The sequence below is a fragment of the Lactuca sativa genome, chromosome 5 (assembly GCF_002870075.4).
Source record: "Lactuca sativa cultivar Salinas chromosome 5, Lsat_Salinas_v11, whole genome shotgun sequence".
In the NCBI taxonomy this organism is placed as follows: Eukaryota; Viridiplantae; Streptophyta; class Magnoliopsida; order Asterales; family Asteraceae; genus Lactuca; species Lactuca sativa.
In genome coordinates this window covers 227,936,326-228,080,504 of record NC_056627.2, presented here as the reverse complement: position 1 = coordinate 228,080,504, position 144,179 = coordinate 227,936,326, and the positions used below count along the sequence as shown (strand labels likewise).

General features: G+C 35.0%; 5 protein-coding genes and 2 long non-coding RNA genes across 8 annotated transcripts; 1 reads left to right on the top strand and 6 right to left on the bottom strand.

Annotated features, from left to right (window-relative positions):
• Nucleotides 1–21,075: 21,075 nt before the first annotated feature.
• LOC111881852 (phosphopantothenoylcysteine decarboxylase subunit VHS3) lies at nucleotides 21,076–23,086 on the bottom strand. The gene is made up of 3 exons (XM_023878242.3): nucleotides 22,752–23,086; nucleotides 21,694–21,752; nucleotides 21,076–21,610 (listed from the first exon to the last, which is right to left on the bottom strand). The coding sequence occupies exons 1-3, from the start codon at nucleotides 22,878–22,880 to the stop codon at nucleotides 21,271–21,273; spliced, it is 528 nt and encodes a 175-aa protein (XP_023734010.1). The 5' UTR covers nucleotides 22,881–23,086; the 3' UTR covers nucleotides 21,076–21,270.
• A 19,023-nt stretch (nucleotides 23,087–42,109) lies between these two features.
• Nucleotides 42,110–47,051, bottom strand: LOC111881843 (uncharacterized). The gene is made up of 11 exons (XM_023878233.3): nucleotides 46,674–47,051; nucleotides 46,410–46,532; nucleotides 45,860–45,956; nucleotides 45,705–45,740; nucleotides 45,410–45,597; nucleotides 44,599–44,701; nucleotides 44,276–44,457; nucleotides 43,568–43,645; nucleotides 43,309–43,411; nucleotides 43,139–43,232; nucleotides 42,110–42,606 (listed from the first exon to the last, which is right to left on the bottom strand). The coding sequence occupies exons 1-11, from the start codon at nucleotides 46,964–46,966 to the stop codon at nucleotides 42,284–42,286; spliced, it is 1,620 nt and encodes a 539-aa protein (XP_023734001.1). The 5' UTR covers nucleotides 46,967–47,051; the 3' UTR covers nucleotides 42,110–42,283.
• An 8,938-nt stretch (nucleotides 47,052–55,989) lies between these two features.
• Nucleotides 55,990–58,646, bottom strand: LOC122198080 (uncharacterized). Its single transcript, XR_006191914.2, has 3 exons — nucleotides 58,235–58,646; nucleotides 57,263–57,383; nucleotides 55,990–56,288 (listed from the first exon to the last, which is right to left on the bottom strand). It is a non-coding gene; the product is annotated as an uncharacterized LOC122198080 (long non-coding RNA).
• Nucleotides 58,647–69,322: 10,676 nt separating this feature from the next.
• LOC111881901 (uncharacterized) lies at nucleotides 69,323–70,966 on the bottom strand. The gene is made up of 3 exons (XM_023878289.3): nucleotides 70,642–70,966; nucleotides 70,069–70,348; nucleotides 69,323–69,991 (listed from the first exon to the last, which is right to left on the bottom strand). Exons 2-3 carry the CDS (start codon nucleotides 70,314–70,316, stop codon nucleotides 69,499–69,501), a joined length of 741 nt encoding a protein of 246 aa, XP_023734057.1. The 5' UTR covers nucleotides 70,317–70,348; nucleotides 70,642–70,966; the 3' UTR covers nucleotides 69,323–69,498.
• A 1,427-nt stretch (nucleotides 70,967–72,393) lies between these two features.
• Nucleotides 72,394–74,989, bottom strand: LOC128125953 (uncharacterized). Its single transcript, XM_052763609.1, has 4 exons — nucleotides 74,965–74,989; nucleotides 74,333–74,830; nucleotides 72,951–74,031; nucleotides 72,394–72,532 (listed from the first exon to the last, which is right to left on the bottom strand). Exons 1-4 carry the CDS (start codon nucleotides 74,987–74,989, stop codon nucleotides 72,394–72,396), a joined length of 1,743 nt encoding a protein of 580 aa, XP_052619569.1.
• A 47,427-nt stretch (nucleotides 74,990–122,416) lies between these two features.
• On the bottom strand, nucleotides 122,417–123,700 carry LOC111881861 (uncharacterized). Its single transcript, XR_002846955.3, has 2 exons — nucleotides 123,314–123,700; nucleotides 122,417–123,016 (listed from the first exon to the last, which is right to left on the bottom strand). It is a non-coding gene; the product is annotated as an uncharacterized LOC111881861 (long non-coding RNA).
• A 6,384-nt stretch (nucleotides 123,701–130,084) lies between these two features.
• LOC111881858 (protein ALP1-like) lies at nucleotides 130,085–132,743 on the top strand. 2 transcript variants are annotated; one of them, XM_023878247.2, is made up of 3 exons: nucleotides 130,085–131,526; nucleotides 132,267–132,309; nucleotides 132,419–132,743. In XM_023878247.2, the coding sequence occupies exons 1-2, from the start codon at nucleotides 130,168–130,170 to the stop codon at nucleotides 132,279–132,281; spliced, it is 1,374 nt and encodes a 457-aa protein (XP_023734015.1). In that variant the 5' UTR covers nucleotides 130,085–130,167; the 3' UTR covers nucleotides 132,282–132,309; nucleotides 132,419–132,743. The 2 variants fall into 2 exon arrangements, with proteins under 2 accessions (XP_023734015.1, XP_023734014.1); XM_023878246.3 differs by having other exon boundaries at nucleotides 130,086–131,526; nucleotides 132,428–132,743.
• Nucleotides 132,744–144,179: the final 11,436 nt, after the last annotated feature.

The window sequence follows — 144,179 nt, the reverse complement described above, 5'->3', positions numbered from 1 at the left end:
GCCATTGTATGGATACTTAAAAAATAAATAAAAACAAAAATTTTTCTTTTATTTTAAAACTTGCGGAAAAACTTATCCTTGCAATGCAAATACATATGAAAACTTGTTGTTATCTATTCCTAGCAATTATTCATAACTCTTATGCAGCGGCTCAAAATTTTGGTCATTGAACCATGCGATCAGAATCAGCACACTCTTTCTTTAAGCTTCCTTTGATTCTTCCAAAACATCAAAATGCAATTACATTGCATTATGTATTAAGAATCTCAAAAGGAGACTTAATAGAGTTATATAGTGGACTTTACCTGAAGCAAAGTCAAACTTTTGACTTGTAACAACCTTATGAAATTTCAGGTAAATTGGGCAGATTCGCAACCAATGTCCCTTTTATTTTCAAAAGAATTGACTCTTTGGAAATGGTGTACGGGACTATCACAGACTTATCCTTTCTCTTTACCATTAGGTCAAACGACTTGACCATGGTTGATCCCCTTTCAATTGGAAAGAGAGTTTTTCTGGATTTCTAGTGTCACCATTGTCAATGTCCATGAAGTTTTGGGAAGTTTATCTTCTAATCAAATTTGCTTTACCAGTGTTCCAAATCATTGTTGATTCAGCAGCACCAAGCAAATAGATAAGATCATTAAAGGGTCATGTCGTGATCTGTCATCAGGGAGTAACTGACGAACCAAGTCAACAGCCAGCTACCCTGAGACTTCGACACCCGACTCTCCCGGCTTGTCAATATGTGACTTAACCTATAAGATGTAAGCACATATAGACTTTGCTTGCCAATAGGGATTGAGTGACTTGGAACTTATCAAATCTTGAAACTTGTGGGATAGGGAGATTTATTGGAGGAGGTGGAGGAAGTGAAGTATGATTTCCAGTCCCACTAATGCACAACAAAGGGATTGATCTTTCACCTTGATTGCCTTTTGGGATATCATCTTCATTAGGAAGCTTGTTCCTAAAGATTTGAGAAGACCATAGTTGTCTAGAGGAGACATCTATAAGGTAGAAATTCAAGTTAGTTGATTTAAAGTCCTTAATATAACACCCAATATGAAATATTAAGGCTAGGACCCAACAACCTATTTATAACTGGAAGAGGGATGTCGTAATCTGAATTATAAAATAGTTGAAGGTAGGTAAATGACGATTTATCAATTTCCACCATGAAAAACGAAAAATAATTAAGTTTTAATTGGATTTGAAACTCCTAGATCTTTTGAGATACATTGAACTTTCAATGGCATGTTTGAATCTCGATTGTGCCCTCTCAAGTTTGTGACTGGGATGTCGAGGATCATAAACAAGGTGTGAATAACCATGCAAATATATTTGGTACCCTTAATATTTATCACCTAATCTATGTGCCGGTTAACCACACACGCTCCACCGATCTATGATAAATTTAAGTTACCCTTTGCCACACTTGGTTAGTCCCAGGTTAGTGTGTCGGTTAACCACACACGCTCCACCGATCTACGATAAATTTAAGTTACCGTTTGCCACACTTGGTCAGTCCCACGATTTATTGGGCTAAAAATGTTATTTTTAACATAAATGGTCCATTATTGTCATTTTCGGCTATATTGGGCCAAAAATGTCATCTTTAACATAAATGGGCCATTTTTGTCATTTTCGGCTATATTGGGCCAAAAATGTCATTTTTAACATAAGTGGGCCATTTTTGTCATTTTCGGTTATATTAGGCCAAAAATGTAATATTTAACATAATTAGGCCTTTAACATCATTATCGGTTTTGCTGGGTCAAAAGAGTCATCCTTGATAAAAGCGGGCCTTTTATGTCATTTTCGGAAATTTTGGGCTAAAACGTTTATTTTGATGCAAACGGACCATTTACGATATTCCTTATTTAAATTAGGCTTTATGTGCCAATTTCATTTAAATTGGGCATGTTGTGACAAACCTTATGATAAACGGGTCGTTAGTGAAAATTCTAATACACTCGAAATTTTCACGATACTTTGGGATAACGACAAGCTTTCCACGATAACATCAAATATTTTGACTATTTCGATAAAAACAATTATATTTTTATCGCCAATCGTTGTAGTCAAAATACACACCCGTAATATTATTTATAGGGTTAAATAATTGGATACTTTATTCGCGTAAATTTAGTTAAGGCTCTTATGAGACACTCATTCACTCGTACCTACCTAGTATACATAGTAAGTCATGTAGTTATAACCAGAGTCTCCTGGAGAGAGAGTGATAATTTGTGTATAGATCTATACGGGGATGACACCCCACACCTGAGCTGCTCGTTACAGCTAGACAGGCCAATCTAGGGTGACAAATATCTTACTGTAATCGACGCCTGAAGAACGTCATGACAGGCATATCAGTCATATAAAGTATGGTTATAGCGACTCACATAGAGAATAACAAACAAATAAATTTACATAATACACATACTATACTCATGATACAAAGTATGAACTATACAGTTACTATTTACGTTTAAATTTTCACCTATCGGGTCTTAGGGGTAAGACTACACTTTTTCATTTAACAGAAAATATAGGATTTTCTCGGAAACTCTCTTTATACATTATCAAGCAAGATCACAGATGCTCTAATACTAGATTTAAAACAAAACTCACAAACCAATTTTACTAAAAATATAGGATTTTCTGGTGTTTACAAATTATTACAAAAACTTTTCTTACAGACTTGCTTATGAACTCACCAACATTTTTATATGTTTACGCTTTTCAAAATGACTTGTATTCTCAGGAACACGTTAAAACAGGTTGGTCGATAAGGAATGAAGATTTTTGTTGTATTTTTGTTTCTCACCATACTTGATGTTTTGGATGTATTGTTATAAACAAATAAAATGATGTAAAACTATGATGGTTGGTATATTTTATGTATGGTGATGATGTTGTCTTTGATTCATTTATATACATTGTGATGATATTACAAAATAAAGTCACCCGCCCCCGGATGTTTCTGCCGTCTAGTTCGGGGGTGTGACAGTTGGCGATGGAAACTCACAACGGACACTCCAACTCTCCAAGGGTTATATCGAAATCCCTATTGAAAGACTGAGATATAAAAGACTCACTCGCAGTCGAGTCAAAAATCACAAGATTAAGCAATGAATTCACTAAGAATGTACCAATCAAGAAAATAAATTTAAGAATACATAAATTTAACTTGACCGAACTATAAATGAATACATACCAGTAACGACATCAGGCACCGCCCTGACAGTCCTCTCCTGACAGCCATTTGTGATCTGAAGAGTAGAATGAGCTTGTTCCTGTACGGGCCTAGCAGCAAGCAATGAACAGTTGGCCTTCACATGGACAACCTGATCACATTGATAACAAAGTCGAGTACCCTGCTGCTACTGATGACAATCTCTGGCAAAAATGTCCCTCATTCCCATATTTGTTGCACCAGGTGGATGATAGACATATACCATCATGCACCTTCCAGGACTTTCCACAAGTGAGGCTTCTATGTCCTCCAAATAGGAAATCAGTGGGCTTCAACTGCTTAGCTACTGACTAAATCTGAACTGGGCATGTCTCTCTCCTTCGCACGTAACTCAATCTTAATCTCTCTCTTTCGAGAAAATGACTATCTCTCTGAAATGGAAGGATACTGTTGAGTCAACAAAAACTCCTAAATCTCAGTCTTGATCATACTCAAGTATCGTGGCATCTGAACCTATTTTGAAGCAGCATACTCGGGGCAGAAGAGGGCTCTCTCATTAAACATCTTGGTGATCTCTGTCACCGATTCTATCATCTGCTTCAGCGCCAGATACTTCTGGGCTAACCTCTTCTTCTCAACCAATGGAACATACTCAACACAAAACATCTTAGTGAACTAGTCGCAAGTCACTGCGATTGGATCCACAATAAAAAGACTCTGACTGGCAAACTTTCACCAATCTTTCGCCCTTAGCTAAAAAGGGTTCAATGTAAACTTCACCTTCTGATTCTCCGGATATGAACATGTGTAAAACCACCCCTCAACATCGGATATCCATCTAATATCAATAATCAGGTCCTTGACCTTGTTCAACTCCGGTGGGCTATGTGTTGCTGAACTCCCGGTACTGCATAGACCCTCCTTCCTGAAGTCTTGTAGTCACGATGGCTTCAATGGCTGCGGCAGCAACAGCCACGGTGATGTTGGCATAACACTCATCAAACATCTCAATCAAAGTTGTATTGATAGACCCAAACACCTCTAGGACCGCCCTCTCTGGGCCATCAGTACCTGATCTCAAACCTCTCATCATCACCATACTGACAAAATAAATCGGAACACGTTATAAAATCACATTATAATATAACACATCACTATTCGATCACTCATTCCTCAAAACTCGTGACTTCCTTGATACGTGTACAAGTCTTAGACTGCTCCGTTGGACCTGTAGTACACCTGGACCACCCATGTATCTTGGCCTACAACACAAAGCAGGACCGCCTTATCCCAACCAACCATAATATGTCGACATATGCAAACAAATTAACAAAAACCAACAAACAAAGCTAATCATATTGATCTACCAAACTAACAGATCACTTCATTATACCAATATCCCACACACAAGGATACATATTGTAGTACAAATTATAGTGAGAAGACTCACCTCGCAGTCTAGCAGATAACAGTATGGCTCGTGCAAATCCAAAAGCTGGTACTAGAGGTCGTCTATAAAACAATCACGGACCAAATCCTTAAACTCATTGATGTAAAATTCGCCGAGTTTTCTGAGTACTCGGTCGAGTACTCCTTACTTAGCCCCTTACCAAGGCGAGTTATAGAAACTGAGTACTCCCCGATCGGCCCCTTACTGAAGCTAGTAGTGTTGTAACACTCAGCAAATTCAGTGATTAATATGTATAATATATTTAATGATTTATTATCTAAGACACACACACATGTGATTGTTACTACATATATATATATATATATATATATATATATATCTTAAATTTTCAAAATTTATTCACGTACTAAGACCACTGTGTGTTTTTCAATTTTTGTGTATTCACAGGTATCTAATTTTATTATATATTTCAATCAACTTGTGATTTTAACTTATGATTTTCATATATATAGTTTCCATGAAATTATTTCTACATGAATTACCAAATCTGAGTACTCCCCAAGTACCTGTAACTCCGCAGTCGGCCGAACAGGTACTGAGTAGCAAGTTCTACAACCTTTCTTAAACTACAGCCAAAACCCTCAATTTAACCTAAAGTAAAAATTAGGCAAAAGTCAATGATAAAAGTCTAAGTTAATAGTCAAAAGTCTTATAGCCAGCCTCCATGTCGTGGCCAAGCTTCTACTACATTTGCGAGAATGCCTCTTGCCACGTCGTGGAGGCCAGTCCTCCATGTCGTGAGAGCTACTTTGGCTAGCTTAATTCAATAAGCTTTTAATCCTTTAGCACACTCTTCCATACTTTCCAGAAGGCTTTCTTACACCTAAAGGATCATAAAAATCGATGCTTTATACTCATGCATTTCATATGCAAGTCTTGAACTAAAGTTAGGTCACAATTGGTGAAAAACAAGTCAAAACCTCATACATGAGTTCAAAACTCTACCAAACTTTAGCTCTAACACATCTAACCATAAAGAGGCTCTAAGGATCCATAAAGTTGCTAATTTTATGGAACCCCAACACTCCAACGAGTCTAAACGTTGAGAGCAATGCATAAAAGCGTAGCTCTGGTAATATGGAATCAAAAATCTTAGAGATTGAATACTCATAAGGGTCCAAAGTATATTGATGTGCATAATACTACCTACTCGTTTTAAATTTAAATCCTAAAATTAATTTTTTGCTAATTATGCACTTATAGGCAGCATACCTAGTCAGTTTATAGAATAGCTCATGTAAGTTGAATATCGATCATAGGGAATGAAATTCAATTAAATAAATTGACTACTTCTAATTAAACTAAGAAACAAACTCTAATTGGGGGGGGGGGGGGGGGGGGTTACTGATTTTGCAAGATCAGGAGAACTTACTATCAACTAACAATTAACCAAGCAAAGAAAACAAATTGACTTCAAAAATTAAAAGAATACTTCTGCTTAGATCTGATTTCACCTTCTCCTATGGTTAATTTCTAATGGATGGATTATACTAATTACTAATTTACTATCTATTATAATCAAATAACTAGGCTTACCAATTTATGAATGACAAAGCACTGATCATGCATAAGTTAAACACAAAATTGATAATAAGCACAAATTGGACTATGAATGATAGTAGTTACTCTCCTATGATCAGGTTAAGCAACCAAACACAAATTAAGATTAATTATGCTCCCTTGTAGTGACCCTAATTATGATGACATGTGCGTAATAGTAAAGATCTAATGAATCATGCAAGTATCAAGAACACAAAGAGTAAATAAAATCATTTAAGCTCCACTTCCTACTCACTAAACTAACACTCATAGAAGAGTAAGAGTACAAGTGGTTTTTGAATTTTCTCTCACTAAACTAACACTCACAAATAGGTCTTACGATTTCTTTTCTAAATGGGAGTCACTCACTTCCTACTCATAGGAAAGAATCAACCCATTTACACATATAAGAGGGTAAGCCACATCCAAAGAGAACTTTACACCCTAACATTCTCCCCTTCAAAGTTACGATTGGATGTCCCGACTTTATTTTCCAAACGAGATTGCATGATCAAGACCAATTCCCCCTCAAAGTAACACAGGTCTTCAAATCCGCAAATGAATATCTGATAAGCGTTGAATACCCATATCTACATAGGTTATCAACCTCAAGTCATGTGCTAGTGATGACCAAGTCGGCTGACTCCTGAAACTCTCAAGATCAATAAGACTACCATTGACTTCTTGACATATAATTTTTTTCTCAATGATCATTCATTGACAAGCAAAAACAAATATCCAAAAGTTAGTGTGGATTCCCGACAAGAAAACACTTCACAAAATATCCAAAAGTTAGGTCTCACCGTGGAAGGAACTTATACAATTTGGTAAAAGGGGAAAGTTAAGTCCAAGGTTTATTGGACCATTTAAAGTTCTTCAGAGGGTTGGGAACCAAGCTTACAAGCTCGAATTACCCGAAGAACTGAATGGAATTCATAACACTTTCAATGTCTGTTATTTGAGGAAGTTCACGGGAGAAGTTCCCGACATGATTCCACTTTTGGAGTTGAGAATTTATGAGAACAAGAGGTTAACTAAAGAACCAGAGGCAATCGTTGACCGAAAGACTAAGAATTTACGACGCAAGATGGTCGAGTTAGTGCTTGTCCGTTGGAAACATACGAATGGGCCAAATCTCACCTGGGAGACGGAGAGTGACATGATGAGTCGCTATCCTCATTTGTTTGTTGATGTGTGATTCCGAGGACGGAATCATTCTAAGGTGGAGAGAAATGTATTTCCCGTGTTTCTAGGCTAGGCATTAATGACGATGTAATAGTCTAGGTTAACATTTGTAACTCATTTTTGAAATAATAAAAATGTATTATTTGAGTATTATGTGTTTTATGCTTAATTGTGTGGCTTAAGTGAATTAAGAATAAAAATAAGCGTAATAATAAAATATTAGATAAACCTGATATCGATACATGAAGATGTAGTGGTCGTGACAAGGATTTCGTATATATAAAGAATGTCGAAATCCGAGTTATAACGAAGAAGTTATGACATGTCGAAGTTTCGCGACAGAACCGGCGCGACACTGCGTGACGTAAATAGTAAATTTATGATAGAGCGATATTTAGTCTTAGTGATCTAAATGGAAGTCGTAGAATAAGTTAAACCGAGAGCGTGCATAAGAAGAACGTCTAAATCTGACTTCGTATGAGGAAGTTATGATTTTTCGAAGTTTCGACTTAGCAGTATGCAGTCCAAATCTCGAATATGAGATCGAGTGATTTTTAGCCAAAACAATCTAAACGAGAATCGAAAATCTCATCGATAGTAGTCGAACGGTGAAAAGACAAACGAAAACGGACGTTCGATGAAGAAGTTATGAATTTCTAACATAGTTTTCATGTCCCGGCCTACTAAAAATAATATAATAAAAATAAATTTCAAAATTAGCCAATGGATTCTAAATGAAAGTTGTAGAGCATAATCTCACCTACGCGTGGATATAAAGAACGTCAAAAACGGAGATCGTATGCGAAAGTTATGAATTTCTGAAGTTCGAGGCACGCATCCCAAAGTGGGAACGCCCTGCGTTCAGTGCTTGGCTCTGGATTGGCCATGTCGATGCTGACTCAATGGATAAGGGATACGATCGGAACCCCGCTCCTGCACACCGCGTTCGAAGGGACCCCCTGCGTTCGCGGCAGACTTCACCCTATAAATAGATCACAAAGGGATGTCATTTGTGGTTGCCAAATCTCTTCTCTCTCACCCTTATTTCATCGATCTACGTGCAAATTATACCCCCGAAGCCCAGGTATCATCCCGAGACCCGAAGATCTCGAGAAGTAAAGTTTCCGAGCAGAAACTCTGCCCGCGAGAAACCCGGTTTTTGTGAAGATCTCCCGGTTTCACAGAAGAATACTACTCTTAGAGTCGTAGTGTTGTCCAGTCACCTTCTGATCAAGTGAGTGTATATTCCCTTTCTTCTAACACATACATATGAAGTATCTACTTTAGAATATGTCCTACGTGTGTATAAATATACGTGTATATGTATGTTATCTGTTTATTTGGAATGAGTATCTTATCAGTTTTTAAGTTGCATATGTATGTTGTTATTTACAAAATGTTGGGTAAAACTTGGGTAGATAGTTGATGTGTGATAAAATGATGAGAGGCCTCGATGTGATTGTGATCTAGTCATTCAGCAGAATATGGGTGACGACCATGGACTCTTTCTAGACTATCATGTGGAAGGTTGGCAGGTTCATAACTTGTAGGTGTTGGTGAACTTAGGTGTTCATTTGATGTATTCTATCCCCCTCATGGTTTCCTTAGGACATTTATTGCTGAGGAAACCCCTTTGCAGTATTGTCCATCCCGATGAAAATCCTAGATTAGGTCCCTTGTGATAGTTGTTGTTTTAGGGACGTAAAGTGAGGATAACGGGAATGGGTAATCGGGTTATAGTTGGTTGGTGAAATTAAATATAATTATTTATTGTGGGTTGAAAACCCTATATGCTCACCAGGCTCCCAAGCCTGACCCACTCAGTTTCTTTGTATTATAGGAAGTGGCGCAAGAGCATAAGTTGGAGAACCTGTGAAGATGTTTTTGTTTACAGAGCAGTAGTTATATATAATTGTGTAAGGTCTATGTTTTATTGTTTATGCTTATTTGTCTGTATCGGAACATGACATCCCGAGTTTTGATATATAATGAAAATACATTTCTGTAAGAAATGCTTTGATAAACTTTATTTTATCATGTATCGTTTTGGGGACAAATTTTGCAACTCTTTTAAATCAATGGATTTACTATGAAATTATTTTAAAAGCATAAATGAAACTGGTCTTTTCTGGCCGTGATTTTGGGGATGTCACAGTTGGTATCAAAGTATTAGTTTAAGCGAACTAGGAATTTGTAGGATTTCTAGACTTAAACTTATAGTGCTAAGTGAAGTTTGTGAGATGTGTCTGTATATTTTAGACACGAGCACTAGTTTATTTTAGGAAAAATTGCCTTAAATGCTTTTATGTGCAAAATGTTATATGGTTGCCATATATGATGTTATTTGTTTGGATCTACGGTTTGTTGCCAAGCGGATCTGGAAAACTTTGTGTTTAGGATTCTAAGGAGAACTTTGCACCCTAACATTCTCCCCCTCAAAGTTAGGATTGGATATCCCGACTTTACTTTCCAAAAGAGCTTGCATGATCAAGACCAATTCCCCCTCAAAGTAACACCGATCTTCAAATCCGCAAATGAATATCTGATAAGCATCGAATACCCATATCTACATAGGTTATCAACCTCAAGTCATGTGCTAGTGATGACCAAGTCGGCTGACTCCTGAAACTCTCAAGATCAGTAATACTACCATTGACTTCTTGACATATAATTTTTCTCTCAATGATCATTCATTGACAAGCAAAAACAAATATCCAAAAGTTAGTGTGGATTCCCGACAAGAAAACACATCACAAAATAGGTCTCAGTTAATTCTTTGCTTCTCAATTAACAAAAAACATCACAGCTCTGATTCTAGAGGAAGAAAACATCTTTACTCCACATATTTGAGGTTTTTCTCAACCTTTTTAGTTTGAAATGAGTTTTCAAGATACGATATGTGGTAACTAGAGAATGGCTCTAATACTTGATTGGAAATGAAGTATGACTCATCTCTTAATTGAACAATTTCAATAATATATGATTCCTCTTCATAGTCATACAATTATACTAAGATGTTCTTCAAGGAGCCAATTGTGATATAGTTTCACAATCATTAAGATGATCACAAAACATGATACTAAAGTACTCTTCTTTCCTTTCAGATTGGAGAGACTTTTATCTTTCTGGCTGACAAATTCTTCTTATTTGTTATGCTACTCTTTGAATCTTTTCAAAGTATCAGGATTATGCTTGATCTTATAAACACAACCATATTTACTGAAACATCAATAAATCATGACGAATAGAGTTATCATCCTTTTTGGCGGATCTTAATAGTCCATATCAACATGTACTAGATCCATTAGTCATTCACTTGACTCATATAAACATGTGATCAATGAATTAATTATAATTTTCCAACGAACAAGATTCTCATACACTATACAATGTGAATTGTACAACACCAAGAACCTGTCCTGTTGGTGATGAGATTTCTTTTCACTTTATAATTATGGCAATACGATAAGCGATATCATAAGAATCAAATCTACAATTAATATTGCTAATAATAGAAATGTAACCAACACTTTCATGAATGACATTGTAAGTAAATATAAAGTAAGCCAACTAGATAAACCAAAACTTCACTTTTATTGAAAATAAATGAAAATTTGGAACTTTTCCTTACAATTCATAAATGAAAACTATGTTTCTACACATCTCCTAAGCAATCTATTAAATTATCCTAACTCCTTATTAGCATCTCCAAAATCCAATCATCGAAATATGCGACCAAAGTCCATTTCCTTGATCATATTTAGCACACTCTACTTAAGCTTCCTTCTTTCTCTTGGATCCTGCAATAACATCAAAATGTGATCATCACATCATTTATTAAGAGTCTACGAATATGAATTTGTTAAGATAATGGAGTTAGATAATGTATTTACCTGAAGTAGAGTCACACAACTTGACTTCACTATCTCAAAGATCTTTCAAGTACTTTGGGTAGCTTCGCAGCCAATGACCCTTCAATTGGCAATAGAAACATATGGACTTTTTAGGGTTAACACATGGAACTATCTTAAAACTAGTCTTTCTCTTTACCATACAATCAAATAGTTTGACCTTGGCCAATCCGTTTCCATTGAAAAGAGAAATTTGTTCTAGACCACAAATGTCATCATTGTCAATATCCATGGAAACTTTGGAATCAGAACCTTTAAGCACTTCTGCTTCAGATTTGCTCTTAATCATTTTTCCTTCAACAACAATCAACATTTAGGTCAGATCAATAAGGGTCATGTCGATATTCCTCGAATGAAAGTTCTCAATGAACTGACCATATGACTTAGAAGAGAAAGAAGAACCAAATCAATGGCTTGCTCCCTTGGGAAAATGACACCCATTCTATCCAACTTGTCAATGTACGATTTCATTTCCAGAACATACGTACACACAAAATTTCCATCTTGATGTCTAAATTCCAATAGGGCTTGAGTAGTTTCATATCTTTCAACTTGAGGAAAACGTGATGTGGGGAAAGTCACTAGAGGAGGAGGTGGAAGAGTTGAAAAAACATGACGTCCAGTTCCACCATTTCCCAAAGAAGAGAAAACATTTTCACCTTGATTAGAAAGTGGAAGATCATCTTCAAAAGGAAAAAGAAGACCATTTCCAAAAGAATAAGGAAGACCATTATTGTCTTGACTTAACATCTATAATGGGAGAAAAAATAATTCAAGTTAGTTGATTTTAATCCTTAATTATTAACCCATAAATTTTAAATTAAGGCTAGGATCCATGTTTTTCGATTTGAACTTTGAAGAGGGATGTTCTAATCAAATTCGAATCTATTTTAGGTAGGTAAGGCTTTTACCAATTTCAATCTTATGAAACTCCTAGATCTTTTGAGATTCATTGAGTCTAATTAATGGCATGTTTAATCTCATATTATGCTCACTCTTTTGTGACGCGGATGTTGAGGATCACAAACGAGATGTGAATAACCATGCAAATCTGCTTGACAACCTCGATGTCATTTATCATCTCACATTGATGTGCTGGTTAACCACACACGCTCCATCAACAACGATAATTTCTCGAGAGGTCCATCATATCTCTTTATAATCCCTATTAGTGTGTCGATTAACCACATACGCTCCACTAACGACATATAAAGTATGATGTGTGTTATAATGGATTAGCATACATTTCACATTTTTTTCTAAAGTAACTAAGAGTGGGATTTTAAAATTAGTTCAGTTACTTTAAATCATTATGCTTATTAATGAGATTATTTCCTATCAAATCCATTCGACTAACGACCCTCCACCACATAGGAGAGCAGTGGGTGAGAGTGGACACCCATTCAACGGTCGTTTTATAGGCCGCTTCCTTATACCCTTTTTATAGCATGGTTTCATGGATGAGGCGTACTAGCGATTTGACTGACTATTCTTATACATATATATATATATATATATATATATATATATATATATATATATATATATATATATATATTAAGCTTTTAATTATATACATAGTATAAAGTTTAATTTATTAAATCCATTTTACGGATTTATTAATTATCTTTTAATTAATCATTTAATTAAATTAATAATAAGATCCATAAGGATAATTTAATCTAATAATTAATTATTATTTTGTCTATGATTATCTCCTACAGTTTAGGGTTTTATTCAATTATCTAATATGACCAAAAATCGGATTATGGCAGATTATATAAAAGATAATTACCAAATAACAACCATATAAATCAAATTACGCAAGAAAATCCAAAAATTCGGAATTTGTTGTGCTCACCTTGTGAGTTCTGGTAGAAATAGAATTTCGGATTTTATCGATGCTCGCGTCGTAAGCATCCAATCTCACATCGTGAGATCGGTTTTGACAAAAAAACAATTTGTTCATGTTCCAGCAATATACGTTTAATTGTTAGACAGTCGTACGCTCTAATACCACTGATGGGTTTTACATGCACTAACACGGATAAATCGTTAACACTTAAGGGTACATGCAACCTAAGGATATATGTGTAACGTCCCAAAAACTAATACCAAAAGTTTCGATTTTTATATTAAATAAACCATCAACCAAATCCATATCTTTAAACCATATTGAAAATCAGAGTGTGACAAATAACATCCAAGTACATCAGAGTCATACAAAACGAGGAACAATATGGTGTGTGCAATGCAGTCATTCCGAGATCTTCCCTTTGAAACCAAAAGTACCTGAAACATAAACTGAAAACCGTAAGCACAAATCTTAGTGAGTTCCCCAAAATACCACATACCATACATATCAAACATATAGTGTGCCCTGCCCGACATCGAGCCCCGCTCGGTATACAGATCTATCAGTTTTTGGGCCCTGCCCGGTATACATATAAGCATGTAAACATAATAACACATAACACATGAAACAATAATAAAGATAAATAGCATACAGAATGGTCATCGAGCCTCGTCGGGCATCAGGCCTTGCCTGGTAACATATAAACATATATCCCATGCAAGAGTCACGCAGACAACTAGCATACTAAACATACAATCCATGGGCTGGCATTAGTGCCTTCGACCCGCTAAACACAGTGAGGAAACTCACCTCAAGCCGATGAATCTCTCTATAAAATCTTAGTCTGTTGATCCGGAAATCCCCGCGCACTAGAACCAACAAATAATTATCCAATTAGTAATTGGATCTCGACCCATAATCAAGAATATAAGTTACTTGACCCATAACCAGTGTAAAAGACCATTTTACCCTTTTCTTACTTGGCCCAGCCTAATTTCCTAAATTGCATCCCAAGGCCCACTATGGCCCAACTTCCTAATTGGGCCCAAAAACTATAATAGGACCAATTCTAAGAAAGACCATAGCTAAACCATGGCCCATAGTCATAATTCAATGGCTCAACAAGGCCCAAACCCTAAAAGGCCCAAAATGTCCATCATGGGGAGTACGTCCTGCGTACTAGAGACGTACTCCTCACGTACTCATACACGAAGCACAATGTACAAGTTATTGATGCGAGATTTCAGCATTATGCTGAGCATACTCCCATATACGCCCATCGTACTTTTCAAAGGCCAAAAATAAACATTAAGCTCTTAATGGGTTAAGTCAAGTTGTCCAAACACATATCTAATCCCTACAAAAGGTCTCAAACAATAAAGTTTCCAACTTTACTCTCTTACATGCCTTAAAGGGACTCAACACTTAAAAATAAGCTTAATAAAGGTCTTAATACTTGCATGGACCAAAATCTTTCACAAAGTTTACATTTTTATGATCAAGTGACCCTCATGGAGCTAAGATCTAACATCCATTGCTTGTGGAGTAGATCAAAAGCTTAACTTTAACTCAAAAGACTTCAAAAATGCATACGAGGCTCCATAAACGGATCTAGCACAAATGATCATCAAGGTCAGAGATTTGTACCTCAAAAAAGCTTACAAATAATAAGGTATTCTTGAATCTACAAGCTCAAGTTATACCTCCAAGTGTTCCTCTTCTTCTTCTTTACCACAAAGCACCAACAAACTCACTTTGAAGCTCAAATATCACCAAATACACTTAGGGTTTCGAATATAGGGTTTCGAATATAGGGTTTAATGGGATGGAGACTAAGGATAAGAGGTTTTTTTGTTGAGTTAAGGAGCTTAAATAGGGTCCAAGACCCTAAATTAGGGTTTTTCATGAAACTGGAGTACACCCTGCGTACACCCAGTACGCTTAGTGTACTCCCAAAGGTGTCGTGATCCTTCTCCTAGTACGCCCGGCATACTCCCCAAGTACACCCAGCGTACTAGGCTTAGCCTTAAATCCACCAACTTCCGAAGGCTATAGCTTCTTCGTTCTAAATCCGATTTCGACAATCCTTATATCCACGGAAAGGTAATGCGAGGATCTACACTTCTAACAACTCCTCATTTCCTTAAAACTTCCAGAACTATAATCCAAAATTCATGAAGGTCCAAACTTGCCAATTTACGGTTATACTCTTAGGCTCCAAATCATAAACCGATCGAACTCCCGAATCGTCTAACTTACATTACCTACACCCAAAGGGGTCTAGTCCCTCTTTCCCAAAGTCCCTAAGCCTTATGGTAACCGATCTTTGGGTCACGGCCCCGAATTAGGATACAATTTGGAATAGGGTGTTACACTCTATCATAACACTATTGAAGTAATACTCTATTGAACAACAAAAACCTACGAACCCTATGTTATTTTTCAAAATTACAAACTAGTTAGGGTTTACATACCTTCTATTTATTGTAGTAAATAACTAATCAAAAGCCTTCTTGAAAAACTCTTGGAAGCAAGCACCACAAATGTCGTGCCTCTAATGGTTCACACCCAAACCCTAGCAACCAAGGAACTTGAAGAGAGAGAGAGAGAGAGAGAGAGAGAGAGAGAGAAAAAGAGAGAGAGAAAGAGAGAGAGGTGGAATTTCAGCCTAACTCTTCTATAGAATTCATGGATGAAATTTGTATCCCAAGGGTACTTTTTATAGTGTTACAAGAAACCCCTAGATAACCCTAAAAGATCTAAAATAATATTATCTCCTTATAGTAATTATCCAGCTTCCTAATTATCCTCCAAGGATAATTCTAGAATCCTTAGACACCTCCTAAAACCTTCCAAGGCTCTAGGATAGTTCTAGAATGCCTCTTGCTTAATTAAATATTACTATTTCAAATTAATATATTATAATCATAATATATTAAAAAACATTTATTTTGATTTCAAATAAATTTATTAAACATATAATAAATTAGTTTCTCTCTCTTTAAAAATTATCATATTCAATTACTAGGTTTGAGGACAACCCAAAAGGATTGTGCTACTATCAATTCAAGTTTATACCAATTATAGTTATGGGCTTAGACACCCAATCTAACAGTCTTTGAGACAACAATACCAACGGAAATAATATTAGTGGTAGCCTTGATTGTAGTAATACTACGGTTTGGAATATGTGTGAATTGTTATTTGGAAAAACATAAAAGGATTTCATTTTTTTACATCTTTTATTGAGATGAAAGTTTCATGAAGTTAGTTTTATTTACTAAGCCTTTAGCTTATTGTGTATGTTTATTAACATATTTTCAGGAATTAAGGATGTTGCAAGCAAAAATATTTTGGAAAGGAAAGGAATCTTTTGAAGTCTTTTGTACATTACTAAATATGTAAAATAGTATTTGCAACATCCCAATACGATATGTGGGGTTGCTTTTGTATGTTTAATATTTTTTTGGAAACTCGATGTGTGATATGTATCTATATAGTTAATGTTTAATACTTTGTATAAAGAAAAGGTTTTGGATGTGTTTTTGTATAAAGTTTTGGGTGTTACAGATATTTTCACACATCACTTTATAGGGCAGAGCACCCTTTTTAACCATCAATGTTGTAAATCTTATAATTAAAGTAGTTTATTCAATGCATCTCGTACCCTAGCTTCTCTCATGTTTCTACTATTAAAAGTTTTCCAACAATAAAAAAATAAATATCTAGCACTGCCAATACTAATAATACTCTTACATGTTTATTAAAAATGCAATTACTGTTAAGTTACTCACCTTAAATTATCATGGTTGGACAATTTCATGTTCTTTATGTTCCTTTATTTTTCCAAGCTCCTAACATGCGTTTTGCCAATACAAAACACTAACCATCATTCTACTACCTTGGTTTGAGCTAACCAAGAGAAATCTAACCAACTACACATCTTTTATGCTATGTATAGGCAAGTTTAATCTAATTTATCATTTCTAGTATCAATTCCCAGCCACATCAATAGCTAACACCATCTTAACTTCTTAATTGCACAACACCCTTCTTGCGGTGTTGACTAATCTCTTTGAACACATGGATTTGGCTCATCCATGGAGTTTATGAGTTATATTGTAGATTGATTACTTAAGATAAAAACTTTCAAAAGCATCAGTTCACATAATTTGATCCATTATGATCTCTTTTAATAAGCTAAACCAAACCCTAGATTTACTTCAAATCCAAAAGGATGAAGGACATCAAGAACATATACCTTCCGATATTAATATGCTATAATCATTGACGATTAAATATTGTTTTGAAACCTCCAAAATTGATTTAGTTTGACCCAAAATTTCCCTAGAACCTCTCCTCATCTCTTGGAACTGATTTGGGAGGAAATGAGTAAAATGAAGATTTCCATCTTAAATGCCACTTAACACCTTAAAATGATCCGGGGTGATTGTAAAATTGTCTAGGATGATTTCACCAAAAATATCAAGCTAGCATCCATACCGAATAACATCGTCCAGCATGGGGGAAAATCATTTGGGACTAATTGTGTTATTAGATCAATGGCTCTTATTTTGTTATCTTGTTTTATCAAAAACGATTCCACAGTAACTCTAATTTATGTTATTCAAAATGTTTCAAAACGATGAAAGAGTCCTTTATGGCTTCTTATTTTATGTTTCTCGTAATTGTCTTGCTTTTTAGAGGTTCAATGGCCTATATTTACATGTCTCTTGGTTTAGTCCAACACTCATTTGAGCATTATACTTTAACATGTCCATCTTGAACTCCCACATACATTCCAACATTTTAGTGTATTAACTTGTAACTCGTAAAAACCATCTCATTATAGGTTTCCAACATTTATTAAAGAATTTGATAGAAGTATGCTCTCTTCATTAACAATACCATATATCACACACATTATCCATTAAGGTAATGTACTTTCACCGATACTATTTACCATGTTTGCTTCATATCATCACTCATATCCACATGTATATACCTACTACCATCGCATGTAGTTCAACTACAAGTCTTACACAAACATGGTTGTTACAACATACGCACCCAACCGCAAAACCCAAATGACACAAACAACCACCGATCAACAGAACTCTGTCACATTCGAAACACACGAATCTGAATGCCATTAGATGTTCAAGTACCCCAAAAGTGCACCCGAAGACTCGTCGTAAATAGCCATAAACAAACTACCCTCACTCTCAACCTTCTTGTGAAGTTCCCCATAATACCTAACCAAATGGTTTGAATCTTGAGAGAATTGGCATGCATCTTTACTCTTTAATGAACTTCCCTTAGTGAGCTTCTACGAATTTAAATGTTCACGAGTTATTACCTTATCTCCCCGGCTCATAATTTGATTTTATTTTCTTATAAATCAAACATGAATCCTATATAATAATTAAAATTAATTTATGCATTTGTAATAAATCAAATAAATCTAAATTTATTTTTTAGTCTTATATGTTCATATGGGTGGTAAGTATATTACTAAAGGATGCGATACATGAAGGCAACAACACCATCCCCACAAGGATATTTTATGTAAGGTAGATCAAAGTTCAATGTCATAACTAAAACATTCATCCATGCCACTAGCTATCTCTTAGAGCATCTCTAGTGGTTACACCATGTTATGACTTAAAATAAGTGTCGTATCATCTTTATATTAGTTTTTACCTATAAATAAATAAGCACTCCAATGGTTAAGCTTATTTAAATAGCTTTTTTTATAAAGTTAACTAATATATCCTCATTTATCTAAAATGTTTTATAAAACACCATCATTTAGATCGGTTCATAACATTTATCTAAAATGTTTTTTATACGGACGTATAAATACAAATATATAGGTTCATTATTTATATAGCCATAAAATTTTATATTAAAAATGAGATGTTAGTAAATATTTAATTATTCATAATTAATGGTAAACCAATAAAAAATATTTAAAATTAAATTAGAAATAAATGGATAATTGAAATATGGTTCAACTAGAAGAGCTTATATATACAAATGATACAAGTATATTGATCATTCAATATATATTGAGTGGTCAATAAAAAACAAATAAGTTCTCTGCTCCAATGGTAATTAGTGATCATTCAAAAAAAAGATATACTATAAAAAAATTCCCATTAGAGATGCTCTTATCGGAGATGCTCTTATCCTAAAAAATGAAGGTGTATTCAAATAAGTCAACATATACCATTGCAAAATGTCCTTCAATGTACATGAGTTTAAAGTTGTCATGACATGACACGGACACCACAAGCTAAACAATTACATTTGAAATGCATTATGTTTGAATTTGGATTGGGTCTGAAACCGGTGAACCGGACAATTTCTAACTATTTTTTACCCAAAAATCTAAAACAACAAGAAAACAACATTCTCGATCTCTTGTATGAGCAAAAGTTGTAAATTCCTCCTCCTTATCATAAAAAAGAAAAGGAAAATGATTTAGGAGGGTAACTACCTCATATCCGTGTTCACATATTAGCAACTTCTTATTTTTTGTACATAATAAAGTAACTAACTTGTTTTAACTGTTTAAATTACACCAATGTTACCGGTTAATACCTGTTTTAACCGGTAACTCAAACGGAAAATGACTTAGCAGGATAACTACCTCTTATCTGTGTTCACATATTGGCAACTTCTTATTTTTTGTACATAAGAAAGCAACTAACTTGTTTTAACTATGTAACATCCCAAAAATCATGACCAAAAATTTCGTTTTTAATTTAATACTAAAACCATAATTGTCAAACCATTAATTTAATACTCTGGCATTAGGCCCTGCCTGGCATCGAGCCCCGCTCCGTATACATATATGTCTCTCTTAGGGCCCGCCTGTCTCCGGGCCCCGCCCGTTAAACACATACAGTCATATAACATGCTAACACATAAAGAAACATATTCTATTGTATCCCTATCCTAAGAAACATACTCTGCTAATAATTAGATACAAAACATTGTCCGTACTCAACTAGTGATGAGATACAGGACCTCGCTCACACTCACCTCTTTACCAAGCACATACAAGTATCACACAAACAACAAGTATAATCTAACATGCAAACATTCCTCGGGCACCCGCCCGACATCAGACCTTGGTCTGGAATAACATACTAGCATACAATGCCTAGGGCTAACCCCCGGGTCTTCTTACTCATAGACTACATGGGCTGGCATTGTGGCCTTAGACCCATTCACACAGTGAGGAGACTCACCTTACACTGTTGAAGCCCTAGCTGGAACTAGCTGAGTACGGACAAACTTCCGTATCTCATTATTAGCAGAGTATGTTTCTTAAGACAGCGATACAGTAGAGTATGTTTCTTTATGTGTTAGCATGTTATATGATTGTATGTGTTTAGCGGGCAGGGCCTAGAGACAGACGGGGCCTAAGAAAGACAGATCTGTATATCGAGCGTGGCTCGATGCCAGGCGGGGCCTGATGTCGGGCGAGACCCGATGCCGGAGTATTAAATTAATGGTTTGACAATTATGGTTTTAGTATTAAATTAAAAACGAAATTTTTAGTCATGATTTTTGGAATGTTACACAGTTAAAACAAGTTAGTTGCTTTCTTATGTACAAAAAATAAGAAGTTGCCAATATGTGAACACGAATAAAAGATAGTTACCCTCCTAAGTCATTTTCCCTTTGAGTTACCGGTTAAAACATATATTAGCCGGTAATATTGGTGTAATTTAAACAGTTAAAACAAATTAGTTGTTTTATTATGTACAAAAAAAAAGTTGTCAATATGTAAACACGGATAAAAGATAATTACCCTCCTAAGTCAGTTTCCCAAAAAAAACCTAGAACATTTGTGCACTCAATCTACACTAGTGCAATGTAACAAACACAAACTACTAAATTCACACGAACCCCAACTCGAATTATGCATTGAAAGTTATGAAAACACGATAACCATTCGGAACAAGGGTTTAGATTGTTAAATATCCTACAATTAAAAAAAGACAAAACCAAAATAAAATAAACAAGTCAACCATTCCTACTACATACTCCATACGTGATAATAAAACATCCCCATCTAACAACAAATGTAGCTTCACTTTCTCTTCTTAGCTGGTGGTTGTTCTTCCTCATCATCATCCTCCTCTTCTTCTTCCTCCTCATCATCATCATCATCATCATCTTCTTCATCATCATCATCGTCATCATCATCATCACTACCTTGATTGCCATTAGTAGCAGGATCCTCCTCAGCATCAGCTTCATCATCATCATCATCTCCAGCTTCTTCTTCACCTGAGAAATCTTCATCTCCAGCATCATCTTCTGGCTCCTCTGCATCATTGTCTTCTTCTTCATCATCATCCTCTGTGTCACTTCCATCTTTTGCTTCAAGTTCAGTTGAGCTCTTCTTGTTAAGCTCGGAAAAAGGAAACCTGCAAGAAAAAAAAAATCAAAATTTTATAAAATTTTCAGATTATAAAAACACAAGATTTCTCATGATAAAATTTGTCACTACCTTTGATCATTTCCAATCAAATTTGCCAATGTACTTCCATCTTGAAGCAGAAGTCCCATCTGCATAATAAAAAAACACAAGATTTCTCATGAAAAAATTGAACCAAACTATAAAAATGCAAAATTTTGGGAGTATTTCATGTCATATTGCCATCAAAAGTTTGCCAAAATTTATTTTTCCTTTCATTTCCCCAAGTATTCAGGAACTTTCTCAATTTTCTTTTAAACAGCACTTACCCTGAGAGTATATAATAAAAAAGAGGAAAAAAGCAATAAGGGAGACAAGGTTGATGTTGAGTCATGGAAAGCTAGCTGGCAACAATATAAATTTTTTGAAACTCAAAAGTGAAAAGATGAACTTTTTCTTCATAACCCAACTTAAGAAACATAATTATATTCAACACCAAAAAAATCTTGAAAGCGCAAAAGAACAATCAGCTTTAGGCGTTTATTGGTTTTCTGAGCTTTTCATCATACCCAACTTCACAATGGAAACAAACCTTTAATTTTTCTGAAAACTCAAAAAAGAACTGAATTTGAGAATTATTCACAAGAAACATGGTTAACTTCCAAGAAAATGGTTTAAAAAGGTCGATCACTCTTGACTTTAAAATTAAAGGAAAAACAAATTAATCTGGAAACTTGAGAAAAGATTGTCGATTACTATTAACTATAGAAGTAGAGGAAAACCAAAGGAAGGAAGAATAAAAGCTTAAAACTTTGAAGTCTCGTTATCAGAAGTTAAACAGGAACTTAAAAGGGCAAAAACTATCTTCATAGTAACAAACAACATAAGATCCAAACATCAAACACCTGGTGGGCATCTATAGAACCCAATTAGTTAACACAGTAAGCAAAAGCAATAACACAGTGATTATGCGTAAAACCAAAAGACATGAAAGACAGATTAAACCCTAGAAGCAAAACCCCAATTATAACAAATACAACAAAAAGTCATTTAGACCATGAATTTAGCAATTTAGCTTCAAAATTTTCAGTGATTTTGAAACCCAAAATGGAAAAAAAAGGAAAAAGTAAAGGATTCAGAATTATTTATACCATCATGACAAGGCAAGCAATAGAAATCTCAGCAGCCAAAAGGCTTTCAAAAGCTATCGCTCCGGCGAGAGATGCCATTTTTCTCTGTAAATACCCTAAATCAGAGCTGGACGATTTCACTAATTCCATTGCGAAAACCCACAAAAATTATCTTGACAACCGACTTGAAAATCAAAGATTTTATACTTTCCACCGGATGAAGGTTTAAGAAATGTGTAACGGTAACAAAGCCAGGGAGAGAGTAGATAAGAGACTGTGAACGAAAGGAATTGTGGGGTTAGGGTTCGAAAGGCTTGATTCCTTTGGGTGTCGGGGCCAAGGGTTTTTGTTTGATTGAAACAAGAAGTGTTCTAGGGTTTTGTTGGGTGTGAATTGCAAAATGTGTATAAGTTAGGGGTAAAATTGTGATAACTTTACTTTGACCTGGATGTATTTGAAACTTTCGATCTGCATTTTCAAATTTTGAAAATGTAATTAAGGCTTACACTCTTCCCAATAGGAAATTCAAAAATTCAAATAATATGCACATCCATTTCAAGATAAGATATCTTTTAAAATGTTAATAACATTAATTTAGTTCATTTTTATTTTTTATTAAGTAAACTATTCAATAATTTATAGAGTAGTTTTCAATTTGTTATAAAAAGATCTACATAAAATTTTAAGAATTGTATAAATTATTAAAATATTAAATAATAAATCAAATTTTTGTTGGACAAATTTATAAAGGATATTAATGTGGTTATTGAAAAAGTAGACAAAACTGCAAAAATGGTCCCTGTGGTTTCTTATTTTATGTGGTTATGGTCCAAACGTTTGAAAAGTTGCAGATTTGGTCCTTTTCAACAAGTTTTGTTGTGGTTTTGGTCCCTCATCCGTTAAGTTCCTTAAAATGACAATTTTACCCCCAGGGACCATTTTCACAGTTTTGTCTTTTACTATACTATAAGGACCATTTTTGTATATATTCTTTTTTATTTTAATAAAGTATTATATATTAATAGATATTATTTTTAATATATAATATTATATTTTAATAAATATTTTTTATTGAATTATTAATTTATTTTAGTTGATTTTTTTAAAAAAAAATTGTTGGAGTAATTCTTTTTTATTAAATTATTATATATCAATACATATAGTTTTTAATATATAATATTTATATCGTAATAAATATTATATTATTGGATTATTAATTTTTTTAGTTAATTTTTATAAATTTTAAACATTTTTCATTGTATTATTACGTTTAATTTATTATTTTCTTCATATACTAAATGTTGTTGTATTGGATTATTAATTTATTTTAGCTAATTATTTTTTTTAATTTTTTTTGTTGAAGTAATTCTTTTTTATTGAATTATTATGTATCAGTACATATAGTTTTTAATATATCATATTTATATCATAATAAATACTATATTATGGGATTATTACATATTACGAAACAGTATTTTATTGGATTATTAATTTCTTTTAGTTGACTCTTTTTATAATTTCATTTAGTTGGAGCAATTGTTTTTTATTAGATTATTATATATCAACAAATATTATTTTTAATATATAATATTTACATCATAGTAAATAATACATTATTGGATTATTAATTATTGTAATTTTTTTGAATTATTAATTTATTGAAATATTACTTTTAATTTATTATTTTTTTAATATAATAAATATTATCTTATTGGATTATTATTTTATTTTGAATGTATACTATTAACTGTTTTTAAATTTATTAGTTTCACCACAAAGTCGTCGAAATACGTAAAAGTGTCGATTATCATCGTCAAAAATTAGCAGGATCACCTCCAAACACCTTCATCGGAGGTTCCATAGATATTATACCCTATTCCACCCAGCGTTGTTGGTAGCCACCTACGACAACCTCTTCATAATCCAATGGAATCCTTCATATCCCACATAATGCGCAACAAACCCCAATAACATTTATAAGTGGTGGTGGTGACCGAGTGATGGTGGTGGTATTTTTCCAATGGTTTCTCATCATAAGCTAGATGAAATGAAAGTGTTTGGCAATGATCCTAACGATTTCGATGCTGAGAGACCACGATTTTGCGTATCCCATGACTTTGTGGTGGAACCAATAAAATTAACAAGAACTACTATTATAATACGATAAAATAATATTTAGTATATGAAGAAAATAATAAATTAAAAGTAATAATCCAACAAAAATTAGTTTAAAAAAAAAAGAAATTAGAAAAATTAACTAGAAGATAATAATAATACAATAATATAATATTTATTATGATATAAATATTTTATATTAAAAACTATATGTATTGATATACAATAATTCAATAAAAAATAATTACGCCGATTTTTTTTAAAAGAATTAACTAAAATAAATTAATAATCCGATAAAACAATATTTAGTATATGAAGAAAATAATAAATTAAAAGAAATAAAAGAAATAATCCAACAAAAATAATTAAAAAAAGAATTAAAAATATTAACTAAAAGAAATTAATAATCCAATAATATAATATTTATTATGATATAAATTATACATATTAAAAACTATATATATTTATATATAATAACTCAATAAAAAGAATTACTCAAACAAAAAAAAAATTTAAAAATCAATTATAGTCGTCCCCCAAAAAAAACAACTATAATAAATTAATAATCCCATAAAAAATTATTTATTAATATATAATATTATATATTAAAAATAATATTTATTAATATATAATACTTCAATAAAATAAAAAAGAACTTATGCAAAAATGGTCCTTATGGTATGGTAAAAGACAAAACTGCGAAAATGGTCCCTGAGGGTAAAATTGTCATTTTAAAAAAGTTAACAGCCAACCAGTTAAACTTAACGGATGTGGGACCAAAACCACAATAAAACTTGTTGAAAAGGACCAAATCTGCAATTTTTCAAACGTTTGGACTATAACCACATAAAATAAGAAACCACAGGGACCATTTTTGCAATTTTGTCGAAAAAGTATTTATAAATAAATGACAGTGTGGTTGATGAATAGGGTTATTTATCTCTTCAAGAAAAATATAGATAATTAAAGGCATATAATGTTTATCAATTTCTGTTTGAGGGTAGTTATATGTGCATTGTATACCTAGTTTTTGCTAAAGTATCTTGTACTTATGATGTTGTATTATGTTACAATTAGAAACTCTTTCTTGTTTGAGAGTAGTTATATGTGCATTGTATACTTAGTTTTTGCTAAAGTATCTTATACTTATGATGTTGTATTATGTTACAATCAGAAACTCTTTCTTAAAATTGTATGATTCTAAGAAATCATGTGTAAATTTTTTTCTTGTATTTTGACATGTACTCAGATTAGTACATTATAGAAGACTAAAGATAAAGGAGTTTGAGACACTTAGAAAACATTGAGTTAGAATCCTAAACTTTAACTTGGCTTTTAAGATTAGTTGTTACTTTCCTCGCACTTTTGAAACAAGCATTGTTAACTTTGGAATCAAGATCTTTGAGATAGATCAAGGCGACTTATTGGTCTCATTCAAAGTACATACATTGATAAGATCTTGAAGCATTTCATGATGCATGATTCCAAGCGTAGAAACTTGCCAATGCAACATAAGATTGTTTTAAACAATTCTTGTAACACCGAAATTTTCAAAACAATTTTTTTTTAAATCGCTTATCTCTTTAACACTTTTCATAAAAGTCCCATTTTTGTTTAAATTACAATACATGACTATTTTGTTCATTCAATTAATAAACCAGGATCCTCAAAACAAACGCTTCCTCTGGTGTGTACAATCGAGTCGGTGCCGTCCCGTGATCCTGAGAAAACCTGAAACACATAACACAAACACTGTAAGCACGGAGCTTAGTGAGTTCCTCAAAATACCACTCTAATACATATTAGCCACTCGGGGCTATAATCTCTGTTGACCCTCTGGTCATTGTGTCTCAATGGGACCCTTTAGTCCCAACTCTCTGTGGGCCCTCTGGCCCTGACTCTATGGACCCAAAGGCCCTAACTCCGATAACTCTGAATCACGCATATCACATATCACAATAAATCTCAACACATAAATAGCATACAAATTCACTGGCACGTAATCCTAAAAAATACCACATATAGCACATATTAGCCACTCGAGCCTATAACTCTGTGGGCCCTTGGGCCCTAACTCTGCGGACCCTCTGGTCCTAGCTCTGTGGACCTTTCGGTCCTAACTCTGATATACACATAGCATAAATTGATGGGTTTTGGTCATAAGACATCCTATGTGCTCATATAAACCCTAATGCTTGGATCTAGGTTTCTCTATTGTACATGCAAGTTATCCAATACTATAAACCCTAATTCTAGCATACAAGTAATCATATTATCATAAGAATAGGTTTAAGATGTTACCTTGATTGTTATGTAGCAATAACAATCCCAAATCTCCTTGTATTGACTTTGGAAGGCTTAGAGTCACAAGTGTCACTCCTCTAATGGTTCCAAACACCATAAGCAAGAAGATGAAGAGGAGAGAGGATGGAGGCTGCCCAAAACGTGTTCTAACCCTAGAATAAAGCTTCCCCACGTTTCTGGGCCTTAAGGGTTCTATATATAGTGAGGCCATTAGGGTTATCTAACAAGGAAACCCTAATTTGGTTGCTTAAGCCCTAAGCAACCCATAGACTCCTTTAATCATGCCCTTGGACGATTTCCTTATGGGTTTCCCATTAGAATTCGTCCACCCCTTGATTCAAGACAATCCATGGCCCAAACTGCAATTATCTTATAATTACAATTCCAGTCCCTTAAGTTTAATTAATCTCTTTTAGTCACAAAACTAATTACCAATTAATTATTGACTAATATTAATTAAACAATATGATTTCTCCTTTAATATATTATTCCCATAATATATTAATAAATCATATTTAATCCTTTCTCTCCATAATTCATCCTATCAAGTTGCTTTGGTGAAGGCAACCCAAAAGGACCATGCACCATCGGGTCAAGTACATACCAAAATAGTTATGGACTTAGACACTAATCCAACAGTCTCCCACTTGGATATGTCTAATAACTATTATGCGTATGACTTCAGATCCTGATCTGCAATCGTAGCTTTCCAAAGCCGCTGTCAACTCTGATCTTATCAGATACGCGTGTCCTTAACACCTACAGGTGGCGAACCTGCTAATTTTTCCACAAGACTGTCTAGAATAGCCTGTGGTCGTCATCTAAACTCCGCTAGATGACTAAATCAAACAACAACGAGGCCTCTCATCTGTTTTATTACACACCAACTATCTACCCATGTTCTACCCAACATATTAGTAGATAAAATATACATTTTTATACATAGTTTTGAAAACCTGTATAGCATGCTTTAATCAATACATATTCCACATAACAGATGAGGCACACACACACATAACACATATCTCATAGAGAATAAATCATATCTATGAGTTAGAAGAAAGTGAATACACATTCACACACATAACCACAAAATTATACACATAATACGTATTCCGTATAAAATACTTCATAATTATGCGTTAGAAGAAAGTAACTACACACTCACACATATAAACAACAATATACTTAATACACTCGAACCATACTTGTATTATTATCGTGTTTATGAAAGGTAGTATACACTCACTTGATCAGAAGATGATCAGACAGCACTACGACTTGCAGAAGTAGTAATCCTCAGCAGATCTGAAAGATCTTCACAAAAATCAAACTTCTCGCGGGCAGAGCTTCGGCTTGGGAACCGCACTTCTCGGGATCTTCGGGATCTCAGGACTTGCCTCGGGGCTCAAGTATGATACCGGGGCTTCGGGGTATTTCTTGCATGCAAAACGATGCAAAACGGGAGAGAGAAGAGAGAAAATGAACAAAAGAATCGGCTGCCTTCGGATCCTATTTATAGGAGGCTGGAGCCTCGGAGTACGCGGGGCGTACTGCGTTACGCGGGGCGTACTGCCCGAAACATCATTTCTTACGTATTCGAAGCCACTTGCTGCGAGTGTCGACATCTTCGGAGTACGCGGGGCGTACCTCGGATCAGACCGGTGACTCCTTCGGATAATGCTTCCGAATTTCCAATTAAATTTAATTACAAAATATTTAATAAACTTCGGAAATTCATATCTTCTACATACGAACTCCGTTTTCGACGTTCTTTATATCCACGCGAAGGTGAGACTACGCTCTACAACTTTCATTTAGACTCCGTCGGCTAATTTCGAATTTATTTTTATTATTTATTTTTAATAGGCCGCGACAGAAAAACTTCGTTATAAATTCATAACTTCTTCGTTTGACGTCCGTTCTCGCCTAACTTTTTATCGCTTCGATACCAACAACGAGACCTTCGATCCTCGTTTAGATTACTTCGGCTAAAAACCGCTCGATCTCAAATCGAGTATTTCGGGCTGCACACCATTAAGCCGAAACTTCGATAAATCATAACTTCCTCATACGAAGTCAGATTTGGGCGTTCTATATATATTCGGAAACCTCATTTCAACTACTACAACATTATTCAAAGATATTATGTTTATTTTACACTTAAATTTTGATGCTTATTTTTATTCTTAATTAATCAAACCACATAATTAAGCAATTAAGCACAAAACACACAATACTTAAATAATACAATCATATTATTTCAAAACGGGTTACAAAGGTTAACCTAGACTATTACATTGCTAAAAAATGGCAAGCCCGGAAACACAGGCGTTACAATTCTCTCCACCTTAGAATGATTCCGTCCCCGGAATCACACATCAACAAACAAATGCGGATAGCGACTCAACACGTCACTCTCCGTCTCCCAGGTGAGATTCGGTCCATTCGTGTGTTTCCATCGGACAAGCACTAACCCAACCATTTTGCGTCGCAACTTCTTAGTCTTTCGGTCAACAATTGTCTCTGGTTCTTCAATCAACCTTTTGTTCTCATCAATTCTCAATTCAGAAATTGGAATTATGTCGGGAACTTCTCCCGTGAACTTCCTTAAATAACAGACATGAAAAGTGTTGTGAATTCCATTCAAATCTTCGGGTAATTCGAGCTTGTAAGCTTGGTTCCCAATCCTCTGAAGAACTTTAAACGGTCCAATAAACCTTGGACTCAACTTTCCCCTTTTACCAAATCTTATAAGTCCCTTCCACGGCGAGACTTTAAGCAAAACCGAATCTCCAACCTCAAAAGTCATCGGTCTTCGCTTTTTGTCAGCATAGCTCTTTTGACGATCTTGAGCTGCTAACATTCTTTCTCTAATTATTTTCAACTTTTCAGCAGTTTGATGAACCATCTCTGGTCCCATAAACTGTTTTTCCCCAGCCTCAAGCCAACAAGACGGCGTACGACACTTCTATCCATACAAAGCTTGATAAGGTGCCATCTTAATGCTCAAGTGAAAACTATTATTATAGGAAAATTCTACCAATGGTAAATGTTCATCCTAATTACCTAGGAATTCCAAGGTACATGCTATAAGCATATCTTCAAGTGTCTGTATTGTTCTTTCACTCTGACCATCAGTCTGCGGATGGTAAGCTGTACTTAAACATAACTTGGTACCCATTTCCTCTTGTAGACTTTTCCAAAACCTTGAGGTGAAACGGCTATCACGATCCGATACAATCGTTAACGGAACACCGTGAAGCCTCACAATTTCCTTCACATAAGAATTTGCAAGCTTTTCCATAGACCATTTCTCCTTGGTTGCTATGAAATGCGCACTCTTAGTGAATCGATCAACGACCACCCAAATCATGTCGTGACCATTCTTTATTCTGGGCAGTTTAGTGACAAAGTCCATAGCAATGTCTTCCCACTTACCCATAGGCACAGGCAATGGTTCTAAACTCCCTTAAGGTTTCTGATGTTGTGTCTTGACTCTCGCACAATTCACACACTCGGCCACATACTTTGCAACATCAAGCTTCATCGTCGGCCACCAGTAGTAGGGTTTCAGGTCCCTATACATTTTAGTGCTACCAAGATGAATTGAGTACATGGTTTTGTGAGCTTCTTCCATCAGAAGATCCCTAATTCCTCCCGACTTAGGTACCCAAATACGATCTTGGAATACCTTCAGTCCATGACCGTTTGTACCAAACACCAACGTTTTACCCAAACGTTCCTCCTTTCGGTCATTTTTCTCAGAAGCTTCCTCTTGAGCTTTCTTTATACTTTCCACAATGGTCGAGACAACTTCAATTCTCAACGCTCTTGGCCTTTTCCTTTCAAGATTGACCTTCCGACTGAGAGCATCAGCAACAACATTAGCTTTACCGGGGTGGTAAAGTATTTCACAGTCATAGTCTTTAAGTAATTCTAGCCAGCGTCGTTGCCTCATATTCAATTCCTTCTGATTAAAGAGATATTGGAGACTCTTATGATTAGTAAAAAGTTTCCACTTTGTGCCATAGAGGTAATGCCTCCATATTTTCAGAGCGAAAACTACCGCTTCCAACTCCAAATCATGAGTCGGGTAATTCTTTTCATGCTCTTTCAGCTGTCGAGACGCATATGCTATCACCTTTTCTCTTTGGGTCAAAACACAACCCAATCCAACCCCAGACGCATCGCTATAAACAGCAAAGTCTTCAACTCCATCGGGTAGAGAAAGTATCGGTGCCTCGCATAGCTTCTTCTTTAACTTCTCGAATGCTTCTTTATGCTTATCACTCCAAGCATAAGTAGCTCCTTTGTGGGTCAAAGCTGTCAATGGAGTAGCAATCGAAGAAAAGCCTTGGATAAACCTGCGGTAATATCCGGCTAATCCTAAAAAGCTTCGAATCTCCGTGGGACTTTTCGGTTGTTCCCACTTCATCACAGCTTCGATCTTCGCTGGATCAACCATTATCCCTTCTTGGTTGACCACGTGACCCAAGAATTGGACTTCGCGAATCCAAAAATCACATTTGGAGAACTTTGCATACAGCTTCTCCTGCTTCAAAACTTCTAACACTTCTCGCAAGTGTCTGCCATGCTCCTCCTGGCTTTTCGAGTAAATTAGAATGTCGTCTATGAACACTATCACGGATTTATCAAGGAAAGGATTACAAAACCTATTCATTAAATCCATGAACGCTACTGGAGCATTGGTTAGTCCAAACGACATAACCAAGAACTCGTAGTGTCCATATCTAGTTCTGAATGCAGTCTTCTCGATATCTTTCTCTCTTACTTTTAGCTGATGATATCCTGACCTTAGATCGATCTTCGAGAAATAGCTCGAACCTTGCAATTGATCAAATAGGTCATCAATCCTTGGCAACGGATATCTATTCTTTATTGTTGCCTTATTCAGCTCTCTGTAATCGATGCACATTCTCATACTTCCATCTTTCTTCTTCACAAATAACACCGGAGCTCCCCAGGGCGATGAACTAGGTCTAATGAAACCTTTGTCCAATAACTCCTGAAGTTGCATCATCAGCTCCTTCATCTCCGTCGATGCTAATCGATAAGGTGCTTTTGCTATTGGTGTGGTTCCTGGTAACAAGTCTATTCTGAACTCTACTTGTCTATCAGGTGGTAATCCAGGAAGATCTTCGGGAAATACTTCCGAATAATCACACACCACAGGAATGCTCTGCATCACCTTCTTTTCCTTCTTAGCATCAATCACGAATGCTAAATATGATGTACATCCCTTGGTCAAACACTTTCTGGCTTTCATTAGAGAAATGATTCCAGAATTCACTCTGCGTTTGTCCCCATACACCATAAATGAATCTTTACCAGACGGGTTTACTTTAACTATCTTCTTCTTGCATAAAATTTCGGCATCATTGGCGCTAAGCCAATCCATTCCCAACACGATGTCGAAACCATTAAGTTCGATAGGCAATAATTCCTCGCTAAACTTATTCCCATTAAGATCAATTAAAATGTCTTTCATACGATGGCTAACAGGTACAAACTTGCCACTAGCTACTTCGACTAATAAAGCATTATCTAGTCTATCAACAGGCAAAGCTAGCTTTCTACCAAACTCATGCGAAATAAAGGAGTAGTTGGCTCCAGAATCAAACAAAATTTGAGCAGGTAATTCGTTTACGAGAAAGGTACCTGAAGCGACATCAACTTCATCTTTCGCAGCCTCAAGTGTCATTTGGAAGGCTCTCGCCTTCGGCTTTGGTGGAATGTTGGGCCTAGCTGCCTCCTTCTTCTTCGGACAGTCTTTCAAAATATGCCCCTCTTCATTACAACCAAAACACATCCTTTTGTTGTTTGGACATTCATTGGCAAAATGTCCAATCTTTCCACACTTGTAGCAGGTTACATCCTCACTACATTTCCCAAAGTGCTTCTTCTTACACTTATCACACCACTTCGCTTCGCCTCCTTTTCCTCCAAACCTTTTCGAATCAGATTTCGAAAATTTGCTTTTCTTACCGGAACCAGATGTTCCCTCAAAATTTCTTTTCTCACCAACCTCAACCTTGACGGTGGTTCTTCCCTTAATCATGTTCTTAACAGACTTGGCAGCCCAGATAGCTGCCTCTAGAGTAAGTGTCTGACGTACTGGCACCTCGTACTCCCATGGGAGTCCCTTCGCATACCGGTCCAGCTTTGTCAACTTGTCTGGGACAATACGCAAGGCAAACTCCATCTTATCGGTTAAGTTATTGGTGTATTCATCAACTGACATGCTGCCTTTCGTCAATGTCAGGAGCTTGTTCTCCAACTCCAACAAATTTTGAGCCGAGCAGAATCTGCGCTTGAACTGCACTAAGAACTCTGCCCATGACAATTGCAGTGGCTCATTAGGGCTCAACGTCTTCCCTAGAGTGTTCCACCAACGAACGACTCCACCTCGGAATTGTCGCACGGCATAGATAGTCTGCAACTTACCTCTGCAGCCACAAGTCATAAAGGCCAATTCCATTTCGGAGATCCAATCCATAACCCCAATCGGATCCTCCTTTCCATTGAAGGTCGATGGTTTGCAAGTTAGAAAGTCCTTGTACTTGCATCCCATTCCATCATTCCTTCCACCATGGTTGTCTTGCCTAAATATCGGTGGGTTGGCTTGACCAATAGACCCACTAAAGTTTCCCCCTTCCGAGTGCCCTTCATTTAATTCAGGCTCTTCCACACGAATTGACAGTTCTTCACGATTCTGTTGAAGCAACCGTCTAGTTTCATCCATTTGACGATCCATCATCGTCTGAATCATCATTTGCACACCAGCCATGGTTATTGGCTCAGGTGCTGCTGCTACGACAGGTACTTGTTCAATCACTGGTGGTTGATTCCTGTTTTCATCAACTCCACTTCTTGTTCTCACCAATTTTCATTTATGCTTTTAAAATATTTTCAGAGTAAATCCTTTTGATTTGAAAGAGTTGCGGAATTTGTTCTCAAAAACAAAACATGATAAAACAATGTTTACCAAAGCATTTCATAAAATAAATGTATTTTTCATTATATAATCAAAACTCGGGGTGTCATGTTCCGATACAGACCAATAAGCATAAACGATAGCATTACAAGTCATTCAACAAATATATACATATACAGACTTGTAAACAAAACAACTGATGGTTCATCCATCTCATGCCCTCGCGCCACTTCCTGTAATACAAATAAAACTGAGTGGGTCAGGCTTGGGAGTCTGGTGAGCGTATAGGGTTTTCAATCCACAATAAATAATCATATTTAATTTTTTTCACCAACCAACAATAACCCAATTACCCATTCCCGTTATTCTCACTTTATGTCCCTAAAACAACTAACACAAGGGACATAGTCTAAGAATATTTCATCGGGGCAACAACACATGCTTCGGGGGTACCTCGGCAATATAAGTCAAATAAGGCAACCATGAGGGGGATGGAGTACAGCGAATGAACACCCGAGTTCATTAACACCTACAGGTGGCGAACCTGCTAATGTTTCCACAAGACTGTCTAGAATAGCCTGTGGTCGTCATCTAAACTCCGCTAGATGACTAAATCAAACAACAACGAGGCCTCTCATCTGTTTTATTACACACCAACTATCTACCCATGTTCTACCCAACATATTAGTAGATAAAATATACATTTTTATACATAGTTTTGAAAACCTGTATAGCATGCTTTAATCAATACATATTCCACATAACAGATGAGGCACACACACACATAACACATATCTCATAGAGAATAAATCATATCTATGAGTTAGAAGAAAGTGAATACACATTCACACACATAACCACAAAATTATACACATAATACGTATTCCGTATAAAATACTTCATAATTATGCGTTAGAAGAAAGTAACTACACACTCACACATATAAACAACAATATACTTAATACACTCGAACCATACTTGTATTATTATCGTGTTTATGAAAGGTAGTATACACTCACTTGATCAGAAGATGATCAGACAGCACTACGACTTGCAGAAATAGTAATCCTCAGCAGATCTGAAAGATCTTCACAAAAATCGAACTTCTCGCGGGCAGAGCTTCGGCTTGGGAACCGCACTTCTCGGGATCTTCGGGATCTCGGGACTTGCCTCGGGGCTCGAGTATGATACCGGGGCTTCGGGGTATTTCTTGCACGCAAAACGATGCAAAACGGGAGAGAGAAGAGAGAAAATGAACAAAAGAATCGGCTGCCTTCGGATCCTATTTATAGGAGGCTGGAGCCTCGGAGTACGCGGGGCGTACTGCGTTACGCGGGGCGTACTGCCCGAAACGTCATTGCTTACGTATTCGAAGCCACTTGCTGCGAGTGTCGACATCTTCGGAGTACGCGGGGCGTACCTCGGATCAGACCGGTGACTCCTTCGGATAATGCTTCCGAATTTCCAATTAAATTTAATTACAAAATATTTAATAAACTTCGGAAATTCATATCTTCTACATACGAACTCCGTTTTCAACGTTCTTTATATCCACGCGAAGGTGAGACTACGCTCTATAAGTTTCGTTTAGACTCCGTCGGCTAATTTTGACTTTATTTTTATTATTTATTTTTAATAGGCCGCGACAGAAAAACTTCGTTATAAATTCATAACTTCTTCGTTTCACGTCCGTTCTCGCCTAACTTTTTATCGCTTCGATACCAACAACGAGACCTTCGATCCTCGTTTAGATTACTTCGGCTAAAAACCGCTCGATCTCAAATCGAGTATTTCGGGCTGCACACCGCTAAGCCGAAACTTCGATAAATCATAACTTCCTCATACGAAGTCAGATTTGGGCGTTCTATATATATTCGGAAACCTCGTTTCAACTACTACAACATTATTCAAAGATATTATGTATATTTTACACTTAAATTTTGACGCTTATTTTTATTCTTAATTAATTAAACCACATAATTAAGCAATTAAGCACAAAACACACAATACTTAAATAATACAATCATATTATTTCAAAATGGGTTACAAAGGTTAACCTAGACTATTACATTGCTAAAAAATGGCAAGCCCGGAAACACAGGCGTTACATTTCGGGTAATCAACTTCTTACTTGAATTACAACACTTGTCCCATGCTCCTAGCATGCACACAATGTTTACCTATGGTTCTTACTTTATGAAATAGACCAAATTGAGCACATTCCCAATCATTCTCATTTCACAACTCCAAATCCTTTTTCCATAAGTGAAAGAATATCAAATTCTTGCTACTTATAGAATATGCTAGATTCTAACATTTTATGCAATGATCCTTTCGTAATATCACTGCACCAAAGTCACAAAGACTATTGTCAATGATATTACAAAGTCCTCTATTGGAAATTGTTACAAGACAATTCCATAGATATGATGTCTCTCACTCAAAGTACATTCATTTGAACATCCTTTTGCATAAAAGTTTCTACTCTAGTCATATATTTTCAATATTCAATTCCCAATATGGACACGTTTCCATACTTTCCATATGACAACTTATTCTTAATAGAATCTTATCTATTCATAATAATATCGATATGGTCCATCCAATATGGAAACATTTCCATATTTTCCAATACTATACTTCCAACTACTCACAAGCGACCAATCCTCGGCAAACTTTGGATTGTCCTTTGATAGTTGTTTATTTTAGTCAAAACCGATTCTTGTCCCTTTTCCCTCTAAATGCGCTAGACATTTGGAAAATTTTAGAATGGTCAAATATTATAGCATTTGCAATCGATCCTATACCCGAAGCGTATGGGATACGATGCATAATATCTTACATAAAGATTTGATACTTTATCAATCTTTTGCCATAATGTTTTATTTCCTATGTTCTCAAAATTCGAATTGTGAAGAGGAATGCCGTAATCATAATCAAAATTTTAAGAACACACTATGTACCCTTGACTAAATTTATTAACATTTCTCAACCTAATCCTTTAGATTTGAAATGAAGCATAATATTCTCTCCCTTAATTATAGCAAAACAACTTTACAACCCTTACGACTTTGCAAGGTATAACTCTTGTTTTCTATAATTAATATTGCCAACTTGCAATACGTGCCTTAATAATCATACAATCATAACATTTATGCTCCCACTATCATGATGATTATTATAAGCATAACACTTATGCTCCCACTAGCTTCGACATGTATTCATAAACATCTTAACTTTCAGAAAAACAATGCTTATTGAATTTCTTAAGTTCATGTTTCTAATACTTAATGCTTTAATAATCTTTTATCAAGGCTTCTTGAACTTATACACCTTTTCCTTAGATAGTTCATATGTGTGTGTAAACAATTGCCAAACCTCACAATTCAAATTATGGAAAGGGATACCGTGACCATAATCGAATTCGAGAATGCAATTTTACAATCACTATCTTCTTAAAATCTTTCTTAGTGAAAGCATTTCCTCACAATCAGTTTCATGAAGGAGGAAATCTTATGACACTTAGATTTAAACGGTGTATGTGTTCCTATCCATGTGAATTTGTCAAAACCAAAGTTTACGACAACTTCAAACTCATATGGACCGAACTTTCTTAATCTTGATTTCTTGCCTTATGGTAGCACAACTGCCCACCATGTCTTCCAAGTATTTAAGCAGCTCACCATTTCCTATCAATGTACCTTTCATTGATTAAGGTGCTTTGCCTTTTATGCGTTCAAAATGAGAACTCATAGAACTCACATGCATAATTAACTCGATTGGATTGGCACGGAAACAAAATAATGTCATCACAATAGGTTGTAAACCTCAACTCGTGTGCTAGTGATGATCGATAAGGTTCATTTGATTTGTTCCTGAAACCTTTCAAGACTATTAAGACTCCCACTGACTCCTTGACATATAAGACTCTCTTGTCAATAACCATTTCTTGACAAACAGATATTCAAGAGTTAGTGTAGCTTTTATCAAAATACTTCATAAGTTGGTCCTAGTTGGTCTTTGTCTTATTCAAGACATCATAACTTTCCACATTTAATGAATGTTATAAACCTTCTTTATACTTACTCAAAGTCACAATCTTAACTCTGAGACTTTTCTTTGGAACGAAGTATGATTTACTTCTTGATTTAACCATTTCTTCAATTCTTGATTCCTCTTCTTAGACATGCATTTGTACTAAGAGTCTCTTAGAGGATCAATTGAGATATGGTTCTTAATCATTAAGACCTATCATAAAGCATAAAAGCTACTCTCCCTTCTTCTTAGAATGGAGAAACTTTTATCTTTCTGCCTACTTGATTCTTCTTATTCGTTTTGCTATTGATTTAAACTTTTTCAATCAATTCATAATTACACTTAATCTTGTAAGTATAATCATATTTACTAAACCTTTAGTAAATCATGACGAATATCATTGTTACTCTTATGGTGGACTTGATCAACACGCAACTTTATGTGCTCGATCTCCTAGTCCTTCACTTGACACTTTGTCAATGAATTAGTCTAATTTCCAAATATGAAATTTCTCATTCATCGTGCAACCAAGTTTTTGCTAAAGTATTTTGTACTTATGATGTTGTATTATGTTACAATCAGAAACCCTTTCTTGTTTGAGAGTAGTTATATGTGCATTGTATACTTAGTTTTTGCTAAAGTATCTTGTACTTATGATGTTGTATTATGTTACAATAAGAAACTCTTTGTTAAAATTGTATGATTCTAAGAAATCATGTGTAAATTTTTTTCTTGTATTTTGACATGTACTCAGATTAGTACATAATAGAAGACTAAAGATAAAGGAGTCTGAGACATTTAGAAAACATTGAGTTAGAATGCTAAACTTTAACTTGGCTTTTAAGATTAGTTGTTACTTTCCTTGCACTTTTGAAACAAGCATTGTTAACTTTGGAATCAAGATCTTTGAGATAGATCAAGGCGACTTATTGGTCTCATTCAAAGTACATACATTGATAAGATCTTGAAGCATTTCATGATGCATGATTCCAAGCGTAGAAACTTGCCAATGCAACATAAGATTGTTTTAAACAATTCTCAATGTCCCTCGAACCCAATAAGTAGGTACCTATGTGAGTCATCATATATGCTTCTATTGGATCCATCATGTAAATCATGTTATATACTAGATCCAATATCTTGTATGTGTTAAGCATGTCGATTCATTTTTAGTAAGACTTGGGTGAAAATGTATTGGATTGCAGTAAAGAATATTAAGAAGTACTTTAGAAGAACTAAAGACATGTCCATGGTTTTTGGAGACATAGAAGAATAGCTAAATGTCAAATGTTACATCGTTGCTAGTTTCCATACGGACCAATGTGATCCTCGCTTCTAATCTAGTTACGTCTTTATTATGAATATAATATGGGGTGTATTTAATTGGTGAATCTACAATCATACTACAATTGCATAATCTAACAGGGTTAGAATATATTGGCACGTTAGAGGGAGTTCAAAAAGCAGCATGTATAAGGAATTTCATTGTGAACTAGAAAGTAGTGCCTGGCATTGAGGATCCTTTGAAGATATGTTACGACAACACTAGAGCTATGATGATAACAAAGTATACGATAGTAACAAGAAGTCTTGACATATCAAGTGAAGGTATCACTACATTCGCAAGGTTATTGATTCTAGTAAGGTTGCAATCATAAAAGTTCACAGAGATCGGAACCTTACATATTTGTTTGCTAAGCATATGCCCACAAATTAAACATGAGAGTCACAAAGCATGCATTGGACTTTGTAATGATTATAGATTTTTACTAATATTTAGTATATCGGATATTCAGAACATTAACAATTTTTTAGTATTTTTTTTATAGTTTGGAGCATTATTTTATCATCTAGCATTATTGTGTTCTAACTTTTCCTATTATTGTCATGAGAGTGGTTATATGCCATAATATTGTGAAGGTTTTTGTAGACATCCATGAGATTGACATATCTTAGTGGAAGATCCAAAACAAATCACATGTGTTCATGAGACTGAATAGTAGGTTGGTCTAGTTTGAGAATTGCACTTCAAGGATTGTTGTCATTGAGTGAATCTTGAACAATATACATCGGATTCTATTAGACTTCAACATGAGACATATTTCGAGATCTAAATGAGGATAGTGTTGTATCTTTAAGTACATCAAACTCTAATGTTACAGTCGTGGTAACGTCGACTACGCTAGAATATTAGAGGAGGTCGGAGGCAGTGCAACTAAGGGAGAAGGGATGTGTGAAGCATAAGAGAGAGACAACATAGAGACAAGGAGGCGTGAAAGAAATGAGGCGTAAAAGATGATTATCTACGGTTAATTATTATATTTCATAATGTTACACTTTGGTCCCCAGAGTTTCAAAAATATGGTAGTTTTGGTCGTGTAATTTAAACCATAGCTGGTAAGGGACCAACTACAAAAGAAATTTAAACCATAAGGGTCATTCGTATAATTTAGAATTACTGGTTAATGGAGAAATTGTTAAAAACTAACAATAATGGCTTAATTCACATGTACACATAGTCTATTGCGCCAAAATAAATAAATAAAAACATTATTGGTCAAATTGAACAAAACATCCAAGTTCATTGTACTATAATGACATTCTCCTATTGTTTTTATAGATGGTAAAACCTTGTTTAATTGGATCTACGGTTTGCACTTGATGAAATTTGATTTACAACTTCATCCATGCAATGTTGTTTTTAATTGATATGTTGATTGCATCAAACCCAACACAATGATCATAATACAAGAGATTGTAAATGTGAAGGAGGTCTAGCAGAAAGCAGTCAGGTTGGTGTAAAAGTCAAGCGAGTGAGGATGGGCGGATCTAGTGTATCAAAAGGGTATGCTGGGTTTGATGCATACCCTTAAAAGTTTTCCTATGTATGTTATTTTCTTAAAATAAAAATTTTATATATTAGCTATTATGTTTGAATATCTTAAAACAATATATGCATACCTATTGGTAGTTTGATTTGGTGGCAAATAGTCATAGATTATCATTTGCCATGAGATGTAATTTGTTGATTGTATTATTGTGAGTTTGAGAATCTTAAGAAACTGATTTGGGCCTTTAAGTCTAACTTGTTTTTTTTCCCTTTTTTATATTGAATTTTGTATTATATATATATATATATATATATATATATATATATATATATATATATATATATCAAATTATAAAAACCGTTTAATATTGTATAATTTATTAAACAAAATTTTAACAAAATATAGGATTTGAAAAGAAAAAAGGTTTATCTAGACGTCAATATAAATTACAATTGGCACAATCAAAAAGTTTATTTTATGGCTTCAAGTCTAAAAGAAATGTTTATTTATGTCCATAGCTATAAAACTGTTGATAGTTAATACTAAATATTATCATCAAAATTTTAATTATACGGGTTAATTTAAAAAAAGATTAAACATTAAATTAAAATGTAAACAGAAAATATTTTTTAATGTACAATTTTTAAAATAAAAAAGAAAAGAAAACGTATTTATTGCAATTTAATATATATATATATATATATATATATATATATATATATATATATATATATATATATATATATATATATATATATATAATACTTTAGATATATAAGTATACGATTTTAATTTTAAAAATTGAAACAAATCAAAAATTGACAAGTGGATAATATTTATTTCAAAAATACCACAAAATGACAACTATCAAAACTCATGAGAGATTGACATGTTACAAAAAAAAATCTTTCATTTATTAAGAAAGTTTCTTTTGACATTTAAACTCCTTATAAAACATTTGCAAACCAAATACATCTTAAGATTTTAGTCAAAACATTCCTTAATGGTTTCTATCAATGTCATTTTTCATTTTGTTGGTGCCAATTGCCATTGAAATTCCTTCATATCCTTATTTCTTTATAATCCAATTCTTTATTACTAATAATATTGACATAAGTTACTTTTATACGCACATATATCAACAAAACTCGTTTATCTAATAGAAAAATACGAAAACACCCTTGTAGTAATAAAGTTATATCATCCAACATCACTTGAAACTAAAACTAGCATAGATACCCATATGTACAGAAAGATCATATCATATAGTATATGCATATATCATGTTCTCAATAATTAGTAATCAGTAATTACACCAACACAAGAGCCGAGTACTCCTCTATGGCTTCACTTTCTCTTGTAAGTTCCACGTCATAATCAGAAAACGCATCTTCTTGTTGCAAATCCCCTGTAAGTTCATCTTCCATTTCCACATCCCTTTGAATTTCATGTTCAAATCCACCCAATGTGTCTCCATCAATCGGCATGCTTTCACTGGGACCCACACCCACTGAGCCGCTACTGGTTCCAACATCCAAACCAATGAGCCGTGGGTTCCCATTCGGTGCACTTTGCGCGAGCAGATGATTTAGAGCCAGTTCTTCGGTTCCATAATCACGAACAGCAGCCACAACTATGAAAAGTAACAAATACATGTTATGAAAGAAAACAATACGCAATCATTTATAGGGTCATTTTCATGGGCATTTATGTCTTTTGCACAAATGAGATATCACAGAAAAAATTGCAATTTTTGTGTCATTGATATCGGTCTCGGGTTGAATCTAGTGCACTCCAAGCTTTCTAGGGTTATTTTTGATAATGAGGTTTTGCAGAGGCACTAAATATGAATATGTGTCCCACCATGTTTCACCTTTTTGGGTGTTTTGTCCCATGGACATTCGGTCTCAGTCCAATGTAAACAAAACGCAGTACAACCAGTACTGTCATATCCTATCTTGTGTATCAAGAACATTATGACTTTTATACTGTGTCTGACATGCATTGGACTGAGACTGATGTCAATGGGACAAAATTTGCAATTTTTTTGTCCTACCGAAAAGGTGATACAAGGTAGGACAGAGGATCACTGTTGATCTCCTGTTTGTGCAAAAGACGTAAATACCCTTTCTTATCCTTATCATCGAAAATAAACAGTCTCTCACCTGTTTCTCTTGGAAAACCCATGGCAGTGAGTCTCTCGATTGCAGCATCTCCAGATTGACGCAGTCTCTTCTTCTTTCGTGATTCGATAAAAAGCTACAAAAGTTTCGAGTTTACAAGATTTCTTATTGTTCTTTTGAGTGAAAAAAATAAAAAAATAAAAAAATGTTACCTGTATATCAGAATTGGTATCTGGATTTGTCAAATCGTCTAGAGCTTTTTGGGTTTCATTTTCATTCCTTCGAAGGGACTCTGCAGCAAGTTCTTTCTCAAAACTGCAAAACAACATGAAGCATATATCAGTTTAACTAACAAGGCATTGTACTTGAAAGATCTACCCAATTATAGCATTGTATTTTCAGTATTTTTCTTTAGATATTTCAAAGTACAATATTGTAATAGGAAAAAAGAAAGTAGGAAAAACAACTTACCCAATCGATACCAATTCCTTTAACTTTTGAAGATCCACAGCTTTCCTGAGTGGTGTAACTCCAAACTTCTTTTGCTCCCTGTAATTTGGTGTTTTTCAATTTAAGAAATTTTGTTATCAAGAAAACGAGAAATTCCTTATTTATCCCTACATCCCATATCAAGTTTCATAAATTTACCCCTCATTTACTTTATAGTTTATCCATTATTTCACCAATTCTGTCATAAATTAAAAAAATAAATAAACTTTTTGAACATCATTTATCCAGACATTAAAAAAGGGGTAAACGAGTCTTTTAGCTTCCGATTTTTCTGCAAATGAAATGAAATGTTGGACCTTTGTGGAATTAAAATAGCGCTTTTCACATTAAGTCCTTAAGTTTTCCAAATTTTGTCGTTTTTGTCCTTGTGACATTTTTTGTGTGTTAAGACCCAAAGTTTGCCAGGTTTTTTCCATTTTTTCCCTTGTTACAAATCATTTATGTTTTTACCCTAGGTATATTTTTCAAATTTGACATTAAAGTCCTTAAGCTTGTCAACTTTTGTCGGTTTTGTCCCTGGAAACCTTCTATTACATGTAACAAGAGCAAAAATGAAAAAAACATGGCATACTTTGGGCATTAACGAACAAAAAATCATCACAAGGACAAAACTGAAAAAAATTGACACACTTAAGGACTTTAATGTCAAAAGCCCATTAAACTACTTACATGATTTCATTTCTTCGCTTAATATCATCTTCAATCTTTTGTTGTTTTTTAGCTTTTTCTTCAACAAGAAAATTAACAGCACGCTCAACATCTTGATTGTTCATGCGAAGTGCCCTTTTTGCAGCTTTTTCCCCATATCCCATTCCCATTAAAATCGATAGTTCCTCATCTGGAACTTGAAGCTGATGAATTAAACAATACATATAAATAAATAAATAAATAAATAAATATATTATATACACACACAAACGTACACAACACTTGAATTATAGAAAATTGTCACATTACTTTCATGTTGAAATCAGAAATCATTGAAAACATACCTTCAAGTATTTACCCCTAGCACTATTTAGTGACTTCTTTGCTTTTTCAAGATCACCACTATGGTATGCTACTATACCTTCCAGTAACTCCAATCTCAAGTGCCTATACCACAAAAATAGCATCATATGTATACGGACAAACTGTAAAAAAAATGAGACCAAATGACCATTTTACCCTTACATTCAATACTCATCAACAAGATTCATCATTTTTAAGGTGAGAGGAAAAAAAAGGGAAAATAGATAAAGGATTGGTATCTGAATGTATTAAGCCAGGTTTTTTGGCTTAAACTGTCTGAATGAGGCTAAATGACCATTTTACCCTTACATTCAATACTCATCAATTTTAACAAGATTCATCATTTTTAAGTTAAGAGGAAAAAAGAAGGGAAAATAGGTAAAGGGTTGGTGTCTGAATGTATTAAGCCAGGTTTTTTGGCTTAAACTGTCTGAATGAGGCTAAATGACCATTTTACCCTTACATTCAATACTCATCAATTTTAACAAGATTCATCATTTTTAAGTTAAGAGGAAAAAAGAAGGGAAAATAGGTAAAGGGTTGGTGTCTGAATGTATTAAGCCAGGTTTTTTGGTTAACCCATTATGTCATTTTATCCTAAAGAGAAACAACCATGGATAAGCTATATACAGGTGTTTCTTTTTTACTTGATGCTAAAAAGAGAAATTTAATAAAGAAAGTCATGATAAAGAGGCTTTCCTTTCCCCTGAAGTCCCCTAACTTTTTACGAATTTGCCCTCGTTTACATTTTCTTAAAAATAGAAAGAACAAGGTTTAAATGAAGTCTCTTACAATGCAAGTTCAGGGTGTGAATTCCCATGAAGCAATCTGAGACGAGTGGATTCCTTCCCATGAGATCTTTCAATTCCTTTTCGAGCTTCTTCAAGGCGTTTTCCAGCTACTGATAGTTTGCTAATGTCTTTGAGCATAAAATAGCACCAAACCATGTCTATTTGAAGTATTGGGACATTGTCTATTAGCTGAAAACAAAAACAAAAAAATAAAAGATGTAAAAAGAGTTTTAACAACATACTCAAAGACTTGAATAAGAAAGCTAAAAGAAGTAATGATTGGTTTATGGTTTTACCTCAACAACCTTTGAATCACATAGTGAGAAAGCCTCCTACAAAAAGTCACTTAGATTAATATGATATATTTCATTTACAGGTGGAAGTTTAACATTTTCATTTTGTGGGTCCCATAAAAAGAAGAAGAAAAGGGTAAAGAAAGACAAAAACTAACCTCCCCCATAGCTAGAACCTCAACAGCATCTTCATATTTTCTATTTTTAACCAATCTTTTTGCTTTTCCATGAAACATAAGTCCCATCATTAGTGCACTGTGAAATTGGGATTTATGTTTAGAGTCGATAAATAAGAAGGTTAAATGCAAGAAATAGCAAACTACTTTTAAAGATCTGTTTATTGTAACATTTCACTTTCATTGATTCCTATATCATACAGACACAAAGCAATTTTACTTCTATAAAAGAATAGATTTTTCAAAGTAAAAAGCTGGAAGTATAATGTTATAACAGTGTAGATTTTTCAAAGGATAATGTCTTCATAAGGAAGAAAATACAATAAATGAAAGTAGGATGTTATAATAGACAAAAATATCTTGAGGCAGATGTGGTGTGTAACAGTTTACCATTTTTCTGATACATAAATAAATGAAAATGAAATGATATTTGTTGCATTTATTCCTAAATAATATACAAACCTTAAGAATTTTGCTAATTTAATGATAAAAAGTCAAAATTTTAGTAAACCATCGATTAAATTATTAATACCGTTGATCATTCTCAGAGCCCAATTGCACTTTTTCACCACTTTGATTCTCCAACTCAAGATTGTAATCATCAACTGGCAACGAACCATCAGCATGTCTCTTGGCTAGTGAAGTAGCTGCAGCCCTGTAAATTTCAAGGTGTCAATCCACCACAAAAAAAACCCCAAATTTACAACGACAAACCCTAAGAAAGTATGATACGATCACGTAAACCAGGTGATCATTAAGCACAAAATGATGATCAAAACATAGAAGATGTACGAACTTGAGTCTTTGAAGCCTCGTAGACTTCTCCTCTTCAGCGATCAACTCCTTGCCTTGATCAGGTGAAACCCTGGTGACCAAAATCTTAGAATTGTTCTTGACGCCCAACTCGATCAACTTCTGGGTTCCATTATCATCTCGCAACACTTTCCCTGCACATATAAGATTAATAGAATCTTTCGTACAATTCAATCGGTTTGCAATGTGTTCTTTCAGTAAGGGTACAGTCCATGCTTCCAATTCAGCCTCTAAAACACCAGACCACGCCCCTGCTATCTTCAATTTGGCAGCCATGATGGTGTTGTAGAGTGGAAAAGATTGCAATCGACGACGTCTTTTGTGGGGTTTCAGTTTTGGAGAAGACGAATTTGAAGACTTTTTGACTTAAGAAGTTGTGATAGCTTCCTCGTTGTTTATAAGAGTGAAAATTGCTTATGACTACCTTGTAGTATGGTATTTGTTCTATTATGGTCCCTCATGTTTCAAATATTTCAAGAATATTAAGTTATAAAATCAAAATTGCAATTTTTCTTTCAAAACGTTGCGATTACCGTTATATGATAGACAAGATATAAGATTTTCATTCCTATTTTTTTTAATTTAATTATTGAAATAATTCAATTTGTTTCCTTATTCATTTGTATTTTTAACCTTTTTAACATTTTGAATACACTACTTATATTCTTAACGTTTTAATACAAAAATATAACTGGAAGGTTAAGACGTTGGAAAGAGATAAATGAAAGATTCACGCAAAAGATGTCTAACTGGAAGGTTAAGACGTTTTCCATTGGAGGGAGCTCATTGCTTTTGAAATTGATTTTGGGTTCATTGGGTACTTTTTATATGTCTTTGTTTCTAATGTCAGTTCAAGTTGCTAAAGATTTGGAAGCTATTCGAAGTCAATTCTTTTAGGGTGGTACTAATAATAATCGAAAATTACACTAGATAGCATGAGACCAAATATTTGCGGATAAGAAGCATGGTGGTTTGGATATTGGAAGTTTGGTTTCTTTAAATTTTTCTTTACTACAAAAATAGCGACGATTTTACACTGAACGAAGTGCTCTTTGGGTTAAAGTTATTAAGCAATTATATGGTGATAGTGGAGGTCCATATCAGGATAGAAGTAATTGGAGTGGTGGAGGACTGTGGGTTAGAATTATTACTTCAGTTTTTCGATTTCATGAAAAGGATGTTGTGGTGAATTCTACTCTTCAGAGGATAGTGGGGAATGGTCGGAATACTCTTTTTTGGAAACAAAATTAGATTGACGATAACAATATGCAGAGTCGGTTCCCTAGATTATTTCAATTTGGTCTTGATAAAGATTGTGTTATTAAAAATCGCATGAAAGATGGGGTCTTTTTACTGGAACTAGAGGCGTCCTTTAAGGGGTGGCATTGAAATGTTTCAATACATGAGTTTGATGAATCCCTTATCGGATTTGAATCTTAGTGACAAAAGTGATAAATGGGTGTGGATGATCGGTGAGGATGGTACTTTTACGGTGAGTGCTACTAGAAGATGGATTGATGATATTATTCTTTCAAATTCGGGTTCGGAGACAAGATGGAATACTTCTCTTCCTAGGAAGGTGAATATCTTGATTTGGCGTACTTTGAGAGATAAACTTCCAACTTCCTTCAACCTCTCGAAATTAGGATTAGAGGTTTCATCTATTACTTGTCCGATTTGTGAAATGGAGATTTTTGCGAGAATTTGGAACATAATCTTCAAATGGTTAGATATTCTTCTTTCTCAAGTTGGGTCGGTAGTCGAAATGTTTGCTTAGATCGATTTAATGTTCATCTCTATTAAAAAGAAAAGTGAGGTAGATGCGATTGTGTGTACCGCCATTTGATTTATTTGGAGATATAGAAACGATAAAGTCTTTTCTGGCGGTACACTAAAACAAAATGACATTGTTGATAGTATTCGCCAATTTTCTTATATTTGGTTTGTCAATAGGACTTCTAAATGTAATATAGATATAACTGGGTTAAAAACCCTTTGAACTCTTTGTAATTCCGTTTTAGCTCTTTGCAAGTTCGTGTGTTTTTTTCTGTTTCAATATATTGGACTGCTTTTAAAAAAAATACAAAAATATAACTAGGTAAAGAAAATATATTGCGAGTAAATCAACAAGTTGACATGTAAATAAAGATAAGATGCTTTTTTATCTGATGAATTTTTTTGGGTAAATGATAAAAATCACATTTTGGTCCACGGCAACAAAGACTTAAAGAGTAAACTTTGGAGAAATAAAAGATGGTAAGTGAAAGTTGATCAAGGTATAGGGTATAAGTGCAATTACTTTTCTTCGGCACCAAGGCGTAAATGCCCCTATTATTTAAATAACATATAAATTCTTGTACCTGATAAGTATTGAAAGCTAAAGGTACTTGATATACGTATAATTAGATACATACTAAAGTATTCAATAAGATATATAATATACAAGAATGGAATTATATGATATATATAATTTAATTAATAATTGATATTGTTGGAAAAAGTTTAATATAAAATTCGGCAAACCAAATGGGTATGAGAATATGTCCCATATTAAGAGGAAAAACTGAGGTGTTCAAAATATCTGAGAACAGAAAAACCAAGCCTAAAAATTGTACCGATTTTCAAATTAACCAAATCAATATTTTTGAATTTTTCGGTTTGGTTAACCGAACCGGTAAAGTCTTCGGTTTTTCAGTTCGATTACGGTTCATTGTTTTTTTTGCTACGGATGGTTAACCGAAAAATCAAAATTTTATTTTCTATTTTTTAAAATATTGTTTATGTTTAGTCGTTTAAGTTAATATCAAATTATTTCTTAAAAATTTCCAATTACAATTAATAATCATCATATTATTTACATTTTAGATTTTAAACCGATAATGATCATCATTAACACCTGTTATAAATATACATAGGTTGATACATATTAAAATTATCATTAGCATTTCATCACCATTTCATTTAAATAACTAAATATTTGACTATCTTTTATCTATTAATTAAAAATATATGTTTTATATTAGTCATATTATTTTCTATATTCAATAGATATATTGATAATTCATCCTAATTTCATTATTAATAGAGGTAACAACGTAATTAAACAAATTATATAAATTACTCATTATCATTCATATTTTTTAGGAAATTTGTTATAGGGTTTGTAATGGTTAATTGGTTAACTGGATAGTTGAACCAAAAAGATCAGTTAACCGAATATCGGTTAACTTGATTTTTCGCTTTAGGTTTAGGTTAAAAAAATGAACGAACCGATAGTCTCAGTTAACCTTCCGAAATATAACATTCCGAAATATGTTTTCGGTTCGGTTAACCGTCCATGAACACCCTTAGGAAAAAGTGAAGTCTTAGTAGGTTTTTTTGGAAATGGTACTTCCCTAACGAGGGTTCCGGGCCGGACTTCGCACAGCGAATCCTCCGCTGCAAACATGAGACTATGTCTCATGTCTTGGAGTCACTGTAGATGAACTTTCATGGCCACAAGTACTAAGTAGTGTCAGGATTTGAATATGAGTTAATAGGTTATCCATTATATCTTCCAAATGTCTTACTAAGTCACCACAACCCAACTGGTTAGCTCTTAGTATATTTATAATCATGATAGTGTAGGAGCTTACAAGCTTATGTGTGGTTTTACTCCAATATCTATGCGCGTAGAAGGATACAAATTGTGGATCATAGACTAAAGCCATGTTTTGCTAAATTTATTTTCATCGGTTGTTGAAAAGTTACGAAAATCATTTGCTTACATATAATTTTTTCATCAACATTTTCAGGCAAGTGATCATCTCCGACAATACATATGCTTAGGTTGTTAAACAACGAATCTTTTTAAAGGAATTATGATTTCCTGTCAATTTGTTTACCGGTTGCCAAAATTTTGTTTCAGGGTGGGCCAAATAATATACAAAATATGAACACGTGACAAAATTCTTCAACCCTAATTCTTTTTATTTAACAAATATATATATGGTACATACTATATATATATATATATATATATATATATATATATATATATATATATATATATACCAAATAAGGGGGTATGGCGGTTTTTTCCGGGTTTACCGTTAAACCATAAAAACAATATGAACAAAAATTAAAATAAAAAAGAGTAAACTTACAAGGAAGGCTATGAGAATGGAAGCAACCAGAGTCATATGTGCAACAGCAGCTTTTTTTTTTTTGTATAAGGGATATAATATGAAGTGCTTGAAAGAACTAGGAACTTAAGAGATAGGCTAAGAGAATCGGAAAGAGAGTGTTTAGAGAGACATGAGGGAAATAACAACAGAAATTTTTTTTATTCGTATGAATATTCGATATTTTTACAATCGTTTACAAGCCTTTATATAGGAAAGGGTAGCATAATATTTACACTTAAAATATCGACAGACAAAACATGACATTACATAAAGTAGGAAAAGACCACACACCAAATAAAGTAAAGGCACGTCTGTAAAAGTCGGAAATAATAATTCTATACGACAACTATAATTTCATAAATGGCCCTTGAACTTGTTATGTCTTGTCATTTTTCACAAATGGCCCCTAAATTTGTTCAAACTCATCACTTTGTATCCTTTGTTGAAAAAATATCATTTGCTAAAAATCCCGATGAGTACTATCAATAGAAACCGGTGATCCTGGTTCTGTGTCAATCTGTTCTTCACTGTTCATGATATCTTCTAGTCTCAATAGTGTATCTCCTTCGCCGCTGAATGATAAGAGCATATGCTAGTTTTGATGAGACCAAATTTGTAAGTAGTGTCCTTCTGCTAGGAGTTTATAATTTTCCCAACGAAAGCTTGCAGGTAGTAAAGGTGTTTTTTGAGCTGTGCATATATCTTCGTTCGAAAGATTCTGTAGAGTCCCGAAATCTATTTCTTGTTTGCATGATAACTTTTTAAGATATCCATGTTGTACTGTTCTTTGGGTGATGAAGATCCTTTTTCTAGCAGGTCTGTATGTATGTTCATCTGCTGCTGGAAAAGAAGAAAGAAATTTGCACCCAATAATTGGACTGATGTTGTGAGAGGCGATGTTTCCGGCTGTTAAAATAATTTTTTCTCCTAATTTATTAAGAAGACTTTCTGTGCTGCTATTGAGGCAGAATTCTAAGTAATCTATCATTCCATTGTGATAAAAATTAACTATCTGTTCTTCTGGCATATCTATAGTCTTTAGGTTTATCTGTAACAAGAGTATGGGAGTATCTTCTCCTTCATCATTCAATCTTTGGATTACTGTAACTCCTTTATAATTGATTTCTTGAAAAGCAATCTGTACAATCTTCTGCTGTAATTTATATAGAATTGCTGGAAATTCTATACAAATTTTTTGAGACACCATTGCTCAAATTCTTTGAACTGATCAAGTACCGGTCTCAACGTTTGTCTCCAAGGGAGATCTAAAATGCGAGCTTTAAAGCATTCATAATTTCTGTATATTGTTGTTTTTAATTTGTCGTCTTTTTTCTCATTCCTTTGTATAAGTTGTACATTTTTTGCTTCAAGAATTTTTATTTTTTGTTTCAAAATATTGTTTTCAATCTGGCTTTGTATATGCTGTGTATCTTTTCCAGATTGGATAAGTTGTTGTTGTAACTTTGCAATAATTTCCTCCTGAGCTTTGATCATTTGCTCTGGACTAGTTTTTGCTATTTCTGAAAATGTTTTCACCTGTTCGGGTTCTATGAAAAAACTGTTTAACCCAAAATGTTCTCGAGCAATATTCATAGCTTCTTGGAAGCTATAACATCCCTTGTAAAGGGGATTTTGACACTGTATATATTTTATGACTGTTGCCCAATTATTAAAAACCCCAACTTTAGTGCCCCTGATGACAACATAATATGTAAACTTCTTTATCTATTTTTCAGGAGTCAATGGTGATTGTTTATGAAAGTAAAAACTTAAAGCATTAAAAATTTGAACTTTAAATGATGAAGCCTGTGGAACTGTCTGAATATGCCATAAGTTGTCTAGTAAACATTGTTGGTCTTCTGTCAAGTTTACCCCGATCATGGGCCTAAACTTTTTACGTTCATCGAAGCAAATTGGTAAAGTGCAGTTACCAAATGCTATAACGGATTCTCTGTTCTGTGTATATTGTGTATTTTTTGAAGGTCCTGTCCAATAATGTGCATGTTGAATGTTTTGATATTGTGGTCTAGATCCTTGCAAAAGGTTATTATTATGTGTAATACTCGTTATCTCCATATAAGGAATCGAGTTCTGTTGTGTGAGTTTATGTAGATATTCTGTTTTTATTGCTGAATCCAATAATTTTTCTGTTGATGTTGTGTTTCTATCTTCTTCTGAGGAAATGCTCATAGAAGAGGAACTCTTTTTTGCTGTGTAGGCTGTATTAATTTGCTCTTTCCTTTGTTTCGACTATCCATCTGCAGAAAATAATTTGTTAATATTTTGGGATAGCATATCAGCTATTCCATTATTTTCTCCTTTTATGTGCTCAAAATTTATCTTATATCCACTTCCTTGTATTGTATTTTGTAAATTAATCCATCGTGTCCTGTTTATTTTCTTACTTTGATCATTTTTAATAAAACGAACTATAGCTTCACAATCTGTTCTAACTGTAAATTCTTTATGTAAAAATATTTTAGATTTTTCTAAAGCATTTATTAAAGCTTGTAATTCGTAGTCTATAGAAGTCCAATTCATTCCTGTCTTATTAAAGTTTCCACTAGCATATGAGCATATTTTTTCTGTATCTTTTAGGCTATATTTATCGGATTTACAAAGGAGAACGACTCCCCATCCTTCTTTGCATCCATCAACTTCTATTATTATGTAATCAGTAACTAATGGTAATTCTAATGATTTAATATTTTTAACTGCTTCTTTAATTATTTTAACTAATTTAATGTCTTCTTGGTTAAAATGTCTTTGTCCATTTTTTGTTGTTTTACTATATAATGGTCCCACTAACTTTGAAAGATTAGGAATAAACTTTCGCGCATAATTAATCAATCCTAAAAAAGCTTGTATCTGTTTTAGATTTTCAAACTTCTCTAGGAATTCTAAAATTTTTGTCGATATATGACTTTGTAATTCAATTTTTCCATTTCCTATTTCTAAACCAAGAAACGATATTTTTCTTTTAAACAATTCCATTTTTCTTTTAGAAATAACAATACCATTCCTTTTTATTTCTTCAAATATTTTCTGTAAATGCTTCTCATGTTCCTGTACTGTTTCACTGGCAACCAAAATATCATCAATATATACTAAACAAAAATCATATTTCAGAAAGATACTGTCCATAAATCTTTGAAATATAAATGGGGCATTTTTAAGCCCAAAACTTAAAACATTTCATTCATATTGTTCTTCAGAACATGTAAATGTTGTCAATGATTTAAAGTTTTTATCAAGCTGTAATTGATTGTATCCAGATTTTAAATCAAACTTGCTAGAAACTTTTTTCTTTTGTATCAAGTTTATTAAAGAGTCTTTATTAGGGATATTGTAACCATCATCTTCTGTATTATCATTTAGTCTTTTATAATTATAAACTATTCGAGCTTTTCCTCTTTTTATTTCAGAATGATTTCTTACTATAAAAGCTGTTGATCTATGTGGACTTTCCGATTTTCTAATTAATCCTTGTTCTATCATTTCTGGTATTTGTTTTTTAAATTCTTCTTTATCTAAAGGACTATATTATATGTTTGCTGTTCTTATTGTAATATCAGGATTTTTTAATTTAAATTTACAAATATAATTAACTTTTGATTTTGTAATATCTTCTCCTATAAATCCAATTTTCTCCAAGTGTAAAATTATAGGATGATTCATACTTTTTGTTATATCTTTTCCTTTTTCTAACTCATGTGTTAAAAATTCTGTTAATAACTTGATTGTTTCATTTTCAATGTTTGTCTTAATTTGATTATGTTTTAAAAAGTTTAGTTTACCTTGTCCACCACGCTTTTGCGCAAACTCCGATGTATTGGTATATTTAAGTGTTGGAATATATATATATATATATATATATATATATATATATATATATATATATATATATATATATATATATATATATATATATATATATATAGCGTTAGGTTCATATAAGACGGCCTAATTTTGTGAGACCGTGAGACGCATTTTTTTATTTTTTTTATTTTTTTATATTTTTTTAGTTAATTCAAGTTCCAAAAATAATATTAAAATTTTTTTTTGGATTTTTCCATTTATTTTGCATTTTAAAATTATTTTTTAGAATATGTACAGTGTGATATTCTATTGGAATATTTCACGTATTTTTCAAAAAAAAAAAAACGGGATTTTTTTTTATTTTTTTAAGTTAATTCAAGTTCCGAAAATAATATTTAAAAAAAGAATTTTTAGATTTTTCCATTTATTTTTTATTTTAAAATTATTTTTTAAAATATGTACAGTGTAATATTCTATTAAAATATTTCACATATTTTTCAAAAAAAAACGGGATTTTTTTTTATTTTTTTAGTTAATTCAAGTTTCGAAAATAATATTTAAAAAAAGAATTTTTGTATTTTTCCATTTATTTTGCATTTTAAAATTATTTTTAGATTTGGTCTCACGGTCTCACAAAATTAGAATGGTCTCAAATGAACCGGAACCTATATATATATATATATATATATATATATATATATATATATATATATATATATATATATATATATATATATATATATATATATATATATATATACTAGGTTATAACCCGTGTGCTACACGGTTGATTTTTTTTTAAAATGCTACATACAAGATAATTTTTTTTGAAAGTATAGTGTGATACTATGAAAAACTAAAAGTGGAATGCTAAAATAATTTAAATGTCATCACATAAACTAATATATCAATAATACTTGTAATTACATAAGTGGTCCTTATAAATTAAAGTTTTACATATGAGGTCCCTAAGAAATAAGTTACAAATACAGATACATAAAATGTATATGTATCTATAAGTAGGGGTAAAATGGTCTTTTTATTTAAAAATTGCTATAACTGTATTACATGTGACCACGGTTATACAATTCTACTTTTGTTTATTGGTAAATCATAGTCATATACACACTCAAATAGACAAGGTCACTGTTATAGCAAGAAATATAGTATTCTTTAATTCTTTTTAAATGTAACAGGTAAGATATCATTTTTCAAAGTACATGGCTAAAATAAGGAAAACTGAAAGTGGAATGCTAAAAATATTAAATGTCATCATGGAAACTAATATTCTAGTAATACACAAAATAACAGAAATGTTCTTTATAACTTAAATAATTACATGTAATGTTAAAATTAAAAAATAAACTTAAAAAATAAGAATAAAAAATGAAAAGGATACTAAATTATAGTATCATACTTTCAAATTAAAATATTAAAGCAAAAATACCGATGTTGTGCTTCTACTACCAAAGAATCCCCCTTGTTTTGCTAAGTTTCCCAAATTACCCCTAGACAAAGTATGTGGCAGAAATGGATGCATAACACTTCGCCTCCATCATCATGAATTCCTTATGTATTGATTTCTTTTTTAGTGAGGAAGAGGGAGACTTTACCTATGAAATTAGGGTTAGAATAAATGAATCAAGCAAATTTGTAAAAAGTGTCTATTTCCTATCTGTTCATGCCAATCATGTAAAAGCAACTATGAAATAAATAAACAATAATTTAGTATATAAATAATCAAGATCTAACCTATGAACTTCCAACCTCTTGTTCAATAAATATACAACTTAAAAGGTCACATTAAAAAAAAACATTCTCATCATTTTCCTATTTAACTGTGCATAATACAAATCACATATAGATTTTGTGTTGACAATGTGAAGAGTTCATTAACATAAAATTAGAGGTTTATAGACAGAATGAACAAAATTTGTAATATTAGAGCTTAAACCACACCTATTTATTTATTTATTTAATCTACTTCTTTCAAGTCCATTGGTGATTCATACCATTTTTCTCAGTGAAAAATGAACATAATGGTTCATTCCAAATAGTTAAAATAAAGGAAATAGGAGCTGAATTACATTACACCCTAGCTAGCAAGCAATGGATGAAGTGTTGCTGGAACAAAGTACACGTTATAGAGTACCAATTCAAGAGCTGCACAACATCCCTGGTCCAGACCCTTGCCATCTCATCCGAAATTGACCATATGTATTAGTAATCTGACTAAAATTGCACAAATCTTATCAAATGTATGATTACCACAATATTAGCATGTGATAATCCTTTTAGTATGTAATTCAAGTCCAACCAAAATAACTACAAGTTACTGTTCATTGATTTGGACAAAGATAACATGTTGGGAAATTGGAAACGATACAAGATTACATGGAACCATAATGAGATTAAGTATTAAAATCATTTTATCATGCAAACTGTCTTCATCCATCTGATATATTAATAAAAAATTTGGTAGGCATACCAGATATACACATATATACAAATATGGTTTAGAGAGAGAGAGAGAGACGTCAAATACATGCTTATCATTATCGATAACATGAGAAAGGGAAATTAATACCAGATGAGAGGTGATAGTAGTGAACTTAGGTCAAGCTTTCTTTGAGACATTTCGTCAAACACTTAGGGTGCTTCTTCTATAATCCTAAATAAAACTTGAAAATCGTCTTTTTGTATGTAACCTGGGAAGAAAACAGCCAATGCTTCTCAAGTCCATAAAATAATTAAAATGGTTATAAATCAATGGACATACCTAAGAAACTAAATACAATAAAATCCAGAAGGAGATGAGAATTATGTGGGTGAAACATCTCTGGGAAATAATGAAATATTTGGTATCTATATAACCGGAGATTTATATATCGTTAATGTATCGACTTACAAAATACCTAAAATCAGAAAATCAACGGATTGAGTTGTATACCAACAAATCCATAAAACAAAATTTACAATAATCGTGTGGTGAAAGTAGCATTTTGATATCAAACATGTTGAAAAATCATCAAAAGCCATTCATGTAAGTATATTGACATCAACTATGAATAAAAGAGAGACATGATTTTCTCAACCCAACATATCATCTAGATTTAGACATTGTGTAGATAGCTTTGTCGATGATCTTAAAAGTGGAGACCAATAATTTATAGATAAAATGTAGAAAACATAGAAAGAGGAGAGGGGTAACTTACATCGAGAGTTCAATTTTATAGTATGGAAACGTTTGGATTGTTCTTATTTAATGTCTCTATGAATCAATAGATTGTATGCAAGCAAGGGATAATAAGAACTTGTGCAGTTGTGCCTGTGTATGTTACAATCAAGATGGTTTAAGAATATAAAAAAGGCCTCACCTACTGATTAACCATATTCCTGTGACTGAAAATAGTAAAAGAATTAAGAAATTAGGTTAGATAAAAAGAGGGTTTTTTAAAACATCAAGTTTCCAACTTTTTGATAAAGTTAAGTCTAAAACCTTTATAAACATGCTCCTTGACAACCCCACGATTCATAATTGTGGATGCATTTGCAGTACCTTAAATACATCGATCATGAAATCCAAAGAGAAACAGGGTTGGAGGCCGAAAGGTGGAAAGAGGGAAGTGGCAAGATGTGTTAACCAAAATTATCTTCTCCGTCGCCTTCCCTTCCCATAAGAAAGAAGGATCATTAGGAATTCATTTACCCTATGCTCTATTATTCTTCCTCAATCTTCATTGAAGATATTTTAAAGGTTTGCCCCAAATTTTTTGAGAGAAAAATATGGAGAAGATATGGAAGTCGGAAGATATTAACTTGCTCAATTCTTGCCTAATACATCGACTACAATGAATTATTTCCTGAATGAATCCCAAAAAATTAGGGATTACGTTATTGAATACAGAATTGAACTTCACTTACAAGTTTTGAGCGGGAAAGATGAAGGGGGAGGCGTTAAGAGAATGTCACGTGGCGATTTTGGTACTGTGAAGAGAGGATATATATATATATATATATATATATATATATATATATATATATATATATATATATATATATATATATATATATATATATATATATATATATATATATATATATATATATAACCTTAATTTTTTATAGGTGGCCAAGACCCATTTTACCCTATATTGGTTGCGCCTTTGTTGTTTACTCACGTCTTCTACAACTTCAAATAATATAGCAGAATTATATCTTTTACTAACGAATATAGCAACAAATATTATGTTTAAAAACTTATGACAAACTCTATAATGGGTTACGAATGTTAGATGATGAAAAACTGAAAAAATATGAAAGGTATATGTGAAAAAAGTTATAAATAATTATTTTATTTCAAAATATAATTTAAAATCCGTCAAATCAAACAGTTATCCGCTTTTCATATAAATGTTTTATTTTTATCATATACTTTTGATAATGTTGCGAGAAATATGTTTTTGTTTTATACTTTTTTATTTGCAGAAACCTAACTTACCAATGGCTTTGTGTTAAAAATTAAATTTGTTGAAGATAAGTATGATAAAACAAAAAGCTACGGAAATGCTTAAGAAATATTATATAACACCCACATATTTGTGAACTTGTTGGAATATGATACTAAGTCTCACATGATGTTGCCAATGTATACATGTTGAGACAAATGGTGTGTTGTATTGGTTAAGATACAAACATCAAATTTTAAAAACTAGTTTTTTAGTTGAACCGGTATGGTGATCGGTTCTCGGTTTAATCGGTTCAACCACCAAGTGAACCGGTTTCTATATTTTTCATGTTTTTTCCTATTTTTTTTTACATATACATACATATATAGAAATCATAAATTTGATGTTTACAAATTCAAACATTAAAAATACATATAAAAATAAGTTGTAGATAAATCCAAATACATTAAAATAATACATAATCATAAGTTTTAGTGTTTTATATCAATCCATATACGTCAAAAAAAAAATAATAAAGTATAATACTGAAATTGAATATGGTTTTGGATGAATAAAAACACATCAAAAAACTTTATAACATTTACCATATGTTTTTATTTTAAGAAAACTAAATAGATATGAAAAAAATCACCAATGTTTATTATGTAAATGGTTCATTTTCATGTTTTTTACTCAGTTTAACCGGTTCAACCGATTTATTTTGACCGATTCAACCAGATTTTTCTAAATGTCGGCCGGTTCAATCTGATTTAGAAATCAAATGTAAAACCGGTGATAGTTGAACCGCTCCCTCCCCGGGTTCCCGGTTCGACCGGCTGGTTCAAACCAGTTTTTAAAACATTGCATCAAAGGTGTCCCTTATAAGAAAACTCAATTCAAAACCTATTTTGTAAATACATATAATCATACTTAGTATTTATGTATGATAGATAAGAAATATATCATCAAAAGAATATATATATATATATATATATATATATATATATATATATATATATATATATATATATATATATATATATACACACACACATACTAGATTATAGCCCGCGTTAAACGCGAGAAACGCATAAAAAAAACATATAATCGTTTATAGATATTGTATAATGATTATAAAAAAAATATATGGTTATTGGTATTATTGAAATGTGTAGAAAATACATTGAAAACGATAAATATATATAATCATTGAAAGATCTCTTTGTAGATATCATTTTTTGTTTTATTAGTTGAACGACTTTCCTCGTCTCATATAGTTATGATATTTATATATTTATAAGCATTTTAATTAGACGTTCCTTGCATAATAATATTACCTAATTTAAACATATATTGACAACCAATATACCATTTTTTCTATTGCATTAAATATTAACAACTATTTCATTTATTCAAATAAAGTTATGTAATATAATTTATAAAATGTTAAATGTTATATAGATTTAATTTTAGTATATCATCAATGGAGATTCTTTTCTAAATCATGATTGGTTTATTTTAAATTGATTATAAATATAAATGTTAGCTTTTATGTTTGTTCTTATTTATTTAGTGTTCGCAAGAACTTTGCATTAATTTTGGCGCAATTTTGAATAATTTTAGTATATCATCAATGTAATTTGATATATCTGTCAATTATATAAAATATAAAATAATGACATTTCATTACTATTGTGATAATTTAGTTTATATATTGTATTTTCACTAATCTTAACGGTCTTATTTTTTCTAATAACCGTAACGCTTTTACTAAATGTACTTTTTACAAATCTCCTAATATCTTATAATTTTTATCTTTATAATTTTTCAAAACTATGTTATTTTCAAGATTGACTGCTTTAATAGTGTTTTTTTTTTTTCAGTCTATTCAATTTTATATTTCATTGTACAACATCATCGTTTGTATGTATTCTGAAATTTCACTTTAAAAATGCTTAATGTTTACACCTTGATATTAATTTTTTTTAATAAACTCATGTAATAATTATGGAATATATATCTCATTTTAATTAACATTCACTTCCTTTATTATATCAAATTCCTCATTAAACGGATATACTTTTGGAAAATAATAATTATAATAGGGCAGCATTATCTAAGACGTAAATGTTTGATATACTTTTGGAGAAAAGTAAATCAGGATCATTAAAAAAAAATTCTATAAAGAAAATACAAATTTAAATTTGTTGAAATTATGGATGAAATTACTGGCAAAAATTTATTTTGGAGGGAGTTGTATTTTGTAAGGTATAATAATATTACAAAATTTGAAATATCTATATTTGTTGTGTAAATTAATAAATTTTATTGTTACTATACGAAGATAAAAAGGTAGGTTGATATGATATACAAAAACATAATAATTTCAATGATATTTTAAAATCATTCCAAAATTAACCAGATTCTTATGACATAAAAATTAAAAAAAAAATCATAATCATCTCTAATATATAAAAGTAACATTTTTGTAATTAATGTCAGTTCCCAAGATAGTTAATTTTTGTTTTGTTAAAGGTACCTAATATCTTTTCATGTTTATTTAAAAATTTTCAGAAGAGTAGTTAACTGATTTCATGTAATTTGTGACAAAGAAAATCGAAATATATGAATACATACATTTGATATAGGAACAAAAAATAATCGAAAAAAATATAAAAAGCGAAAGAAGGTACTGACCTTCTAGCGCACAAGAGCGAATGTTTATAGCAGAGAATGATGATGGAAGTTATAAGTAATATTAACGATGTTGTAGGAGAAAGTTTGAAGAAAAAAGAAACGATTGAAAATAAATGTGAGTCGCGGATTCAATGATGAATCGTATATATATGTGATAATTTGAATATGATTTTTCGGTATTAATGATTTTCTAATAAAAAAAAGATTTTATATTAATGGTTTACTAATATAAACGGATTTATATTAATGGTTGATATTAAGGTCTTGATTGAAATTATTTGTTAGTAATAATATGTTTTTAAAATTGACCATATTAAAATCTTCATGACTGAAAATTCAAGATGTAAAATATGGAAAACTTTTATTGGAATTAAATACATTCCATTTCAACGAATGTAAGTTATTGATTGATGATTGGAAAACATTTATTGGAATTAAATACATTTCATATGGAGAAGATGATGTCAGCAATTTGATCTAAGGGTGGAAAAAATAAGATTGAAATACAATCAATGGTCCAGATTATTTAAGATGATGTCATAAGGTTTCTCTTTTAGTAATATTTAAGATATATATATTGTTAAAGCATCAAAGTAAGGTAGAGAGATGTATTTTTGGTAGTAACTCACGCCAACTAGTTACAACATTTCTATTTCCATTCCCATGTTGTTTGGATGCCAAATTCTCACATTAAGAATATGTATGCATTGATTACTTAGAAACTAATTACACTATAATCATTTTAAATGGAATTATAAATCTTTAACATCTCATTTTAATCATTATGTATCATCCTTAGGATTATAAGAAAGCATTGGAAGAAACTCACAAATCCACTCAGTCCATCGAGTGAATGTACATGCCACTCCATTTTTAGATTTTTCACTTTTTAGCGTGTGTTTGGGATTGCTTTTTAAACGTAAAAGTCCTTTTTATAAAAGAGTTTTTTGTAAAAGAATTTTTTTTTTCTAAAAGATGGTGTTTAAAATGTGTTTGGTTTGCCTTTTATAACTTTTAAGTGATAAAAGCTAAAAGTCACAAAAAGATACGAATTTCTATCTTTTCTCCGGCCAACTTTTCCTTCTTGACTAAAAGTTGATTTTAAAAGATCTTTTCAATTTACCAAACAACTTTTAGTAATTTTTAACTTTTTGAAAAAGTTATAAGTCAAAAAGATGATTAAAAAGGAATCCCAAACACCCTCTTAGCCTCTAAACCATGCCCAAACTAATACTAACTTCCTTCATTTCACTCTTAATGACCTAGTATAGTTATTTAACATTAAAATACATGTTTTAAACCCTATTAACATCCTGATCATCATCATAAACCATTGATTCAATTGCTAAATGAATATTAAATAATTTATAGCTTCACAACTTGATAATTTTTTTTATAATTTTAAACACCATTAATGACTTCTATACTTGATTTTCATTTATGATTTGCAATTAGGATAGAAAAACCTAACTCCAAATATATTTATATATTATAAACATGATTCAATCATAACTTAAGAAGTTTGTGAGATATTTTTCTAATTATGAATTAACTCTAAATTTTTTTATTAAAGCTCATAATTCCACCATTTATACAATTGAAGGTTCTATGATATGATTTGGACTTTGATGAATAATTTACATACAAGCCATATAATTAACCTAATAAATTATTGAAGGCGAAATTGTACAAGATCTAGTGATGGTTTCATGAAGTTAGTTTCAATTCCTCCATTAAAGCATAATGAAATCAAATTCATCATTGGAATGAGATTGCATCATGGATTAGCATTCTCTAACATAGAATCTCAAATTAGATTGAAATAAGTCAATAGATTGGCTTATAAGATTTAGATATGGGAATAATATACAAATACTAGAAGTTAAATGATTAGGAGCTAGTTTGATGAAATAACTAGCTTAAGAGCTTCTCCTTGGAGCTTAAGCTTAATAACACCACTACATCTTCAAATCATACTCCAAATACATCAAAAATTGCAAAACTCGCCTTTTCTCCATCATCTGGCTCTCCAACAGTGGCAAACCTTAGTGGAGCATTGGGGGTCCCGGGCCACTGCTCAACTTTCGGCACATAGTGTAATTTTTTTTCTATTAAGTGCACCGACTTAAAGTACGAGGGACACCCCTACTAAAACAGTCTGCGTCCGCCACTGCTCTCCAACATTACGAGAGATAATATGGAAGATCGAGGGCTTAAATTCGTGACTCTAGACATTTGGAAAAAATAGGTCCCTAAACTTTTATGTTTCCAACTTGTTTCCCCAACTAATTCCCATTAGACCAAAAGTCCTAACTTTTTCTATAAAAAACCTAAAAGTTTATTTTTATTTTTATTTTTTTAACATTTAAGACTTAAACCTAGTTAAGTTCAAACTTAAGTTTCTAGATTTGACAAGTTTGATACCTCAATCTTCCAGATTTCCATTTACTCCAAATTAATTTTGAAATCTATTATTTTATTTGACTAAAAACTTTAATTCCATTATTTATTTTAAATCAAAGTTATTTATAAAGTCTTTCATTAGAATATTAAACTTTCTGACCCCAAGTGTGGGTGTTCCAAACTTCCAATGTAAATATAAGAAAATGCTAGGAATCAAGTTTTAACTTTTTAGTTGAGTTCAAAGTAGTTGAAAAGGGAACTATTGATGAATTGATAAAACAAATATTATATTTTATGTTAAGCTAAGGATGTATGTTGTTATCTTTTGATGGCTATGAATGGATATGGTTAGAAGCAATGGCGGCCTTGGGGTGGCAAGTGGTGCGGTCGTACAGTGCCTCCCATTTTAAGGGGTTTTCGAATTTGAAGACAAATAAATAGTAATGGTGTTAGTATTTTGATAAAATATATTTTTATTTGTTATTATTAAAGAAAATTAGCAGATAGCTATATACACGATGTAACATTTTGTTGTAATCTTAAAGTAATTTTAATTGTGAAAAATATCAACAAAAATAAAAAATTCAAAAAATAAAAATCTTATTATAAATTCTATGATTTATCAACAGTTTAAGTAAAGTATCTATATTAGAAAAATACATATTTTTTTTTTAATATAAGTTCAAGCAAACATTATAGATTTTTATAAAACTCACCAAAAAGATCAAACCCTAACAAACATAATAACAATGTGAGTAAATCGTCGGTGTTGCTCGTCTCTCTCGTCGGAAACTGTCATTTTGTTGTCTTGAATTTTGATATATTATTGTCATTGTTGTCGTTTTGCCCTCCTCTAAGTCATCTAACTCCCTAACTACATGTTAGTATCTCTTATATCTTTAAAATTTTCAATTCCCAACCATGTTTGATTGTTTTTTCTCCTAGGCTAAATGCTCCTTTTCATTTGAACGATTTATTTATGAATTCATAATGACCTTAACGAGTAATGAAGCAGAGAAAGTAAAAAAAAACCATTGTTCTTTGTTTGCCCTTTTGTATAGTGTCTTGTGAATTGTGTTTATCACTATTCTTTATTAATTTAGTTTTTCAATGTTTCGTATAGAGGGCTCGAGTAAACCCTTTTAGGGTGGTGTGAGGGAGGGGGGCAATGAGCTTCTTATTTTTTTAGCTTCTAATATTAATATAATATATTCTAATACTTAAAAAGATTAGAAAGCAAGATTTTTGTTTGACACTCTAATTGTTTTAAACATTCTTGTAATCATACGCTCAAAGTACTTTTTAGAAGAAATATGATTCATAGATTGGTAAACACTAAAAACTTCTTTTTAGTTGATTATGGTAGTCCTTTTGTGTTTTTAAAATGATATTTATATTTGTAACCAATTTTTTCCACCTACCAACAAATTGAATAACAATGTAACGAAGATAGACGTGAAATTTCCATAATGGACAACTCGTCCAACAATTTATAATTGACAATTGTCCCCGAATCTAAACATCAGCCATCACTCTCTAATCAAAATGGGAACTGATATTTGATTTTTTAATGAAATTGATAACTATACCCCTTATTTATATTTAAACTGTAATTGTTAATTAAATGCAAACTCCTTCTTTAATCTTTAGTTCTTTCGCTCTCAATCTCCCATCCAAATTAACCCCATATCCAACTTCTTTCGACCACCACCTGCTATCTGCCACTTCTTCACATCCCGTAACGTAATCCACAAAGGAACATATCAATGTGGTGGAGAAATTGTATGAACAAGGGCTAAGGACACTGACATAAGGGCATCCACAATGCATTGAATTGCATAGAATTCAATGGATTGTCACATCATCAATCTACAATCCATACAACTCTATTATATTTTTCTCTACAATGCATTAAACTCTATAAAGTTTAATAGAATGTTATAAAATGTAATTTATAGTAAATATTTAAGAAATATTAAAACTTTCATTTTTCCCATTGAAGAGTTCAATGGCCATTGAACTCCAAATCCATTGAATGCCAAGGTGGCATTTCACAATGGTAGAGTTTCATCCATTGAATGTCACATGGAATTGCCACCTCATTCAACTCTCCCATTGAACTCACCATTATGGATGTTCTAAAGTATTGGTTTCCTCTCGTTTAGCCTGATTTGCTAATCCTAATCCTAAAATTACTCTGTCGATGATTTCTAATTCCTCAAGCTGGCTCTTGGCCTCTTGCTTATCATCCATCACCACTCGCAAGCTCATCCTTGGGTAGTTGGGCTTCCTGGTGTCTGTAAGAGATGCTTCCGGTGAAAGGAGAGGAACAAAAGTTCTGATTCAGGCAATGGTTTGGGTTGGGGAGTGGTGTGAGTTTATATAAAAGAGGAAACCATAATAAATTTATCAATCGTCTTAGAATAATCTAATGAAATTGGTTAGGATTTTCAGCATCGCTCGAGTAAGACCCTGTGAGGGAAAGAGGTGAATTATAGGTCGGTTGTTTTGTGTATACACAATCTGAAACAGTGTTTTAGAAGTGGAGCGTATTACTCGAAGAGAACATCACGAACATAGCATATTATGGTGAAAATAGTGGTTCTTGGTTTGGTATAATGGTTTACTACAATTCTGCATTTGAAAAATACTATTAGGGGCATAATTGTCAAATTCCTCTAAAATCAATGGATATATAAAAACTATCAGTCCCCAATCAAAATAGGAATACACATGGTAATGGTATGCACCAGAGCCCAAGTTATGATACAAATTCCAAACAAGAACAACCCGTAACACCCAAAAAGGTCACAACAAACTCCAAAACCTGTTGGCTCTACATCAGAAGTTGGTCAAGAAAGTTTTATCATGGCATTAAGTTCGGAAAAAAGGGTGGATAAATTACCATTGAGACACAACACATACAAATCTTACCCCTACACCACAGTCAGATCAATGTATCATCTTCTCTAAACTACCTGAAAAAACCTACAAAGCCTATAGGGGATAGGTATAATTGGTGAAAATATATATGGTCAAAAACTCGTGAAAGGGAACACATTTGTTTGAAGCTATTCCAATTAAATGTACATTTGGTAATTGCCCTGCAAGAAAACAAGTGGAGAGCTTTTTTGTGGGTTTTTCAGCAAAGAAAGTTTTCATTTTCTATGGTTTAATCACTCAAGGGTGAGATCCATGTATGGGGGTGAAGAAAGGAGGAGGAGGAATGATGGGTTGTGGTGGTGCCAGAATATGCAGGTTGGTGGAAGGACGAGAAAAGGAAGGGTGGTGGGACCAACGTGTTTATAAAATTTTCAACTATTAATTTAAATTAAGAAAGGAGATAAAAATCAAACATGGTTAAAATAGAAATCTTAGGTCAAACAGGAAACAAAAAAGAAACTGCATGGACCAACCACATAATAATTTTAAACCATATGGACCATCCACGTAGAATAAAACCTTAGGGACTAACCATGCAACATTTTGTAAACCATGAGACCAGTCTGTCTTTATTTTTATCATTTTTATTTCGTATTTGCTACCATTACTCTACATTACAACAACGAAAACCTCCATTACTTCATTACAGATACTCGATCAAACACATAAATCATCATGGATTGCTCAAAAGTCAAGCAGAATATGTCAACAACACCTAATACAACCACATCTGATGAAGGTTCGTAAGAGAAAATTAATGCTTTCTGCATAACTTAAAATGATGAAAAAAGTTGTTAAAACACCGTTAGAGGCTAGAAAGAGTTCAAGGCTACAACAGAAGAATATGTCAGAGAAGAGTACTTCAAAAACAAACCCTATAATGATGTTGAACATCAAAACCAACATGATAACAAAAAGTATATTATGTCAAGTTATGTTATCACTTATCAGTAATAACTTTAGGCATGTTATGAAAAAATGGAGAGATTTTTGGAAGTGTTTGACAAAATATAGTATAAACTGTGAATCTGACATTTTGAATCTAGCTTTCAGTTTATTTAAATGAGAAGGTTAAAGTACTTATAAAACTTGTGTATATATACTTTATTAAAGTGTGAATATATATATATATATATATATATATATATATATATATATATATATAGAGAGAGAGAGAGAGAGAGAGAGAGAGAGAGAGTTAAACTATGAATTTTGAATATTAATGTTAAAATAAAAAATATTTAAATGCATAACTTCACATTGTGAATACAAAAAAAAATAAACTCTATATTATTTGGATTCACAGGGTGAATTCAGATTCATGGTGTGAATCTGCATGTGAATTTGAACAAATCAAAAAAAATAAAAAATAAATAAAAAATTATATCAAATTTGATATTAATAGAAAAAGGATAAAAAGTCGTGAATTTCTATATTTTTATTTTTTTTGATAAAATATAAACTCTAAAAGTTGAAAAAAAATTGTTACTTAGTTCTATGATTTAAAATGGTTCTATGTTGAACTTTTATCTATGTATCTATATCCTAATTATTTTATATTTTTAACTTCTTCCTTATATATCTATACCCTATTATTTGATATTTATAAGTTTCCTTTTCCTTTCATTTTAAATAGCATTTTCTTTGCTCAATAAAATTATACGTATCTTTTGGTGTTAATCTTTCATGACACCTTGAACTTGGTGTATTGTGACAATATGTTATTCAATCCTCCCTAATAAATAAAGAACTTTTTGTCACATGTCACACTCTTATTGATTTGGCTACATGTCATTTTATGGTTATTTTCAATGAATTTTTTTCCAAATGGCATTTTGTGGTTTTTTTTCATTTTATTAATTTCCACAAAATATTTAAATGTAATAATTGCAATAAATATAATAATAATAAATGTATATCAATTTCATTAATTGATTTCATTCTAATTTCAAATTTTCTAAATTAAAGTTTCATTAGATTCATTTGTTTATTTATCTAAATTATTTGTTTAATTTAAAAGAAAAACAAACAATTTAATTTTAATAATTCAATATTTTTCTATTTTTTTTCTTATAAATTCAAACTTTTCAAATGTTTAGAATTTTATATATTTTTCTTTAAAATGAACCCATGTAATACATGGGTCTTACACCAGGTTATAATAAAAGGTTAGTGTCATAAAACATAATTTGCTCTTAGTCACTTATATTTAGTTGTATTCAAACTCATGGACCAAATAGTAATTCGAAACAAATGTTTATAACAAAAAAAACTCTATAATTTTAACCAACATGTCTACATCATTATCAACTAAACATAAATAAATAACTATTTACTCCATTGAAAATGGGATTGTTATGTTCATCAACTTGTGGCGATTATCATTGTCATTACTTTCAGCAATCTCCTTCAAACTAGTCCAAGATTTTCTTCTTTTTCTATTAGTAGATGCATTCTCTGATTTTTCTGCATTTGGATCATATGCCACTTTCTTCTTAGCCCCTGACCTATTCCTCTTCTTCTTGGACTCCAACAATGTCAATGTCGGAATTGCTGGATCAGAGTCGTTTTTTACTAAAATACCCATTTTACCCTTGTCAGAGTCGTTTAATGGTGGAGCTAGTATAGTGTTTGGTTTGGCCTTTGGTGGATTTGTGTTTCTTGGAGTGCCTCTTTTCATATTTTTGTGCATACAAAAATGACAAGTGTAGACAATGTTGTTTTGAGGATAATGACAAGATTTCTTGCCTTTTTGTCGAGCTTTTTTCTTGTTTTTTTCAATTCGAATTGTACAATTGTAGCCAGGATGAAGTATAGATTCACATCTACAACACAAGAACACAAGATATGACCAAATTGCCCTTAATAGTATTGTGTGTGTAGAGAGAAAAAGATAGAGTACCTTTGACAAGTAAACAAGGATGGATCAACCGGTGTTGCCAAAGCCTCTGAAGAAGCTGCAAAATGGTGACTAAAAAAGGCACCCAATGAAGGTATGGATGCATCTTGAGTCGCCCACATTGCGAGATTCTTTATATGTTGTAATTTTAATGAAGATTTGGCATTTGTGTGTTTCTTCCCTGTTGAAGCTTCTCTAATTGTGACTGACATTTGAGGTCCAGAAAATGCAGGGGATCCTTTCTTGCCCATGTCTCTATTGTTTTGTTTAACAATGGTGGATCCTAATGTGCACAATCAAACAGTTGGAAATATTACCAAAATGAACAACATAAAACACATGGACAACAACAAGCATGGCCCTACAGCGATCTTGAAAGAATTTCAGACAAGAAACAGATGTCAAACCAAATCTAGAAAGGAATTAGATACCAGAACAGGAATTCAGTCAGGATTCAGATTAATTGATGTGATTCAAACACTAATTAGACACTAATCGAACAACTAATTGCAGCTGCTCCATCGAATTAGACAAGCATACACTTGTACCTAACCAGAAAAAAAGAAAGTGACTTACGAGGAGATAGGAGAAGGTGAGACTGTAGCTGGTGGCGCCGGAGATTGGAGAAGGGTCGGTTGTGAAGGTGGGAGAGAAATTGCAGCTGTAGAGTTCTCGTGAAGAAGAAGTAAACTGGAGGCTGATTTTGAACGAGGTGTAGGCGTTTGGGGGTAGGGATGTTATTGAGGACCGGACCGACCGATCCTAATCTGAATAACACGAAAATTGAATAAGGACAATTGCCTGAACCGAAAACGGAACTGAATAACCAATAAGGGTTCGGTTCGATTTGGTTATTAATCGGTTCGGTCCGGTTATTACCCGAATAACATGTACAAAATGATTAACGACCTAATATAACAAAAAAAATATTGAATAAACCGTATTAGGATTCTATAACCCGAATAATAGAATAACAATGTACTTTTAAACATCAACATAAAACATTCAAAGACTAACATAACACAATAATACATTGAAAGGATAACATTTACATAGTAGATTAACATAATAAAAATTAATTTATTACTTAAGTTCCTTAAGTTGGAGCCCAATGTTCTATTACTAGATAAAATAAGAATTCGTAAATCCTTAGAGACAATAGGAATAGTTGATTTCTAAGAGTTTGAAACAATAGGAAGGATCGACAAAAGTGATTTCGAGTTTGGAAATAGATGAGAAGATAGGTCGATTTTGAAACGACGAGAACGAACATAGGAATTTTTTTTGTTATGAACGACAATGATAGAAATGTGAATCGTGATTTTGATTTCTGTCGATCAGAGAAAGGGGAGGAGGAATGTTTATTCGGGTCGGGTATTTAGAACCGAATAAGCTCTTATTTGGGTAACCCGAACAGAATAATCCGAGAACCGAATAAGCATAATATAGATACCCGAATCGAATTGCTTATTTAGGCCTAATTCGGTTCGGTTTTTCGGGCTAAATTATCATCCCTATTTGGGGGTATTAAAGGAAGAAAAACTAGAATTTGGGCTCTCTTTTATTTTTTAAATAGTTAGCCCGTAAAATTAAACCCGGTGAATTTAAATTCATATTGCGAATTGGGCTTTTAATATAAAAACATGTATCGAATACAAAGAAAGATTAAAAATGTTCGATGTGGAATTCGATTTTAAAGAAAGATTGAATACAAAGAAACATTAAAACATTTATGTAATACATATCATATATTAGCAAATTAATATTTTTTATTAAGAGAATAACATACATTAAATATTAAACATTTATGCATAAGGGAACACGGAATTAGTTTAGATGGTTTAGATGATGGGTTGTGGCGGTACCGGCGGTAACGTTGATGTGTATTTCCGACTAAAATCGGCTTCAGCAGTTATCACATTTAATTCAATGAGCAGGTATACCTGTTGGGTTTTGAGCAAACTAACACTCCTAAGGTGTTCATGCATCCTTAAAACCTTGGATCACTGTTTTACTATGAATACATGCAACTTTGATTTTTCCAAGGTTCGTAACCTATCTGGCATGACATGGGGAACATTAAACATAATGGCTAGAAGAATTACATACCTTTCAACTTGTGAGTTGATTCCTTGAAGTCAGGGCCGGCTCAACGAGTTTGAGGGCTCTAAGCGAACCAAAAATTTGGGGACCTTTGACATTTACTATACTTAATGTTATAAACCCTCCTCCTTTATCCGGGCTTGGGACCGGCAATAATAAACTAAAAAGTTTACAAATGGCGGAATTAAAATTTTTTTTTATGTATATGTTTTTTGTGAATATATTTTATGACGTAAAGTTAATTTTTCTAGCTTTTTTAGATGCAAATTCTTTAATGAAATTTTCATAATCAATTTCTTTTACTAACTGTTTTTCAATTGATAAAATTGCTAATCCATTTAATCTTTCTTGTGACATTGTAGATCTTAAATAATTTTTTAATAGTTTTAATTTAGAAAAACTTCTTTCGGCAGAGGCAACGGTTACATGAATAGTTAACATAATCCTATAGGCAACATATGCATTAGGAAAAGAACTAAACTTTTTAATGTAATTAAGTATATTAATAATTGTATGACGTTCTAAATGTACAATATGTCTTAATAGTTTTAGTTCATGAAATAAATCTAAACCATTAATATCTAAGCTATCATCATGCTTTAAAGTTTTTTCAAGATTTAAACAATGTTTTTTTTAAAGTATTTTCATCTAATGATTTTAATTTTTCTATACTAAATAGAAAACCAAAAATATTTTTGAACTCATTAAATTGCTCAAATCTACTTTTAAGTGAAGTAATGACTTTATCTACTATATATAAAAAGTAATCAGTTTTAAATAACTGAATAGGAGTTTTAATAGTTTCATTAGCAACATTTTCATCATATCGTCTATTTCTTTGAATGATACGCTTTTCACGAAATTCTGGTTTTACATTCATTTCTAAAGTCAATTCTTTTGCATAATCTAAAGCCTTTTCAAATCTGTTTTCTCTATATTCTTCAAAGAAACACAAAAGTTCATTTAGTTGATCTATAACATCATCGATACACATATCATTTGATTGCAAACTTTTACTAACAGTGTTAATAGCAAACAAAACATCATACCAAATAATCATTCCTAATAAAAATTCATAATTTTCAAGTTCAGATGTAGCTAAAAATTTAGCCTCACTTTTAATTTTTGGATCTCCACAATTTTTAGATAACTGTAAAAGTGCTTTTCTTAATTGTGGTGCTTGAAATCTAATTGCTTTTACACTTTCTACCCTACTTTCCCAACGAGTTTGCGATAATGATTTAAGTGTTAGGTTTGATATATTATCTTGTAATATTTTCCACCTTTGAGTTGATGAAGCAAATATTGTATATATACGTTGTATAACTCCAAAAAATTCACTAGCATTTTCACACGAATTAGCGATATCACAAATTACTAAATTTAAACTATGACAACTACAAGGAGTGTAGAATGCTCTAGGGTTAATATCTAACAATCGTTTCTGTACACCTTGATGTTTTCCTTTCATATTTGAACCATTATCGTAACCTTGACCCCTAACATCATTTATATCTAGTCCTATATTTTTAATTTCATCAATTATAGCATCATATAAGCCTTTACCGGTTGTATTATCTACAACTAAAAATCCTAGAAAGTACTCCTTAACTTCTATTGGAGTGGTTGAAAGATCTAAACATCGTAAGATAATTGACATTTGTTCCTTATGACTTGTATCAGGAGTACAATCAAGTATTATTGAAAAGTATTTAGCATCTTTTACTTTTTTAATAATTTTAGTTTTAACTTCTTCTCCTAATAAACTAATAAGTTCGTTTTGCATATTATGTCCAAGATAATGATTATGAATTTCATTGTCATTAATTCTCCTAATATGTTCTTGCATAATAAGATCAAATTCTGCAATCATTTCAATTATAGTTAAAAAAATTACCATTATTTTCTTCATAAATCTTTTCATTTGTTCCACGAAATGCTAAATTATTTTTTCCTAAAGTTTTTACTACAACAATGATTCTTATTAACACGTTTTTCCAATGTTCTTTTTCTTTATTTATTTGTTCTTGGATTTGCTTGTCAATTGTTTTATTATTTGCTAATCTAGTTTCTAAGTCAATCCATGACCTCATATTAAGAATGTGTCCATTACTTGCTTCATGTCTTTTTAATATACTAGAAATATTGTTCCAATCATTATTACCTTTATGTGCTAACGAACATGTAGATGTATCCACATTAAATAATTTACAACAAAAACAAAAAACTCTATCTACATCTATGGAATAAACCAACCATGTTCGTTCGTATTTTTCTCCATTTGGTATTTTTTGCATATAAAGAGATGTACTAAAGCTTCTTGAATGTTGATCTTTTGGAAATTTAAAATCATAAATCTTAATAGGACCCTTTTCTACGATTAAATCTCTTAAGTTAGTATTAATATTATTCCATCTACTTGGATCATATATGTTTAAAGGTGTGTTATCATCTTCACTATTAGTTTGTTCGTTATCAATTTCAATATTACTTTGATCGTTATCATTTTCACTATTAGTTTGTTCGTTATCAAATTCAATATTAGTTTGTTCGTTATTATTTTGACTATTAGTTTGTTCATTACCATTTTCAGTATTAGTTGGTTCATTATCATTTTCAATATTAGTTGGTTCATGATCATTATTATTAACATTAGTTTGTTCTTGTTCATTATCAACATTAGTTTGTTGTTGTTCATTATCAATGTTTTTATTTGTAGTTAATATTTTAAAAACAACCCTTTTTGTTTATCTATAAAAGCTTCTTCTTGCATTTTTCGTTTCCTTTTTGAAGCACCGGATTCGTATTTTCTCTTTGACATGGTTATTAATTATTTGATTAATAATAACTATAAGTTTATAAGATATGGATTAGGATTATACCGCCCCTGAGATAATGGAAAGCTCAAAAACGATGGAATCTGTTAATCTGGAATCAGTGAACGACGGAATCAGCCAATCTGAAATCTGTGAACAATGGAATCTTCCAATCTGGAATAAAAAATCAGAAATTGAAAAGATTAACAACTTTGATCATTCATGCCATTTGGATAAAACCAAAAACAATTAAAATACAAATCTAATTGAAAACTTTTTCTATTTTGTATACTATATTTATAATGACATCAATTATATACAAATGTAATTGAAATCTTACATGCAATTCCACATAATTCTGTCAATAATTAGGAACCAAACATTGTCCAATACTATCACATATTATGGAAAAAAATCATTCATTAGATTGCAAATAAGGTTGATCTATTATGAAAAAAAACCCTTCTTATGTAACCCCAATTAGATAATTAATTGGTTATTATTCTATTAACCCCAATTAGATTCTACCCTACAGAATAAGAGTTGATAACCTTTTATTTAAAGCATAAGATACAAGGCACCACTAGATTTCTACCCATGGGACCTCCCTCGTTAGTACTTCAATTCATCCCCTTATGTCTCTTTTAATTCCTCCAAACATATATATTTTTGAATAAATATATTAAAAACGGAAAACTTAGGAAACTAATTATGTGTTTATAATGGTGTTTAAAGCATTTCAAGAACACAATTGTTTAGATTAATGAAGACAGGAATGGTTCAAATTCGTTTATATATATCTTGAGCAAAAAAAACTATTTCATCATGAACTGTGTATTCCTTCACCTTGAAGGCTGAAGCAACCTGATGGAATATATTGTTTAGCACAATAGCACATATATATTACATAAAAGTATACAAAATTTACTACATTCATAAGAAAAACGTAAAATAAAAACAAGCATGTTTTCAGGGGCTAAATGCAACATAATTGCATATTAATGTATTACCGTGAGTCAATTAACGATTGGAGAAGTGAGACAGCAGCGATAACTTGATTGAAGCCCTTGAATCGATAACCCCGCTTCAATCGATTGGAGAACTAAGAAGCAAGAAGTCGGCCCTGGATTGAAGACTTGAATTGATTGGAGAAGGAAGAAAAAGAAGAATTTTAATCGTTGTGTGCGATGTGCTGTATACCGATCGTGATTTCTGCGATACAACTTTTTTTTTTTTTGGAAAATCGGACATTGGATTGAAATTAAAGGGGCCCCTATCAATTGGGGGCCCTAAGCCCTATCCTAACACATAATACACTAAGGCCGGCCCTGCTTGAAGTTTGAGAGCCTAGCACCAATAATGTGGATGCCTCAAATGGAAATCACAAATCACCACAAACTTGGAAAACCTTATGAGAGTGCATGCTTGCTTATAGAAATCGGGCACCTCTTTGCACACACACAACTAGTGTTATTTCAAGCATCACAAGCTCCTTTATATAGTGTGGAGGATTAGGGTTACATCCATGTAAACCCTACCCATGACTCTTCATTTCCAAGGATCTGTGGGTTAAAACCTCCATGGACTATCCATGGACTCCCATGCATGTCAAGCCCATTCCAAATGAGTATTAGCCTACACTTATATAAATGCAAGAGCCCATATTTAATTAGTCATCTTTTTTATCACCAAATTAATTCCAAATTAATTTATGATCAATACTAATTAAATAATATGATTTCATATTAATATATTATAACTTATAATATATTAACAAATCATAAACATACAATTCTCACAGGTTTAACCATAAATTGTTCGGGTGAAGTGCAACCCAAATGGACCATGTCGGGCCGGGTCAAGTATATACAAAATAAAGTTATAGACTTAGACACCTTATCCAACAATACCAACCCATTAGATGTTTCAGATGTATTCAATGTACGTGGCATTTAAAGTATCAAAACAGAAGTTGCATGCATGTGTCAACATAAATGTGATAATTCAATTGAATTGATTTCTTTCATGCCTTTTTTTTTGTATTTTGCTCCATGTGACATTTTTATTTTTTTTGTTTTTCCTTTAACATAACTTTGTAAATATTTATGAGATTGAATACTCACAGTTCATTCAATATAACTTTCTAGAACTTTGTGTTGTGTTTGGGAAATTTTATACTCGTCTAATTCCTTTGGTTACTTTCAATGGATTCCCAAGGCAAATGGTAAACAAACCGGTTCTAACCAAAGACACAAATCCGAGCAAGGCAGTTCAAGTCAAGAAATTCCATTTTCTTCTCTAGGATTTCAACATCCAAACTATCAACAATATCAATACTATACAACAAGCTTACAACACATTTAAGCTTTCAGAGGAAAATCCGAGTTATAATCCATATAATCATTTTTCTCAAAGGGTTCCAGAAACCCATTTTCAATATTCTCGACCCGAGAATATCCAGTTTCGTGATTCTCAAAACGTAAAATCTTACAGTTCTAGTAGCAACTCAGTTCCTAAAAGAAACAAAGAAGAAGCCGACGAGGAGTTGCAACCCGTTGCTAAGCAAAAACGCAACTATACGAATCGCCATTATTCAAAGAAATGAGTGGAACGCGAAGAGTTGGCATTGGATAGGGCATATGTCGATTGTTTTGTAGATAAACAATGCAAAAATCAACAAATGTTTGATTCATTTTGGAATCAGGTTCAAGAGCATTTTAATCTTCAAATTTGTAACATCCTATTTTTCCAGTAGCTTCAAATTCATCCCTCGGATTTTAATTAGGTCATTTTGGCCCTTGGTTTAGAAGGTAGTGGCAAAAGGTGGTCCTAGTGGCAAAATGGTAAGTTTAGAAATTTAAGTAGTACGCTGGGTGTACATGTGGTACGCTAAGCGTACTAGGGCGCGCCCAAGTACGCTGGGCGTACGTATGCCAGGATGGGACCCTAACTTTTAGGGTTTGTGGAGTATTTAAGCACCTTATGGACCATTCCCTCTCATCTCTTTCAGCCTCCACACCTCCCTTAGACGTCTTGAGAGAACCCTAGCCTCCTAGTGATCATTATTGAGCTTATAAGTGTGTTTTGGTGCCTTCAAAAAGAAGCTTGTGCATCAAGGAGCCAAGGAGGGAAGATTGGCTTGTAGATCTTAGTTCATCATCTGTTTTGGGAGCTCCAGAAGGTATAAAGTTGTTACCTTTATGCCTATTTCTTCTAGATCTATCCTTGGTAGCTTATTTGCACTCTTTTGCCCCATAAAAGTCCCATTATAATGCATGGTTCGTTTTGGACGATTTGAGTTGTCCTTTCAGACCCTAGAATGAGTCCTAAGGCATAAAAATGAGGTCCCTTAAGCTAGTTGGGTCCCTAGTTTTTTGTAGGAGGTTTTAATGGATTAAGACCATGTATTGAGCCCTTTTCAGTCGACCAAAGTCTTAAAGTTTGAGACTTTATGGTCCTAGAGTACATTTGAGCAGTAGATCTGAATTTTAAGCTTAAGTTCTTAATCCATTAAGCACTTATGGAAGTTTTAAGATCTGCGAGGTTACGCCCCGCGTAAATCCAGTACGCCTAGCGTACTGGTCAACCACCTCGATGGTGGTCAACATCAGGAGAGTACGCCCAGCGTACTAGAGGAGTACGCCCCACGTACTTCCTCTGTTGGGCTTTTGTCATTTGGGCTTCGGGTTTTGGGCTGTTTTTGGACTAGCTGGGCTTGGGCTTTGCTGGACTCTCTAAATAATTAGACTTGGGCTAAGTTTTGATGATAGACCTTAGATTTAGACCCAATTAAGGAGTTGGGCCCAATTTGGTAAATTTGGCCAATAATGGGCTTTGCATATGTGGTCTTTTGGATCATGGATTTGGTATTGGGCCTTGGCCCAAATTAGAGAAAAGATAAAATGGACTATATGGACCCTTAGTCAGGATTGATAGCCCATATGTTGACTCAACATTCGTTATTTTGGATAGTTCGGGATTTTCGGTGAGACAGCACTTCGGGAGTTGGTACTTCAATTCAGACCGACATTGCGAGGTGAGTTATCCTCACTATATCAATAGGGTCCAAGACACCAAGGCCAGCCTTTTATCAGATTTGTATCCGAGTATTTGCTTGATATGATTATTGATCTGTTAGATTTGTATACTGGTAGTTAGGATGGTATTATGTCTAGTGACCTGGTTTAGGTCGGTATCCTGGTATATAGGATGATGCTATGTTAGTGACCGGTTTGGTCGGTATCCTGGTTATAGAAGGGTTGCTGTGTTAGTGATCTGTTAGATCAGTATGATTATATGTTATATACATGCTAGCGTATGATATTTATGTGCACATGATTGTTTGATGGGTATGGGGGTTGGGTTGAGGCGGGTCCTACTTCATGTTGTAGGCCAACATGCCTAGGGCGGACCAGATAGACTGTAGGCCCAGGATGGCACATAGTTAGGCCGAAGGCCCGACGAGCGGTCCGGATAGGCTGAAGTCCCCGAAAGGGAGGTCCAAAGGTGTCGAGGCTCGGAGAGTGGGTCTGTAACACCGTAAATTTTCAAAATAATTTTTCGCAAATATAAAAACATTTCTCATTTAATTTCATAAAACGTTAAGTTTAAAATTCCAATTCATGTCATACAAATCCCAAGATCTCAGAAATACATATCAAAAGTCCCCTGAGTGTGTACGGATCAAGCTGGCGCCTTCCCACGGTCATCGCTAGTACCTGAAACAACAACACTAACACTGTAAGCATGAAGCTTAGTGAGTTCCCCAAAATACCACACATAAAACACATATTAGCCACTCGAGACTGTAACTCTATGGGTCCGTGCACCCATACTCTGTGAACCCTCAGGTTCTAACTCTAGGAACCTTCCGGTCCCAACTCTGTAAACATGCACAGCATAATCACATAGAAATAATGCAGTACAACACATAACATACACACACCAACACATAGCTCTGATTACCTACTCAAGGTAAAGTATAGTGAGAAGACTCACCTCGCGTGTCTCGGTATCTCACGAATCCTGGAAATCCCTCGTGCTCGATCCTCCGAGCTCTAATCCTCCTATAATATCACATGACTCTAATTAACACTTTTTATCTCTAAGGTTGACTATCCCTAAGAAGTCAACACAGGTCAACTCTGGTCAACGGTCAATGGTTAACTTTGACCGGACTCGGCGAGTACACAAGGGCAACTCGGCGAGTCTAGACGTTTCCACCAACACCCTAGGATTCCCTTTTTACTCGTCGAGTACTCCCCCTGACTCGACGAGTTCCACCTGGCAGAATCGCGGGGCCACCCCGACTCAACTCGCCGAGTTCCAAGAACAACTCGACGAGTCCCAGTTCGACTCAGTCCACTTGTCAACCCTCTCTAACTCGCCCTGACTCACTGAGTCAACCCATGACTCAACTGGACCACTCACTGGCCGGTCCAAGGCAATCTTCAAGCTACTCGCCGAGTCTGTTCATTAGACTCGGCGAGTCCATGCCATGCCAGTAGCATAGTCATCTATGCTCATCTTCCCCTTCTTCAAGTTTTGGAACTCATTGTTCAGATCAATCAGATCTATCTCTGAACAATATTGCACCCTTAGTTGTTCTAAGAACTCCTCCCATGACATTTTCAGGGCTTCTCCTCGTGGCATAGTATCTGCCAACAACTTCCACCAACTTAAGACTCCAGTCTTCAGTTGTCTAACCGCAAAGACGGTCTTCTGCTTGTTGCTACAGTCGCAACTTTCAAATACCATCTCCATTTCGGAGATCCAATCCATTATATCAACAGGATTTGGGCTCCCAGAAAGACTTGGGGGCTTGGCGCCCAAGAAGTTCTTGTACATTCGCCCATCCTTGTTGTTTCTCCTTTCCGGATCGTTCCTTCGTTCCCCTTGAGTCCCAACTTGACTCATCATGCGACTATTGTTCCCTTCCTCCGATTGCTCGGGAATTAATTCGGGTTCCTCAATAGGTATGATAGGTTCATCCCTATTATTATGCAACATTTGTCGCATCTCCTCCCTTTGTTCGGCTAGCATAGCCCGAATCATGGCTTGCACCGCAGCCATTGTTATTGGTTCTGGTGCTGCTGCTACAACAGGTATTTGCTCAATCACTGGCGGTTGATTCCTGTTTTCATCCGCGTTTCCAACGCCACTCCTTGTTCTCACCATTTTGATCTACACACCGAATAAGGTGAAATTAGATCCTTATTCACGATAGGTATTCAAATCATCCTTATCACTCCGAAACGTTTACATGCTAGTTCTAATAACATAGGCATACGCTTAGAATCCTACACACATAAGGTTTCCAGATCCGGTCGGCAACAGACCGTAGATCCAAACAAATAATATCATATATGGCAACATATAACATTTAGCACATAAAAGCATTTTAGGCAACTTTCCTAAAAATAAGCTAGTGCTTGTGTCCAAAATCCAACAGACACACATCTCAAAATTCCACTTAGCATTCTAAGTTTAAGTCTAGAAATCCTACAAATTCCTAGTTCGCTTAAACTAATGTTCTGATACCAACTGTGACATCCCCAAAATCTCGGCCAGAAAAGACCGATTTTCATTTATGCTTTTAAATAATTTCAGAGTAAATCCTTTTGATTTGAAAGAGTTGCGGAATTTGTTCCCAAAACAAAACATGATAAAATAATATTTATCAAAGCATTTCATCAAGAGATGCATTTCATTATATAATCAAAACTCGGGATGTCATGTTCCGATACAGACCATAAAGCATAAACGATAAACATTACAAGTCATTCAACAAATATATACATATACAGACTTGTATACAAAACAACAAGATGATCCATCCATCTTATGCCCTCGCGCCACTACCTGTAATACAATTAAAACTGAGTGGGTCAGGCTTGGGAGCCTGGTGAGCATATAGGGTTTTCAACCCACAATAAATAAGTTATATTTAATTTCACCAACCAATCACTATCCCGATTACCCATTCCCGTTATCCTCACTTTACGTCCCTAAAACAACATCTATCTCAAGGGACCTAATCTAGGATTTTCATCGGGACGGACATCACTGCGAAGGGGTTTCCTCAACAATAGATATCCTAAAGGCAACCATGAGGGGGATAGAGTACACCGGTGAACACATCGTTCACAACACCTACATGTTATGAACCTGCTAGCGTTCCACTGGACTGTCTAGAAGGAGTCCGTGGTCGTTATCCATACTCCGCTGAATAACTAGATCAACAACAACAACAACATCGAGGCCTCTCATCTGTTTATTACACACCAACTATCTACCCATGTTCTACCCAACATATTAGTAGATAAGAATATATTTTCATACATAGTTTAAAACCTATATATCATTTTCATTCAATATATATATTCCATATAACAGATGAGGCATACCACATAACACGTATTTCATAGAAAGCAATTCAGATCTATGAGATGGAATAAAGTGAATATCCATTCACGCATACAATCACAAAATATACACATAGCAAGTATATCGCATAAAATACTTCATAGTTACTTGTTAGAAGAAAGTAACTGCACCCACACACATATAAACCACAATTTACTTAATACTCTCAAACCGCACTTCTATTATTATTGTGTTTATGAAAGGTAGTATACACTCACTTGATCAGAAGATGATCGGACAACACTACGACTTGCAGAAGTAGTAATCCTCAGCAGATCTGGAAGATCTCTACAAAAATCGAACTTCTCGCGGGCAGAGCTTCGGCTCGGGAACCGCACTTCTCGGGATCTTCGGGATCTCGGGACTTGCCTCGGGGCTCGAGAATAATACCGGGGCTTCGGGGTACTTCTGGCACGCAAAACGATGTAAAACGGGAGAGAGAAGAGAGAAAATAGCAACCATAAATGGCTGGCCCTTCAAATCTATTTATAGGGCAAATTTGGCCCTTGCCACGTCGTGGCAACCTTGTTCCACGTCGTGGGCTTGGTCGTCACTGCATGCGTCATCCCAAGTTGCATCTGGGGGCCTTCCGGAGGTGACAGGACACTTGCCACGTCGTGGCACTGCTTGCCACGTCGTGGCATCTGACAGTTTTGGGGTTTCGCGCCCCGAACTTCAGAAATTCATAACTTTCGCATACGAACTCTGTTTTTGACGTTCTTTATATCGCCGCGAAGGTGAGATTATGCTCTACAACTCTCGTTTAGACTCCATTGGCTAATTGTGACTTTATTTTTAATATATTATAAGTATATTACTTATATATTATCTTTAGTAGGCCGGGACAGGAAAACTCCGTTCGAAATTCATAACTCCTTCATCTGAAATCCGTTTCCGTCCGTCTTTCCGTCGTTGCACTACTATCAATGAGATCTTCAATTCTCATTTAGATCACTAAGGATAGTTATCTATCTACCTTAAATTCACTATTTACGTCGCGCTGGGTCGTGCCGGTTCTGTTGCGAAACTTCGACAGGTCATAACTTCTTCGTTATAACTCGGATTTCGGCATTCCTTATATATTCGGAAACCTCATTTCGACCACTACAACTTTATGTAAAGATATCGGACTTATCTCATACTTTACTTTTGACGCTTATTTTTATTCTTAATTAATCAAACCACATAATTAAGCAATTAGGCACAAAACACATAATACTCAAATAATATACTTCTATTATTTCAAAACGGGTTACAAAAGTTAACCTAGACTATTACATTGCTAAAAACGGCAAGCCCGGAAACACAGGCGTTACAATTCTCTCCACCTTAGAATGATTCCATCCCCGGAATCACACATCAACAAACAAATGCGGATAGCGACCCATCATGTCACTCTCCGTCTCCCATGTGAGATTCGGCCCATTCGTGTGTTTCCATCGGACAAGCACTAACCCAACCATCTTGCGTCGCAATTTCTTAGTCTTTCGGTCAACAATTGCCTCTGGTTCTTCAATCAACCTTTTGTTCTCATCAATTCTCAATTCAGAGATTGGAATTATGTCGGGAACTTCTCCCGTGAACTTCCTCAAATAACACACATGAAAAGTGTTATGAATTCCATTCAGTTCTTCTGGTAATTCGAGCTTGTAAGCTTGGTTCCCAATCCTTTGAAGAACTTTAAACGGTCCAATAAACCTTGGACTCAACTTCCCCCTTTTTCCAAATCTTATAAGTCCTTTCCACGACGAGACTTTAAGCAAAACCGAATCCCCAACGTCAAAAGTTATCGGTCTTCGCTTCTTGTCACCATAGCTCTTTTGACGATCCTGAGCTGCTAACATTCTTTCCCTAATTATTTTCAACTTTTCAGCGGTTTGATGAACCATCTCCGGTCCCATAAACTGCTTTTCCCCAGCCTCAAGCCAACAAGACGGCGTACGATACTTCTGTCCATACAAAGCTTGGTAAGGCGCCATCTTAATGCTCGAGCGGAAACTATTATTATAGGAAAATTCTACCAACGGTAAATGTTCATCCCAATTACCTAGGAATTCCAGAGTACATGCTCTCAGCATATCTTCAAGTGTTTGTATCGTTCGTTCGCTCTGACCATCGGTCTGCGGATGGTAAGCTGTACTTAAACATAACTTGGTACCCAATTCCTCTTGTAGACTTTTCCAAAATCGTGAGGTGAAACGGCTATCACGATCCGACACAATCGTTAACGGAACACCGTGAAGCCTCACAATTTCCTTCACGTAAGAATTCGCAAGCTTCTCCATAGACCATTTCTCCTTGGCCGCTATGAAATGCGCACTCTTAGTGAATCGATCAACGACCACCCAAATCATGTCGTGACCATTCTTTGTTCTGGGCAGTTTAGTGACAAAATCCATAGCAATGTCTTCCCACTTACCCATAGGCACAGGCAAAGGTTCTAAACTCCCGTACGGCTTCTGATGTTGTGTCTTGACTCTCGCACAAGTCACACACTCGGCCACATACTTTGCAACATCAAGCTTCATCGTCGGCCACCAGTAGTAGGGTTTCAGGTCCCTATACATTTTAGTGCTACCGGGATGAATCGAGTACATGGTTTTGTGAGCTTCTTCCATCAGAAGATCTCTGACTCCTCCTGTCTTAGGTATCCAAATCCGATCTTGGAACACCTTCAGTCCATGACTGTTTACACCGAATACCAACGTTTTGCCCAAACGTTCCTCCTTTTTGTCATTCTTCTCAGAAGCTTCGCTCTGAGCTTTCTTTATACTTTCCACAATAGTCGAGACAAATTCAATTCTCAACGCTCTTGGCCTTTTCCTTTCAAGATTAACTTTCCGACTGAGAGCATCAGCAACAACATTAGCTTTACCGGGGTGGTAAAGTATCTCGCAGTTGTAGTCTTTAAGTAATTCTAGCCAGCGTCGTTGCCTCATATTCAATTCCTTCTGATTAAAGAGATATTGGAGACTCTTATGATCAGTGAAAAGTTTGCACTTCGTGCCATAGAGGTAATGCCTCCATATTTTCAGAGCGAAAACTACCGCCGCCAACTCCAAATCATGAGTCGGGTAATTCTTTTCATGCTCTTTCAGCTGTCGAGACGCATATGCTATCACCTTTTCTCTTTGGGTCAAAACACAACCCAATCCAACACCAGACGCATCGCTATAGACAGCGAAGTCTTCAACTCCATCGGGTAGAGAAAGTATCGGTGCCTCGCATAGCTTCTCCTTTAGCTTCTCAAATGCTTCCTTATGCTTCTCACCCCAAGCATAAGTAGCTCCTTTGTGGGTCAAAGCTGACAATGGACTAGCGATCGAAGAAAAGCCTTGGATAAACCTTCGGTAATATCCAGCTAATCCCAAAAAGTTTCGAATCTCCGTGGGACTTTTCGGTTGTTCCTACTTCGTTACAGCTTCAATCTTTGCTGGGTCAACCATTATCCCTTCTTGGTTGACCACGTGACCCAAGAATTGGACTTCACGAATCCAAAAATCACATTTGGAGAACTTTGCATACATCTTCTCCTTCTTCAAAACTTCCAACACTTCTCGCAAGTGTCTGCCATGCTCCTCCTGGCTTTTCGAGTAAATCAGAATGTCATCTATGAACACTATCACAGATTTATCAAGAAAAGGATTACAAACCCTATTCATTAAATCCATGAATGCTGCTGGAGCATTGGTTAGTCCAAACGACATAACCAAAAACTCATTGTGTCCATATCTAGTTCTGAATGCAGTCTTCTCGATATCTTGCTCTCTTACTTTTAGCTGATGATATCCTGACCTTAGATCGATCTTCGAGAAATAGCTCGAACCTTGCAATTGATCAAACAGGTCATCAATCCTCGGCAACGGATATCTATTCTTTATTGTTGCCTTGTTCAGCTCTCGGTAATCAATGCACATTCTCATACTTCCATCTTTCTTCTTCACGAATAACACCGGAGCTCCCCAGGGTGATGAACTAGGTCTAATGAAACTGTTGTCCAATAACTCCTGAAGTTGCATCATTAGCTCCTTCATCTCCGTCGGTGCTAATCGATAAGGTGCTTTTGCAATTGGCGTCGTTCCTGGCAACAAGTCAATACGGAATTCCACTTGTCGATCAGGCGGTAATCCAGGAAGATCTTCGGGAAATACTTCCGGATAATCACACACCACTGGAATATTCTGCATCACCTTCTTTTCCTTCTTAGCATCAATCACGAATGCTAAATATGACGTACACCCCTTGGTCAAACATTTTCTGGCTTTCATCAATGAAATGATTCCAGAATTCACTCTGCGTTTATCTCTATACACCATAAACGAATCTTTCCCAGGCGGGTTTACTTTGACTATTTTCTTCTTGCATAAAATTTCGGCGTCGTTGGCGCTAAGCCAATCCATTCCCAATACGATGTCGAAACCATTAAGTTCGATAGGCAATAATTCCTCGTGGAACTTATTCCCATTCAGATCAATTAAGATGTTTTTCATGCGATAGCTAACAGGTACAAACTTGCCACTAGCAACTTCGACTAATAAGGCATTATCTAGTCTAACAACAGGCAAAGCTAGCTTTCTACCAAATTCATGCGATATAAAGGAGTAGTTGGCTCCAGAATCAAATAAAATTTGGGCAGGCAATTCGTTAACGAGAAAGGTACCTGAAGCGACATCAGCTTCATCTTTAGCAGCTTCCAGTGTCATCTGGAATGCTCTCGCCTTTGGCTTTGGCGGAATGTTGGGTCTAGCTGCCTCCTTCTTCTTCGGGCAGCCTCTCGACATATGACCCTCCTCACCACAACCATAGCAAACTTTCTTTGTGAGGGTACACTCATTGGCATAGTGCCCTGGCTTTCCACACTTGTAGCATGTGTTCGCCACCTCACATTTTCCATGATGCTTCTTCTTACATTTGTTGCACCATTTCGCTTCACCTCCACCTCCCCTCGAACCAGACTTCGAGAACTTGTTTTTCTTGTTGGACCCTGAAGTTCCATCGAACTTCCTCTTTTCACCAACATCTATTCTTTCCAAACCCTTTTCCTTCTGCTGGGCCTCCACATTCTTAGCTGCACGAACAGCCGTTTTCAGAGTGGTTGCCATTTTGACTGTCGGACCAAAGTCGGCAGGCAGTCCATTAGCAAACCTCTCAATCTTGGAGAGTTCCGTTGGCACTAGGTACGGAAACAACTTCATCTTCTCAGTAAATGCAGTAGCATAGTCATCTATGCTCATCTTCCCCTTCTTCAAGTTTTGGAACTCATTGTTCAGATCAATCAGATCTATCTCTGAACAATATTGCACCCTTAGTTGTTCTAAGAACTCCTCCCATGACATTTTCAGGGCTTCTCCTCGTGGCATAGTATCTGCCAACAACTTCCACCAACTTAAGACTCCAGTCTTCAGTTGTCTAACCGCAAAGACGGTCTTCTGCTTGTTGCTACAGTCGCAACTTTCAAATACCATCTCCATTTCGGAGATCCAATCCATTATATCAACAGGCTTTGGGCTCCCAGAAAGACTTGGGGGCTTGGCGCCTAAGAAGTTCTTGTACATTCGCCCATCCTTGTTGTTTCTCCTTTCCGGATCGTTCCTTCGTTCCCCTTGAGTCCCAACTTGACTCATCATGCGACTATTGTTCCCTTCCTCCGATTGCTCGGGAATTAATTCGGGTTCCTCAATAGGTATGATAGGTTCATCCCTATTATTATGCAACATTTGTCGCATCTCCTCCCTTTGTTCGGCTAGCATAGCCCGAATCATGGCTTGCACCGCAGCCATTGTTATTGGTTCTGGTGCTGCTGCTACAACAGGTATTTGCTCAATCACTGGCGGTTGATTCCTGTTTTCATCCGCGTTTCCAACGCCACTCCTTGTTCTCACCATTTTGATCTACACACCGAATAAGGTGAAATTAGATCCTTATTCACGATAGGTATTCAAATCATCCTTATCACTCCGAAACGTTTACATGCTAGTTCTAATAACATAGGCATACGCTTAGAATCCTACACACATAAGGTTTCCAGATCCGGTCGGCAACAGACCGTAGATCCAAACAAATAATATCATATATGGCAACATATAACATTTAGCACATAAAAGCATTTTAGGCAACTTTCCTAAAAATAAGCTAGTGCTTGTGTCCAAAATCCAACAGACACACATCTCAAAATTCCACTTAGCATTCTAAGTTTAAGTCTAGAAATCCTACAAATTCCTAGTTCGCTTAAACTAATGTTCTGATACCAACTGTGACATCCCCAAAATCTCGGCCAGAAAAGACCGATTTTCATTTATGCTTTTAAATAATTTCAGAGTAAATCCTTTTGATTTGAAAGAGTTGCGGAATTTGTTCCCAAAACAAAACATGATAAAATAATATTTATCAAAGCATTTCATCAAGAGATGCATTTCATTATATAATCAAAACTCGGGATGTCATGTTCCGATACAGACCATAAAGCATAAACGATAAACATTACAAGTCATTCAACAAATATATACATATACAGACTTGTATACAAAACAACAAGATGATCCATCCATCTTATGCCCTCGCGCCACTACCTGTAATACAATTAAAACTGAGTGGGTCAGGCTTGGGAGCCTGGTGAGCATATAGGGTTTTCAACCCACAATAAATAAGTTATATTTAATTTCACCAACCAATCACTATCCCGATTACCCATTCCCGTTATCCTCACTTTACGTCCCTAAAACAACATCTATCTCAAGGGACCTAATCTAGGATTTTCATCGGGACGGACATCACTGCGAAGGGGTTTCCTCAACAATAGATATCCTAAAGGCAACCATGAGGGGGATAGAGTACACCGGTGAACACATCGTTCACAACACCTACATGTTATGAACCTGCTAGCGTTCCACTGGACTGTCTAGAAGGAGTCCGTGGTCGTTATCCATACTCCGCTGAATAACTAGATCAACAACAACAACAACATCGAGGCCTCTCATCTGTTTATTACACACCAACTATCTACCCATGTTCTACCCAACATATTAGTAGATAAGAATATATTTTCATACATAGTTTAAAACCTATATATCATTTTCATTCAATATATATATTCCATATAACAGATGAGGCATACCACATAACACGTATTTCATAGAAAGCAATTCAGATCTATGAGATGGAATAAAGTGAATATCCATTCACGCATACAATCACAAAATATACACATAGCAAGTATATCGCATAAAATACTTCATAGTTACTTGTTAGAAGAAAGTAACTGCACCCACACACATATAAACCACAATTTACTTAATACACTCAAACCGCACTTCTATTATTATTGTGTTTATGAAAGGTAGTATACACTCACTTGATCAGAAGATGATCGGACAACACTACGACTTGCAGAAGTAGTAATCCTCAGCAGATCTGGAAGATCTCTACAAAAATCGAACTTCTCGCGGGCAGAGCTTCGGCTTGGGAACCGCACTTCTCGGGATCTTCGGGATCTCGGGACTTGCCTCGGGGCTCAAGAATAATACCGGGGCTTCGGGGTACTTCTGGCACGCAAAACGATGTAAAACGGGAGAGAGAAGAGAGAAAATAGCAACCATAAATGGCTGGCCCTTCAAATCTATTTATAGGGCAAATTTGGCCCTTGCCACGTCGTGGCAACCTTGTTCCACGTCGTGGGCTTGGTCGTCACTGCATGCGTCATCCCAAGTTGCATCTGGGGGCCTTCCGGAGGTGACAGGACACTTGCCACGTCGTGGCACTGCTTGCCACGTCGTGGCATCTGACAGTTTTGGGGTTTCGCGCCCCGAACTTCAGAAATTCATAACTTTCGCATACGAACTCTGTTTTCGACGTTCTTTATATCGCCGCGAAGGTGAGATTATGCTCTACAACTCTCGTTTAGACTCCATTGGCTAATTGTGACTTTATTTTTAATATATTATAAGTATATTACTTATATATTATCTTTAGTAGGCCGGGACAGGAAAACTCCGTTCGAAATTCATAACTCCTTCATCTGAAATCCGTTTCCGTCCGTCTTTCCGTCGTTGCACTACTATCAATGAGATCTTCAATTCTCATTTAGATCACTAAGGATAGTTATCTATCTACCTTAAATTCACTATTTACGTCGCGTTGGGTCGTGCCGGTTCTGTCGCGAAACTTCGACAGGTCATAACTTCTTCGTTACAACTCGGATTTCGGCATTCCTTATATATTCGGAAACCTCATTTCGACCACTACAACTTTATGTAAAGATATCGGACTTATCTCATACTTTACTTTTGACGCTTATTTTTATTCTTAATTAATTAAACCACATAATTAAGCAATTAGGCACAAAACACATAATACTCAAATAATATACTTCTATTATTTCAAAACGGGTTACAAAAGTTAACCTAGACTATTACATTGCTAAAAACGGCAAGCCCGGAAACACAGGCGTTACACAAATCAACTCAACAAGGCCATAAGAAACCCTAAATCCAACTATACTCCACAAAACAGAAGATGAACCGAAATCATACCTCTAGATCGATGATCTAAGCTTCAAATCCGCAGAATAGCAACCTTCTTTGCCTCCTCTTGGCTAGAACCTCCCTCCTCTTTGCTAGACAACACACAAAGGTCAAGAAATGCCTCCTTTCTCTCCCAAATCGCCAAAGCACTCTAGGGTTTCTCTCTATGGACTGTTGGGTACAAATGACGGCCATAAGGCCCTTTAAATAGGTCCCAAACCTGAGAAATTAGGGTTTCATTAAACATCACGGACTCGCCGAGTCCAATCAAACCCCGCTTCCAGAATCGCGATCCTACTCGGCGAGTTTGAGCTCCAACTCGCCGAGTCCCCTCTCAAAACACCAAAAATTAAAGCAATAAAGGATACCTGGAAATACGGACTGTTACAACTCTCCCCTACTAGAACTAGACTTCGCCCTCGAAGTCTCACTCTGAAAATAGCTCCGGATGCTGCTCTCGCATCTCGCGCTCCGGCCCCCAGGTCATCTCCGATCCCTTCCGGTGTTGCCACTGAACCAACACCAGGGGTACCTCCTTGTTCCTTAGAACCTTGATCTTCCGATCCCTGATGGCCACTGGCCTCTCGACATAATTCAGGCTCGCATCCACCTGAATATCCTCTAATGGAACCACTGCCGACTCATCGGCTATACACTTCCGCAATTGCGACACATGAAAAGTGTCGTGGATCTGCCCTAACTCTGCGGGCAATTCCAAACGATAGGCTACCCGGCCTACCCTCGCAATCACACGAAAAGGCCCAATATACCGGGGCCCCAACTTGCCCCTCTTCCTGAATCGGATCACTCCTTTCCAAGGAGAGACCTTCAGGAGAACGAAGTCGCCGACCTGAAACTCAAGCTCAGACCGACGTCTGTCTGCATAATTCTTTTGACGGCTCTGGGCGGTCAATAACCTCTGTCTGACCCACTGAATCTGCTCTGTCGTCTGAAGCACGATCTCTGTACTTCCCATCACTCTCTGCCCAACCTCTCCCCAACAAATGGGGGTCCGACACCTCCTACCATACAACAGCTCAAAGGGTGGCATACCAATGCTCGAATGATGGCTGTTGTTGTAGGAAAACTCTGCCAAGGGTAAATACGCATCCCAGCTACCCCCGAAATCCAACACGCATGCTCGGAGCATGTCCTCAAGCGTCTGAATCGTCCGCTCACTCTGACCGTCTGTCTGGGGGTGATATGCGGTACTAAAATGCAATCTAGTACCCAACTCCTCATGAAATTTCTTCCAGAATCTGGAAGTGAAACGCACATCACGGTCCGAAACGATCGAGATCGGCACCCCATGCCGAGATACCACCTCTCTCACATATATCTCTGCCAACTTCTCCGCTGAAGAACTCTCACTGATGGCAAGGAAGTGAGCGCTCTTCGTCAATCTATCCACAATCACCCAAATTGCATCAACTCCTCTGGCAGTTCTCGACAATTTGGTGATGAAATCCATAGCGATCTGTTCCCACTTCCACTCGGGAACCTCCAATGGCTGCAACTTGCCATGCGGTCTCTGGTGCTCGGCCTTAACCCTGCGGCAGGTCAAGCACCTCTCAACAAACCAGGCGACGTCCCTCTTCATACAGGGCCACCAATACTCTATCCTCAAATCCAAATACATCTTTGTAGCCCCCGGATGAATCGAAAACTTCGATCGATGAGCCTCTTCCATCAAAGTAGTACGCGTACCGCCCACAAACGGTACCCAAATCCGACCCTGAAAAGTCATAAGCCCTCGACCATCCGTAACGAACTCTGAAACCAAACCAACGACCCGTTCCCTCTTCTGCATCTCCGGTCGCACAGCCTCGGCCTGTGCCCCACGAATGGCATCCAATACCGGAGCTATCACGGTCAATCTCAAACATACATCTCGCAGTGGAGTGCTCTCCGCCCTGCGGCTCAACGCATCGGCCACCACATTGGCCTTACCCGGGTGGTACAGGATCTCACAATCATAATCCTTGACCACATCTAACCACCTCCTCTGCCGCATATTTAGGTTGGGCTGATCCATCAAGTACTTCAAACTCTTATGGTCCGTGTATATCGTACACCGAACCCCATATAAGTAGTGACGCCAAATCTTGAGGGCGAACACTACTGCCCCCAACTCTAGATCGTGCGTGGGATATCTCGTCTCATGAGGCTTCAGCTGCCTCGATGCATAAGCTATCACATGTCCCCTCTGCATCAACACCGCACCCAGCCCCATAATCGATGCATCACAATATACTACAAAATCCTCCATCCCTTCCGGGAGAGCTAATACCGGGGCTTCGCACAACCTTTGGCGAAGGGTCTCAAAGGAGGTCTGCTGCTCGGGACCCCATGAGAATGCAACACCCTTTCGGGTCAATCTGGTGAGTGGCACTGCGATCTTGGAGAAATCCTTGATAAATCTCCGATAATACCCCGCCAATCCAAGGAAACTCCTGATCTCAGAGGGTGACTTCGGCACCTCCCAACTCATTACTGCCTCAACCTTGGCCGGATCGACCAATATCCCATTCTGATTAACGAGATGTCCAAGGAACTGAACCTCCCGCAACCAGAAATCACACTTGGAGAACTTTGCATAAAGCTTCTCCGATCTCAAAACCCCAAGGACCTCCCTCAAATGCTCCTCGTGCTGCTCTCTAGATCTCGAATATACCATGATATCATCGATAAATACAATCACCGACCGATCCAACATCGGCCTGCATACCCTGTTCATGAGATCCATGAACACAGCTGGGGCATTGGTGAGCCCAAAAGGCATCACCACAAACTCATAATGCCCATAACGCGTCCTGAACGCTGTCTTCTGGACGTCCCCATCCCGCACTCTCACCTGATGATATCCCGACCTCAAGTCGATCTTGGAGAACCAAGATGCTCCCTGCAACTGATCGAATAAATCATCGATCCTCGGCAACGGATAACGGTTCTTGACCGTCAGCTTGTTCAACTCCCGGTAATCAATGCACATCTGGTGTGAACCATCCTTCTTCTTGACAAACAGAATAGGTGCTCCCCACGGCGAGCTGCTCGGCCGAATAAATCCCTTCCCCAGCAACTCCTGAGGCTGCGAGGACAACTCCTGCATCTCTGGAGGTGCAAGACGATAAGGCACCTTAGCAATAGGTGCGGCCCCTGGAACCAAATCAATACCAAACTCCACTTGCCTCACAGGAGGCACACCCGACAACTCCTCGGGAAAAACATCTGGAAACTCACGCACCACCGGTACCTCCTTAACTGAACTCGGTCTCTCGGAAGTCGCTCGCGTATCCATCACATACGCTACAAAACCCTTACAGCCCTGCTGTAGACACTGCCTTGCCCTAGCGGCCGAACAAAAAGCTGATCCCGAACGTGTACCCTCGCCGTACACTGAAAGAACTCCTCCACTAGGGTTTCGTATGGTCACCAGCTGACGCTCGCAGTCGATAACCGCGCCGAATCGGCTCAACCAGTCCATGCCCACAATGACACAGACATCACCCATCGCAATAGGAATCAGATCAATCAGAAACTCGACCCCGAAAATCTCTAACACGCATCCCCGGAGAACCTCCGTGGCAAAAATCACTCTATTGTCAGCTATGGAAACTCTCAGAGGTCGACTCAATGCCTCACGACTAACACTGATATGCTGACTAAAGGCCGAAGATACAAAAGACCGACTCGCACCCGAGTCGAATAACACTAAAGCAGGTACAAAGCTCATAAGAAAAGTACCTACACATTGTTGGATTAGTGTCTAAATCCATAACTATTTTGGTATGTACTTGACCCGATGGTGCATGGTCCTTTTGGGTTGCCTTCACCAAAGCAACTTGATTGGAGAAATAAATAGAGAGAGAGGTTATTATGATTTATTAATATGTTATAAGAATAATATATTAAAGGAGAAATCATATTTGTTTAATTAATATTGGTCAATAATTAATTAAGAATTAATTTTGTGATCAAGTGTAATTAATTAAACTAGAGGGGCTGAATTGTAATTATGTGATAGTTACAAAATAAGGTAAGGATTATCTTATATATATGGTGAATGAATTTGAGGTGTAAATCCCTTAGAATTTGACTAGGATAAGGATTTCTAGGACTTATCTTATGGTTGCTTGGTGGACAAGCAACTAGATAAGGATAAGGACTAAAACCCTAATCTTTACACCTATATAAACCCCCTAAGGCATAGGAATTCGTATAACCCTTCCCAAGAGGTCCTAAGGACGAATTCTAACCTCCCTCCTCTCTCTTTATACCTTCTCCACTTGCTTATGGTGTTTGTAAGCCATTAGAGGAGTGACACTTGTGACTCTCAGCTTTCCAAGGTCAATTCAAGGAGGAATTGGATTGTTATTGCTATATAACAATCAAGGTATGTTCTTAAACCTAATTACATGTGAATTCTGATTTCCATATGCTAGAATTAGGGTATATAGTCTTGGATTCAAAGTATGTACAATAGAGAAACCTAGATCCAAGCTTTAGGGTTTGTATGAGCACATAGGATGTCTTATGACCAAAACCCATCAGTGGTATTAGAGCCATGATTGGTTTCTATTGTATTGATGCTTGATGTAACTGAAAATCGTGTTTTGGCATCACTATTCGACCTGACTCGGCGAGTCACTCTTGGACTCGGCGAGTCAGCCCTACTCGGCGAGTTCCAGAGGGTGACTCGGCGAGTCGGTGCATCAAACAGTGCTTATCTCGGGATTTCTTGCTATTTTTGCATTGGGATAATTACCTTATCATGTTAGATTAATATTAATCCGATTATATGATATATTTGACTATAATTTTAATCTAATTGAAGATATTTATCAATTAATAGGATAATTGTTTCCTTATAAGATAATTGATTAATTATTTTAAGTAAATTGATAAATTATTTTGCAAGAAATCATCAAATATGGATAATTATGTGATTAAATGTTAATTTGAATTATTTGTTATTTGATCCTTGTTGTTGTGAAAAGTTTCATATTTGGCCCTTTAGGTTTTATAGTTTAAATTTGAACCCCAAAAGTTTTGTTGTTTTGAAATTTAAATAGTTGAAACCCTAATGTTTTGAAAAAGGTTTCAAAACTTGCCCTCAAGTTTTGGAATTTAAAAGTTGATTAAAAGTTTAATTAGGAATGTTAAATTCTAAAACTCTAAGAAGTTTTGAAAAGGTTCAAATCATACCCTTATGGTTTTATTAATTAATTAAGGTGTATAATTAAAAGAGATTTAATAAATCCATTAAAATTTTTGGTTTACAATTTAATTGAATTAAAGGTATAATTGTTAAATTAGACCACCTAGTATTTTGAAAGTATAAAATACACCCTATACTATATATAACATTAAAAGTCTAACATTATATATATGTATGAGTAGAAGTCAGTCTTACCGTTAGTAGTCCTCATTCACGAAGCTGGTCTATAAGGGGTGTTTAAGGAAATTGCCTATAAAATGGCGATTGAATGGGTATCCACTCTTACCCACCGCACTCTTGACTAGTGGAGGGTCGTTAGCCGAACGGGTAGGATAGGACGAAACCTTCCATTATAAGTATACTGAATTATTAAAGTAACTAAATGTTTTATAAAATTCCCAATCTTAGTTACTTAGGCAAAAGTGAATTGATGCAATTCCATGAAATTACACTTTGTGCCCTTGCGAAGACGTTAGTGGAGCGTGTGTGGTTAACCGGCACACTAAATGGTTCTAAGCAAAGGTAGCAAAGGGTGACTCAATGTTTGTCATAGTTCGGTGGAGCGTGTGTGGTTTACCGGCACATCGAATAGGTGATTGTAACATGTGAGGACACGATGTAAGTTTGCATGGTTATTCACACCCGCTTTGTGATCCTCGACATCCCAGTCACAAACAAGAGGGGCATATCAAGATTTAAACATGCCATTGAAAGTTCAATGAATCTCCAAGGATCTAGGAGTTTTCATAGATTTAATACTTAAATTCTTTTTCGTTTTTCGTGGTGGAAATTAGTGAATCGTCATTCACTTACCTTCAAATATTCTGCAATTAGGGTTACGGCATCCCTCTCCCGAGTTGTAGAATATTGTGTTGGGTCCTAGCCTTAGTATTTCATTTGGGTGATTTACTAAGGACTCAATCTATCAACTAACTTGAATTTGTTTTTCTCCCGTTTTGTAGATGTCAAAGTTCGACAACTATGGTCTTCCCAAATCCCGTGGAACAAGTATTCCACATGAAGATGGTATTCCACGATTTAATCGAGGAACGAGAAATCATGCTTCACTTCCTCCTCCTCCTCCTATTGTTCTCCCTAACCCACAAGATCGAAGAATTGAAAGATTCAATATCACTAAAGCCCTATTGGAAATGAAACATGAAGATGGTAAACCCGTGTGTGCCCACGTTCTAGGAATGAAATCACACATTGATAGGTTGATAATGTTGGGTGTGTCATTCCCAAATCAGTTGGCTGTGAATTGGGTTTTGCAGTCACTTCCTGAATCATATAATGAGTTCAAAAGAAAGTATTATATGATGGATCACGACGACAACCTCATTGACCTAACTTACATGCTCATTGTTGCTGAATCAGAGATGATTTGGCGAAGCAATGGAGCGTATTTGTTGGGAAAGTCAACCAACCATGCTTCCGAGGACGTTCTAGGAGAATCGACCTGCGTTTTCTGCCAAAAGAAAGGGCGTTGGATACAAGTCTTCCCAAAGAGCCTGAAGAGTCCAGAAGATGGGAGAGTCAAAGAGTATGGCTACGCTTCAATTAAAATCCACTATCTAACTCCATTAAGTTCTTATTCATTAATTCTTAATGCATAATGTAATAAGATTGCATTTGAATGTTTTACAGGATCGGTGAAAAGAAAGGAAGCTTGGTGAAAGAGCAAGATGAATCTAATCACAAGGAATGGATCTTGATCACATGCACTTGAAGATTAGATTTTAGATAGTTATGATAGAGTTGTTAGAAAATTTTCTTTTGAAATACATAGTTTTCAATGGATTTTGCATTGTAAGGACAAATGTTTTCCGCTGCTTTTATAAATAAAATAAGTGTTCGTTTGATTTATTTATTTGTTTATTTCCTTGCAATGAAATCATTATGAAAATTGGTGTTTGCAACAAATGGATATGATTCTTGTTTATGGTATTTATGGAAAGTCGAGAATTTACCAAATAGGGAGAGTTTCTCATCGCCCAAAGTTTCAATTGGACAGAAATTTGGAATCACGCAACTTGGTTGCACGATGAATGAGAAATTTCATATTTGGAAATTAGACAAATTCATTGACAAAGTGTCAAGTGAAGGACTAAGAGATCGAGCACACAATGTAGCGTGTTGATCAAGACCACCATAAGAGTAACAATGATATTCGTCATGATTTACTAAAGGTTTAGTAAATATGATTATACTTACAAGATTAAGTGTAATTCTGAATTGATTAAAGGGTTTAGATCAATAGCAGAACGAATAAGAAGAATCAAGTAGGCAGAAAGATAAAAGTTTCTCCATTCTAGGAAGATGGGAGAGTACCTTTTATGCTTTATGATAGGTCTTAATGATTAAGAACCATATCTCAATTGATCCTCTAAGTGAGTCTTAGTACAATTGTATGTCTAAGAAGAGGAATCAAGAATTGAAGAAATGGTTAAATCAATAAGTCAATCATACTTCGTCCCAATAACAAGTCTTAAAGTTAAGATTGTGATAATTAGTGAAAAGTATTAAAGGTTTACAACATTCATCAAATGTGGAAAGTTGTGATGTCTTGGATAAGACAAAGACCAACTAGGACCAAATTTCTGAAGTGTTTTGATAAAAACTACACTAACTCTTGAATATTTGTTTGTCAAGAAATGTTTATTGACAAGAGAATCTTATATGTCAAGGAGTCAGTGGGAGTCTTAATGGTCTTGAAAGGTTTCAAGAACAAATCAAATAAACCTTATCGATCATCACTAGCACACGAGTTGAGGTTTACAACCTATCGTGTTGACATTATTTTGATTTTGTGCAAATCCAATCGAGTTAATTATGCATGTGAGTTCTATGAGTTCTCATTTTGAACGCATAAAAGGCAAAGCACCTTAATCAATGAAAGGTATATTGATAGGAAAGGGTGAGCTGCTTAACTGCTTGGAAGACATGGTGGGCAGCTGTGCTACCATAAAGGCAAGAAATCGAGATCAAGAAAGTTCGATCCATAAGAGTTTGAATTTGTCGTAAACTTTGGTTTTGACAAATTCACATGGATAGGAACAAATACACTGTTTAAATCTAAGTGTCATAAGATTTCCTCCTTCATGAAAATGATTGTGAGGAAATGCTTTCACTAAGACAGATTTTAAGAAGATAGTGATTGTAAAATTGCATTCTCGAATTCAATTATGGTTACGACATCCCTTTCCATAATTTGAATTGTGAGGTTTGGCAATTAGTCTTAATTGTTTAGACACACATATGAACTATCGAAGGCAAATGTGTATAAGTTCAAGAAACCTTGATAAAAGATTATCAAAGCACTAAGTATTAGAAACATGAACTTAAGAAATTCAATAAGCATTGTTTTTCTGAAAGTTAAGATGTTTATGAATACATGTCGAAGCTAGTGGGAGCATAAGTGTTATGTTTTATAATAATCATCAAGATAGTGGGAGCATAAAAGTTATGATTGTATGATTATTAAGGAAAGTATTGCAAGGTTAGCAATATTAATTATAGAAAACAAGAGTCGTACTTTGCAAAGTCGCAATAGTTGAAGAGTTGTTTTGCTATAATTAAGGAAGAGAATATTATGCTTCATTTCAAATCTAAAGGTTTAGGTTGAGAAATGTTAATAAATTTAGTCAAAGGTACAAAATGTGTTCTTAAAATTTCGATTATGATTACGGCATCCCTCTTCACTATTCGAATTTTGAGAACATAGCAAATAAAACATTATGCGTCGTGTCCCATACGCTTCGGGTATATGATCGATTGCAAATGCTTTAATGTTTGACCATTCTAAAATTTTCCAAATGTCGAGCACATTTAGAGGGAAAAAGGACTAGAATCGGTTTAGACTAAAATAATTAAACAACTATCAAAGGACAATCCAAGTTCGACAAGGATTGGTCGCTTGTGAGTAGTTGGAAGTATAGTATTGGAAAATATGGAAATGTTTCCATATTGGATGGACTATATCGACATCATTACGAATAGATAAGATTCTATTAAGAATGAGTTGTCATATGGAACATATGGAAGTGTGTCCATATTGGGAACTGAATATTGAGAAATCTATGACTAGATTAGAAACTTCTATGCAAAAGGATGTTCAAAGAAAGTACTTTGAGTGAGAGACATCATATCTAAGGAATTGTCTTGTAACAATCTCCGATAGAGGACTTTGTAATATCATTGGCAATAGTCTTTGTGACTTTGGTGCAGTGACATTACGAAAGGATAAGTTGCATAGAATGTTAGAATCTAGTATATTCTATAAGTAGCAAGAATTTGATATTCTTTAACTTTTGGAAAAAGGATTTGGAGTTGTGAAATGAGAATGATTGGAAATGTGTTCAATGTGATCTATTTCACAAAGTAAGAACCATAGGTAAACATTGTGTGCATGCTAGGAGCATGAGACAAGTGTTGGAATTCAAGTAAGAAGTTGATTACCCGAAACGACAAATAATGAGTAATCAATATGGTGATAAATAAAAGGTGTTTTATTTATACTCAAAGGTTTGAGGCCATATGGGATTAGTATTATTCTTGTGTTTCACATTTGCATGTTTTGACTTCTAGAATAATTGAGTTTATTAAGAATAATCGAATTATTCAAACGGGCCACAATCGTTCATATGTTGGAAGTAGATATGAATGAAGACTGTCGTGAATTGGTGTGTGGATTGTCTAAAAGAGTATTAGACATAAGCAAATGTTTGCTGCAACGTTCATGAGTGCTTATGAATATGATTTGAGCATTGGATTAAACCCACGCTCATTTGGATCACTCCATGGATTGTATCACGAGTGATTGGTGAGACGATAACATCTTATATTCTTGAAACCGAGATGTGTGAGTTGTATCTTGCAAATCGGTTGCACATTGATAATATGTAAACGCACCAGTAACTTGGTGTTATAAAACATATTGTTGTGTGTGATTCGGCGCGTGAGTACAAGCAAGCATTGTATCAAAGTTTATCCGTTCCTTTTATCCAAAGTAGGATAAAAGCGATATCTTTGGGCCCCTCGATGGTTTAGTGATGACAAACGTAAATGCTCGGCCAGGCTAGGGCTAATTTGATTTGTTCAATTAGTCAGTCGTCATAAATCAGAAATCGAGAAGTAGTACAAAGAAAATGATTTGAAATCATTTCTCATATGATATCTAGAATGGAGGAATATATGATCCCTTATCTAAGGACACGCGTATCTGATATGATCAGAGTTGACAGCGGCTTTGGAAAGCTACGATTGCAGATCGGGATCCGAAGTCATACGCAGAATAGTTGTTAGACTTATCCAAGTGGGAGACTGTTGGATTAGTGTCTAAGTCCATAACTATTTTGGTATGTACTTGACCCGATGGTGCATGGTCCTTTTGGGTTGCCTTCACCAAAGCAACTTGATTGGAGAAATAAATAGAGAGAGAGGTTATTATGATTTATTAATATGTTATAAGAATAATATATTAAAGGAGAAATCATATTTGTTTAATTAATATTGGTCAATAATTAATTAAGAATTAATTTTGTGATCAAGTGTAATTAATTAAACTAGAGGGGCTGAATTGTAATTATGTGATAGTTACAAAATAAGGTAAGGATTATCTTATATATATGGTGAACGAATTTGAGGTGTAAATCCCTTAGAATTCGACTAGGATAAGGATTTCTAGGACTTATCTTATGGTTGCTTGGTGGACAAGCAACTAGATAAGGATAAGGACTAAAACCCTAATCTTTACACCTATATAAACCCCCTAAGGCATAGGAATTCGTATAACCCTTCCCAAGAGGTCCTAAGGACGAAATCTAACCTCCCTCCTCTCTCTTTATACCTTCTCCACTTGCTTATGGTGTTTGTAAGCCATTAGAGGAGTGACACTTGTGACTCTCAGCTTTCCAAGGTCAATTCAAGGAGGAATTGGATTGTTATTGCTATATAACAATCAAGGTATGTTCTTAAACCTAATTACATGTGAATTCTGATTTCCATATGCTAGAATTAGGGTATATAGTCTTGGATTCAAAGTATGTACAATAGAGAAACCTAGATCCAAGCTTTAGGGTTTGTATGAGCACATAGGATGTCTTATGACCAAAACCCATCACGCATAACATAATATAAGCATAATATCTCAACATCAAAATAAATACATGAAAGGAAACATATCAGCCACAACATCGGGCGCAGCGCGGACCTCCTCCGCAGTTAGCTGGAAGGCCCTCCCTCGAGCTCTCGGCGCCTCGACCTTTACAGGCCGACTCTCAGTAGCTCTGATGGCGGCAGGAGCAGATCCCTGAGATGCTCCGCACAACTGCAGACACTCGGCCTTCCGGTGTCCGGTCTGGTTGCAGTAAAAACACACTGCAAACCCCTTGGGGCAGTCCTTGGCCATGTGCCCCTCCTTGCCACATTTGTAGCAAGACCCCGCTCGGCAAACTCCGTCATGACCCTTGCCGCACTTCCCGCAAGTGCAGCCCTTCTGGCTCCCTGGTTTGGGATCAACGGGCTTGGCCCGCTTGGCTACCGGCTGAGACTGTGCCGGTCGCCGATCCCTCCCCTGAGACTCCGCCTCCTCCCTGGCCTGAGTCTCAAGCTCAATCTCCCTCTTCCGGGCATTTTCCTGAAGCTCAGCAAATGTCCGGTACGAGGAGTTCGCAGCGAACTCCCGAATATCCCGCCTCAGAATGCTCAAGTAGCGGCTCATACGTGCCTGCTCAGTGGACACGTGCTCAGGGCAGAACATCGCCCTCTCCTGGAACATCCTCGTGATCGCTGTAACTGACTCACTACCCTGCTTGAGGGTCATAAACTCCTGTGCCAAACGCTCCCTCTCCACCTGGGGAACGTACTCATCCCGAAACATGGTAGTGAACCTCTCCCAGGTCACTTCCGAAAGCTCAGCAGGCGTATAATGTGCCGTAACAAACTTCCACCAGTCCTTCGCTCCCAAGCGAAGCTGGTTCAGCGCAAACCGAACCTTCAAATGCTCAGGAGACGAGCAAGTGAAGAAACACCCCTCAATATCAGATATCCACCTCATAGCTGCCACCGGATCCTGAGTCCCATCAAACTCTGGTGGTTTTGTGTTGCTGAACTTGCGGAACAGCAACGCATCACCACCCTGCGGCCTCGCAGCAGCAATCGCTGCAGTAGCCGCTGCAGCAGCAGCCTCAGAAAGAGCGGCATAACGCTCATCATACGTCTCAATCAAAGTGGTCTTTATAGACCCAAACATCTCTGGTATCTCTGCCCTGATGGCCACAGCCACCTCCTCCTAAATGATCCGGCGGATCTCCTCCTCCTCACTGGTACCACTGCTCTCGCGCATCAAACGTGTCCTCACCATGATCAACCTCTGAAATACAACATACGATAAATTATAATCCACACGAGCATACTCACACTCGACAACTCTTCCCTCCTCGATTCTTGGCATTCCAAAGATTCTTACTTGGGCTGCACAACGCTCCGGTGCTTCCAGTAGTACGGGCCCAATACTACTGTCCGCACCGCACCAGAATGCACTCCAAGTCCTCCTCTTCGGATCCCAAGTCCCAAGTACTCTATCATGCGTAAATCACTCTCTAATAGATCTCTCATAAGCCCCTCACTGCTACCTACTCACTCTTAAGCATCTCGTAGCAGCTCACCTCTCCCTAGGCTAAGGCATCACAAATCAGGCCACTCTAATCCTAATAGTAATACCTCGCCTATTCTAGCATGCATATACATCGCATCAATATTAACATAATATGAAGGTATTTTGGGAAACCACCGTTCGGGCGCTGACTGATCGTACACAAATCTCTTGCTCTGCGTTTTCAAAAATCTTTTACTCTTTTTTTTTTGAAAATACATCTCAAATCCTCAGTTTGAGTTCAAATACGCCCGAAGGTGTATTCGAATCCCTCAAACCAAGGCTCTGATACCAACTTGTAACACCGTAAATTTTCAAAATAATTTTTCGCAAATATAAAAACATTTCTTATTTAATTTCATAAAACGTTAAGTTTAAAATTCCAATTCATGTCATACAAATCCCAAGATCTCATAAATACATATCAAAAGTCCCCTAAGTGTGTACGGATCAAGCCGACGCCTTCCCACGGTCATCACTAGTACCTGAAACAACAACACTAACACTGTAAGCACGAAGCTTAGTGAGTTCCCCAAAATACCACACATAAAACACATATTAGCCACTCGAGACTGTAACTCTATGGGTCCGTGCACCCATACTCTGTGAACCCTCAGGTTCTAACTCTAGGAACCTTCCAGTCCCAACTCTGTAAACATGCACAGCATAATCACATAGAAACAATGCAGTACAACACATAACATACACACACCAACACATAGCTCTGATTACCTACTCAAGGTAAAGTATAGTGAGAAGACTCACCTCGCGTGTCTCGGTATCTCACGAATCCTGGAAATCCCTCGTGCTCGATCCTCCGAGCTCTAATCCTCCTATAATATCACATGACTCTAATTAACACTTTTTATCTCTAAGGTTGACTATCCCTAAGAAGTCAACACAGGTCAACTCTGGTCAACGGTCAACGGTCAACTTTGACCGGACTCGGCGAGTGCACAAGGGCAACTCGGCGAGTCTAGACGTTTCCACCAACACCCTAGGATTCCCTTTTTACTCGTTGAGTACTCCCCCTGACTCGACGAGTTCCACCTGGCAGAATCGCGGGGCCACCCCGACTCAACTCGCCGAGTTCCAAGAACAACTCGGCGAGTCCCAGTTCGACTCAGTCCACTTGTCAACCCTCTCTAACTCGCCCTGACTCACTAAGTCAACCCATGACTCAACTGGACCACTCACTGGCCGGTCCAAGGCAATCTTCAAGCTACTCGCCGAGTCTGTTCATCAGACTCGGCGAGTCCATGCCATGCAATCGCTCAAACTCGCTTCTAAGGTCAGATCTGTTCCATCAATTCATAGATCTGGCCTTTCTAGACTGATTCACCTTGTAAAGCCCCAAACTTCATGCACATACAACCTCTATATTACTATAAATGAAGGAATACCAACAAATATCACTACCCAAGGTCATGACCTCCATTGCTCTCCATAAAGCTTGATGAATGAGGCTCTCTGGACCTCTATGGATCCAGATCCAAAGCCTCATCACTAGCAAGGGACTATTTGGCCATCAAATCAACTCAACAAGGCCACAAGAAACCCTAAATCCAACTATACTCCACAAAACAGAAGATGAACCGAAATCATACCTCTAGATCGATGATCTAAGCTTCAAATCCGCAGAATAGCAACCTCCTTTGCCTCCTCTTGGCTAGAACCTCCCTCCTCTTTGCTAGACAACACACAAAGGTCAAGAAATGCCTCCTTTCTCTCCCAAATCGCCAAAGCACTCTAGGGTTTCTCTCTATGGACTGTTGGGTACAAATGACGGCCATAAGGCCCTTTGAATAGGTCCCAAACCCGAGAAATTAGGGTTTCATTAAACAGCGCGGACTCGCTGAGTCCAATCAAATCCCGCGTCCAGAATTGCGATCCTACTCGGTGAGTTTGAGCTCCAACTCGCCGAGTCCCCTCTCAAAACACCAAAAATCAAAGCAATAAAGGATACCTGGAAATCCGGACTGTTACAGGGTCAGATAGACTGAAGGTATCGTGCGGGCAGTCCAGTTATACTGTAGACTCAAAGAGTGGACCAGGTGGACTGAAGGCCGGATGCGGGCGGACTAGTCACACTGTAGACTTGAGATGCATGGTTGTTCTGTGTTAGTTATATGATATGTTTATGGTTATATAAGGTTGGTATTTTGGGGTTAACTCACTAAGCCTTCGAGCTTACATTTATCGATTATTGTTTCAGGTACAGTGGATGACCGCGGGAAGGTGAAGGCGTGACTGTACACTCCCTCATATTTTGATTTGGATTTCTGGGATTTTTTGATATGAAACTATTTTGGAAACCTTTTTGTAATAACTCTTAGTATTTGAAATGTTTTTAAAAGTTTAAAATTGGCATGATTTTTATGGGCGTTACAAAATTGGAGGTTTGAATCGGTCACGACACCAAGTAAACTCAAAATAGAAAGACCTCCAAAAGAAATGTAACGCTTTCAGTTGAATCTATAACCATAGGATGAATAGTGTGGCTAGAAAGAGAGATGAGGCTGATGTTTTAAAAGCTTTTCAAAGTGAGTATTGGATGACTATTAATCATAAAGCTTTTCCTCATCAAAAAGCTTGGGAGTGGTTGAAAGACAATGCGGAATGGGAATTTGTTCCAAATTTTGTGGAGACTTTGCGCCTCTTTCTTCAAAATGAATCAAAACATCTTCATCTAACGCATACACAACATCTTTTGATGCATAGTATCCTCCTAGATTCCTCTAATAACAATAGTCATTTAATGTTGAAGGAAAGAAAGTGACATCAACATCGTCAACACAAAATGAAATGTATGATCTTGTCAACCAGGTTTTCGGCATCCACACTGCAACCAACAAAGAGGCGGAACAGGGACAACAGTACCGGGAACAAAAAATTTGCATTCTTAAAGCTAATAAAGAATAGAAATATCAATTGTGGAGCGGGAGATAGAGAACCAAGATATGAAGTATTTTCTCCAACCGCATGATCATTTGACTGCAACTATTTTCGCATGGTGCTTGAAAGGAAACAACAGATTGCAACTAAATATGGTTGGGAGTTGTAGAACCCATAAAGTTCATAATGTCGGCATCATTTAACTAGAGAATCTTTTTCTTTTTCTTTTTATTAGGATTCTCTCTATGTATGCTTGTGACATTATATATATATATATATATATATATATATATATATATATATATATATATATATATATATATGTATATATATATATATATATATATATATATATATATATATGCTTGTTTCATTTTCTCTTTATCATTTCTCTATTTTCAAAATGAATCCAAACATTCAGAAAATAGTAATGATGGTAAAAACGATAGTTCATCATCTGAGGATGAACTTAGCAACAATAATTTGTTATTTGCATTGTCTCGTACTGCACAACTTCTTCAGAATAATGCTACATCAAGCAACATTCAAAGTAGAAACACAATCCAAAGATATCTCTTAACGACCGAGTGACTACTGATCCAACATTACTTTGCAGATGATTCAACATATGGTCAAGTGCAATTCCGTAGAAGGTTCCATATGAACAAAGGTTTGTTAATGCAGCTTGTTGGTGACCTGAAGATAAATTATCCCTATTTTCAAACAACATCCAAAGAAGTTTCAATGCGCTACAAAAATACACCTCAACAAGATGTAAATTAGCAAAGGGTTATAACCCAGACTCGTTAGATGAGTATTTAAATATGTTATAAAGAACTTCTTGTGAAGCTCCTGAAAACTTTTTCTATGGTGTTTCCAAATGTATAAGGCTGAATATTTATGCCATCCGATGTCTACTAACATTCATCTGTTGTATGAAGCACATGAAGCTAGACATGGATTCCCCTGGAATGCTTGGTAGCATTAACTGCACACATTGGAATTGGAGGAATTGTCCAACGAAATTTAGAGGTCAATAAATGAGGGGTGACCATCAGTATCCAATAATGACACTAGAAGAGGTGGTGTCACAAGATTTATGGTTTTGGCATACATAATATGGTGTAATAGGTTCGAACAATGATTTGAACGTCCTCTACCAATCACCATTGTTTGATGATAAATATCATGGAATAGGAGCTGATTGTTCATTTTATCTAAATGGTGAACAGTACAAGCATGGTTACTGTAGAGTTTAAGGGTTGCGCCGTTGGGCCTTAGTGGTTCGGTCCATTTTGTACTCATGGTTTGGGCCTGTCCAACCATGTTTAGCTTTAGGGTTTGCTTATATATATATATATATATATATATATATATATATATATATATATATATATATATATATATATATAGTGCATGCATGCATTATGTAGTTAACGCTTTTGATAATTTTTCCACATTAAGTATTGTAACCCTAGCACACCTCTACAGTAGCAATTCTAATTGAATTCTTCTGAGGTGGAGCATATTAATCACTCGACATACGTTTGATTCATCTTGGTGTTTAATTACTTGTCATTGATTGTTATCGTTTTATTGACATATGCTGAATCTATCAATCTTACATCAGTTACTATCATGCGGATGGAATATATCCAACATGGGTTGTATTTGTGAATGCTTATCCACATCCAGTAACCAACAAAAAAATGCTTCAAGTTGGCACAAGAATTAGCAAGAAAGGATGTAGAACGTGATTTTGGGGTCCTTAAAGGACATTGGCACATATTAAAAATGTATGTGCGGGCTATAACGGTGAATAAAACAAGAAATATAATGTACAATTGTATTTTACTACACAATATGATACTGCATTTTGTGAATATCCAAGGAATATTCCTTCATCAGCTTTAACTTGAAATTTTGAAAGACGGACTTTCAAATTCATGATGAAACACCTACAACCAAAAAATGAAAATAAAATTACATTAGGTTTCCTTTTGTTAATGATATCATATGGGGTGATATTAAATCTTTGATGTATGAAAGAACAATTTTCAGTGAAACAAGCAGTAGAAATTGCTTTAGCCCAATAGTATTGATGCATTATGTAGTTAACGCTTTTGATAATTTTTCCACATTAAGTATTGTAACCCTAGCACACCTCTACATTAGCAATTCTCATTGAATTCTTCTGAGGTGGAGCATATTAATCACTCGACATATGTTTGATTCATCTTGGTGTTTAATTACTTGTCATTGATTGTTATCGTTTTATTGATATCTGTTGAATCTATCGATCTTATAGAATTAATTCTCATCAGTTACTATCATGCGGATGGAATATATCCAACATGGGTTGTATTTGTGAATGCTTATCCACATCCAGTAACCAACAAAAAAATGCTTCAAGTCGGCACAAGAATTAGCAAGAAAGGATGTAGAACGTGATTTTGGGGTCCTTAAAGGACATTGGGACATATTAAAAATGCATGTGCGGGCTATAACGGTGAATAAAACAATAAATATAATGTACAATTGTATTTTACTACACAATATGATACTGCATTTTGTGAATATCCAAGAAATATTCCTTTATCAGCTTTAACTTGAAATTTTGAAAGACGGACTTTCAAATTCATGATGAAACACCTACAACCAAAGAATGAAAAAAAAATTACATTAGGTTTCCTTTTGTTAATGATATCATATAGGGTGATATTAAATCTTTGATGTATGATAGAATAATTTTCAGTGAAACAAGCAGTAGAAATTGCTTTAGCCCAATAGTATTGAGGTGGTTTCGTATATGTGAACATTGTTCTAGCTGCTTCACATAATGATCGATTTCTTTTTTCCACAACTCCATTCTGTTGAGGTGTATATGGAGCTGAAAGATTATGAGAAATTCCATGACTGATCAAGAATAAATCAAGAACATGATTCCTGAATTCTGTTCTAGTATCAATTCTAATTCTCCAGACTATCTTTTTCAAGCTTACTTCAATGCTTTTGATGAAGTCAATCATGACTTGAGCTGTTGCAGACTTTTGTTAAAGAAATTATACCCAAGTAAAATGTGAAACGTTATCTACAATGACCAATATATACTTCTTTGTACTAATTGACTCAGTTGTTGAAGGTCCGCATAAATCAATATGTGGAAGCTCTAGGAGTTCACCGATCTTCGAGTCAATGAAAATTGGATTTCTTTGTTGTTGTTGTTGTTTTCCTTGGTCACAATTTGCATACAAGGAATCATTGTCAAACTTTAGTACAGGTAAACGTCTAACTAAATCATTTAGAATAAGCTTATTAAGATTTCTGAAATTCAAGTGAGAAAGCCTTTGATTCCAAAACCAACTTAGATCTAAGGAAGCCTTCAATAGTAAGAAAATTGAAGGTAAACCAACAATAGGATTCATATCTAGCGTAAAAATATCTCATTTTCTTTTGGATTTTAGCAACACTTCGTTTGTTATCTTGTTGGAGATGACACTTCCTTCCTCATCAAATAACACTTGATTTCCAGTTCTTGTTGCTGGATTAGGTGTCTAAGCCAATAACTGAATTGGTATATACTTGAATTAAAAGCAAACTCTTTTTGGGTTTTCCTCAAATCTAGTAACCGACTAGAATGACTTTTGGAGAGAGAATGATTATTGATTTTTTATATGACTAATAAATAGCAATAAATAATTTATTAATATAATAATTAGAAATAGTATTATTTAATTAATAATTAATCATAAATTAATTGGAATTAATTTGATTAAGTAAAAAAACAAGAATCTAAGCTGTAAGTGTTCAATAGTTGAACAAGAGAATAATTCTAGAGGATTCTAGGGGAGGCCGAAATTTGAAGACTCCTTAGGATTTCTAGATTATTCCATATAGATAATATGAGTATTAAGGAAACTAAATAATGGCAAGAATTGAAATAATATTATTTTATTTCAAAGTAGGGTTATCTAGGTTTTTCCTATCAACTATAAATATGGGTCTTAGCCTTATAATTTTTGGCTACTTGATATCCTAGAAAGATTGCTGAAAATCATCTCCCTTTCTCTCTATCTCTCTCTCTCTCTCTCTCTCTATATATATATATATATATATATATATATATATATATATATATATATATATCCTCAAGTGTTCTGATTGCTAGGGTTTGGGTACAAACCATCAGATGCACGAGATTTCTGGTGCTTGCTTTCTAGAGTTTGTTCAAGAAGGATTTTATTGATTATTTACAACAATACTCAAAAGGTATGTAAACCCTAATCCCTTTGTGAATTTCGATAATAGTAGGGTTTTCCTAGGGTTCTTTGATGTTCATAGATTATAGCTATCAATAGAAAAAACTTAGATCCAAATAGGTTGCATGTGAACTTAAGGGTTAAGTTTTTTTCACCACGTGATTTTAAATATAACCTATAAAACCCATCAGTTGTATCAGAGTCATATGTTTTCTATTTGGTTGTACATAATGTTGAATAGATCAAAATTAGGGTTTATGAAAATTAAACCCTAATGTCCATGATTTTCAACTTGGCTAGGATTTTTTCAAACCCTAGCCTCCCTAAATCTATTTCGAAAATGGGGGAGCCTTTTTAGGGTTTTATCTTGTTTCCTTAATTATCATTTTAAAAGCCTTAAATTTTGAATTAGTAAACCTGATAAACCCAACTTTTTTTTTATAATTAGGGGGTTTGGATTAGAATTAAACTTGAATTATTTTATTAACTGTTTGATTTAAATAATTATTTAATCCTTATATGATTTAATTAATTTATTTAATTATTTGATTAAAAGATAAAGATAAATCATAATTGGTTTAATATTAATTAATTAAAAGATTTAATTTAAATAATGAATATTTAAACATCGTATTTCGAAAAGCTTTAAAATACACCTTATATATACTATTAAAAGATTAATGTATTATGTGTATAAGACAAATCAGTCAAATCGCTAGTAAGCCTCATTCACAAAGTCCTATTATAAGGGATGTATAAGAAAGTAACTTATAAAATGACCGTCATTAGGTGTCCACTCTCACTCACTGTTCCCTTGTATGGTGGAGGGTCGTTGGGCAAGTAGATTTGATAGACATAATCTCATTAAAAGTATAATGATATAAAATTACTAGAACTTTCTTTTAAAATCCCACTATAGTTACTTTAGGAAAAATATGAAAAGTATGTTAATCCATGAAAATGCACATCATACTTTAATAAGTTGTTAGTGGAGCTCGTGTGGTTAACTGGCACACTAATAGGGACTTTAAAGAGAAATGATAGGCATCTTGAAAATTATCATTGTTAATGGAGTGTATTTGGTTAACTGACACATTAATTAAAGATGATAAATGACATCGAGGTTGCTAAGCGTGTTTGCCTGGTTATTCACATCTTGTTTGTGATCATCGGCATCCCAGTCACAAATAGAATAGCATAATCTAAGATTAAACATGTCATTGATAAGATTCAATGGATCTCAAAAGATCTATGAATTTTATAGATTGAAATTGGTGAATTGTTTTACCTATGTAACATCCCAAAAATTCTAGATACAATTTTTGTTTTTAATTCATTCCAAAGCATACAATAGTCATATCAAAATAAAAAAAAAGTTTATCATAGTGGTAATAACATCAGAGTACAAAATCCTAAAATCACATAATGTGGAAAACATGAGTGGATGCGATGTGATCAGGTCGAGCCCTTCCTTTTTGAGTTGAAGTACCTGAAACCATCACATAAATTGTAAGCACAAAGCTTAGTGAGTTTCCTCAAAATACCCCATATCATACATACATAAAAGTCAAAAAGATATTTGGGTTTATTTAACCCGTTCAGTCTCTTTCAACCAGTATCGGGTCTATTTCACCCCATTCACTCTCTTTCAACTGGTATTGGGTCTATTTCACCCTTTCGGTCTCTTTCAATCGGTATCGGGGTCTATTTCACCCCTACAACTAGCATACAATCATACCAGCAAGAGTCATAGAGACAACAAGCACATACAATGCATAACGGTAATTGTCGTGATGATAAATATCAGCCTACAAACATAATCTAGTGGGCTGACATTGGTACCTTTGACCCACGAGTACAGTGAAGGAACTTACCTCAGTCTGCACATAAAGAAATCACACTTGACTGCTGAATCATAAAATCCCACACTAAATCACAAATAATAGAACCCTAATTAGCAATTAGGTCATTAACCCAAACTGAGAGTCCAAATCATTAATCTCAACTCTTAAGGGTAAAAGATTATTTTACCCTTCCCCTATTAGGCTTAACATATCACGGTCCAACCCCAACTAGCCTAAAGTACAAAAGACACTCATGGCCCAGTATGGTCCTAAAGCCCAACTCAGAAAAGACTTATGGCCCAACAAGAGCCTAAAACCCTAGAGTCCAAAAGCAGCCCAAGATCAAAAGCCTACTTAGCCCCTGATCGAGTATGCTAAGCATACCACTAGTACGACCTGCATACTAGGTCGCGACACCAGAATCAGGAACCCAGACGCGTACGCACATCATTCGCTGTCGTACACCCGGTGTACGCCTAGTCAGCCAAAAATGTCCATTAAGCACTTAATGCTTTAAGTCTAGACTAAACTGCACAAATTATCCCTGTGGTTTGTTGAAAATTACCACTTTGGTCCAAAAAGTTTTGGACTAGCACTAGTGGTCCAAAACTTTCATTTTGTTGCGTCTTTGGTCCAATCTGTTATGATTTTTTTCAAAATGACGGATTTACCCTTGTTAATATGATTTTTTTTTTCTTTTTTTTTTGACTTTCAGATTTAAAAAAAAATAAAAGTAAAAATAAATTTCTCTATCTATCTATCTATCTATCTCTCTCTCCTGATTTTTTCAGATTAAAAAAAACAATAAAATAAAAATAAATCTCTCTCTCTCTCTCTCTCTCTCTCAAGTCGTCCTCTACCTCCTACATCTAAAACCTTTACACCATTAATCTTCTTTGGTTTTAGTATATGACTATGAAAATAAAAAGAATATGGCCTCAAACCATAGATATGTTCCTCTCATCCCTCTTGCATCTAATTCAACTTCAGCGTGTCCCCACTCTTCCACCATCACCTTCGATTATCCAGTTTGAGATATTCATAGCGACATTTGAATCAAATCCCTCGTGCATCTGATTCAAGTTCACTAGCGAAACTGTGCTTATTCATCTACCTTCTTCTTCTTCATCTGATACTCCTTCAGACATAGATCTTGGATGTTCATGGCGGCTAGGGTTTCATGGAGATTGTTCTTATCTGATGGCGGCGCTATGGTTTGGACAGGAGGCGAAACTAGGGTTTCCAGTGGGGGAGATCGGAGACGTGATAACTGCGGTGTTGTGTTGGTTCATAACGGATAGGTGGTCGTCGGTTTTTGGAGCTCCAAGAAATCGGTGCTCTCTTTATCACGTCGTCGGCAGAAGAAAAGCCAAACCCCACTGCCTTCTTCACTCGCCTGAATTTCCCATTACCAATGTTGTAACATCTCACCATCATTTAATTTGCAAAGCCCACTTGAAGAATGGGTTTGATTTTTTTGGCTTAAATTTTTTTCTTTGTTTAATTTTTTTTTCTGGGCTTTACGAAGTGTTCTTGAGGGAAGAACAAACGAAGAGCGAAGGAGAAATATTGGGGAAGAGAGAGAGAGAGAGAGAGAGAGAGAGAGAGATTTTTATTTTCTTGTTTTTTAGAGAGAGCTAGAGAGGTTTATTTCTATTTTTATTTTAATCTTTTTTTTTTAAAATCTGAAAATCAAAAAAAAAAAAAAAAAAAGATAAAATATATTAACAGAGGCATATCTGCCATCTTGAAAAAAATCAGAACAGATTGGACTAAAGACGCAACAAAATGAAAGTTTTGGACCACTGGTACTAGTCCAAACCTTTTTGGACCAAAGTGACAATTTTTGACATACCACAGGGACCATTTGTGCAGTTTAGTCTTAAGTCTAACATCCAAAACATGAATCTAACTTAAAAATAAGGTCTTAATCGATAAAGTTGCCAACTTTATGCTATTGCATGACTGAAAAAAGCATAAACTTCATGTCCAGCTTCTATACTTTGTAAGATAACCATTAAGTCATGCATGGTTGGACCAAAACCATCAAGACATGATTTTTATGAACAAGGGACCCCAAAAACACCAATAAGTACAACCCAAATCTTTTGGAGTATCTTTTACTCACAAAGACCAACTCATGGGACGAAAATATGCTTAAAACCCTAACTAACCTAGATATAAGCAAGGAATCAACAAGGTTAAGAATTTATACCTCTTGGAGGCTGAAAAAGATGGATGGACTCTGGATCTATAAGCTCCTACTTGATCAATGCTCCTCCACAAGACTTTTTCTTCTTCTATATTCACCACTCACAAAACAAAAACACACAAGGTGTCCCCGATAAATAATGGCTCCGCCAATGGGGTATCCCCGATACGCCATTATTTACCGAGGATACTCTTTTACTTTGACCATGGCTCTGCCACTGGCTTATAAGCTATATAAAATTTATATAATGACATAAAATGACATTTAAAAAAAATATGTTTTATCAATTAATTATGGGGTATATTTGAAAATTTTAAAAAACTTTTAAAAAAAATAGTCTAAGTAGCTTTTTAAAACGCTAGTTTATAAGCTACTTGTTGGCTTGCCAAACATGACAACTTAAAAAATATCGAAAAATAAAATCGCTTATTAGCTAACTGTGGCTCGCCAAACGTAGCCTTAATCATTAAGACTTTGATTATTTTATTTATTTATTATTTTTTTTTTTGTAAAAATGACAACCAACTGTAATGTAACCTTTCAATTCAAACCGTGGTTGTGGTGAATGAGCGATTAAAATGAGAAGATAAAATGATGAAACCATCTAACTAAATACTTATATAAATTGTAAACAAGTTAGATGAAATGATAAAAATATTAAAAATAGGGACCTAATATGGACAAAATTAAAACATTATTATCTCTCTTTAAATGGTTATAACAACCATGTTGGTGTAATATGTACAAAAAAACATCTTAATGACCTAACGTGGACAAAATTAAAACCTTATTATCTTTTTTCAACGGTTATAACAACCATATTGACATAATTTTTTTTTTAAGGATCTAATATGGACAAAATTAAAACCTTATTAATTAACAACCATATTGATAAATAAATAAACCGTCCTTATTATTTTCTATAACCCAATTGCTTATATTGTAGTTGGTGTTGACCCATATGAATTTACTTCTTTACCCTTTTTATTTTCATTTATATTTTTCTTTAATTAATACTCCATCCGTCCCAAAATTATAGTTCATCTTTTCTTTTTGGTTTGTCCCAAAATAATAGTCCCCTTCTAAAAATAAATAATATTTTTACCAAAATACCCTTCATTATTACTTAAGGACAAAACTGTCATTTTATTAAATAAAGTTAGTGGTAATTAATGTTTTTCTTAATCTGTGTGTTTTTTGTCTGTGGACAATACTATTGGGACAGAGGAAGTACTGTTTAAAAAGAAAAAACAAAAAATATCACCCCACCAAACCCTATTCACTAGCTCCTTCCTTCACCGTGCCTATCGACACTAGATGCGACCACCCCGTACTTTGAACTTGAACATAAGTTCCAAGAGATAGGTTCTTTGTTTTCTCTTTGTAACTTCGTTACCCAATTATTGGTTTTTGTAACAGTAATTGTAGTTTGATGAAACATGTTGAACATTAAACAGGAGAAGAGAAGTCGTATACAAACACAAAATGGCACCCAAAATTGTTAACGGTAAATACCTTTCATCTCTTAATTTTCATAAATGTTATTTTGATTATGACATTTATCTTGATTTTCTGTTGCCCAAGTGTGATTTTTCGTATTTATGCTTTTTTTTTTAGTAATATTGTGAGTCGCGAAATATTCAAGAATGCAGATGACGTATTTATGCTTTTTTTTTTTTAATATTGCGAGTCGTGAAATATTTTTCGTATTTATGCTTCTTTTTTAAATTGGTCAATTTACAATGCAATTAGTGAAATTGGGAAAAAGAGGTCAAAGTTTATTTTGGATATATTTTGGGCTTTAATCACTAGTTATGTGATTTCTTTCTGATGACCAATTATCAATTTTGTCATAATCTTGAAATTCACATCCAAATACCTTACATAATCTTATTGGGTGAGAAATTTAATTAATGGAATAAGCCAAGTATATAATAGTTTTTGTGTATTTGGAAAGGGAATTTGTATGATTGTATTCATTATTTCATTTGCTATACTTGTTGAGAGGTTTCAAAGCAATAAAATGAGTTATTTACTTTTTGTTTTTATAACTCTGTTTTGATATTTATTGGTATTTCATTAATTTATTTATTATAGTAAATAGTTACTTCTAAAGTGATAAATAAAACTTTTTCATACTATCTGAAATATATATAATATATTTTCGATGGGCATGAAATATGCTTCTATGTAACTTATTTAGTGTTATTATCATGAATTGATTATTTTTTTATTAGATACTATTTTTGTCTTTTTATGTATCAGCTTAGTTTCTTTCAAGTCTCTAATTATGCCAAACAACCAACATTATTAAATAAGCTACTCCATTCCTTCAAACCAACCAAACATGATAATGGATTTTACATTTACTATGTCATTGCATTCTTTTGTGATTCCATTCCATCAAACCAAAGAGTCTTTCATTTATCACGGTAATAATATTACTAGTTACTCGATTTTGCAGATGCCTTAGTTTTGGTAATTTTAGAATGCAAGACCAATGCCAAGGTTTTTGACATTTTTGAAAAAGGAGATTTATTTATTAGAGAGTAAGCTTTCTTAGTTGGGAACATGTACATGAATCAAAAGATCTAAAGGTGCGTTGCATTTCCAACATGGTTATTTGAGCTTACATTTTTAGCGTACTGCCTTTTTTTACGTCTTGTCGTATGCAACCACATGGACTCTTAAAAGAATGTGATATGCTAAAAATGTAAGTTTATATACTTTTTTTACTTAAAAGTTAATGGCTTTGATTCGAGTTGTTATTGGTATTAGAAATGCAACAAAATGATTTGTTTTGGGAGTCATATTGATGGTTTCATTGTTGTTGTGGTCGATACACATGTCCTTCAGCAAGGAGCAAGAAGAGAAGCTAATGTTATTGCTGCTGCAAAAACCGCTGTTGAAGTTGCCTTAGGGCTTGTAACACTTGGAAAAAAGGTATTTTATTTGACATTTCATTAACATCTTTATTTGTGTTTCTGTCTTTTGAGGGGTGCAATTCACTTTGATGTTTTCATCTTTTCTGATATTAGTACATTTTTTTATAAGGCATGATTTCTCCAAATGATGTAAGTGCTTAATGGACTATGGATTTCCTCCTCTGATGCTTCTTATAGTCATAGGTTCACTCTCATTACTTTTATAATGTTGTAAGAAATTGTTGGCTTCCAATAGTTTTCTCTGTTGGCTCTTGTTTTACTTCCTATGATGCTTTAAATAGTAACTAGATAACAAATTTCTTCCCCATTTTAAGTATCTTTTGGCTTCCTTTTATCCACTAGAAGTCATTTTCTTCATAAGAAATCACTTTGTAAACATATTTCCTACAAACCTCATTTACTTGTAGTATTCTCTAGTAAATAGAGCTGGTTTTCAAGGCTTTTATAGAAACTTTTAATCAAGTGCTCTAATCTATTTTGTGAATGATGAATATTTGTCAAAAATTATTTAAACAAAATTACAAATGATGCTTATGTCATAGTTACTATGATGTGTTCGTATGATTGCCGTAAATATATTATATTGTTAGTGGATTTATTTATGTTTTTTGATAATTATATCCCAAGTTTTTTCTTGTATGTACAAAAAATTAATGTGTTTGCTCCTTTTTTTTTTATTATTATTATAGAACCAAGACGTGACATAAGCCTTTCAAAAGGTGGTTGATGCATATGAGTACTCTAAATTGTCAAATTGTTGAATGGAAGAAGTTGGACGGTGTAACAGGAGTGAGAAGAAAAACCATAGAAGAAATCATTGTGATTAGGCCAAATAAATCTCAAGTAATTATCTTTCTATTGTCTTTATCCGGAAAGTAGAAAATTAAAAAAATCCAAAAAAATCAACCTATATCGGTAAGTACGTATCATGTAAAACACACCTCCTCTCTCATCTGAGGCTTCCGCCACAATTAGAACACCTAAGGCTGCACATCATATAACCTCGAGGCATATGCCTCAACCGATCTTTAAAACCACAGTGGTATGCATGATGCTACTTATTACGACATATAATTTATACTAGAAATGAAGTGTTGAAGTTATTTTGGGAATGCCCAATTGTTACCGATATTTTTCCTCTCATGTCTTTTCTTTCGACTCTTGACTGCTGAAGTTTTCCAAGCGTTAATCTCAACGTCATCAACGATTTTAGTAGGCTGCCAATCTTAAGTTTATGTGATGTGATGCGTTATGTTCTCCCCAAAATTAGTAGAACTGTGAATTTGATATGTGCAACCAAAGTATCTGCTTCAAAAATGCCGAATATTTCTTCAATTAATCAAATTTATAGGGGTAAAAGTATAACTCCTATCAAGATTTTCATGAAAAATAGGGTATGACTGCAAAAACACTTTTTTCACACTCAACCAATCTTGATGCATCATATTTTGCTGGCACATACCTGTAATTAAACCCATAATCCATCAATTAAAATAACAAATTGAAAGATAAAAAAATTTAAAAAGATACAGAACACGTCAACACACTTACACCTAATTGAAAAGGCATGACCGGAAAATCTTGGTTTTATAAAACTTAACATTTCACTTACCCGTGGGAACACCAAGTGACTATATTCTTCAACTGCTCTTCTTTTAAAGATCTTGGTGTGAACCCATAGGTACGTTTTGATGGCTAAGAATGCTCTTCTTTTAATGATCTTTACTGGAAGAGCGGTTGAAGAATATTGTTACTTGGAGTTCCTATGTGTGTAAATGAAATGTTAAGATGTATAAAACCATGATTTCTAATTTGTCCCCTTTTCAACTAGGTGTGTAAGTGTGTTGATATCTTCTATATCTTTTTATTTTGCAACTTCTTATTATAATTGATGGATTGCGGGTTTAATTGGTGACATGTATGTGCAATGAAATAGGATGCATTAAGATCGGTTAACTGTGTGAATGATGCTTTTTTGCTGCTATACCCGGTTCTTAATGAAAAGTTTTATAGGTGTTATATTTTTACCCTTATAAATTTGATTATTTGAAGAAATAGTAGATAAAGTTAACCCTTATGGCATTTTGGGCGCATATGTTTTGGTTGCACATATCAAATTCATGGTTCTACTAATGCAGAGTGCATCACATTGTATAAACCGTAGGATTTTGCAGCCTACTAAAACCGTTGATGACCTGGCGATTAACGCTTGAAAATCTAGCTTCGGCTGTCAAAAGCCAAAAGAAAAGACAATATAGAAAAAAATTAGTAACAATTGCGCATTCCCAAAATAACTTCGACACTTTGTTTCTAGTGTAAATTATATGTTGCAATAAGTAGCACCATGCATCCACTGTGGTTTTAAAAATTGGTTGAAGCGTATGCTTTAATTGCAACGGAAGCCTCGAGGCGGTAGGAAAACGTATATGAGGCGGCGCCTCAAGTGTTCTAATTTGACGGAAGCCTCATATGAGAGAGAGGGTGCGTTTTAGCTGAGGCGTGCTCACTTGATTTTTTTGAATTTTTTAGCTTTGTACTTTTAAGATAGAGATAATAAAAAGATAAATCTTGAGATTTAAGATTTATTTGGCTTAATCACAATGATTTCTTCTATGGTTCTTCTTCCCACTCCTGTTAAACCATCACAAAGCTTATTCCCTGCAACAATTTTACAGTTATATGCAACAACCTTTTTAATGGCTTTTGTGATGTCTTGGTTCTGTAATAACAAAAAGAACAAACACATGAATTTTTTGTACATACAAGAGAAAACTTGGCATATAATTATCAAAAAGTATAAATCCATCCAATAATCATATAATATATTTATGGAAATCATAGGACGCATCAGAGTAACTATGACATAAGCATCGCCCGGAATTTTGTTTAAATAGCTTTTTGACAAATATTCATCATTCAGAGCAAAATAGACTGAAGCACTTGATCAAAAGTTTCTATAAAAGCCTTGAAGAACAACTTTATTTACTAGAAAATGCTGCAAGTTAATGAGGTTTGTAGGAAATATATTTACAAAGTGATTTCTTACGAAGGAAATGACTTCCAGTAAGGATAACAGGAAGCCATAAAATGCTTAAAATGGGGAAGAAAATTGTTTATCTATCAATGTAACTATGACTATTTAAAACATCATTGGAAGTAAATTCATAACACATAAACCCAAAATTGTTTCCTTGCAGTTACTTGTCTAAGTAAGCTAAGTCTTTCTTGAAATACAACTGAAGGCCTAAGTAAGGGTTTTACTTCACTTATTCTTTGTTCTCATGTCATATTTTATGGATTTTAGTTCCCCTTTTCTGCAATTTATTTTATGTCTCTATAAAGGTGTTGTTAGTTTTTATGCATTTATTATGTTTTTAAGAATTTATTATGTCTTTTCTGTTAAATTATTTATTAGTTGTATGTATTTATGTGTGGTTATTAATGTGTTGATTTGATATTTAAATTTGATTTAAATTTATTTATGATATTTTAGATCTTTGTGATAATGACATTAGGAATGAATATCCAGCTTTGACTATAAAAATTTTCTATTAGGACATTGTTTTTTGAAAAATTTACCCAGGTATACCTATGAAATTTATTGTTTATATGCATTTGTTGTAATTTGTTAGGTTTTTTAAAGTACAATGCTATAATAGGATGTTGTGAAAGATATAGATGAAAATACATTGTTATTTACTGAAAGCGTGTGGCGTTTTAGTGGTTTTCGATATTCAGGTGGAGGGCGAGGTGATGGAAGCATTGGTGGCGATTTAGGAAACATCAATTGGCGAAAATAGTTTTTTTTTAACGGTTGTTAATGGTTAAAAGTTAGTATCACAAAGTTACTAAAATTCACAAATGTTTGGATTAGAACTCGAGATCTCCAATCTAAGAGGTAGCTTGTGAAAACGGAGTGATTCCATTGTAGTAGATTAAGCTTTTGTGGTGATGTACGATTTCTTAATGGTTCTTGATAGTGTCATTTGGGGACAATCAACTACACAATTATACAATGATGTATAGTGGTTGATCCATATGAACACAAAAAGTATTTAATGCTAGACTTTATTACCATGTTTATTCTATTTAAAAAAACTATTCATATTTCTAAAAGTTTAAAATTCATTTCTATTTATAGAACATCATTTCTTATAAGAAAACAAAAAACAAAATTTCAAATGCGACATACTTTCCTGACCATGAAACAAAACAGAGTTTCTTAGAGGCTGTTTGGTAGGATATGAATTTTTAAGAGGTCTGAATTTTTAAGATCGAATTTTTAACATGCTGTTTGGTTGGAACCTCTGAACTCCTGTGCTGAATTATAAAAATGACTATTTTGCCCTTCTGTCTTATTTTTCGTTGAATTCAATGTTTCTATTTATAAACTAACCAAACCAAAATCCTTAAATGATTATAAAAAAATATAAACACCATACAAAATATTATGCTCTAATATGAAGAGGTGAAAGTATGATCCTATAATAAAGAAATATATAAAAGTACATTGCTATTTCATGTCTTCACCCTAACAAAAACAAGCGTACAATAGGCTATGAAAACAAACTCAAATGTATGTTTATATGGATCACATTAAAAAAAACCTTTTTATGTAAAATTCCAAAAGAATACCAAAATACCCCTTAAAAATTTTCTTGCACCCAAACTTTAAACCATCAACGAACTCCTTTCTTCCGGCCATTCAAAGTCTCGATGCTTCATGTAATCTAGAATAACCTAGTCCCACTTGATAATAACAAGGAAAATACCATTATGCCCTTTATTCTTATTTTTGAAGCAGGTTATTCAATATCTTTTTATCTTCAATTCAGAAACATTAATACCCATTTATACCCATCAAACTGCAACCAAGGGTATGATTACAGAATATACAATCTAAACATTAATACCCATCAAACACAACTTTGTGATTTGATTAAAAAACCATTCTGTAAAACATATATTGATAGAACCTCACATCCTCACAGGACTTTTCACAAACAGTTGGTGTGCTTAAGAGCTTCAATGACAAATCTGATTTCAACATTTCAGCATAACCTAATTTCAACAAATCATATCACAAAATCACAAAATCAGAAAAAAAAAATCTGATTTGAACACATAATAATCGAGCATAAAACACAGAAAACGGATTTGAATATAAAAAAAATCACAAAATCAGAAAAAAAAAATCGGATTTGAACATAAAAGAGATAAATTATCGATTGAACTCAAGTTTGAAGAGAAATCGATTTTCAGATGAAGAAGAGAAAGCGGATTTCATTTATTTCAAACCAAATCATTCATAAAAACACAACAACTATCGAGTTTAGGGGAAAAAAGGAAGAAACAAACCTGTTGTCGGAGACGGAGGACGAAGTCTCGTTCCACACGGCGACGACGTTTCAAGCAGTGATCGACGGGAAGCAGAGTCGTCGACGAATGGGGGGGGGGGGGGGGGGGTTGAAAGGAAGAAGAATGCACAGAGGGAGGAGAAGAGGAGGCGTTGTTTTGGTGAAGGATTGATGTCTAGGGCATAATAGGATCGCGCTTTTTTTTTTAAATTCAAATGTTGTTTAATATCTGAAAAATTAAAAGGTATTTATAATTTGAAGAGGTAAAAAATAAGAGGCAAACAAACAATCTTAATCTGAATTTTTAAGACATTGTCTCTTAATTTTGTAATTAAGAGAAACAAACAACCCTAAATACTAGGAGTGAGCATATTTGATAGCCCTTATGTTTTTCAACTAAAACCAAAAATAAAAAAAAAATCGTTGTTTAACTTTTGAAAAACCAAGCCATCATTCTTTTTCGGTTCTAGGTTCTCATTTTATTTTTATATTCTAGGTTTTTTCATTGACAATGTTGATAAAATTTAACAAAACACCTGATTTCCAAAAAATATGATAAAATCGAGACATATCATTTTAATTTTCAGTAGAAACCATAAATACATAATAATTATTTTAATTTTTAACATATACATGAAATGACATAAATTAGGGTATTTCAATTTTTTTTAAAGTTTGACAAAAACTGTAAAAATTAAAGTTGGTAACATGTACACTTGTACCTCGTATGACTACATGGAGACCATTTCATAGTTTTTGGCTATTTGAATATTTCGTTCAAAATTTCAATTCACAAACATTATACAATACTATTAGCTAATAGTGTTGGATCAAATACTCATGCTCCAATGCCTATTTCTTAAGAATCTATAAATATAAGTGCTCGTTTTATGGCTTCACACCGAACATGTTTGTTCATGTTTAAAATAGTAAGACAGCTCAAGAGATGTGGATCCATTTGAAAAATCTTTAAGGGAGGAGGGAGTTATTCTCTCCGAACTAACTGAACTCACTACCACATTAGTTTTTCTCTTTCATTTTTCTTAATCTTTCCCAGCCGACAACATACAAAAATCATATCTTTCTCAACCGACTTAACCCACTCAATTAAAAAAAAAAAATACTAAACAACTAAGGTACAAGTCTTAAAATACATTGTACAAGAGAAAATGATAGAGAGAGAGAGAGGATAAAGTAGGTTAGTGAAATCAAGGAAACAACCCGCTGAAGAGAGAGTGGTACCGACGGTAACTCTATTGCTAATTAAGATTTTACGTTGATTGTTTTGTATTTTTTTAATTGAGTGGGTTGAAAAAGATAGGGTTTTCATGTGTTGTGGGTTCGGAAAGATGAAGAAAAATGAAAGAGAAAAGTTGATGTGACAGTGGGTTTAGTGGGTTGGGAGGGAATGACTCCCTCCTCCCTAAGAAGGTACTAGCAAACTAAAGAAAAACAAAATCACAAATATACTTTCTGAATTCTGTGATTTTAAGAAAAAGGTTGATGAATGTTTAGATACATGTATATATCACCTCTGTCATAGTAGAAATATCAAGAAACATGGATGCTTTTGCAAACTATCTGCCAACGCTTTTTAAGTGCTCCAAACGCTCGTTCGATATCTTTTCTTGCTTTTTCTTGGGCTCTCTTAAATCTGGACATCTGATGGTCATCCGGACATGACAAACTTTTAACGAAAACAGAAAGGTCAGGATAGATCACATCCACAAGATAGTACCCAAACCTGTATTTCGTTCCTCAGAGTACAAATGACGAATCTGGGGCAGTACTGTCATACACCTTGTTGAATATTAAGGAGTTATTTAGAATATTAATATCATTAAGGAAACCATATCAAACATCCCAAAAATACAACCCAAAAATTTCGTTTTTAAAACATTAATAAAACCATCAACCATCCAAAATCATAAGTAAAATCATAATCATGTACCATAAAATATCATAGTATTTGTCTCAAATCAAAATCTCATATCAAATCATCATAGTGAACTCCTAGGCTATGACTGTGATGTGTGCCATGCGATCAACCCGATCCCTTCCCTTTGCTAGTGGAAGTACATGTAACCAAAACTGAAAACTGTAAGCACAAAGCTTAGTGAGCTCCCCCAAACTACCACATACCATACAATATGGTGGTTGTCGAGGCCAACACAAATAATAACCCTAAATATTACACACTAAAATAGTGTATAGTGGTAAAGGGATCGAATCCACGGAGATTGGTTCAATTTATAACTCTATGAAAAATCTCTTTGTAAAAATACTTGTAAAATGACAATAAAAATAAAATGGGGGGTTTTGGTGTTTTGAAATACTTGAAACAAACTAGAATTAACTATGATTTAAATAGACAAATGCAACAAAAATAAGAGTTTGATGTAAAATCAATAAGGGAGAGATGGTTGACTTAAAGTTTCCTCACTTTGACTTTTGATGAACATATCATTAGAATCCAATGGTGCAATACTTTGATTTAAATCCTTAATTTGGCTATAGTAATCCAAGGAGCTTGAGATTACCTAGACTTTTCTTAATTGTTGAAATGGCTAGAGAAGCTCATAACAATTTCCTTAGTCAAAGTCACTAATTCCAAATAGCATGTAATTAGTGAAAGTCAACTAGCATTAAGAACCAAAAAGTCACCAAATCCAAGAGGGGTCAAATGCTTTCACCACCATGTTGGAGGAAATGTTTTTATGATTGTGTGAAGCAAAAACAACACAAAAATCATTTGTTGCTTGCTAATTTGAGGATCCTTTACTTAATCAAAAAATTAGCCAACTAATCACCACAAACACATTTAAACTCATGAACTAAAACATACAAGTAGAGATAAGATGTTAAAACACAAAACATTCCCATAAAGATTTAAGAACATGTTCATGGATTCTTCAACATTCAACAAAAGTTCAAAGGATTAACCAAAAGTCAACCAAAATTAGTTTAGCCAAGCATGGCTAAACCCAAAGAAACAAAGTTGAGAGAAAATTGTACCAAACATTAAGCAAGAATCAAGAGGTAAAAATATGATGTTCTTCAAGTGTTCTTGGCCTTCAAAAGTCTTCAAAACTCCAGAGAGAATCTCCAAAAATCGGATGTCTAAGAGTCTCCAAAAGATGGGCACCAACCTTCCTCAAATAGCTCAAAAGAAGAATTTCCGAAACTGCCCCTGCAGGAGGTTGCGCGACCTGCGTGCTGTTGCGCGGGTGGGTTGCGCGGGTGGTCCCTGAATGTAGCATCTTTGAGGTTTTGGGCCTCCATAGCTTAGCCCACTTGGCCCAGTGCGAGCCCAATCAGCTCCTAGCCCATTTTTCTTCAAGTTTTCTTCAATTTAAGCCCAATTTGGCTTCTCCAAATGATTCATAGCTCGTAAACTCGCCCGATTAATAATCTATGCATGCTTGAATATACTCCCGCATCTTGCAAATTTAAATGTTTATTTCTCTCCAAGCCTTCAAATAATCATCAAGCTCGCTCCATGCATCATCTCCACCACCCATCAAGCCTAAGATCCTTGTTTTCCACCAATTCCCATCGCTTTCCATACGTCCCGAACATTCCCGCTCCACTAGTCTCCATGAAATCTGCAATAAAGCTCACGAAACTAGAAAGTGCCCGAAATAGTCATAAAATAACAAAAAGGAAAATATGCATGAAAATTAACTAGATTATGGATGAAATATGCTAAAATAAACTATAAAAAGAAGTAAATAAAATGAAACTATCACAATAACACAAATAACACATATTGGGCCTTGCGCACTGCATCGGGCCCCGCCCACTGCATCGGGCACCGCCCGACATCGGACTGAAGTCCAGAATAACTTGGGCCCCGCCCACTGCATCGGGCCTCGCCCGACATCAGACCGAAGTCTAGAATAAACTGAACATAACATAACATGAACATATAGCATAATCACATATTGCATCGGACCGAAGTCCGGATCATATAACGCATATCACAACATGCATGAATCACGAAGACATCAAGCATACATACTACTGCATCGGACCCCGCCCGACATCGGACCGAAGTCCGAAACTACTATCATCTAAATGTGCCAACATTGTGGTCGTAGACCCGTTCCTACTCGAAGGAAACTCACCTCATAAGGCTGACTGCTGAAATGCTGATCGGGAACTGTCTGACTGCTGCTCCGGTAACTCCCCGGCTACAATTCCCATAAAGACACTTAATCAAACACTAATAACTAATCTTAGGGTAAAATGATCATTTTTCCCCTGGTCAAAGTCATCTTCCAGTTGACCTGACTCACCGAGTTGGGCCACCAACTCGTCGAGTCCCTATCCTTTCTTTTATCCTTCTATCTGACTTTACTCGTCGAGTTTAGCAAAGACTCGATGAGCTCCCTTTCTATAATGTCATATATTCAACCTTCATCTGACTCGCCGAGTCCTCCTTCATCATATGAACACGTCCATACTATGACTCGCCGAGTTGTATGAACAACTTGTCGAGTCTGTTCTTGTGGGTAAGGAGATTGCCTTGGACTCGCTGAGTGTGTTCTAACACTCGTCGAGTCCCATGGTTTCCATATTATGGCTATGTCTTAAAACATCGAATCGCTCCTCTGGACTTGTCTATATCCTTGCTATCACTCAGCTGGGTTCCTTTGAACCACAACAGATTGGGGACTGAAGCCCCAGACTCGCCGAGTTCCAAGAACAACTCATCGAGTCGCCTATTGTCCAAGTCTATAACTCGATTTGTGGCATACAACTCTCATTTAAAATGTAGATTTGGGCTTCTAAGACCAATCTAGCACGTAAAGTTATGAACTTTATGTGCATGCATGGAAGTATAAGCTTTAAGGACCCAAAATGAGGTCTAAAGAGGTGCATGGGCTAATATGGCCATAAGGCTTGCATCTTTATGCCATGAACTCAGTTCTAGAGTCTAGATCTGAAGGTGAATCGACTTGGGACGTCCATGTCTTAAGGATCAAGCTTATTGACCCCCAAAACTCCATAAAGGGGCAAAGGAGAAAATCTATAAAACCACAAGTCAAGTTTTGAGCTTGATTACCTGAAAGTGAAGAGAAAATGATGTTGCTCCTGGATCTAGTCCTTCTCCCTTGATCCTTCTTCCTTCCAACTCTTCTACTAGATACACAATGCACCAAAAACCCTCTAAGTCACTAAGAAAGCTCAAGTTTGCCAAAAGAAAATTAGGGTTTCGAAAGTAATGCTCTGGAGGTGATGGAGGCTGGACCTAAAGCTCATAATGTTGTTTAAATAGGGTGCAAACCCTTTAATTAGGGTTTCATCTAGATTGACCTATTCGTCGAGTCCAAGCGCGGACTCGGCGAGTAGATTACTTAAACCCGCGTCCCAACCTCGCATCTACTCGACGAGTTAGGGCTGCCACTCGTCGAGTCACTAATACAGTTGATATAAAAGTAGATCAAATACATACCAGAAACGGGGCGTTACACCAGAACTACCGAAAAAGGCATGTCAGATCCACAAATCATGTGAGGCTACAACGTCAAGCACGACCGTATGATAATGATAATCGTCCTTTGTGTATTGTCCATGATATGCGTTAGGACACATACTCTATTTCCAATGCATGCAATCTAAACTTCCTAACATCCCAGACAAACCATGCACATTTCCATGATGAGCATACAACTTTTGTATGTCACTAGCAGTAGGACGACACAAATATCGTGGACCATACAAAGACATGACAGTTATGCAAAATTAATGAAGATTTTCATGGGCGATACGTGCGAACATTCTAAAACCTCTCGTCTAGTGCATCAGGGGGGTGATATATGCTAACATATGAAATACAACAATACATTTTTGAATTGGATCAAAGTGTACCTCTTGTGTCCGGGCGTTGCCTCATATACTCAGACATTGAAGTCACACCTTCTACAATACGTATATACAAATCTTTATGCATCCTGCACCGTCGATGGAAATAATATCCTTCAAACATAGCATTCTCGTAAAAATAATTTTACATGGGATGTTGGTGGGCCGCTTCACACTATCTTTGGATATGTCTTCTTCGTTTACGATGCACATTGCTTGATTCAATGTTGTTAAGATGTTGTTCTAGCCTATTACGTATGAAGAAGATTGATTGTACTACGCTATAAAAAACATCGTCCGATGAAGATGACGAAGACGAAGACGACATTGTTTGTATAAAGAGTTGTTAAGATGTGGTCTTATATAAGTGTGGTTTGAGAGAGTTTGTAAAAGATATGATATTTTGTGTGTGTAAATTGTTTAGATTTGAGAGTGTGGTTTGATTTATATTAGATGAATGGTAGTTGTATATATATATATATATATATATATATATATATATATATATATATATATATATATATATATATATATATATATATATATATATATATATATATATATATTAAAAACGTTTTTAAGGTAAGTCGATAATAATTCATTACATCTCAATTGAGTCAAATAATTAGCAATCCGGTCAAATCCCCCTTCATCTAATCACAAGCCAAACAAATATTCTCTCTCATCTCGTTACGTCTGTAGCGAGGTAACCATGGCGAGCCCCTAGCGGTGTTCAAAATGCGTAGCGTCTGATGGCGAGCCCCCTAGCGGTGTTCGAAATGTGTAGCGACCGATGACGAGCCGTTTTAACAACTCCACTCCACGTAGCTAAGTGTTAGCTTACCAAGAAGGGGTGTTTCATCGACCATAAATGGAATATACTATTTATTTGGAATTTAAATATTATCTGGTAATACCTACAATAAGGCCTTCAGTTCTGGAAAAGAAAAACCTGCCTGCCCCTTGTTCATTTGCTTTAGAGGTTACATGGCCGGCGCCGGTGGAGCCAAGAATTCGACGGTCGCGAAGTCATCTTCCTCCGCCGCTGCCAAACGTAATAACAACAATCTAAAACTTCAGCAACAACAATTGCAACAAACACCCTCAACTCGCCGCCAGAACCTTCTTCAATTGGTCGCAGCGGCAGCGTCCGCCACCGCCGCCGCTCACTCATTCCTCGCCAACCACGACCTCGCTCTCCACCCTGCCCAAACCCTAACCCTCGAATCCAACATTTCCGCTGTGTCTCTCTCCATCTCTAACCTACTTTCCCTCATCCACCATCCGATCGCCTTCGCAGTCCCCCGCCCCCCTCCTCCTCCACCCTCATGGTTTTACCGCTTTATGTCTTCACAAAATGATAACGACCAGTTATTCATCGAATCATTTCGAATGTCTAAACAATCGTTTTCTTACTTACTCGCACTCCTAACCCCTTCCCTATCATCCCTCACAATTCCTCCCAATTACGCCGTTTCCGCTACTCTCTTCCGCCTCGCGCACGCTGCTTCCTTCAATGCGGTTGCAAGACGCTTCGATCTCGATTCTCCGACCGCCTGCCGGGTTTTCTTTGTGGTATGTAAAGCAATTATCGATAATCTAGGTCATTTCTTCGAGTTAAGGACTGATTTGAACAGAATCGTACTTGGTTTTGGATGGATTTCACTTCCCAATTGTTGTGGGGTTTTAGGAATCGATAGTTTTGCTGTTAAAGGAAACCTATTCGGTGAAAATGGGTCTGTAATGGTTCAAGCATTGGTCGATTCAGAAGGTAGATTCTTAGACGTTTCAGCTGGTTGGCCTAGCACAATGAAACCCGAAATGGTTTTAAGACAATCAGAGCTGTTCTCCTCCATTGAAGAATCAAGGGAATTATTAATTGGTCCATCTTATGAACTCAACGATGGCACTTCAATCCCTCAATACATTTTAGGTGAATCTTGCTTCCCTCTTTTGCCATGGCTGATCACCCCTTTTCGAAAATCTGATACTGATGATCATGAAGATGAAGACGATGTTAATGATGGTTGTTTGAATCTGAGTTCTTCAAAACAAGCTTTTAATTCTGTACATAATCGAGGGATGGAGTTGCTTGATACTGCATTTGGGAGACTTAGATCAAGGTGGAGGATTTTGTCAAAAGAATGGATGGAGGAATCAATTGAATCTTTCCCTTATGTTGTGGTTGCATGTTGTTTGCTTCATAATTTTCTTATAAAGTCTAATGAGGAGTTTCCTGATGAAGATTCAGATTATATGAGGAATCATGATCTTCCAGATTATGAAGGAGAAGGGGATGAGACTGGAGAGAGGATTAGAAGTGCCATTGCTTCAGATTTAAGTCGGGTAAGTCAAAATTCAATCATTCATTTGCATAAAAATTCCTTACTTTTTTAATATTAGTATGTGTCATAGAATTCAGTTTTGGTAACAATGCACATATTAGTTCCTATGGTTATTGGTATCAAAATTTTCCTTTTTAGGGAAAAGATGGATGTCTAATCCACAATTCCATTATGTCAAAAATATTAAGGATATGAATCTTGGATTGACTGTTGTTTGGATAAATAAAGTTTAAGAATTATTTAAGTAAAGAAGCCTCCTTTCCATGACTTTCTATTTTGAGTATTTCTTTATGCATTAAGTCATAAAGAAATATCAATATATACCTTATCCAATTAAGTTCTGTCTCCATTAAGTCTATTAAGATGTAAGAATGTTCTTCTCTGTAAAGATTTGGCAAATGCTACTTTTAGATTCAATAATAATGTTTTTTATAAGTTATTTATAGTTTTTTCAAGAATGTCTATTCATAATTTCATAGATTATCTTATTTTCGTTTAGCACAACCAAACAACCCCTTGTTGGGAAGAACAAATTGTTTTTTTTCATACAATTTTTTTGCATCCTCTTCTTTTTACCTTCTAAAGTTTAAACAACTGGTAAAGTTAAATCTTTTGTGAATCGAAGGTTTTGTCATTGTTTGAAATTGATCACCATTTATTTTTTAGCATGAATTGTAATTGAATCTTTATTAAATATTTACTAACAACATTTAAAATTTGCAATACTTTTCATTATCTCAGTGGGAAGATTGTTGATTTCTAATAGAGCAGGAGAAGAAGCAAGGTAAGATTTTAGATATTGCAATGATTCATAATTTCCAAAAAAAAAATCTATTTTTTTTTTTGTTCTTATGTTACTTTATTGTTAATCTGATGAAGTGTTTTTGTTCAAGAATTCACAGAAAACGGCGTTGCTGGCTACCTGGAATTATCAGAAATGAGACTTTGAATCGTTGTGAAAGGTTCTGAATTTTTGTAGATACCTTCAAGGTTTTTCTTTTTTTTTTATTTTTATTTTTCTTTTTTGCAAATTTGGTAAGAAAAAATGCTTGTCAAGTTTGTCTTTTCAGGAAAAGAATGCTTCCTAGAAATCATATATGGAATTGAAATCGAAAATATCGTGTCTTTTTTGTTGTCATGCTTTAAGTACTCGTTTTGGTCTTGTTTGTAAGGACATGACAGAACATAGTGGCATTATACCGTGTTGGCGTACTGATACTTGAGACTGAGACTACTGGGCTGGCCTCTTGAAACTGATACTTGAGACTGAGACTGATACTGATATTATATACCTTAGATGAAAAAACTAATGTTAACCATCCGTAATAGGGAGATTTTTCAATATATTAATGGGGCCTATGGCTTTCAACTAATAAACAAAACTAAACCAAGAGCTTATTTAATCATTTTAATGGGACCATGTGTATCTTTTATTATTTATAATTTATAACAAAGCTTTGTCAAAAAGCTTTCTTAATGTGGAGGAATTTTAACCAAGAGCTTATTTAATCATTTTGGTGGGCCATATGTATTTTTTATTAATTTTAATTTACAGCAAGATTTCATCAAAAAGCTTTCTTGTGGAGGAAATTTTTCATATGAAAAATCTTAGCAAAAAACTTTGTTGTGGATGCTCTAATAGAATAATTTTTCAAAAATATACTTTTTTTTAGCCTACCACAAAAAGGTGGAGAGTGGGTTGGGCTTATCGTGACACTAGGTTAGGTTCATGGGCATGGGCTTGGGTATTTTAACATTTGCTATAAATTTTAATCTCTTATAATTTTTTTTAGAGTAAGTTATATTTTTGGTCCCTAAATATTGTTGGTTGATCATTTTGGTCCTAAAACTAAAAAGTTCTCTTTTTCAGTTTTGGTTGGACAAAACTTCATGGTCCCTATGGTTTAACAAAATCTGAAGTTTCGTCCATAATTGTTAAAAAAACTCACAGATGGTCCATATGGTTTCAAAACTTTTAATGTTTAGTCCTTATGACTTACTCTGTCAGTATTTGTCTGTTAAGTAAATGACATTTTCATCATTTCACTACCTAGGGACCATTTATGAGGTTTTCTCTTAATTGTTTTTTTTAAAAGAAAAAAATGAAATTTAATATTCTCTCTCTCTCTCTCTCTCTCTCACACACACACACATACACACACACAAACAATGTTTGACTGAAAAGTTAATGTTTCTCCTCATTTCAATCTCCTTCAATGACTCCTAATCTGAACCTAATAACTACTCATGTGTGCCATCGTCACCACCACCTACGATCCAATATCATCACCTTTGGTTCACCTCTGCAAAAGCCTTCTTCGACCACCCATTTTGGGTCTAATGGGTACAAAATAGTTGCAGGGGGAGAAAAGAGGCTCTGATCGTTACCATTGAGGAAGGAAAAAAGCTGGATTGGACTCTTCGCTGGAGGTCCAATGGTGGCAGCGGTTTCTAGCAAGAGGCAACACCAAACCACCGTCAATGTAACACCATCAATCTCCTCTTCCATAGACGTCACCATCCACCGATAGCGCATTGCTGAACAACCCTGCACCACCATCACACCTAAACACTCATCCTCAAACGTTATTTGCAAGTCCGGAAATCGAATTGAAATGGGTTGTTGTCCCTTGTTTTTCTCTTCCTTTTTCCCTTCTTTGAAATCCACCACCACAAATTTATGCGTTTGATTCCGATTTTGTTCTTTAAATGAACGACTGGCTTTGTTTCGTTCTCAGATACCTTTGAAGAATTTGTAGCAATGATTTTGATTTTGGATTCATTATGTGTAGCAGTCGAGCTGAACACACAACCTCTAGCACCTCTCTCTCTAAGAATACCAAATACACGACATCAAACCGTTAGTAGATCTGAAAATAAAACATAAATGGATTTAGTTTGCGATTGACTTGGATTTGGTTTCCTATTGGCTTTGAAATTTCAATTTGGAAGAGGAAAGGACAATCATTCAACTTCATGCTCTTCTTGGTAACATATACAAATTGAATGATTCATAATGATGCATCATCATCACTATTAAACCAATACTGTAACCGTAACCATATAGGTTAAAAATCTTTATAAATGAAGGGTTCCTTCCTAATTTCACATTTCTACATTTAGATGGTCAACAATTGTTGCTCACTTGCCAAGGACAGATAAAGAACCAATGGCGGTGTGAGGATGACAACAGTTAGCTAGAGTTCAGTTTTTTATCTGTGTTTTTTTATTTCAAATTGAGTTCACATTTTGTTTATAAGTTATAGGTGAGGAATACATAGGGAAAAGGAAAAAGAAATCAAAGAAAGGAAAACAAGAAACATAAATGAAAGAAAGATATTTTGTTCCTTTTTATATATATATATATATATATATATATATATATATATATATATATATATATATATATATATATATATATAAAATCAAGAGAAAACCTTATAAATGGTCCTTAGTGAAATGATGAAAATGTCCTTTACTTAACGGATAAATACCGACGGAGTGAGTCATAAAAACTAAACATTAAAAGTTTTGAAACCACAGGAAACAAAAGGTTTTTTAAAGTTAGGGATAAAACTTCAGATTTCGTGAAACCATAACGACCACCGGTTTCTTTTACTTGGATATGAAAAAGAAAACCGTTATAATACTCTCATATAAAGATCAAGTTCTAAGAGAAAGCATCTTGAGAATTCTATTTTTTTTTAATATGTTAAAGATGTGGGTTTTTATACAAAATGTTTTTAAACATATTTTTCTTTGCATTTTATCAAAGTACCAAGTTTTATATGAACTAAAAGGAAAATATTTGGTTCTTCAAATTAAAAGTTGTTTTAAGGTTTTTTGTATACCTTATATTATGGCTTTTAAAAATATATTTATCATAAAGAAAAGTACCTCAAGTCATCTGACTTTATATCACAAAGTCGTAAATTTTTTATATAATATATAAAGTTTTGGGCTGAACTTTCACATATTAGGGACGAGAGAAAAGGAATTGGGTTATATATAGTCTATATCACAAAATTGTAATTTTTTTATACAATATAAAGTTTTCGGTTGAACTTTTATATATTAGGGACATTAGGGACGAGACAAAAGGATTTAGATTTTGTATAAAGGGACAATAATTTACGGGTATAATAACTTTTTGATTTTGTTTACATTTAGATTTTGTTTTGAACTTTTATACCATCCAATTTGTTGAATCTGTCCACATATTACCCTTGTTAAAGAGTCTTCTATAAACATTTTTAACAAGTTGGATGATATATGCTATAAAAAAAATAAAAAAATAAAAATAAAAAATAAATGTGAATGATTTCAACTTGTTGAATCTCGTTGCCTACTAACTCCTCCACCACTACAACCGTCATCATCACTTCTACCACCACTGCCACTATCTCCGTTACTGCCATCATTATTTCCGCCACCAAACACGATTATTCATATATTATTTTTAGATTTAATCATATATGATTACATCACCTTCCCTTCCTCCTCCACTTCCCCAAACAACACAACCGCCACCTCTACCACAACCATAACATCCATCGACCGTCATAACCAACTGCCAGTATTCATATATTACTTTTATATGTAATCATATATGATTTCACCACCTCCTTTTCCTCTACAACCACCACAACCTCCACTTCCTCTTCTAATACGTAAAACATAAAAAAAAACTCAAACTTTTAAAATTTTCATTCTATACATTATGTTCTACTAAAATTCGTCTAACACATTAAACATAAAAGAATGATGATTGTGTTGGTGGCGGAGGTGCCGGAGGACGAGAGAGGTGATGTAATCATATATGATTACATATTAAAGTAATATATGAATAACGACATTTGGTGGTGTAGGTCGGTGGTGGTGGCGGCGGTGTCAGATGCGGTTGTGGTAGAAGTGGTGGTGGTGGTGGAGATGGCGGTAGGTGGTAAGGGAGCAGGTTTTAACAAGTTCAAATTGTTTACATGTAACATTCATAAAATTCTTAAAAATTTTAAACTTTCAAATTTACTCAAAACCCATCATTGTTTACAAATTGTTTTCAAAATAAGTTCAACATCAGAGAAATCCCAAAATCTTGAAATAAAATATGAGGAGGTGCATGATCATGCATTCGCCTTCCCACGATCCTCAGAAGTACCTGAAACACAATCTAAAACTGTAAGTCCAAAGCTTAGTGAGTTTTCCCCAAAATACCAATACATAACAAACAACATAAAATGATAATAACATACTATGGGCCCAATCAACTATCGAGTTGGAATACCCTAGGCCCTTTAACCATCAGGTTGGAATGCCAACATACTAAGGGTCCAATCATCCTTGGGATGGAATACCCTAGGCCCCTAACCATCGGGTTGGAATGCCCCAACCTGTTGGCTTACGCACAAAGCAATGGAGCCTTAGCCACCAACCAATCATGTGCACATAATACAGATAATCATACTATGAACCAGTCAACAATAGACAAACATATCTTACAGATCACTAAGCATAACAACATCCTAAATACCAAGATACCGATCTAACAGATCACAACAATACTCAATCATGCAATAATCAAGATAACAATCCAAAAGGGCCGGTCTTGGTGCCTTCGACCCAACAAGTACAGTGAGAAACACTCACCTCTCAAGTAGTGCAAAACTGATAAGAGCCGACTCCGAATCTCAGCTCCCGACTCAAATGCCTACAACCACCGTGTGACCAATTCCATCAAAATCTCGGAATACCCAAAATGCCCTCATAAGTCAACTTGGCCAAACATGGTCAAAGTCGAGGTCAACAGTCCATATTGACCCAACTCATCGAGTGCACCAATAAACTCGTTGAGTTCCTACAGTAATCAGAGGTCGGGAAAATCCCAACCAACATGCCGAGTTGGCTTGCAAACTCGTCGAGTTTGCTTGAGCTTAATGCATCAAGTTGGTCAACGATTCCAGGGACTCCAAGACTCATGTCTAACCTCAAATGTTATCAAAAAGGATAAAGTTTCCAACTTTATCCTTTGGGGCTACTCCAAGTGCTCAAGAACCCACTAATAAGGCTTGAAGATTCAAGGGCTTAACCAATAAGCACAAAATCCTTGACATCTGGAACCCAACCTTTCCAGAAGAGATTCAAGCCTCAAAATCGACCCAAAGGTTGATGCTTTATAGACATGTATGTTCAATGCTTGTCTTGAACCCAAAATGGGTCAAAAAGAGGAAAATATGGCTTAAACTCCATGCATGGCATCAAATCTTGACTAAAGGCCATATCCAAACCACTACAAGGTCATCTTGATCTAGAGATTCATAAATTTGCAAACTTTATGAGGTCCATCCATTGAAACATCCAAGAATAAGGATAAAAAGAAACAAAACTCAAGATCTAGCTACATAGAGGAATAAAAATTGAATTTTGGACACTTACAAAGATCCTGAAGAGTGTCAAACCAAAGATGAGAGCTTTGCTTGCTAGATCCTTGCTTCCTTCTTCCAACTTTCTTCTTCTTTTGCTCCAAAATGCCACACTAGTTCACAATATGAGAGGGAGGGATGATTAGGGTTCATAAGGGCCGATATGAGGGTTTGGAGGCTGATAAAAGATCAACCCAAGGGACTTAAGGGGATTATATAGGGTGCAAAACCCTAAAATTTAGGGTTTCTCATCCAGCCATAAAGACGTCGAGTTCCCCTCACCAACTCGCCGAGTTGGTCCATAAAAATACGCGACCCAAAAGTCCTTCAACACACCGTGTTGAGGCTACCAACACACCGAGCTCAAAAGGAAAACATAATTAAGGGAATAAATCTCATACCTGGGAATCAGGATGTTACATTACATTTAGCCCCTTTCTTTTTAACACCATATACCATCTAGGCGCCACCTAGTAATTTCCCTTAAATAAAATTGAAGAATGGCTTACATATAATGCCCTAAGGCTAGAGGGAGTGGTGCTACTTTTGTTACCACGTAGGTGTTATCTAGGATTTGTCACACCTCTTCTAAATTTTGCCATTTAAAGGGGGTGGTTTTCCAATTTTGACATGTTATATTTTTTAAACTAAAATTGACTTATATAAAAAATAATCAATTTAAATGAATTATTTTTTATAAAATCTAAAATTTCATTAACTTGAAAGGAAAATTGTAATAACTAAAATTTCATCTAAAACTAGTTTCGGATGTTTAACTTCTTTTAGAACCACCTGTGAATGAATATGTAACACCCAAAGTTTTGAAGACCAAGAAAGGAAAGAAAACCCTAAGTTTAGGGGTCGACTCGGCGAGTCCAATGAGGGACTCAGCGAGTCCGAGCGGGATCCGGGTCGAGGTGTAAGTGACCAACTCGGCGAGTCAGCCAAGTGGACTCGGCGAGTTTGGTCTGTGCAAGGAAAACCCTAAATTCGGGACTTGGAGCCTATTTAAGCACCTCATTCTCTCCCCTAGGGTTCCTTTACTGCCTCTTTCACCCAGAACATTAAACCCTAGCCGCCATATCCTCTATTTGAGCCATTTGTTGCCTTGGAAGGTGCATTAAAGCTTGGAGAAGGAAGAAGGAACTTGGAGGAGCAAGAATGGACCATAGATCTGGGATTGTGAGTTCATTCTAAGAATTTGGAGGTAATAAACTAGTTCCTGGACCCTTTTTGCACCTAGATCTATGTGTGGTTGTTGGGGCTTTTTAGCCATAATGTTATTATTTTGAGTTAGAAGCCAGATCTGAAGTTGCTACTTCAGATCTAAGCATATTATGGTCTTGAGAAGCATAAAGTAGTAGCCCTTGAGTTGATTATGGAGCCTCCTTGCCTTAAACCCTAGTATGTGGTGTATTTTGCCTAGATCTCCTTCTCTACACGTAAAGTTTGCAACTTTACGTGAGGAATGGGCTTGGGAAGGGTAGATCTACAGTTTGGAGTCCATGCATGACTCAAAAGTCCTCTGCATGTATGGAGATCTGAATGGACTCGGCGAGTCCTTTGAGTGGACTCGGCGAGCAGCATGAAGATTTGGAGAAACTCAAAGAGTGGGATGAACAGCTCGTCGAGTTAGATGAAGTTGGGCAGGAACTTGGCGAGTTGGATGAACAACTCGGCGAGTCTATTGAAGGTTGTCTTGGACTCGGCGAGTCTGTTCCTGGACTCGGCGAGTCAGGTCGCGAAAACCCCAAACCCTTCGAGTTGAGACTTGAATCAGTGAGTCGAATGGAGACTTGGTGAGTTGGACAGGTCAGGACTTGGAAATCGGTAGACTCGGCGAGTCATGGACTGACTCGGTGAGTCGAGTCGCGAATAGAAGGACTCTGAACATATGAACTCGGCGAGTCAATAGGGTGACTCGGCGAGTAGGGTTGACTTGGAAGGTTGACTTTGACCAGGACTTTGACCTTGACCAGAGTTGATTTGGTTGTCTTTCGGGGGTCAGTTAGACTCAGTGTTGCATTGACATTGGTAGCTCGGGGAGCGAGTGGAGCAGGAGTTCAGAGAGTTGTCGGGCAGCAACTAGTGGGTTCATCAGCCAGTTCAGCCAGTACAGGTGAGTTTCCCTTTGTATGAATGGGTCTACGGCCACAATGCCGGCCCATGTAGTTATGAGTAGAAGACCCGGGGGTTAGCCCTAGGCACAATATGCTAGTATGATATTCGGGACGAGGTCCAATGACAGAGGGCGGGTGCCCAAGGAATGGTTATGTGATAGTTTATACTTGTTGTCTGCGTGATACTTGTATGTGCCTTATAGGGAGGTGAGTGTGGGTGAGGTCCTGTGTCTCACCAATTGCAGAGTGTGGATGGTGTTCCACATCTCATTAGCAGCAGATCAGGGGCGAGGCCCAAGTTAGGGAAAGAGTGAGTGTGGGTTGGGCCCGTATCTCACTATCAGTAGGAGCATGGATGGGGTTCCATGACTCATTAGTAGAGTTCGGTTGTTAGGACCGGAGGGTAGTCAGACGCCCCATAAACGTCTGACAGTATGTGATGATATGTTTATATGCTGGCAAGTTATGTTATATGTGATAGTAGTAGTAGGAGGGGGAATAGTCCCCAAGTTCGGTCATTAGGACCGAAGGGTAGATCGGACACCCCAGATATGTCTAATAATATGTTATGTTATGATATTTGTGATAGTAGCTAAGTGTGGGCAAGGCCCGTACCTCCATGAGTGTGGGCGAGGCCCGTATCTCCTAGCTGATTAGTATATGATTGTATATACTTGTATATTATGAGTTAGCGGTTGAGTGTGGGCAAGGCCCGTATCTCTCCAAGAGTAGAGTGTGGGCTAGGCCTGTATCTCCCAAATAGTAGAGTGTGGGCGAGGCCCGTATCTCCCGGCTAGCGAAGTGTGGGCAGGGCCCGTATCTTCACGAGTGTGGGCGAGGCCCGTATCTCCCGTCTAGCGAAGTGTGGGCAGGGCCCGTATCTTCACGAGTGTGGGCGAGGCCCGTAACTCCTAGCTGAATGTTGTATGTTATATGCTTGCATGGTATGTGGTAGGGTGGGGAACTCACTAAGCTTCGTGCTTACGGTTTTCTGTTTTGGTTTCAGGTACTTTCGGTAGCGGAGGGAAGAGCTCGGGGTGATCGCATGACACACACCATAGTTTAGACAGCCTGGGAATGTTTACTCTGATAACGAACATGTATTTTGGAAACTAATACTCTGTTTATGTTTTTAAATGATGAATTTGCTTAAAGTAATGTTTTATTAAAAGAAATTTTTAGTCTGAAATTTTGGGACGTTACAGAATATGTAACACTCAGTCTCGAATCGTTTCATTATTTGGGGCTGTAGCCCGATCATCAATTATCATAAGGCTTGGAAGCTTGAGGAAGAAAGGATTTGGCCCTTTTTAGATGAGGGTGTTAAAGTTTAAGTGATTCGAGTGTTCGATGGTGTTTCGGAGCCCAAGGGCATAATTATAATTTGTTATCTCGGTACTTTATGAATTTTGGGTTTGGTTCGGGGAAATTTAAGGCTATGATGGGTTGCTAGAAGTGTAGGGCTTCTCGTCGAAAACATACTTAGATCAAGGAAGTTATGGCCTTCAAAGTATTTAGGGTTTTGGAGGGAACCCTAGTACACGGGGCGTACGACTGCATAGGTCAGTACACTTGGCATAAAGAGGTATACGTTGGGCGTAATGCGAAGGGTGGTGCGGGGGTACGAGGCCTCGTACATTGGGTGTACGAGGAGTACACTGGGCATACGTGGGTCAGTTAGAAAACCCTAATCTTTTGTGTTGCGCCCTATATAAGCTTTATGATATCCCTTTTTGGTCATTTCTAAGTCAGCCTCCATGCTCTAAAAACCCTAATCCAACCCCTAGCCCATGTTTGGTGATCTTGAAGCTTTTGTGAGATTTGTGGAGGGTTTGTGGATCTAGAAGAAGAAGGAGGAACCTGAAGACTTGTTGTTTGAAGGAAAGCTTTGAGATCTAGCATTTGCATCTCCTTTTGGTAGCTTGGGAGGTATAAAGTTCAAACCTTTCCTTTTCATGTCATGGATCTTCTTCTTGTTGCATTTTTGGTCAATTTGACCCCTTGTGGTTGATGATTGGGAGTGAAAGTCGTTTGTGAAGCTTGTAACTGTAGATCTGATTATATCATGGGTTTCTTGGGCATAAAGGTGCAAAATTTATGGTGGTTTTGGTTCCATGCATGTATTAAGTCAAGTATTAAGCTCTTTTGAGCTCTAGAGTCCCATTTAGCCATGCATGTGCAAAAAGTTGGCAACTTTATGTGATAAACCACCTTGGGAAAGTCATATTTGAGTTTGGATCCAAGTCTTAATGGATTAAGTGCTTAATAGAGAAGTTGGCTTTGGGCTGGTGAGTACGTTGGGTGTGTACAAGTATGTACGCTGCACGTACAAGCCTCCCATGCTATATGCTGAGCGTATAGGCTGAGTATAACATTTTACTTTCAAATTTTCCATTATAGCGTTTTACTTTCATTTTTTTCAATTATAGCATTCAACTTTCATGTTAACATTGATTATAACATTTTACTTTCAATTTTTTCAATTATTGTATTTAATTTCATTTAAGTGTCGGTTACAGCAATTCCTTCCATTGTTTAATTTTCAATTATATTCAACTTTCATTTTGATATTGATTATAGATTTTATTTTCAATGTTGTTTTAGTCTGTCAATCATGTACTACAATGGTTATAACCTAATATATATATATATATATATATATATATATATATATATATATATATATATATATATATATATATATATATATATACACACACACACGAGACGTTCTGTGTAAATGGCCTTGTTCAATTTGATATCTCATCAATTCAAGATAAAAATGAACACTGACTATAAGAAACATAAGCTAAATATTTACTTCCCAAGAAGTGATTAATCATTATGGATTCAAGTATGCTTTGGATTTCATTTTCTTACAAATCCAAGATAATGTATAGTTAGTTATAACATCATATTTTGTTAATCAAATTGTGTCATAATGTTATTTTTTTGAAATATTCAGTTGAATTTTAAGTAGAGATTGAGCCATTATTATATCGTTGGGGGCAGTAGCATGATCATAATATAATAATATAATCTCGACAAATAAACAAATTTTCAAGTAATCGTTTACACTTTACATGTCTACAAGCACATAAGTATGCTTTTATTTAAATATTTTTGATAAGAATAAAAGTACATTGTATTCTCTTTTATAATTTCTCTTTCATGTAAAATAGTGCTAGTAACACACCAAACAATGCAAAAGAAGTGAGAAATGCCCGACCGAAATCAGATTGATGAGATCAACAATAAATAATTCAAGCTTTTTTTAATGTTTTTTTAACGACAATATATTAAAATAATATAAAGACCAATGTGAAGTTGGAACAAAACAAAGAGTTATAATAGTATAAAATACAGGTTACCAAAAGAGAAACAACTAAAAAACACCAAATATTATCAACGGCTGATTAACATTTTAATTTCAATTAATATTTGTCAGTTTTAATTTATGTTGGTTTAAAACTCCTATAAAAATGTATGTAACATTTGGAGGACATCCTGAATATTTTGAAACACTTTTTGTTTATTTCATTCAAAATATATGTTACATCATGAAAGATGGGCAAACAATGCAAGTATTTGCTTGTTAGGGAAAAGGTCACGTAGGTGTGGTCTCCATCACTATCTTATAATAAGTTGCACCAACAATGGCATCAAGACACTTCAATTTTGAGATAAGGTTTTGAAAGTGAAAGGCGTCATGGGTGCCCCTACAACATCTTTTTCCCAATTCTATGCCCTTTTCTCCCACATCATTGTCAAAAATAAAATAAAATTAATAAATCAAAATTATATGAAATTCTACTACATAAATATAAGCACTTTTGAAAAAGTTATGATCTTTATACAACATGGGGTAAACTATTACACGAGGAATATTAAGTTGTTAGTGGGTTTAAACAAAATTTGATGAGAAAGTCATAAATGTTTCAAAAGGTGGCGTAACTGCAAAAGAGTAAAGTTGAGGGGTCGAATATGAAAAATAAGGTTACAAACATGATAGAGTACCGGCAGTTGGGCCTGATTACACAAGTGGGCCCAGTAAGGACAGTCCACATGAATAGAGAGAGATTGATTTGATGTGCTGACGAACCAAAAGTGCGGTGGGG

What these genes read in the sequence shown, in the direction of transcription:
- LOC111881852 (XM_023878242.3), bottom strand. Translation starts at nt 22,880, where the DNA reads ATGGAATTAGTGAAATCGTCCAGCTCTGATTTAGGGTATTTACAGAGA. An exon ending in TTGCTTGCCTTGTCATGATG is followed by an intron (nt 21,753 to 22,751) that starts GTATAAATAATT and finishes TTTATTATGCAG; the next exon opens with ATGGGACTTCTGCTTCAAGA. An exon ending in TTGATTGGAAATGATCAAAG is followed by an intron (nt 21,611 to 21,693) that starts GTAGTGACAAAT and finishes TTTTTCTTGCAG; the next exon opens with GTTTCCTTTTTCCGAGCTTA.
- LOC111881843 (XM_023878233.3), bottom strand. Translation starts at nt 46,966, where the DNA reads ATGGCTGCCAAATTGAAGATAGCAGGGGCGTGGTCTGGTGTTTTAGAG. An exon ending in GGCTCTGAGAATGATCAACG is followed by an intron (nt 45,957 to 46,409) that starts GTATTAATAATT and finishes CCAATTTCACAG; the next exon opens with TGCACTAATGATGGGACTTA. An exon ending in AAGGAATTGGTATCGATTGG is followed by an intron (nt 43,412 to 43,567) that starts GTAAGTTGTTTT and finishes GTTGTTTTGCAG; the next exon opens with TTTTGAGAAAGAACTTGCTG.
- LOC111881901 (XM_023878289.3), bottom strand. Translation starts at nt 70,316, where the DNA reads ATGGGCAAGAAAGGATCCCCTGCATTTTCTGGACCTCAAATGTCAGTC. An exon ending in TCCTTGTTTACTTGTCAAAG is followed by an intron (nt 69,992 to 70,068) that starts GTACTCTATCTT and finishes CTTGTGTTGTAG; the next exon opens with ATGTGAATCTATACTTCATC.
- LOC128125953 (XM_052763609.1), bottom strand. Translation starts at nt 74,989, where the DNA reads ATGTCAAAGAGAAAATACGAATCCG. An exon ending in ATGTTCGTTAGCACATAAAG is followed by an intron (nt 74,032 to 74,332) that starts GTAATAATGATT and finishes AAATGATTGCAG; the next exon opens with AATTTGATCTTATTATGCAA. An exon ending in ACTATTAAAACTCCTATTCA is followed by an intron (nt 72,533 to 72,950) that starts GTTATTTAAAAC and finishes AAATTATTTAAG; the next exon opens with ATCTACAATGTCACAAGAAA.
- LOC111881858 (XM_023878247.2), top strand. Translation starts at nt 130,168, where the DNA reads ATGGCCGGCGCCGGTGGAGCCAAGAATTCGACGGTCGCGAAGTCATCT.